This window comes from Tiliqua scincoides, chromosome 3, assembly GCF_035046505.1.
Source record: "Tiliqua scincoides isolate rTilSci1 chromosome 3, rTilSci1.hap2, whole genome shotgun sequence".
Taxonomy (NCBI): domain Eukaryota; kingdom Metazoa; phylum Chordata; class Lepidosauria; order Squamata; family Scincidae; genus Tiliqua; species Tiliqua scincoides.
In genome coordinates, this window is record NC_089823.1 from 22,129,299 (window position 1) to 22,267,727 (window position 138,429).

A 138,429-nucleotide genomic window follows, 5' to 3' on the forward strand; every position below is an offset into this window, starting at 1 on the left:
AAGCTTTCCTGAGATTGGCCATTCTAAAATATGTGTGCCTGTGGTTTATTTTGTCCAACACACTTATTGTGTATCCAAACATACTTATTGTGTCCAGGTGTGTGTCCAACACCCTGTGTGTCCAGGCGCACGGCCAAGCACTGCCGGTCGCACACGCGTTCTGACGGGCCGGCGTCTCCTCCGGGCGCCCCACCTCCGCTCCCCTCCCCCCGCCAGCATAGGCGGCAGTCCGGCCCTCAGAGGCTGAGCTGCTGCCGCTGGCTGCCGATTGGCCGCTCCTGGACCGCCGCTTGAGGAGAGGCTCCTCCCTGAGGCGATCCGACTGGCTGCCGGGGAAGGCGCGTCACGGCCCCGCGGGTGCCGATTGGCCGCTCCTGGACCGCCGCCTCCGATTGGCGGGCGGGGCGCGCGCCTGGAGCTGGCGAGGCGAGGCGAGGGAGCGTCGCGCGGTGCTCGGGCTGTTGTCGGAAGAGTCGCGGCCCAACATGGCGGCGGCCGCCAGCGGGACCGAGGGGGAGGCGCCGCGGGAGCCAGGCACAGCAGCGGCGGCGGTCCCGGCAGCGGCGGCAGCAGCAGCGGGCGGCGAGAGCGAGGAGGACGAGGACGACGTCTTCGAGGTGGAGAAGATCCTTGACTGGAAGATCGAAGCGGTGAGGCGCCGCGGAGCCCCTGCAGGAGGAGGCGAGGCTGCTGCGGGCAGGGCGCCCCTGGAGGGCTGCCTTCGCCCAGAGTGCAGCCGGGGAGCCTGAGGGCTGCGAGTAGTCCCTGGAACTCCCTGCCACGGGACGGGGTCTGAGGCTCTCAGGGCAGTGGGTGCGGTGCTCCTCTCTCTCTGCTCAGCACCAGAGGCAGGGCACAGCCATGACACTGAGTGTCTGTGGAACTCCTTGCCACAGGATGTGGTAATGGATGGGGGTGGTCTTTCCCTCTCACACAGACCAGAAGCAGGGGATAGCCACTAAAATTGAATGTCAGGAGAGTTAGGATAGACAAAAGGAAATAATTCTTTACTCCGCATGCCATTAGTCTGTGGAACTCCCTGCCACAGGACGTGGTGATGGTATTTGGACTTAGATGCTTTGGAATGGAGAGAGTGGCTAGAGGGAAGTTCTTTTCCCTCTCACCCAACATCAAAACATGGGGGCACCCACTAAAACAGAATGTCATGAGAGGTAAGACAGACAAAGGAAAACATTTATTTACCCATCGTGTGATTAGTCTGTGGAACTCCTTGCCACAGGATGTGGGGATGGCATCTGGCCCGGAAGCTTTTAAAAGAGCATTTATAAGCATGTCCCTCTCACTCAACATCAGAACCAGGGGACATCCACTAAAATTGAGTGTCAGGAGAGTTGGAAGTAAATCTTCCTTTACCCAGTGTGTAGGTAGTTTTTGGAACTCCTTGCCGTAGGATGTGGTCAGGGCATCTGGCCTAGATTACTTTAAAAGGGGATTGGACCAATTTCTGGAGGAAAAGTCCATTACAGGTTACAAGCCGTGATGGGGATGTGCAACCTCGTGGTTATAGAAATAGGCTAGCACAGAAAACCAGTAGAAGGGGAGGGCACTAGGATATAGGTATCATGTTGTCTTGTGTGCACCCTGAGGCACCTGGTATTTCACAGGGACCACTGTGAGATACAGGAGGCTGGACTAGATGGGCCTTTGGCTTGGTCCAGTGGGACACTTCTTTTGTTTTTATGTTAATAAGAACATAAGAACAGCCCCACTGGATCAGGCCATAGGCCCATCTAGTCCAGCTTCCTGTATCTCACAGCGGCCCACCAAATGCCCAGGGAGCACACCAGATAACAAGAGACCTCATCCTGGTGCCCTCCCCTACATCTGGCATTCTGACTTAACCCATTCCTAAAATCAGGAGGTTGCACATACTCATCATGGCTTGTACCCCATAATGGATTTTTCCTCCAGAAACTCGTCCAATCCCCTTTTAAAGGCGTCTAGGCTAGACGCCAGCACCACATCCTGTGGCAAGGAGTTCCACAGACCGACCACACGCTGAGTAAATAAATATTTTCTTTTGTCTGTCCTAACCCGCCCAAGACTCAATTTTAGTGGATGTCCCCTGGTTCTGGTATTATGTGATAGTGTAAAGAGCATCTCCCTATCCACTCTGTCCATCCCCTGCATAATTTTGTATGTCTCAATCATGTCCCCCCTCAAGCGTCTCTTTTCTAGGCTGAAGAGGCCCAAACGCCGTAGCCTTTCCTCATAAGGAAGGTGCCCCAGCCCCGTAATCATCTTAGTCGCTCTCTTTTGCACCTTTTCCATTTCCACTATGTCTTTTTTGAGATGCGGCGACCAGAACTGGACACAATACTCCAGGTGTGGCCTTACCATCGATTTGTACAACGGCATTATAATACTAGCCATTTTGTTCTCAATACCCTTCCTAATGATTCCAAGCATAGAATTGGCCTTCTTCACTGCCGCCGCACATTGGGTCGACACTTTCATCGACCTGTCCACCACCACCCCAAGATCTGATCTGTCACAGACAGCTCAGAACCCATCAGCCTATATCTAAAGTTTTGATTTTTTGCCCCAGTGTGCATGACTTTACACTTACTGACATTGAAGCGCATCTGCCATTTTGCTGCCCATTCTGCCAGTCTGGAGAGATCCTTCTGGAGCTCCTCACAATCACTTCTGGTCTTTACCACTCGGAAAAGTTTGGTGTCGTCTGCAAACTTAGCCACTTCACTGCTCAACCCTGTCTCCAGGTCATTTATGAAGAGGTTGAAAAGCACCGGTCCCAGGACAGATCCTTGGGGCACACCGCTTTTCACCTCTCTCCATTGTGAAAATTGCCCATTGACACCCACTCTCTGCTTCCTGGCCTCCAACCAGTTCTCAATCCACGAGAGGACCTGTCCTCTAATTCCCTGACTGTGGAGTTTTTTCAGTAGCCTTTGGTGAGGGACCGTGTCAAACGCCTTCTGAAAGTCCAGATATATAATGTCCACAGGTTCTCCTGCATCCACATGCCTGTTGACCTTTTCAAAGAATTCTATAAGGTTTGTGAGGCAAGACTTACCCTTACAGAAGCCATGCTGACTCTCCCTCAGCAAGGCCTGTTCGTCTATGTGTTTTGAGATCCTATCTTTGATGAGGCATTCCACCATCTTACCCGGTATGGATGTTAGGCTGACCGGCCTATAGTTTCCCGGGTCCCCCCTCTTTCCCTTTTTAAAAATAGGCGTGACATTTGCTATCCTCCAATCTTCTGGCACCATGGCCGTTTTGAGGGACAAGTTGCATACCTTAGTCAAGAGATCTGCAACTTCATTCTTCAATGAAGTTCCTCCAACATCAAGGAAGTTCCTTCCTTCATGTTCCTCCATCTGTGGAGCCTCTAAGCCTCTACATGAGAAGGAATGGATGGCATGAAGCCGCCAGCACCTCCTTCTGCAGAGAACCCAGAAGTGACATCTCAATTTGACATCATTGCTTCAGCCACAGGAGCCTCTAGTTATTCTTCTTTTGACCCATGTGCCTCTCTCTTGCCAGTGGAATGGAAAAAAGAGGGCGTATTTTCTGAAGGTGCTTCAGGCCTCTCATAAGCTTATTTAAGACAGGAAGATGCTTTTCAAGACCCATAAGACTATATGTGTGACTCTGCACGCTTAAGCTGATTTTTAATTTTTCTTTCTTAATCTGGTTAGTCCCACACTCTGTACAAGGAGTGGCCAAACTGGCTCAGAAACCATATGTGGCTCTTTAACATATGTGCAGCTCTCAGAAATATGTTGGCTGAGCTCCTTTTTGCATCATGATTAATGTAATAAAGTAAATAAAAATTTCTTAAGCTTTATAATTATTTGTCAGGTATAAACTGAGAATCCACTGGATTAAAACATAAGTTTAATGTTCATGGTGAGTATTTAAGCATATTTAAGAATGTAAAGGCTTCTTAAATATTGCAGCTCTTAGACATTCCTCTTGTGGCTCTCAAACATCTGAAGTTCATCATATGTGGCTCTTCTGTAAGCAAGCGCCTCCTCCTATAGGGAGAACCCAGAAGTAATTGCCTTACACATTGCACCCCTCTGGCATAGCACTGAGGCAGGTGCCCTCAGAGTCCACCCTAGTTGTACCTCTGGTTAAAAGGCAGCACTCACAGGGTTCTTATCCCTTCTTGCTCTTCTGTTTAGCAAGTTTGGCCACCCCTGCTCTGTACCATGATAAAACTATTAGTGTGCCAGAAGAAGTTAATGAATTAAATAGCAGTGCCAGGGAGTCCAGAATTACAGCTCTGCAGAAGAGGCTGACTAGCATACTTCTGTCCGATTTGTTGCCCTGCTTGACTTGAAGTTCCCTTCTGTTGGAAATCATTCCATCACTCTAGCAAGGGTTGGGTGAAGAAAAGAATGACCTGCTCTTGGAGGTGTCTGCCCCACTGTTGAAGTGACCTCTTAAATGTGCCTCTTTCTTGTCACTAGGCATACCCAGATCAGTAACTCTTAAACTTAGGACGTAGGCTGCTTCAAGTTCAGATATCCTTTCCCTTGCACATTCCAAAAGCACACCTTTTGAAGGGTGTGCCTCCTATTTTAATTTGAAAAGCAAATCATGCCTTGGTGATTAGAAATCTGAGCAGTGCTAAAGTAGACAGTTGCTTTCATGCCACATCTAGACCAGAGAGGCAAGCTGGTTTTATAGCCATTTCTCCTCCAGGAGAATAGCATCTGTACAATAGTTGTCTAGGAGCTTGCCAACTGTAGCTCTGCAGGCTAGTAAACAACGTTGCTGATTGCTCTTGTAAATATTGTAAACTGGTTTTTCTTTCCTCAGTTATAACCTTATTGTTCATCAAATAGTTTTTTATTACTTGTGTTGGGCTTGTTTTATGAGAGGGGAGGAATATAGAGGAAAGGTGGGGTATAAATCTTTTAAATAAACATAAAACTGGGAGCAATTTGTAGTGTAGGTATCCACTTTGTTTTCAAGAAACTTGATTTTTCCTTTTCATTCTTGGCATTCAAGTGTAAAAGTCAGTGGATGAATATGGTGTAATCTTATGCACACTCTCCTGGTCGTAAGCTCCATTGAACACAATGAGACTTACTTCTGAATAGACGTGCATAGGATTGTACTGTCACTCTCTTAATCCTGGTTGTCTGCATTCAGACCTTATGCCTTTTTGAGGCACCTTGTGCCTTGTTGAGGCTGCACAGGCTAGATAACAAAATGTTCTCCACTGCTCTGCTTACTGCATTATTACTCTCAACGTCCATCTCTTCCTGTTGCTAGAATTGGGAAACAGCTGTGGAGAAATGCGTATGTTAATCACTTATTTCCTACTAGTTTGTTTTATGTGTCATCCCATGAAAAATGATTTTGTTAAAATGAGAAACCCCTTTATTGTATGCTTACATAGCTGCATTTACTTTGTCAGGGTCAAACACTATACAAAGTACGATGGAAGGGATATTCGCCTGACGATGATACATGGGAACCTGAGGCTCATCTGGAAGATTGTAAAGAAGTGCTTCTTGAGTTCCGAAAGAAAATAGTGGATACTAAGCCTAAACCTGTTAAAAAAGAGATACAGGTATGTTTGATTCCTGTCCTTATATTCCAAAAGAACTTCTTGTAAGTTCTCTCATGACTTTTTTCTATAATCATGAAACTTTCAAATGAACTCGGATTTTTGTATGTGTTTTTATTTTGGCAGTTTTTTGCAGTTGGATAGAACACTGCATGGGAGGAAACTGAGGCATTTTTTGCTAGTTCATCTTAATCTTTCTTTTTTTTTGTTTTAGTGTGCAGATTTTCAGTTGTGCTTCTAAGCAATTTTCATTTGTTTTAATTAAGTTGGAGAGAAGTTCCTAGAGGTTGTATCCATAATCATCTGTTTAAGACTGCAATGCTAAACACACTTATTCGGGAGTAAATCAGCTGAAGTTACTAAGACTTTTGAGTAAACGTGCTTGGTGCTTGGTTTTTTTAAAATTCTGATCTTCAGGAATTTGGCCGTTTTAGAGCTTTGATTAGGAAGAAGAATTATGCATGGTTGGTGGTGGGACTTGGATTTTTTGTTTCTTGTTCAGTAACTGCCCCCCATCCTGCTGCTGTATGGCAATCACCTTTGAAACAGAGTGGACTTACAAAAGTAGTTTGTGGTATGGGGCGAGGAATGCACTTTCAGGTCAAGGGACAAAAACTAAAGCATTCTACTGTGCATAGTCAAGCCATGGGGTGTACCTAAAATCGCTCTTTAGAACCTGCTTTGTCTTTTCCTTTACTGTGCAAAATACAGTCATCATCATGTTGGCAACCTTCAGTCTCGAAAGGCTATGGTATCGCGCTCTGAAAGGTGGTTCTGGAACAGCATCTAGTGTGGCTGAAAAGGCCAATTTGGGAGTGACAATCCCTTCCACATTGGGAGCAAGTGCAGCCTATCCCTGGTCTGTCTCCCTGGCTATGGGCCTTCCTTCTTTGCCTCTTAGCCTCAGACTGTTTGCCAAGTGTCTCTTCAAACTGGGAAAGTCCATGCTGCACAGCCTGCCTCCAAGCGGGCCGCTCAGAGGCCAGGGTTTCCCACCTGTTGAGGTCCACTCCTAAGGCCTTCAGATCCCTCTTGCAGATGTCCTTGTATCGCAGCTGTGGTCTACCTGTAGGGCGCTTTCCTTGCACGAGTTCTCCATAGAGGAGATCCTTTGGGATCCGGCCATCATCCATTCTCACAACATGACCGAGCCAACACAGGCATCTCTGTTTCAGCAGTGCATACATGCTAGGGATTCCAGCACGTTCCAGGACTGTGTTGTTTGGAACTTTGTCCTGCCAGGTGATGCCGAGAATGCGTCGGACGCAGCGCATGTGGAAAGCGTTCAGTTTCCTCTCCTATTGTGAGCAAAGAGTCCATGACTCGCTGCAGTACAGAAGTGTACTCAGGACACAAGATCTGTAGACCTGGATCTTGGTATGTTCCGTCAGCTTCTTGTTGGACTAGATCTCTTTGTGAGTCTGGAAAACGTGGTAGCTGCTTTACCGATGTGTTTGTTTAGCTCGGTATCGAGAGAAAGAGTGTCGGAGATCGTTGAGCCAAGGTACACAAAGTCATGGACAACCTCCAGTTCGTGTGCAGAGATTGTAATGCAGGGAGGTGAGTCCACATCCTGAACCATGACCTGCGTTTTCTTCAGGCTGATTGTCAGTCCAGAACCAGTTCTTCAGACTGATTGTCAGTCCAAAACCATGAAATCCTCTGTCTCTGCTGGAGAGAAGGTGGAGTACCTCAAGACATGAGGGATGCAAACATCATCAAGCTGTACAAGAACAAAGGCGAAGGGGTGACTGCAACAACTACCGTGGCATCTCTCTCCTTAGCATTGTAGGAAAGTTGTTTGCCCGAGTTGCACTAAAGAGGCTCCAGGTACTTGCAGAGAGTGTTTATCCAGAATCACAGTGCAGATTCCGAGCCAACAGGTCCACCACTGATATGGTATTCTCCCTTAGACAACTGCAGGAGAAATGCAGGGAATAACGACAGCCACTCTTTATAGCCTTCATAGATCTCACGAAGGCCTTTGACCTGGTCAGCAGGGATGGCCTCTTCAAGATTCTCCCCAAGATTGGATGTCCACCCAGGCTCCTCAGCATCATCAGATCCTTTCACAAGGACATGAAGGGCACTGTTGTCTTTGATAGCTCCGCATCAGACCCCTTTGACATCCGAAGCGGCATGAAGCAGGGCTGTGTTCTTGCACCAACCTTGTTTGGGATTTTCTTCGCTGTTCTGCTGATGCATGCCTTTGGAACTGCAACAGAAGGCATCTATCTCCGGACCAGATCAGACAGAAAGCTCTTCAACCTCTCCAGACTGAGAGCAAAGTCCAAAGTCCAGCTGAAATGTCTGCGTGACTTCCTCTTTGCCGACGATGCAGCTATCACTACCCACTCTGCCAAAGATCTCCAGCAGCTCATGGATCGTTTTAGCAACGCCTGCCAAAATACAGTAAAGGTGTTATTATTTGGCATACATAGGGAATGGGAGTTACTGGTTACCAAAATATGCTGTATGCCATTTTTGCCCAATATTGCATATATGCAACAGGGATCAAATGTGTACATCCGTGGGCTGGTAGAAATGGGTTTTCACACAACTTTTGCAAGTCTTCTTGGGGAAGGAAATGGAATGTCTCCATTCCTAGAGGCCCTTTGTGAAAATCTAAGGATGATGGAGTGATACCACAGAAGGAGCTTGCAGGTAAGGATCAGGACTGGGGGACTTGCTTACCGAAGTATTGGTTAAACAACACATGTTTTAACTACATCTCTGTGTGTCTGAAGTGGCTTTTACTGTACATAGCACTGCAATTTTAGGGGCCATGCTTGGACAACAATTCTGTTGTACTGAAAATGCTGGAATATACGTTTCTGCTGTCTCTTATTGTTCAGTTTAAGCACTAGATTATTTAAGCAAACCTTTTTTTCTCTTCTGTAGAGACTGCCTTTAGATGATGATCTGTTTGAAGCGGATTCTGAAGCTGACAGTGACTTGCAAAGTGATACAAAAGAGGACTTCTTTCCAAATAAGAAAAAGAAAAAATCTAAGGAGAGGGAGGACAAAGGCCAAGATGAGATGAAGAAGAGAAAGTCTAAATTGGTTAAAGGGAAAGAGAGACCTGTCCTAGAAAGTGAAAATTCATCTGATAGTGTGGCTTCAGAGTCAAAAACAAAGAGAAGGATTTCGGAAACAAAGGAAGACACAAAAGATTCCAAAAAGCAGAGGAGGGAAGATATAAAAGATAGCAGTAGAAAGAAGGGAGACAAAGATGTGAAAAAAAAATTGAAAGAGGAGTGTAAACGCTTACACAACAAAAAATGCGATGCCCTTCATTTAAATGCTGAATCCAGAGTGCTGGATGATTCATTTTTTCAAGCTGCTGATAACGAAGATGTAGATTTGGACTCAGACAGCAGTGAGGAGCAGCATAGAATGTCTCCTGGGAAAGACCATGAGGAAGAGGAAAGTGTGTCCAGTGTTTCTGTTGCTGAAAAGCAACCAGAGAGTTCATCAAGCGATGATAGCGGTGAAGTGAAAGTTAAGAGAAAAAAGAAACACAAAAAGCCTGAAGAATTTGAGGAGAGTAGAAAAGTGGATGCTAGAGATAAGTATTTGGAGAAGAAAAACACACTCAAAAAGCAGAAGGTGGCAGAGAAAATAAAGGTTATTGCTGAGTTGGAGTGTAAAAAACCAGCTATGCTAACTCCAGTACAGAAAGGTTCAAAACTGTACACCGAGGACCATGGGCACAAATCTGCTGATTCATCAGCGGAAGTAGGCAACCATACCAAACTGAAAAGCAAAGATAAAGTGAGCCATGCTTCTGCTAGGGACGTACCACAAAAGTCCTCAGCTGCTGAGAGCAAAGAGAAAAACACCAACTGGAGAGCTGAAGAGGAGCAAATGAAAGAGAGGCCTTCTGTACATGCTGTGGGAGAGAGTTTGTTTGAAAAATTTAAGCTGGATACTGAATGCAGTAAAGGGGGGAACACAGTCAGCAATAAGAGTATTTGCAAGAGCGAACCAAATACAGAGGACACTCCAAAGGAAAGAAGCACATTATCCAAGGTAATCGGAGCTGTATGATGCAAACCGGAGGTTTGTGTACCTTGCTTTTGTGTTCTTTTCCTGAGACCTCTGATTTCTTTTGTTTAACTTTTTCTTGGCCTTTTGACTTGCTTTATTTATCAAACCACATATCTTTTCTCTGTGCTCCCAGTATGAATTGTGAGAGAAAGTTAAAAACTTTCCTCATGGTTCTTTTCCAGCTAAGTGAAGATTCATAAGGCTATGCTGCATTTGTTTAAGGAGTTTCCTATTTTGTTAAAACAGGTGTTTTGTTGCCTGTTACTCAGTATCTCTTACCCACCTACACAGGAGCAAGCCCTATTGACCATGAAATGACTTACCTCTGAATAGACATAGTCAGTACCATGCTTTGAGCCAGGGATGGAGAGAACAAGTGCGCAGAACAAAGAATTCAAACCTTTTGTACTTCATTCACACTTTATTTTTTCATATGCATTACTACAGAGAAAACTGGCTTCATTCCAAATAAGCTAAGGTTTTACACTTGGACCAGTCAGAACCCAAAACAATACACTTCTGCTATGAGTAGATATGCATATTCAACCAATAATCCATGCGTATTCAAGAAAATAGCATCCTCTTACAGATCATCGCATCTTCTTTCCTTGAGGTTTCACTGCTGCATTCCTAAGGTAGGGGCCCCTATTCTTGAGCCCACACAGGATTTCTTATCTCCTTTGCTCAGCATTTTCTTTGGATTGTGGGAAGACAAGGTTTTCAGTTTCCTAGGGGGATGCTTTTTTCTAGTGCCACCAAACTAAACCAATAGCGCATGAAAGTACAATTGATAATGCATAAAGTAACTCAATAGCTAACCAAATAAAATGATTAAAAATGAATATTTCAGGATCACATCAGAAATGGACCCTGCATTTCCTCAACATTATCGGCCTAAACCTTTAGGACACTTCAAAGGAACATGTTGTAAAACAGAGTAACTAGACTCTCCCTGCAAGATTTTGGCTGATCTAGCGCTAGTTTCTTTGAAAGATGTTGCTATAAAGTCCAAATCTATTTGATCCCCATCTTATAACTTTGTGCTGAATCTAAGAGTTAAGTTTATCTTTTATATGAATTACCTGGAAAGCAGATGCATTATTGATGGCCTCCCTTGATTATTCACTTTATGACTGAAAACCCAGGCAAGTTTTTTTTGGCCAAAGTCCAAAAACTGCACAATTATTTGTGTATCCAGTGGGGATTGGGTTTTCTTTTTCTCCAAATCGCAGTACATCACCCCAAAGCAAACCACTTGGGGAACTTTCAAAAGCAGATTGTGATATGCCATGTGGAGGACACATCTGAGTGAGAATGAAATCAGAAGTAGTTGAAATTCAGTATTTGTGGGGGATCAGTTCCTGGACCTCCTGCAGATACCAATACTGAGATCCACAAGTTGGGAGGGGGGCATAGAGAACCTCTGGAATTGAAGAGAAGGGAAATTGGAAGTGTCGCCCAGAGACCTTCCAAGTGTGACTGGAAGGCACTTCTGGTTGCATCCGGAGGTCCTCTGTGGGTCCTCCTGACATAAGTTCAGAACCCGTGTTGGGTCAAATCCGTGCATTCCAAACCCGCAGATGAGGAGAGCTCACTGTAGTCAGAAATCCACTGGAGATGCCCAAGTGCATCTCTCAAGTGCACTTATTGTAGCTTCTTGAATCCTGACTTTTGCACAAAACTTTGATCAGCTTAAGTGATACTTTTTCACTAACTATTTGCTTTGGGTTTGAAAAGGCTGGGCATTACCCAGCCTATGTGCTAGCTTTCAGACTGTCAGCTCGCATTCAAACCTTGCCAACTAGCATTTAAGCCTTGCCACTGACAGTGGCAGGCAAATGCTAGTCTTACTGACTGGGGCAAAGAGGTGCTTTTTCAAGTGGTGCTTGTGTAGCAGGAGAAGAGTAACCATCCCTTTTCATCCAAGTGCAGTGTCTTTGGCTATTGCCTGGTAGAGAAAAGGAGGAATTCCTTACAGAATGGGAATGCCCTTGCACCAGCACGAAGTAGGGTCAGCTGAGCAATGAAGTCTTCTTGTGCCAAGGATTGACTGTTAGCTCCAGTCTGGCTCTACCTTGCTAGAGGTAGGACATTGGCTGTTTGGCTTAGCACACAAGCACTTACTTCAGGCTCATTTTCTTCAAGTTTCTCTCAATCAAGTCTCTAAATTCTCCCTCCTCCTTGTTGTTTTTAGTCAGGGCACACGTCCTTTAACGGAGGGAGTGCTATTTTTTGATACTGGCTCCAAGGGCAGATTGCACTAGTGATTGGTGCTATGCCATGGAGTGCATAGTGCCCAAGTCTGTCTGACAGATAGCAGAATGATTTTAGCGATGCTCCACTGTTGTGTGTGTGATTTCCAGCTTCTTCATGCTGAACTCTAGAGGGCTGTGGTCTCATCCGTGCCCTTTCCACATTGGTGGCAGAGGAGTACTTTGGGAAAGACAGGCCCTTTGAGTGCCACGGAGGGTTGAGCAAAAGAACTGGCTGCAGCACAGTGGTCCTGGGCGTCAGTTGAACACAACATTCCTTTCAGCCCCAAAGGCCTGAGCTGGTTAGCTAGCTGGTGGTTGATCAATGAGCACAGGTTGATCGTTTGGCTAGCTGGTGGTTGATCAATGGGCACAGTGAGTGACTTCTCATTTTTACTTTTATTTCAGTCAGTTGCAATATTTACACTATGTCTCCGGTGGAGGAGAGGTACCATTCTGATATGACTGCAAGGAGAGGGTACCTCAATGGATTGTGAGCTTGACCTGGCATCTAAAAAGCAAATGATGTTGATTAGATCTGTAATAAAAGTGATGGTGTCATGAGGGTAGATTCAGGCTGATGCAGGTGTTCAGGTTAAAGAGACAGGGCAACTGCCAGTTTGTAAACATACAGCTAAGTGTTGCCACTCTGAGAGTCCCCTGTCCCCTATTCTTCTTCCAGTTCATCTTTCAGAAGTTTTTCAGCCTTCAGTGATGCGTTCCCCAGTTGGGGAAGAAGCAGAGGCAAGATGTAAAGCCAGGAAGCATGTAAAGCAGCATAAAACGTCTGCTGGGAAGCGCTTTGGGAATAAGAAACCTAGAAGGCAACCAGAAGAGAGGAAAAAAAGAACAACATGGCTGATTGCTCAGTTGGTGTCGGTTAAAAGAAGCAGATTGGCATCTAAATCCAGTGTTCTCAGAAGTAGTGGGAAGGTTTGGGATGCCAGTGATGGACCTGTTTGCAATGAAAAAAATGCACAGGTACCAGGATATCTGGCAAAAGAGCAGGGAGCGGAAGGCACAGGTGCATTCCAGGAGGAATGGCTTTGGGGTCTTCTGTATGCATTTCCACAATTTCAGTTGATTCCATTAGTGATATAGAGGATTCAAATACTGAAAGCAGAACTCATTCTCATAATGCTGGGTTGGCTGTGGTGGCCATGGTATTCCAAGTTGGTGAGATGTTGGTTCATGAACCATGGACAGTGCCAATCAGGACCTTCTGTCACAGGGCTCTCAGTCATCCCAATCCAGAGATTTACTGGGTAACAGCATGGAGTTTGAGAGGTTAAGGTTGAAAGGCCTTGGATATGTAAATAGTGTTATTATACGTTGCTAGCTTCATGTAGGCCTTCTACAAAGAGAATGTATGTGGCAGCATGGAGGACTTTTCATACCTGGTGTGAGAAGAGGGCTGTGCAGTCACAGAATTCAAGAGTAACAGATGTGTTACTGTTCTTGTAGGATGATCTGAATAAGGTTCTTAGTACTGCCCTACACAGACAGGTGGCTTCTTTGCAGGGAGTATTGGGTGTGACGGGATTTTCACTTGTTATCACACCCACGTATAAAGAGATTTCTTAGGACAGTAGCTCATTTAAGACCTCTGCGTATTCATAGCTTTCCAGTGTGGGACCTGAGTAAGATTAATGTGAACCCCATTTTAGTCCATGGCTACAGTATCCCTTAAAATGCTATCCGTTAAAGCCATTTTTCTAGTTATAATTACATCTGCAAGAAGAATGTCAGAGCTAGCAGCAGTCTCAGTGCACCCACGTTTATGCATGTTCAAAAACTGTATACTGTATAAATATTCTTAATAAGAAATATTCTTAATAAGAATGAATACAAAAGTTCCAAGGTGTCCAAGCTTCGGTTACGATAACTGGTTCAGAACATCGTTTTTATATTTAGCTTTCATTTCCAGGAGAAGGAAGTGAAAAAAAGTGAAACAAAAGATAAACCTCAAAAAAGGCATGACTCTGAAAAGGAAGAAAAGAGCCGAAAAGAACAGAAAGGATTCAAAGGTAAGCATGAAATTCTTCATATCTATGTAGGAATTGTAGCATCATTCTAATAATTTACCTGTCTTAGAGCCCAATCCGGAGCTCAGAACAGCGGCTTTGTGCCGCCACATATTGTCACAAACAGTAAGGCACATCTGCGACTCCTATTGCCAGGCTACCACCCATGCTAACCCAGTGCTGGCCAGCACTGGTATAGCACCGGGTGGGCGCCTGGCCTCCGCTGCTTAGTGGTCTCAAGACTGCTGAGCCATGGCATGGTAAGCGGGGGTGGGGAGGAGGCGTTCCAGGGAGGGGGAGGCGGGTGGAGAGAGGGCGGGGAGGAGGTGTGCCAGGGAGGCAGGGGGCAGAGAGAGGGTGGGTGGGAGGCGTGCTGGGGGAGGCAGAGAGGCGGGTTCAATGGAGCTCCACTCCACCAGATCCTGTCCATTCATGTAGGGCTTGGCGACCTACACGATCAGCTTTACGGTAAAGTGAGTAGCCCCATTGTGGGGCTACTTTCCTTACCTGGGAGAAGAGGACGAAAGTCCCCTTCTCCTGAGGCGCAGGCTGAGACGTGCAGGATGAGGCGGCAGCCATTCTCTGCGCTGCTGCTGCTGCTGTGCTCCCTGGGCAGCTCAGGATTGGGCTGTTACTTGTATTACAAGATGATGATGCATATGGCTTATATTGCATCCATGTTTAATCTTGGCTATACTTTATCTTAAATTATTTAGCGCTGCCTTTGCCATAGAGAATGAGAATAATTTCAGTATTCACCAATTGAACACATTCCTGTCTAAGATGTTACACTATTTTAACTTAGTTTTGTGTCTACAATGTTAGTTTACCATTTCTACAAGGTAATGTTTTGTTCCTTAGTTCACAGGGAATGTAGATCACGCGTTGTAGAAAAATGAATGAATGGAATCCCCTATGTTTTCAGACTGAGTGTTAAGGGACCTGTTGCACATGCCTTGAACTACTGACTAAACATTAGGAGTAGTCTCATATCATGTTTTTTCTCTGAAGATACCCAATGATTAAAAGTCAGATCAGGAGAGTGAATTTGATGTCTCTGGTACAGTTGTACTATTAAGCATAAATTGTTTGTCCATCTTGAACTTGAGTGGCTGTTGGATTGGAAGCAAAATGGGGCCACCCAGAAACAAAGTAGCAGGTTCTTAAGAATTGGGGCTCCCTAAATAAATGCTGCCCCCCAAACGGCCCATTAAGAGTGGAGTGTGCTCAGTGGCCCCCAAGAGCTACAGAATGTTGAAGATGTCATTGGCGGGAAGTAGCAGAATGCTGAGTGATAGATGATGACTTACAGTATCCTGGAGAGAGCTGGGATAGTAACAAAATAATGATTTTGTTATTGGTCTTGCTTGCTGTTCAGGCCTGCTTTGGCAATACTAGCATCAATACATGAGTGGTGAATATTTTGTTACCTTTGTGAGATTGCTAATGAGAAGTTCCTGAAGGTCAATCAAAACCTGAAAATGTAACTGTTTCTACTATACTTCAAATTTTAAAAGTGACAAAATAAATATGAATTATGAACAAAGCTTATAAACACGTTAACTGTCTGGACTGTAAACAGAAAGTGACTTGCGCCTTTGGGTGGGCTAGGTTCTGTTGTGGTTATTACAGATTTTTTGACGTAGTAAGTTGTTTGTGCAGTGATCTTATGCCAATTGGAGTCATCTTATTAACTCTGTTCTAGCTTTGAAGGAGATCAAAAGTGCATTTGATGTATTTAGCATGTCTTCTGAAGAAAAAAGTGAATACATGGACAGTCGAAAAAGAGAGGAATCTGTGCAGGACTTCAAGTCTACAGAAGAACTTAAATTAAAAGAAAGACCATTATATAAGGACAGCAGGAGCACAAGAGATGAAACGGATACCTGGGCTTACATTGCAGCTGAAGGCGAACATGAAATAACAGAGGACAGTTCTAGTATGTCAAAAAAGTGAAATGGGGAGGGGAGGGGACAAATAGCCATTTGAGTTTGGACTGGAAGCAGTGCTAGGTATGACCACAGACATGGGAGACGTGACGCTGGCAATTAAAGAATCTCCATATACTTAGGCCTCAAATGCCTAATATTACTAGTTTTTTAAATTACCCTATCATGCAACTTTCTGCCTTCTCTCCCTGCCCCCATCCCCCTGAGTCCGGAGGCTCATTCTTTTGAGGAAGCAGTCAAATGGTACTTCTGCATCCTGCTGGTGAACTCCTATTTGGATGCACCCATAAGCAGAAGGACAGAATCCTACCTTATAGTTTAAATCAGTGGTTCCCAGATTGATGAGTCGCAACCCACCAGGGAAACTGGAAGAAGACCATTCCTCCTTAAGGGGAGTGACTCAGAAATCAATGCCCCAGTGGTGCTGCAGTAATCGCATGCTGCCAGGAGCAAGGGGCTTTTAAACTTACTGGGCGGGGGGGGAGGATTGTGCTGGCCTCTGGCAGGGTGCAGGGGGCTCACAGCCCCCTCTGGGCCTCCCAGCTGCTGCAGATAGCTCCGATTAGCTATTGGAACTCACTTCTGGTTTTGGATCGAAAGAAGCCAGGAGGACCATAGAGGGGTCTGCAAGCCTCCCATACCCTACCAGAGACCTGCACAACCTCCCCAGGTAAATTTAAAAGCCTCTTGCTGTCAGTGGTGTGCAATCACTGTGGTGCCATTACTGCCCCCCCCCCCCCACAAGCACTTACTCAGGTTCCGAATTTCCCTGTAGGTGTTTGGGAACCCCACTGGTCTAAATATTTACTGGGGAGGAGAGGTCAGTGATAATAACTGGATAATTCTGCACAAATGGTTGGTTTGGCTTTTGTTTTAATTGGAGAACCAGCAGTTAAACCAAAGAATAGAGAATGTTTTATTTTTTAAAAAAAGAATTTACTATGGAATATGGAGAATAATTTTTCCATTTGATTGTATATCCCTCCCACTCCAAGATATACATTTTCCAAAGAAATGGTAAACTGACATGGTGGCGATGACCTGATCTTTTCTTTTCTCACATCCACCTTCTCTCCCTGCCTTCAAACTTGGTAGGTGCAAAACCACATACGGTGAGTTTGGGCATGGACATGCAATTGGAGTGGCTGACAGTGGAAGAATTCCAAAAGCATCTTGATGGAGGTGATGAGAATCACATGCCAGCTGAAGCAGTATCGGCTAGTGAGTAAAAGCTCTAGGCACAGCAGCATCATAACATCCAAACTCCATATTTTCACCTCACTTTGCATGTTATAATACGAGCCACCTTGAATCTTTTTAAGAAAGGCAGAGTCCATTACGGGTTACAAGTCACAGCAGGTATGTGCAGGCTCTTGGTTTTAGAGGCAGGCTGCCTCTGATTGCCAGATGCAGGGGAGGGCACGCCACAGGTTGTGTCTGTTGTCTTGTGTGCTCCCTGGGGCATCTGGTGGGCCACTGTGAGATGCAGGAAGCTGGACTAGATGGGACTTTGGCCTGATCCGTCAGGGCTCTTCTTATGTTCTTAACAACTACAAAAGAACTACTACTTATAAATATCTTTAATTTATTTCTATTGAACTTATTTTCCTTTAGCTCAGTTACGAGATGCTGTTAAAAATGGACAGTATGCTACAGTAAAGGCGGCACTTAATTCAAGTGAAGAATATAATCTTGATCAGGAGGTAATTCTTTTGTAAAATACACAGTTTAATATTTGAATAATTTGGCAAGCATTTGAATATTTTGGTAACCAATCAAACTGCTTACCCATTGTGCAGATTCTAGACCAACTAAAGGTGAGTTAAGACTGTCCTCAAATGTATCACAATTGCTGTGAGTTTGAATAGCAATTGTGATAAGTCTTACTTGACACTTTGTGGATGAATTCACTAGGTTACCTAAATTGAATTACTTGCTCCCTTAACATGTTTCAATTAAACTTCTGTTCTTCGGTGTAAAAAATGTCTATCAAACTACAGAAGCAAGAATTCAAATGTATTTCATTTGAAATACATTTCAATCTCCAGTCTTGGATAATCTCCAGTCTTGGAGAATGGGTATATAGTAGGTAAATTAGTCTAATGCAGTGGTTCTCAAACTTTTAACATTGGGACCCACCTAAAAAAAGTTTCACTTTATCAACTGCTCAAGCCTCTGTGGCTATAATGGTGATAGCCACAGTGTTCCCCCACCAGCAAGTAGCAAGTTGTTTACCCCTTGATGCACATAGCCTAATCTACCCTGTCATTTCCGTGAATCTCTGAAGATTAGGTTGTGAGTGACCTACTGATGGGTTATGAATCCTCAGCTTGAGAACCACTGGTCTAGTGGTTCTTTGTTAATATGTGTGATTGAAATGTAAAATTGAGGGTACCAACTACACTGTGGATATACCTGCCCAAAATGACTCGTGTTTCAAGAAAATTAACCAATGGGTCATTATTCAAAAATGGAATCCAAGAATTGCTAGCAGTGTGGAATCATCTAGGAAAAAGTAGTCATAAGCTTATAAAAACTACCACAAGCTAAGAATCCCACTCTCTTTGAATACACTCCTGAAAAACTACCCCTCTTATCGTTCTTTAACCACAGTGGCTGCCTGAGCGATTAGTTTAAGTATTTGGAGGGGGCTTGGGGATTGACATTTGGCAAAATGACATTTAACTGACTTTTTGGTAAGCTAATACATAATGTACATAGTCTTTTTCTCATTCTTCAGAATCGTAACTGAAGAATACTTTATCATTGAAAATGAAGCATTGATAAACTCTGTTGCAGGACTCTAGTGGAATGACTCTTGTGATGCTCGCTGCTGCAGGAGGTCATGACGACATCCTTAGACTTCTTATCCGGAAAGGAGCTAAAGTAAATTGCAGACAGAAAAATGGAACTACTGCATTAATTCATGCAGCTGAAAAGGTTTGTTACTATTCTGTCAGCCTGTGAGATTTTACCCCCAAATACTCAACTTGATTGTTACACCCAACTTTCTTGGGGCAAGAAGTTCAATTAAGGACAGCACCAATTGACCTTCTAGTTTTTTGTTGAGCACTTGAAGGATATGGAACATTAATGTTCTCTAAGCCTGTTGATTTGGCTTCTCTGGCCATTAGAAAAAAAATGGATGCTCTTGGTGACATACTTCAGTACTTCTAATGGCATCTTTGTGGTACTTCTGAGTGGTAAATGGGAGAAACAATCCGTTTGCTTTTCCACCTTGGAGTCCTTAGTGCTACTGGACTTCTGTCTCTGAAGCTGGAATTTGCTGTGTCCCATACTGTACCTGACTCAGTTCAGTGAAATCTCATTTCTGAAATGTTTCAGGGATATTGAAAGTAATATACAAGCATCTCCCCATATCTGTGACTAAGGTGTCCGCAGATTCAGTTCTCTGTGCCCTTTAACTTTGTTTATAAACTTTGTTTATACCAGTGATGCCAAGAGAACAAGCTTCTTTTTACTGAACACTATAAGCATGCGACCTTATAGCAGGATGTGCAGGCAGGCAACCTGAATGCTTGAAGTGACTAATAGAATGTTAACAGGAAGCTGGAGGTTAATTGTGTCCTGTTAATATTTGATTTGTCTCTTCAAGCTTTCAGACTGCCTGCCTGCACATCCTGCTAAGCTTACACACTTATAGCATTCAGTAAAAGGAAGAAACATTTTCTCTTGGCACCACTGGTAGGAACATAAACAAGGTTAATGGTGCCAGGGACGTGCAGAGATAGGGTTCCCCCATATTTGTGGTTTTAGTATTCATGGGGGGTGGGCACTAGAACAGATTTTCAGCAGATACGTGGGGATCACCTGTAGTATATTCTAAGTGTTTAGTTAGATTTTCACTTGTGATAATGTTTTAGATTTGCACAGCATTCTATATTCTGTTTAGGATCAGAATACTTATTTAGACTGTTCTGCTTCTTATAGAACAACCTAACTACTGTAGCCATTCTTCTGGAAGCTGGTGCTTGTGTGAATTTGCAGCAAAATAGCGGTGAAACAGCTTTGATGAAGGTATATGCTGTTAGTGTGAATAAGGTCTAATAAATTTGGGGGACTGTGGTAAATCTGCATGCATCTTGTCTGTGTCGAAAAATGTTCTTTCAGATAACTCATGCCTTCATAAATTAATGCGTAGTGTCAATAATCCTCATAAGTTCCTAGTCTTGCTCATTTCAGTTGGTCTTCCCTTGGACTGAAATTGGGGTTGAGCAGTTTTTCTCAGCAAGCATTGTTCTCCCTAATCTGCACGACTCAAAGCCAAGTTCTGTGCAACTCACAGCTTGGTTAAACAGGAAGTAAGCAAATGACATCGCCAAGAGATGACTGCCCTGTTCCCCTGCAAAGCAAGTAGCAGCTTGGACCCATTACAGGGAATGTTGCTTGCAAGGTGGCTTATAAACATTACAGTCTTGCTTTCCATGAGTTTCTACTCCATTATACGTACATTTATTCAGTTAAGTGTTTTTAAATATTTGTTGCTTTCTGACCTTCTGCATGCAGGCTTGTAAGAGAGGAAATTCTGATATTGTCCGTCTAATGATTGAGAGTGGAGCAGACTGCAACATTTCATCAAAGCATCAGAACAATGCCTTTCATTTTGCTAAACAGTGTAACAACTTGCTTGTGTATGAACTTCTCAAAAGTCACTTGGATACGTAAGTTTTCACTTGGGTGATGGCTCAGTTTGCCTAGTGAACTTAGAATGATAGTTAAGTCTTGGTTTCTAAGGAAGGAGGCAGGAGGGTTATTCTGACTTGAACTCCTTGAACACAGAAAATGCTTTATTTGCAAAGTCAGTATGTGCCACTAGAATTTGGTCAAAAATAATAATTATACTTTAGCTTAGGGAGGCTAAGGAGCACTTAGCCTTAGCACTTAGCACTTTATCAGGAGTACCAGCGCTTGGCTTGTATACCAAATATTCTTGGTTTAATATTTAGTTAAAAAGATCTAATTAGAAACTTTGAAGAACCACTGCCAATCAGAGCAGAGCTCTCTGGTGGGCTGACCTAACATAAAGCACCTTGCATATTCATAGGCCTTGCATATTCAAAATTGGGGAGAGTTTGATCCATCTTAACTAAAGTGTTTAAAGCTTTCAGGTAATGATCATCGGCATTATGGGGTAACATTAACTGTTAGTGGCTTGCAAAGTGTTTCATTTGCTAATAGATTTACAGGAACCATTGGCAGTCCCCATTAATCCCAAAAAAGAATCCTAACTTCTGTCAGCTCCAAGGGAGTGGTGAGTGAGAGGACCCTGAGAAAGCTGCTATCAATTTCTGAGAGCCCTTGGTGAGCAGGGATGTTCTCTTCAGAGTCATAGTCCTTCAGCCATTTGTCAGTCTCGCTCAAGCATACACACTGGTCCCAGGACTAGTACATGTACTCTGCAGGGGATGGTTCCTAATGCATTACAAGAGCAAGTCTATATAGTCCTTGATGCCTCCTCCACAGGGCAACACTTGTACTTTTCTCTCCACTTTTTTTGCATAGGTAGAAGGTATCTGTTGCATGTAGGCATCCATACCGATCTTGAAGTACCCTGTTATTTCTTTGTGAACATGTGGTTGCTAAAACTTACCAATTTACCTACAATGACTATTGTGCTATGTGTCATAAACAAACCTTGTTTTCATTTCTGCTAGTTTTGACAAGAAGTGAGGTTTTTAGTTTCTGCTTCATAAAATAGTTACGTAAGAATTAAACTGACCAAAATTAAAATTGGTAGTTCTGTTTTCTTTGTTTAGGCTCACACGAGTGGCAGAAAAGGCAATTGGGACGTATTTTGAATCCCGTCTTAGTTTGCTGGAACCTGTGTTTGATCTTGCATGTCATCGGCTTTGTGAAGGACCAGACTACTCTTTGGATTTCACTTACAAACCTCCACAGAATGTACCAGAAGGTTGTATGTGAACACATTGTTTCATCATACCTTTTATTGAAAATACTAGTCATTAACTTGCATACATATCACCAAGGCCCTATGCTTAATAGTGACACTTGTGCTTTAAACATCAGGGTGATTGGAGTGTAGAGGTTATTTGATTCTTGGGGCTGTAGAAGGATCAACTCAGGAAGCACATCAAAACATTTATGGTAAAACTTTGGAATCAAAATTTAGGAAAATGAGAATTGGCACAGATTGCAGGAAACTTAGGTTTGGAGGAGTCCCAAAATCCATTTAGGAAACTTTCAGTGCTTGCTTTCTAGAGTATTCCTTTCCTCAGTCTAACAGGAGTAACTTAAGTCCGTCTAAAACATTATGACTTACACAGCTATACTGTGTATGAGCAGTGAAATGCAAGCTGTAGTTAGTCCTTTTCTTTTTGTTGCATTATCATTACTTTGAATTAACAGGTCAGTTCTGTTCACCGGGCGCTATTTTTTAAAGATGGTTGCATGCAGTTGTTAAAATGTTCAGACTGTTGAAACATTAAAGTTAAAGCAGATTTTCACTGGTTTCCTTCGGGGGGGGGGGGAGAGGATAGATATTCATGATCCTTTGTGTGTGTTTCATTGTCTAAAGCAGTTTCCCAAACTGTGGGTCCTGACCTGATGATTGGTGGGTCATGAAACTGACAAGCTGAAGGCTCACAAGGAAAATGTATTGAGCCCTATGGAAAGTGAAAGTGAGCTGCATGTGTGCATTTACTCATGAGTAGGAGATTGTGCTTCCGTCTACTTCGAAGGGCAGATGAAGCAGAAAGCAGTGCCACCAGAATGGTCCCAATCTAATGAACGCAGGCTCCAAAAGCACTTGAGAGGGAGTTACCCACCCCCTCCAAACTGACAAGGAAAATGTATTGAGCCCTGTGGAAAGCAAACTGAGCCATACATGTGGGTTTACTTGCGAATAGGCATATGGGCCTGGCTCCTATCAAAGACCAGGCAAAGGAGAAAATAAGGCCACCAGCATGGTCCCAGTTTGATGAAAACGGAACTCAACAAATGCTCCAGAAGGCGCCCTCCCACCATAGTGAAAAGGATAAAAAGAAAGACTTAAGCAGCTGGTAAACTGAAACGTTTTAAATCTCATTAAGCTAGGAGGGTCCTGACAGAGTGTTTTGAAAGTGAATCCCAATTAGGGAACCAGTGATCTAAATGCATGCTCTTCCTTTTCTTAGGATCTGGAATTCTTTTATTTATTTTCCATGCAAACTTCTTTGGGAAAGAAGTCATTGTCCGGCTCTGTGGACCATGCGCTGTGCAAGCTGTGGTTTTGAATGACAAATTCCAGCTGCCTATATTCTTGGTAAATTCTTCATGTTTATTGACTGTATAATAATTGATTTTAGTTTGTTTATATTTTTAACAATTTAGTTTTAAACTGAAGCTTGTTTGCTGTATCATGGCTGTCCAGAATATCTGAGAGGCCTGAAAGCTCAGCTGATCATGTTCCTTGAGTAGTTAGTGGAAATGGAATAACAATTTTATAATGGGTCTGTGAGTCATTTAAAATATATGAATATCTGTATTGCACATCTTCATGGGTATCCGAATGGTTTCCCATACAAGTTTCTGATCAGCTCCACACCATCTGTTCCCAGACCATTCACTGGGCCCAATCTGTGAGATATCTCAACTATCTGCTTACTAGTTCCTAGTTAAATTATCATAAGATAAAACATTTCCTTGTAAGCAAGAGGTCAGTGTGTGTGTAGGAGAATATTGACAAGATGTGAAGGATGTATACGAAGGCCACTTCATGTGTTGAAATTCTTACATGGTTGTAACTTCCAGGAAGGAAACTGTATCTATATACCATTGAATGGAGACTGAATCAAGCCAAAGTGGAAGTGATGTTTGCTACCAAGGGTGACCCCCCCCCCACGGATTTTGTGGCACAAACCCACCTTTGCTAAAGTAAGGACCCAATCCTATCCAAATTTCCAGTGCCGATGCAGCTATGCCTGATGGGTGTGTGCTGCATCCTGTGATGGGGAGACAGTCATGGAGGTCTCCTCAAGGTAAGGGAATGTTTGTTCCCTTACTTATTATTATTAACAGTATTTATATACCACTTTTCAACTAAAAGTTCACAAAGCAGTTTACAGAGAAAAATCAAATAACTAAATGGTTCACTGTCCCAAGCTTGCTTGTTTACTTCAGGGCTCCATTGCAGCTGCATCAGCCCTGGAAAGTTGGATAGGATTGGGCTGTAAGTCTCCTGCCTCGGCCTGCTTTTGTATCCTGTTTGTCAGCTGTAACTTTATCTGGAGGGGCACAAACCATGACAGCTGTCTTTTAATGCGGTTGTCTTCAACCTTTTTCATGCCATTACCCCAATAAAGTATGAGCTAGGAACTCAACTGCCAATCCTGTCCCTTTCCCAGGACCCAGTCTGCCCACTCTCACCCTGTTTGCTGTCCACCCCATGCCCCATTTCCCTCTACATCTGTGTCTTAACAACCCTGTGAGATAGCAGCCTGAGCAGGGCCAGCCTTAGGAGCTATGGGGCAAGACAGCAAGAAGAGGCTGTATGTGACTAGATCAATAACTTAGTTTTAATAAGGCAGTACCATTATTTGAATTGGATCCAAACCCTCTTGGATTGTCCACAGACTTTTAAAGTTTGCCACGAGCCGTTCAAAGCATTTTTTTAATTCAATGGGAGCCTGAAGATTGGAAGTGTCATCTAGGGCAATATGCCTTGTACTGCCTTGTACTGGAGTGGTTCACTAGGATTGTAACTCCCATCATATGGAAGTGTGCTAACTTCTAGGCCTCATTCCAGATAGTGAACTAATGTAGCCCTAATGCATCTCCTGCGTTATAATTGTGTGTTTTAAATTAAGACTTGTAATCTTAGTCATGGTGAAATTATATAATTTGCTGGTATTTGATCTTTTTACCACCTGCCTTCTCTCTGGATTAAAGTGAAATGGTATGAAAGCATTAATGTGATGAGTACACAACCCTCCCACTATCAGTATGCTGTGAGAAGCCTCTGCCCCTTGAGACTTCTCCCATGGCTTCACACTGTGGGGAAAGTACATGTGTGCATTCATTGCACACGCAGGTGTGAGTTATTTGCAGCTTTCTGTCTGGAATGGACATCCATATCAGAAGTTCATCATATCTGAAGTGGCTTAGGATTTTGAAAGTGTGGGTTGCAACCACACTGGGATCACAGTAAAATGGTATACAGTATAAAATGTTTTCTTTCTTATCAATGCCAGAAAATATTAGGTAGTATTTATTTAAAGGTTTTTTAAACTGCCTTTCTAAACACCCAAAGCGGCATACAACAACAAAAAAACCCATCAAGATAAAGGCATCAATATATTAATGACAGTTCTAGGCACTTTATTAACTAAACTTAGTTTTGGATGTGAGGTCCTGTGTGTTGAAGGCATGAGTAAATGCAATAAATTCAAATAAGTCCTTATATGTCCTGTTGCATACACTTTCAGTCTAGAGTTTAGCTGACTGCATTCTATGGCATTCTGCAAAAGTATACAGTAGTTCCAATTTTCAAGTAAAAAAGTTCTTGGTTCTACATGTAACTTGAGTGTCCATCAAACAACATGGATATGTTGGATTGTGTAGAGTGTAGGATCTTGAACTGTGGAGTGAGCAGTAGACATTATCTAGGGATCTGTAAGTGCTCTGCTACTGAAAGATAAGGAGTATGTTATTTGACTGGAATATGCTCTTTGTCTCTCAATATGTTGCACCAGACCTGCAAGCAATAGTTATTGCTCACTTCCTGTCCTTTAGGTCAATACCTAAAGTAGTCAGGAACCCTATACCTCCTTCTCATCCTCTCCCCTCCCTCCCAGCCTCACAGAGTCTGGCATCCTACCTGGACAGAGAGCCACACCCAGCGGATCGTCAAGGTGAGTGGGCAGGCCAATACCTTCTCTGGTTACAATGCCAATCTTTTCCAGCCTCATGCCCATCTTGCTCCCAGCACATTTTGTGTGGGTAGCTACAGAGACATCTCTTTTCTGGGAGTTTCCCTCTGCCCTCACCAGTTTCTATCCACTAAAAAACCACAGGGTACCTGAGCTTCTCCTCCCTTCAGAAGGACATAGAAGTGGTAATTTTTGTTGTTTTATCTCCACCCACTTTAAGGTGATTTCAGTGGTCAGAACCAGTAAGAACATAAGTGCCCGCTGGATCAGACTGAACAGTCATTTGGTCCAGCATCCTGCTTCACACAGTGGCCAACTTGATGCCACCAGGCTGGCTATAAGCAAGACTTGAAGACCAGAGTGCTTCCTACTCCCTGATATCATTTATATCATTGCCTGTAGTGGTGGAGGTCCCCTATAGCTGTCATGGTTAGTAGCTATTGGTAAACAAATTCATAGTGGTGTCATTCCCCTTTTTTAAGAATATAACAAGAGCTCTGATGGGATTTGAACCTGCAACCTTCGTATTCCTCAGAGGGGCTGACAGCCTTGCCATCTGCATCAAGTGTTCACTAGGAAATTGGGATTTCAATGTGCAATTCAGTGGTAGGCTCAGTACATGAACAAGTGGGGTTGGAGCTGTGCATAAGGGTGATGGTCAGAGAAAAGGAAGGAGCTCTCCTGCTATAATATTATTTCACCCTAACATTTTCTTATGGGAAAATTGAGAGGGATTTTCCTGGGCTTGATCTACTCCCATTTGGGATGCCAGAAGGACCCTGGTCTCTTCTGCCTGGAGCATTACAGTGACTGGTGAGTGGGGATGGTTGTCAGTGTTCACTGTAAGGGATCTGCGCTGCTGTGCAAACCCCTTTCTTGGCAGTGTGGTGGCACCTCCAGATGTCACTGCAGGACTTCCAGAAACCCCAGACTGTGCAGAACTCTGAATTGAGCTGTGCAGCCATGCAGCTTAGAGAGAACACTGGTGGTTTCTAAGCAGGTGCTGGAATTTGGGGTGTATGGATTTTGGGGACACAAGTCCTCTACAGTTTTAGAGGGATTTCTATGTGCGATTCTCCTCTCATTTTCCCACTGTAGCCTCTCATTAGATTGGGTGCAGGTGTTAAGTCCTGTGGCAAGCCTCAGGAGATGTCTGGAAGCAACAGGCTCAGGCACCAGTCTTCAGACCACAGTTTGAGTAGCACTGCTCTAGACCATTATAGGGTGCAATTCTCTGTTTAGCTTCTCCCTTCTGGTGTTCCTTCTCTTTTGCATAGTGGTCTGGGGTTGGGTTTGTATTCTGGGTTTGCTTTTTTGAGCTAGTGCTGCTTCATCTGTTGGGGCGCTGATTGGATTGGGAGGTTGAAGTATATCTCTCTATATGCTGAGGTGTGAACAGAGCATGAGGGCTCCACAATGGAAGTAATGATATGTCTAGAGTAAGATGTTGGAAGAAAAGGTACAAGCCATTAGAAGGAAGGGAGGGTTCACCCATTAGTTGCTATCCCTTCTACCAGGTCTGCACCTTGGCAGTTGTGTGTTAGTCCTGTTGACTGAAGGGTCTGCTGCTTAATACCAGATTAGTCAGTGTTAAAAATCTCATCACCTGGAATTTGATCCAGGATAAGCAGTCCAGTTTGGCTTGTAGTACCTAAAGTCGATTGGATGAGAGTTGCTCACTGTTTCTGCTCTGCATTGCAGCAGCAGCTACAGGGGGATGGAGGTGGAGTAACAACAGTTGATTGTGGATCTGCCTTGCCCTCTCTGTGTGCCCTCTTCAGCAATTTTGTACTTTTTGCTCCTGAAACTGTGTGCTCAATTCAACCGTTAACCTCACGGGGTTCGTGGGGTTTAGGGTGAAAACCGACAAGCAGATCGACAACTCTGCACCAGGCAACATAAAACTCCTGCCCTAAAGCTGGGCACCTGGAATGTTAGGACAATGACACCTGGCTTTTCTGACAACCTGCAAGAAATAGACGATGCACACAAAACAGCTGTTATCTACATGGAGCTGAGCAGACTGCTGATGGACAGATTATACTGTGATATATACTATACTCTCTCAAGGAGAAAAATTTCTCATTTTTCTGGCAGGGAAAACCACCAAACGAGACCAGGGAACATGGTGTTGGCTTTGCGGTTAGAAATACCCTGCAGGACTCTGTTAAATGCTAAGATTCTTCAGGGTGGCACTATAAGGGGTTTATGCTGCTGCATGGGTCCTTTCTGTTGCTGCATGGTGTTGCAACTGCACCTACAGTGCTTTCTATGGACACTCAATGATGTCATGTGTTGTCATCCATCTTCAGGGTTGCCAACCTCCAAGCTGCATGTAGCTAGATTTTGAGCTGCATACTAAGCAGCTTAGCAAGAACCCTGCTTAGCAATGGAACAAAGGTTCCATTGCCTTTAGGGGCTTGAGAGGACTGTTTTAGTGGTGGCGCTCTCCATGTAGAAGCCCCTCTCTCTTGAAATGCAGCTGGCATCATTTTAGTGCCAAACTAATTCAACAAGCTTTGTGCTACTTTGCTATGACTTGCTCCTCCAGTCACTCTATGTAGTGCTCTTTTCTGTTTTTGTTGTTTGCCTTAGTTCAGTGATTTTTCAACCTTTTTCATCTCACAAGAACATTGACAAGGTGCTAAGATTGTCAAGGCACACCATCAGATTGACAAGGTACACTGCTCTGCTGGTGGGGGGGCTCGTATCCCCCAACAGACCTATTAACAAATGGCCCACCCCTAACCTCCCATGGCACACCTGTGGACCACTCACGGTGCACCAATGTGCCACAGCACACTGGTTGAAAATAGCTGCCGGGCAGCCCAATCCTGAGCTGCCCGGCACATGGAGCTGCAGCGGTGCCAAAAATGGCTGCTGCTGCATCCTGCACTCACTAGGCAGCTGCTGCCACCTCCTTAGGAGAAGCTGACTATGTCCCTTTCCCCTGGGTAAACTGAGTAGCCCCAAAATGGGGCTACTCAATTCTACGGTGACCTGAAGGTCAGCATAGAATCAGGAGCCTATGTCAGCATAGAACGTTGATTCTAGTTCTTTTTAACACCTGGTTACTTTTTAACAGCTAGTTACAGGCCTGATCCTCTTATAATTAGCTGCTCTATGCTCTTTTACCTGACTACTTTTTTATCTGACTACTGTTTTTAATGATGTGTTGTTAATATGCTTTTATCTGTTTTTAAATTGTTTTTAATTTGTTTTAACCTTTGTTGTAAGCTGCCTTGAGTACCTCTCGGGAGAAAGGCGGGATTAAAATAAAGTTAATAATAATAATAAAATAAGAGCCTCTGTGAGGGTGGCCTCCCTCAGACCCTGCTCCCTCCGCCCGCCCCCTTGGTACACCTCTTCCATGCCTCCCCCCATGTCCCTACCTACCTCTCAGCTGCTCAGAGGTGCACACAACAGCGGAGCAGTGGAGCTCTGGTGCTTCACCAGTGGTGGGCTAGCCTTATGGCACGTTTTGCCAGTGTATGCTGGCGTTGAGCTGGCACACAAAGCTTAGGATTGGGCCCTCAGTTGGTGGGGTTTTTTTGACTGTTGGTAAATTTTTTTACATATTTTGAGTATGTAAGTGGTCTTGGATCAATTTAGAAGTGGGGGGGATAGCTTTTTAAAAATGTGTAGCAGCTGGATAATAGAGGCAGTACATGGGTATCTTTTTCATCAGTTGAACAGGTGACTGGCACATGGTTAGCAGGGGGCCATATCCTGGCAAGTAGAGTTACAGCACAATCCTGTGCATTTCTACTCTGATGTAAATCTCACTGTGCTCTATAGGACTTGCTCCCAAGAAAGTGCATAGGATTGCAGCCTTAGTAATTCCCCCCCCCCCTTGAAAAGTCTGAAGAAATGTAGCCACAGGTAGTTTGAGAGGGTAGATAAGAAGTTAACTTGAGTTCTCTTGGGTCTTACCTGCCTGGCCAGGAACATGATGTGTTTTTTTTAATGTGAGACACAAAACCGTTAGTTTTTTCTCTTTATTTCAGGATAGTCACTTTATTTACTCCTTCAGTCCTATTCCGGGCCTTAACAAACTCTTCATACGGTTGGCCGAAGCTCCTACAGCCAAGGTGAGAAATGCAGGTACAGGTGTACAGACAGATGCTTCAAAAGGACTTCCTCTTCCAATAGCCTTGTTAAATGCTGTGGCTGAACTGACTTTGTAGCTACACCTAATTGATCTGTACTTTTCAGCCTGCATTGTGGTAACACAGTACAAGCAATACCCAGGTGTTTGGTGCTATGTGATGAAGAATTTCTCTTCAAAGACCAGTGATTTTCACTTTTTTTTCCATCCCACAGCAAACAGACAAAATGCTAAAATTATCAAGGCACACTGCACTGCTGCCGGGGGGGGGGGGGGGCTCATTCCCAATGGCCCTACTAATAAATGAAACCCCAAAACTCCTGTAGCACACCTACAGAGCATTTGTGGCACACTGGTTGAAAATTGCTGCCTTAGACCAAGTATTTAAATTTTAAATGTAAAATGTGATGGACGTGTCTGTCATGTACATACACCTGAATGGTTTGAGCCTACGTTTTTGCAAGCTTGCAGAGCCATAGTTAAAAGGAGTTGCTGGACTGATGGCTCTTGGCAGTCTCCATATCCACACTTGGGGGTAGGGGTAGGTTTAATGCATTTTCTGTTTCTATGCCCGTCTTGCTATACAGTGGTGGTGATACAGCTGTGGGGGTATGGAAGAGACAATTCACCTGGGCATAGCACTTTTAAGTGCTGTTTTTTTGTATAACAAAAAAAGCCCACTAGTACAAAAGTACAAGTGCTAATGAGAAATCAGTGGTGCCAACCAGAAAGGGAGTGTTGTATTTTAAAATTTGCACTAAACATGTTTGCATTTAATATTACTGCACAGCTACCTCTTAATTAGTGGATTTCAAAAATTAAGTGCAAATTAAGATTTTTTAAAAATGTACTGCTATAATGGGGCAATGTAAAAGGTGTGCTGCAATGTCTACATTAGTAATTCTCAAACTGTGGGTTGAGACCACCAGTGGGACATAACCCAATTTTTGATGGATTGTGAAATTGAAAAGGTGATAACCGACAAGGAAAAATATATTGAGGCCTATGGAAACTGAAACTAAGCCATATGTCCATGTTTACTTGCGAGTAGATGAGTTCTTCATCTCTTATCAAAGGCCAGAAAAGGGGGAATACAAAGCCTGATCAGAGTGGTCCCAATGGAGCTCAAATGCTCCAAAAGGCTATAAAACTGATAAAAATAGAGGCTTGGGTGGCTGGTCAAGTGAAACTTATTTTAAAGTCTCATAAAACTAGGCTGGTCCCAATAGAAAGTCATTTTGAAAAGTGGGACCTGGTGCTAAAGTTTGGGAAACCACCGGTCAGTATGGATGGAAACAGACCTCCCTGAAGCACCACTTCGTACACCAACTCACTCTCAATAAAATAAATGGAAAATAGAACTGAAGCAATTATACCTCGTAAGATACTGGTGGTCCTTCAAAAAAAAAGTTTTGATTTTCTGCAGCTTGAAGAGACAAAGCAAGAATGCGTGGGAGAACAGTTAGATTTCCACTGTGTGGACAAGTGCAATTCAGAAGAAACATCTTGCGCAGACCTAACCTTTATCACTGCTGAAGCTTGTAATGCAGGGATTTTGTTGAGCACCCCCCCCCATGCACTTACTTAGGAGCTTAGTATGACATTTTTTCTGCATCTTGTTCAAATACCAAGTGCAATTTTCTGTCTTGCAGGTAAAGCTGCTGATAGGTGCATATAGAGTGCAGTTGAAGTGACTTCATGAAGCCACCATTGACACAGTTAATGTACTGGAATACTTTTTTCTTCCAATTCTTGATTTTGTTTTTAGTCTGACAAAGCAGTTTGGAACTCTGCATTCAGTCCTCTGACAATGCTTCAACCGGTTTCTTTTTCTTGGATTCTGACATGTGAACCTACGTGTTAGCTAGCAATTTGCTGCTTACAATGCTGGAACGGGGTCATCTTTATTTTGTATAAATATAGCTGTATTTGTGCCAATGATTGTAATGCCATTTTAAAAGTTGTACAGTCTAGACTGTGTATCTCAGCATTTCCACAACGTGGAACAGTTGCAAACACCTTAAAGTTGAACTAAAACTTTTTAAAAGCCAAGATTCTTGTTTGTAAAAACTTTTTCTTAATGGCAATGTTTATATTTAACCTCTTTTTTCCAAATGGAGTGGCTTGTCACTACTGTTTGATACAGGATAGGAAGTATGCCTGCTTAACAAAGGACTTATGTTACTATGATAGTTGGGCATAATTGTGTGTGAGGGGGATCCTTGCAAATGATTAGGAAAGCATGAACAAAATATTGGTTGGATACAACTGTAAAACAATTTATATAGTGTTTATTTCTAAAGTTTGAACCATCCTAGCGAAAACAGTTCTTCAGATAGTTGCAGGTTATTTTTGTAAAGCAGACCATATTTATAGATGTTTTAATCTCCTGCATCCATGCAATGGCCCCCGAGGGTTCTTTTCTTGACCACTAAGTGACTCGTTTTATTGGCTGATGTCAGTTCTATAGTGGATCTGTGCTAATAAAAATGTAAAACATCTGCATGAGGACTCCATAGAAAAATTACTTGTTAAGTTAAAAGTTATGAAGGAAATACTGCCAATTATGGCACTAGAACATAAGAACAGCCCCACTGGATCAGGCCATAGGCCCATCTAGTCCAGCTTCCTGTATCTAACAGCGGCCCTCCCTTGCATCTGGCATTCTGACATAGCCCATTTCTAAAATCAGGAGGTTGCACATACATATCATGGCTTGTAAACCATAATGGATTTTTCCTCCAGAAACTTGTCCAATCCCCTTTTAAAGGAGTCCAGGCCAGACCCCATCACCACATGCTGTGGCAAGGAGTTTCACAGACCAACCACACGCTGAGTAAAGAAATATTTTCTTTTGTCTGTTTTAACTCTCCCAACACTCAATTTTAGTGGATGGCCCCTGGTGCTGGTGTTATGTGAGAATGTAAAGAGCATCTCTCTATCCACCCTTCCCGTGCATAATTTTGTATGTCTCAATCATGTCCCCCCTCAGGCGTCTCTTTTCTAGGCTGAAGAGACCCAAACGCCATAGCCTTTCCTCATAAGGACGGTGCCCCAGCCCCGTAATCATCTTAGTCGCTCTCTTTTGCATCTTTTCCATTTCCACTATGTCTTTTTTGAGATGCGGCAACCAGAACGGGACACAATATTCCAGGTGTGGCCTTACCATTGATTTTTTACAACAGCATTATAATATTAGCCATTTTGTTCTCAATACCTTTTCTAATGATTCCAAGCATAGAATTGGCCTTCTTTACTGCCGCTGCACATTGACTTGACACTTTCATCAACCTGTCCATGACCACCCCAAGATCTCTCTCCTGATCCATCAGACAGCTCAGAACCCATCCGTCCATATGTGAAGTTTTGATTTTTTTTTGCCCCAATGTGCATGACCTTACACTAGCTCTTTTAGTATGTTAATCAGTTACATATAGAAAGCTTAATTGTATTTTTAATGGTTGCCTTTACTTGGTCTTTGCAAACTGATTTTATAGACTAGGGGTGACAAACTAATTTCATACCAAGGGCCAAATAGCATTCATTATGCCTGCTGAGGGCCAGAGGTGATGTCACTAGGCAGCAAGTGATGTCATAAAACAGGGCATAACTAAAAATAAGCACTTTTTCTCACTTAGGCACTCATTAGCTACAAAGACAGAAGAGAAAATATGCAAATCTTGATCATATTCCAAGATATGGGACAGCACAATTTTCATGTGGGCTGCCTTTTCAGCAGTAACATCTCAGCACTGCTTAGAAGCTGAAAGCCTAAGAACCAGACAAAGAGCTTCCATGGGCAGTATCTGGCCCCCCGGCCCTTATGTTTGACACCCCTGTTATAGACAGTAACGCAGTTATTCTTTACAATGAGGGTAGTTATTTCAAATTGCAAAAGGCAGCCTTGGGGTATGGTCTCCAGTAGCAGGGAAGGTTTCTTCTGTTCAGGCAGCTGCTGCCATATTACTGTCATTCATTTGTTTGGGGCATGCAGGGTGATCTCTTCAAGCGTAAAACTACTGCATTAACTCTTCAAAACATAAGAGGAGACATCTTATCCACAGATGATGGGCTCCACCCCCTCATGCATCTAGGGAAAACAGATATGTACTTTTAGTAAGTTACCATGTATATTCTTGTAACAATGATAGTAAATGGAACTTACTCCTGGTAAGCGTGGGTAGGATTGCAGCCTAGGATTGTTAAAAATGTTCTGGCTTGATGATGTCACTTCCAGTCATGACATCACTTCCAGTGGGTCCCCACAGATTCTCATTCTAAAAAGTGGGCCCCGGTACTAAATGTGTGAGAACCACTGCTGTAAGCAATTAAACTTACAGTATGATGTAATCGAGAAGAGCTGTGTGAATCCCTTGATTAACCTAGCTTTTATGTTCATATCACAAATCAAGGAAATTTGGTGCTGGGAGGGGAGTATTTTGTGGGTCTTGGTCTTAAACCCCAAGAATGCCTTATCACCCCTCCCAAGTTCCTACCTGAATCCTGGAGGGAACACCACTCTGCTCTTGGGACTTTGGACAGAGCATCACATCTTTTCCTTGCTGCCTTTTGTGAGGTTCCCCCCCCCCCCCAAGTCTCAGCCGGCAGGCAGACTGGAATGGCTTTGGCTGCCTGGGATGAATGCAGGCAGGCAAAATCCATTTCGGACAGGTTCTAAAGAGAGCTTTGACTCAGCTCTTGAATCTGAAAGCACTGGGACTGTGTTTTGTCACCCCCACCAACATTCTGCTCATGTGTTCCCCCCCCCCCAGTCTCTCTGGCTGCCAGGCAGGTTGGTTGGAATGGATTCTGCCTGCCTCTATTCAAGGCAGAGGCCATTCCAGCCAGGCATGATCCATTCCAGCTTACTGTCTGCCAAACAAACAGACTGGGATAAAAAAACAAGAAGCAGAAAGACATCACATTGAAAGAAGTTCCCTACATGCCACCAAATTTTTTTCATTTGCCACTGTGGGCAGGCATGCCACAGGTTTGCAACTTTTGCACTAGGCCATTAGCATTAAGCTTTGTTCAGATACAGACCCACTACAGCAAAACCTGGTGTTAGCTTAAGACAAGCTACCTCACCCCATTTGTTAGGGCTCTGAACTGCTTTTCACATTACACAGGCAAAATCAGACACTCCCATCCCCAAGGAGCTGGCAATCTAAAGGTGACAATAGGAAAAACAAGAGAGGAGTAAGGGAACTTTGTTACACCTGTTTAAAAGTTGCTGCAGCTGAAAATGAGGATTAGGTAATATAGCAGGGAGAGTAAGAACAAACAAGTGCATCGGTTTATAATTTGGACAAGCATGTAATGTAAGTGTCTAGGGTACAAACACTGAGCATACTGCACTTCTCAGTTTCACAGAAGCAACACAGTGTTGTTAAGTCAATCAAGCAATTGAATGGCAAGGAATTCCAAGAGGCAAAGGTGAGTTCTTCGGGGCAAAAGGTGAATGAGTTACAGGTCTCTTCCAATTTCTACCAAATGGAGTATGTAAAGCTTCAGCAAGGGCATCCATAAATTTTGCCATATCCAGCTTTAGTAAGAGTTACACTGAGGACAGGTAACTGTTTGGTTTTGTTTCCCCTGGAATGCACACAGTTCTTTTGTCATATGACTGATCAATCGGGTATTCTGGGTTTTTGAAATAAGAAAAACCTGTTTAAACAAAAATGGAAGCAAATTATTTATAAAATGCCATCTTAATGCTTGATACTTAGATCACAAGTATCTGTTTAGGAAAAAAAAAACCAACCTATGTCCACCCTGTACATATCTCTTGCTTTGTTCTCACGTCTGCCCATTCTGAACTAGACTGGAAACATTCAAAATCTCCTAATGTTGCAGCCAGTCTTCAAAAGTCCTTCCACAGCCTACTGTCAGCAAAAACTGTCTATCAATCCCAATACATGAATTGGGAATTCAGTCTAAGTGACCTTTACATGAAGGCCAAAATGCTAACTCCAGAATGAAACAAATTGTTGTTTTGCACCCTAAGTTGCGGAAACTTTTCCAAGCACTGTATGAAGATCAAAACAATCATGTGACAAGGCATTGTTCAAGGCATTTGAGCTCCACCCACATGTAAGCCTTGCCGGTTCTCCCTTAGCGTTGGAAATTTCACTGGATGCCACACATACCTTGAACTTAACATCCTTTATAGATACATATAAGCTATGAACTTAGTAATCACAATTCTTAAAATTGTGAATAATCACAGAACTTAAAATTCACAATTTTGAATTTTGGGACTGAGTGTGCTTACAATAGTAAAGCACAGATGTGTGGAGCACACACTGCCTTGGCTATCTCCTTTGCCTATGTAGAGAGAACAATGGTTGGTATTTCTATCTCATAAGAATTCATCTGCCTTCCAAAACTCATTAGAAATGTCTTCCATGCTGGGCATTTAATTTTATTTCTGTTTCATATCTGACAGTTCTAAATTACTTACTCTTCACAGAAGATTCTCATGCTACAGAGAACCACTGTAGTGGGTTCCATATAACTCCACATGTTGCATCTTGACATGCAATCAGCATCGATTCACTATATCATATGAAGAAACAAGAAGCAATAACTGTGTTACACAGAAACTGGCTACAACAGAAGTTGGAAAATAAGTTTACATTTCATATTTATATCAAAGTAAGAAGGCCAGGCAATGCTATCAAGTATATTCAAGTGTCCTAAGTCGAAGGAGTTTCTTTCACAAGATCCCCAAGAGAATAGCTGGGTCCTAGAAAAGTCAGTAGTTATGGGTTACAGTGCCACCTTGCAGATCAGTGATTCCCAACTTTCAGGAGACTGCAGACCACTGAGGCAAAAAACTGGCATCGTTGTGGATAGTGGGCAGCCCCAGAAGTGATCTGCATATAGATGTAACCCAGAGGGGGCAGGGCTGGCCCATGGGGTGATACCACACCATGGAGATGATGGCCGCACCAGGTGCAGATCCTACTAGGATGCAACTCCACACAGTACAATGCTAAGTGAGATCAAATGTTACTTATATAGTATGTTGTCATGGGATTTTTAGTTGCCTAACTGAAATTTCACATGAATAATCTATAGATGGTTTTAATTACCCATGTGATGGGATTACTCAAATCCATGTCTACAGTCTCTTCCACATAGTTCAAATAACATGATAGGGAATTCAGGTCTACCTATGAACATCCAACACATTAGCATCTGAACACAACCATAAAATGATTGACAGAGACAGGGAAGCAGACTGTCAGATTCCCCACAGAGGAACTCTATTCTCTTAATATATGATATTAAGTGGAAATAAGTGGCACTTTTAAGTGGAAAATAACCACAGAACAAAACCAAGCATGTAAATTTCCACAGGCTTAGTCAAAGCAGAGAAGTGATTCCCCCCCCAGCCTCTAGAAACGCTATAATCAAATTAACTATAATAAAAAACAAGTCAATTCATTTCCTCAATCAAGAATGCTAGAAGGACACTGAGAGGCAGGAGCAAAGATACCTGAAACTGAAGTACGGATTCAGCATCCTTCCCTGCTATCTTCCTGGGATAAGGATTATGTCTCTTCAATGGCACTTGAGCATCTTAGTTTCCTACAAACAAAAATTAAATTGTTTATTATATTAAGGAATATAAACATAAGGTCATTTAATCATTCAATCTTCTCGTATTTCAGAAAATTACTGGACACATTTCCTTGCTCCAAGAGTCACTTATACCTTTCCAAGTCAAAAGGGCCAGCTAACTCTATATTCCATGGTTCCCTTTCCATGGTTTCCCTTTCACTGAAGTAATGAAAATGACCCCCTCCTCACACTTGCCTAGTGGGATGACATAGTACAACAGAAAGATGGTCCTTATCCTGAACAAAGATGCAATTTTCGTTCTACCTTCTTCCTACCAAATGCTTTGGACATCAGCAAGTACAAGCACACCTGCCCTGCAAATCATAGTCGGGGCAATTCTTACACACTTCCTCCCTCAAGACGACAGTGAAACCATGCTTCTCTGCTCTTCAGGGCATGCTTCTTTACAAGGCTTTTCATGATCACTACCTGCCTATTTCTTCCCTGTGCATCTGAGACACTGACATGCTCTTGTATTTCACCCAGATGCCATTGTGATGAGAATGGGGGATTCACATTTCTCACTGGCCAGCAAGAAATAGAAGGGCGATCGTACAAAAACTAACAAAAGCGAGACACAAAGCCACAATTGCAACTTTACTCCTAAAATAGGACTTTTGGGGAATTGGCAGTCCAGGCATATAAGATAGCCCTGCAGAATTCTTTGCCCGTGCCCAATACCAGCAGCAGGAGGATAAGACAAAATAAGCATACAAATTAATGCACTTAAAATTGCATAAGTTTATGGCAAGATTTCAGCTTTAATAAATAAGTAAGCACAGACTCAGATTACAAGGGTGAATTTTTTTTAAGCAGTACAGAGTGCACACAGCCCTGATTAAGTGTGTAGTTGCCTATTTTGAATTTTGAGTAGCACTGAGTTTAACAAGACTTACTCTCAGGGAAATGCATTCTAGGCACAAGTCCCACTGAATACAATGCCACTTAGTTCAGAGTGGACATGGATTGAACTGCACTGTCAGTCACCTACATGGTCAAACTGTGGTGTTCTCAGAGTTCACATCCAGAACAGGAACCTGCAAAACCTAAGTAGTTCTTAGGGAAGTCCTATAAAATCATGTCTAGGACACCTGAGTGCTTATTTCAAATCCTAAAAATTCAGTTTTCCAGTAACAGTCTAGAACAGGGATCTCCAAACTTTTAGGCCAGAGGGCCATATCAAAAATCTGATACCGTGTTGAGGGCCAGAAAAAAAATTTAAATATAAAATTTAAATAAATTAGAGATGGAACTTGGATAAGTGAATGAATGGGATCATTTATTCAGCTTCTCCAGCCCTCAGAACACCTTCAGACACAACCAGAGCACAGCTCCAGTAGTTTTCGGTCAAGTGGTCCAGAGGCTTTCAGGGGATAAGAGGCTGGCTGTGGTCCAGATAGAGGCTCGCCACAGGTCGCATCTCATCCCGACGCCGGGATTTGGAGACCCCTGATCTAGACCATACAGCCTACAGACTATGTTACAGTCTGATCTAGTTCTCCCAAACATGAAAGCAGTGCCACATAGGTCCAAGCACCACAACAAAAGGACAAATTATCACCCTCACCCTGCAGCTGGGACCAGACCAGCATTGCACAGTCCATTTTCCAATGTGGAGTAGGATACGGAATCACCAACAGTGCAATGTGCAAAATCCACTCTGCCTTTGGAGTGATCCTGTCTCTCCAGCAACATTGTAATGGTATACTAGTGATTCACACAAACAAGGGGGCTTACAGACATGAAATTGGAAAGTAAGAAGTCTAGGCTTGCAATGGATGCTAATTCAACCAACATGGCACTTAAGATCACAACCCGTCTTTTCACTCAACAACCTCTCAAAGCAAGACACATTGTTTCAGGTTGTTATCAATACATATCTATGTAGCCTTCCCTTGAAAATCTAGAAAATGGGATTTAACAAGTAGTTTTTTTATTCCATCACTGAACTGCACTCATGGTAAGAACATTTTCTATATCAAATATTTGCATGTCTATATGACCTACTTTTCTTTCACTAAGGTGAATCACAGCCATGTCCTCCTCTAAGATTTTTAGACTCTTTACTTGAAGTGCAGGCATGTTCCAAATCAGGGTTGTCAAACTTGTTTCATACTGCTGCCTGAACAGCATTCATGATGACTGCTGTCGATCAGAAGTGATGTCAAAGCAGGAAATAATGTCATTAAGCACCTCATGACCATAAATAAGCTTCTTTCTCTCACTTATAAACTCATTAGCTGCAAATGATAGAAGAGAAAATACGCTAAACTTGATCATATTTTCAAGATATGGGAGAACCCAATTATCATGAAGGCAACCATTTCAGCAGTGGCACCCCAGTACAGCTCAGCAGCTGAAAGTAGCTCCTGGTGGTGCTGGGAGAGCCCATGGGCTGGACAGTTTCTAAGGGCTGCATCTGGCCCACAGGCCTTACGTTTGACACCCCAATCTAAATCTTTCTGTGGTTTCTCAATTGCGGGAAGACTTCAAGCTCTTAGCTCCCAACTCTTGGACAATGCAAGAGTTGCATTGTTGCATCATACTCTTCTAATGCAATCCATGTGGAGCTTCCTGATCCATAGTATGTGTGCCATGATGTGCTTAAGTTATGTCTGTAATTTCCCACAACCACCTGAAACCTTTCTGACAGTTACAAGCCTTGCATCTTTTGACAGTTTCTTAGCACATCTGGAACTTGACATTTTTTCTCATTAAATCTGATCACCACCACCAGGGCCAGCCCATCCATAAAAACAACTGCAGTGGTTGTCTTAAGAAGCAGATTTTTGGGGCAGCACCCATCCCTCTGCACCTACTTATCTCCAATGCTCCTCCTTTTCCTTCCACTCCCTGGATTGGAAGACAAACTATAGCAGACAGGCGAGCTGTTAGAATATTGGAGAGTAGGAAGAGACTGGCAAAGGACTGAGTAGGGGGGGACAACATTTGGCAAGCTGCCTCAGGAAGTCTTGTACCAGACCTGATTACCATCCATTATCCTCACTACAGAGCAGCTAGAGTGAAAACTAAGTCCAGAGCGTAAACCTTACCTCAGCAATCTACTCACTGGACTGAGTACCAGTATTCTTTAACAACAAGACAAGGTATTCTTTAACATCCAACTGCCATCAGCCATATGGTGATAATGGCCCTACAAGCTTTTTGAATCAGATGCAATATAACTGCTACTTTTATAATATCTCCAAACTGAACCTAAAAACGATTGTGCTGTTTTTTTACTATGTGTGCAACATTTCCTCATTCAACATCATATCCAAAATCCAAATCTGGATTCCCTTCTCAAATACACCACAGGAAGATACTTAAATTAATGGTCTCAGAATTGACTCCTTGAGAATTGCTTGCTACCCACTTAAGAGTCTGGTATGAATCTATTAAAATTATTACCTTTATATTCAATACTTCAAGAAACTCTGTAGCCCCATTATGTCCTTTCCAGTCTATGTTTCTCAAATTTATTTAGGAGGAGGTCGTGTATGACTAAATCAAAAGACTTGCTGAAAAAGAGATATAGCCTGTTGACTGTATTCCCTTCTCATGTAAACTAGTTATTTCATGAAGAAAACTAGGTTTTTACCACATTGTCATGACTATCAGCTTCCTCCAAATCCTAAGCGCTACTTCAGCTTGAAGACTTGTCACTGTAAATATAAACTCATTTCATGAACCATCTACAATCAGGTTGCAAATTATTGGTGGATCCCAACCCACAATTTGGGAAACACTGGTATACAGCAATACAGGACATAAAAAATGTACACACATTTTAAGGAGCTTTTATTCATACATATTTCATAGTAGAAAAACGGAAATAGTCAAATATCTGAGAGAAGCAATTGGAACCACTTCAGCCTACACATTGGTGGACACCCTCAGGTCCCGTAGTCCAGCAGTTTCCAAACTCAGGACTGTTGTGCACCACAAAAGCACTTCCCATTCTGACTAGTGCTTACTTTCCCACCGTGCTGCCACTTATCTTTCTACCCAATCTGTACAGAGAAATGCTCTCGGCAGTTGCATCTATTGCCCATCGCCCAGCAGGCATTGCACTGGGATTTCCAGGCAGATGCGAGCGCCCAGAGTGTCTTTGTATAGATCAGGTGCAACGAGCAGGAGCAGCACAGTAGAACGGTAAGCGCTGCACACAGCAGGGATGGCTTTCTCCAAACATCAGATCCGGTCCATGGACCACAGTTTGGAGAGCCCAGCCTTAGTCAATTAAGTATAAAATCCAATGGGGTATATTTTCAGAACTTGGCCTAATTAATTAAATAACTGAGTTAAGCAACTCAGAGAGAGGGCAGAGAGAGGGCAGACAGGAGATGTACTGGGGGGGAGTGGAGGAAGCAGGAGACAGATCCGGTGGAGCAAAGCTTCACCGGATCCTGTCTGTTCGTGCAGGGCTTGGCGCCATACACAAACGACTTTACCGCCAACCTTTTGGAAGGTGGCAAAGTGAGTAGTCCCATTGTGGGGCTGCTTCCCTTACCCAGAAGGGGACCAAAGTCCCCTTCTCTAGAGGTGCTGCCTGCGGTAGCCCGAGGTATGCAGGATCCGGCGGGAGCCATTTTCGGTGCCACCGAGGCTGGGCACCCCAGGCAGCTCAGGACTGGGCTGTTAAGCATCTTACTAGACATTTTTCCTAGATGTTCACCTTAAATTTTCACTACCTAGAAATATGTGTTATATATTTAACAGACCGGTTTTCAGTAATCTTGAGAGGAAACTTCTAAAATGCATTAGGTTATTGTGGGTGCCAACTTTTTTAAAGCTTGCATATTTAGTATTGTGTCCTTTCCTGCAATCTTCCAATACAAGCAAAGCAATTTAGGACTACAATTCAGACTATAACCACCTTTAACCTTATTAATGATATGCTGAGATAGCACCAAAAAAATGGCAGGACACTGAAATCATAATTCAACTGATCCATGCATGCCATTTTCACTCACTATTTTCCATTCAAAAAAATTACAGTGAACATTAAATCACTACATTCTCCATACTATAAGAGCAAGCTCCCCTCAACTTTTCTATTTATCTCATCTTGTCTTAAAGCATCAAAACAAGTTAGAAAAGGGTAGTAACAACACATTCAATGAAATTTCATTTCCCACCCACCTCATTAACTTAAGTTTGCATAAAAAAGTTACCTAACACCACAGCTGAGCAGCAAAGGATGCTCCACTGAAGTGGACTGTGTGCCACTATGACCAGGAGTAGGAATCGCTTTATAGTCAGAATATGTCCACAGAGAAAGGAAAAATTCCATGTCTGAGTTGCATATGTACTTCTCCTGCCTTAATTATTTGGGAAAAAAGACATTATAAAGTGAAACCCCCAAGAGAGAAGATCCTCAGAGCTCCATTTCCCGATTGTATACTGGTCAGATGTTTCCTAACAAAAGGTAATAAACAATATTGATGGCAGATGTAAAAGGAACAAACTTTACTACATATACATACACACAAAAATATATTTTTTAACAGTTCATATTACTGCATGAGTGCCACAAGTGGCACAGACACCACAGCTTAGTAGCATGTAAGGCCATAGAAGCAGAAAAGCCCACGGGGCTGACTAGAGCATATCAGGCCTTCATTCCTGTGTGCATCTCTAGTGTAGTGCTGCAGCCCGTTTCCTGACTGTGGTAAACTTAGGGGAGTTTGGGGTGCTCAGAGTTCTTGGTTCTCGAACCCTAAAGCCCTCAAGGTCCCCCTGTCCAGTAGTACTGCCACCACCCTGCATGTGCCAGTGCCTCAGTCCAGGGGCACTGAGACCCTCTAGGCTTAACTCTATCCCTTGCAGGCACTGAGCTCTTTCTCCAATTAAAGCTTCAGTCCTCAAGTTACTAGACCTCAATGAGCACTTGGTAGCTTGCTGAACGGCCAGGCAGGATTCTGAACCTTTGTCCCCAACAGACAATGAAACAACTTGGTAAAAGAGATTTTAGTTTATTAAGTACATAAGGCAGCAAATACTAGAGGCATAAACATCTAGGAAACATATCAGCAATAAAATAATAAAGCTAGCTGGCTATCTCTCACCTGGGTTAGTTACTCTTGTAGATCTCTTAGCTCCAGGCTACCTGTGAGGCCAGATGCCCATGGTGGACAATGGAGGATGTTACACCCAAAAACTCTGCCCAAGAAGAACCGGGCACACCCCTTGGGGCACTCATTATTATACTTCTTATGCTAATAGTACTGAGGTGACTTCATACTTAGACTGTCCAATCAGAAACTTTTGAGGACAGAACCTTCTTGGAGTGGGTCTGATTGCTAGTTCTTACCCCTCCCAACTGGAGATCCATAGCTGCATTCCATTCCGCTTGATCTGGCGCCCCTCAGTCTAAAAGTGAACATCTTCAGGGAGTTGAAGAATGGAATACAACTATTTTATTCAACGTGTCAAAAACTCTATATTGGGAACATTTGTTGCTGCATTTTTAATATATTTTTTTTAAACTAGCTAGGACAGCAACCTACAGACATTGGGCCTCAAATCACAAAATTACAGGGAATTCCAATCACACAGAACCTTGGAAAAAGTCACAAGACATCACTCTGCCTTCCTGGATCAACCCATGAAGCACATGGTTGTTAATGTCACAGCCCATGAAGCACATGGTCGTTAATGTGACATCAATATGTCACAGCCAACTACACATTACCTGGCAGACATGAACAGACAGCACCTACATGACTCCCTATAGTATGCAGTTTCAGCCTGAGCAATGCTGTGTTTGCAAACAAAAAAAATTCTGATAGCAACAATGACTAAAATTAAGCGAGACAATGTGAATGGAATGTCAATTGTCATTCTACATACTTTTTTCTAGAATGTTTCAATTTGTTTCCTGAGATCTTGTTTGAGACAGTATTCTACTCCATGTGTGAAAAGCGGTTCAACTGTACAATCCTATGCATGCTTCTCAGAAGTAAGCCCCACCGAGATAAATCAGACTTACTCTCAAGTAAGCATGTATAAGATTGCAGCCTAAAAGTATTTTGAATTTGGGGGGGCTCTCATAAAGTCAAAAGGCTGGCTTTCCATCTTCTCTGTGCTCAAATGCAATGTTTCACAATTTGATAAAGCTATATTTATATATATATTCAAATATACAGATACAAAAAAATTTCCCTGAAAGCTGGAAAGTGTACAAACTACATTCCAACTGCCTACTCAGTATAACTTCTTCAAATGAAATAGAGGCAATTCCCTTATAAAGTGGGATTAGCTGCCTTGAGTGCTCTTTTCTGGAGCGGAAAAGCAGGGAAAATTCTGCAAATAAATAAATAAAGCTTAGGTTTATAGACAATGTGTTTCCCGTAAAATAGGATTACAGTTTAAGGGCACAGTCCTAACCAGGTTTACTCAGAATTAAGTTCTATTTTATTCAATGGGGCTTACTCTCAGGAAAGGGTGGTTAGGACTGCAGCCTAAGTCTTACTGACCCCAATGGGCTTACTTTCAAGTAAAATAAATATCCTTTTCAAACTCCTCTATTTATAGCAAAAATGATGAAGGGGACTTTTCTTCCATAAGAAATAATGTAAACAGTAGTTAATGTGGACGCCATCTAAGATGAATCATCTGTACCTATGATGGTACAAACATCCACGCTCTTTCATTTTATAAGAAACTATGGAATGAAATATACAGTGCCTGCAGTGAGCACTATGCAATTCTGAACTCATAGAAATTATACCCCTTGGTGGAACAGCTTGTCCATGATGCAAGTTGAGAACTATTTAGATTATAGGAGGTGACAAGCTAGCAGGGGTAACTCTGTCCCTCAGTGTCCTGCACCACCACTACTTCCTCAGATGGCTGATCATCAGAGAAGGCAGTGGCAACGGTGCTGAGAGAAGGATGAGAGCTTATCTCTCTCCCTCGGCATCCAACACCATCCTCTCCTCCTCTAGCAGAGAGAATGCTGAGAGCCCAGCATTCCCTCGGGGGTCATTATGGGAAGTGGTGGTAGCAACAGTTTAGGATGCTGAGGAAAAAGAACAAGTGAAGTGAGCAGAAGTCAGGAGTTACTCTTGCCATTATCCCAATTAACAGCAACCAATAATACCACAACTGACAATATTGTAATAATGTTCCTTTAAGATCTTGGACGATGTGGAAAGGAGAAAGAAAGGCATGCAGGCCCAGCAATAACGAAATCTAAAAACCATGGATACACCTTTAAGAGCTTGAAGGAGTAAGAAGATATGTAGGTAGGGTTACAGTAGTGGGAAAGTTTTAGGTCTATTCCTCCAAAAGTTGAGGCCATGTGGGGAAATGTATAATGGGGAGATTTATAATGAGAACAACCTATATTGAAAAGTTATATACAATTGACATAATTTAATAAACCTATTTTAAGAAATATTTGCCAAACTTTGGAATTTGGAAGTAGGTGATCCCTTTTTGCACAAGAATATACATTCATAATAAAATTACATTTACCAACCAAGAGATGGATTTATTGCATTTTATTCATGCTTTAATGGTAATAAAATACAGAATTAAGAAGTTAGAAGACACAATGAGGGTGAATGAACCCCCACACCAATCCAGTAATACCATATCACCTCAATTACTAGCATATGATATTAGTTGCATGAAGGGGTGAAAAACTATGGTTTAAAAATCACACATTATGCAGTCTCCTGTCTACTAAAACAATGTTTTACGGGTCCGACTCCACCGTAGAATCTCTGTGGGTTAAATTACCAGGCTTGTGCAGCGATGTAATACTGGGGGCGTGCTATCGTCCTCCAGACCAGAAATCGGACGGGGACCTTGTAATGAGGAAACAGATCAGGGAGGTGACAAGGAGGGACAGGGTTGTAATCATGGGGGACTTCAATTATCCTCATATTGACTGGGTCAATTTGTGTTCTGGTCACGATAAGGAAACCGGATTTCTTGACGTGCTAAATGACTGTGGCTTAGATCAGCTAGTCACGGAGCCCACCAGAGGACAGGTGACTCTGGATTTAATATTGTGCAGTACGCAGGACCTGGTTAGAGATGTAAACGTTACTGAGCCATTGGGGAACAGTGATCATGCTGCGATCCGTTTTGACGTGCACGTTGGGGGAAGAATACCAGGCAAATCTCTAACAAAAACCCTTGACTTCCGACGGGTGGACTTCCCTCAAATGAGGAGGCTGGTTAGAAGGAGGCTGAAAGGGAGGGTAAAAAGAGTCCAATCTCTCCAGAGTGCATGGAGGCTGCTTAAAACAACAGTAATAGAGGCCCAGCAGAGGTGTATACCGCAAAGAAAGAAGGGTTCCACTAAATCAGGAGGGTGCCCGCATGCCTAACCAGCCAAGTTAGAGAGGCTGTGAAGGGCAAGGAAGCTTCCTTCCGTAAATGGAAGTCTTGCCCTAATGAGGAGAATAAAAAAGAACATAAACTGTGGCAAAAGAAATGTAAGAAGGTGATACTGGAGGCCAAGCGAGACTATGAGGAACGCATGGCCAGCAACATTAAGGGGAATAATAAAAGCTTCTTCAAATATGTTAGAAGCAGGAAACCCGCCAGAGAAGCGGTTGGCCCTCTGGATGGTGAGGGAGGGAAAGGGGAGATAAAAGGAGACTTAGAGATGGCAGAGAAATTAAATGAGTTCTTTGCATCTGTCTTCAAGGCAGAAGACCTCGGGCAGATACCGCTGCCCGAACGGCCCCACCTGACCGAGGAGTTAAGTCAGATAGAGGTTAAAAGAGAAGATGTTTCAGACCTTATTGATAAATTAAAGATCAATAAGTCACCGGGCCCTGATGGCATCCACCCAAGAGTTATTAAGGAATTGAAGAATGAAGTTGCAGACCTCTTGACTAAGGCATGCAACTTGTCCCTCAAAACGGCCATGGTGCCAGAAGATTGGAGGATAGCAAATGTCACGCCTATTTTTAAAAAGGGAAAGAGGGGGGACCCGGGAAACTATAGGCCGGTCAGCCTAACATCCATACCGGATAAGATGGTGGAATGCCTCATCAAAGATAGGATCTCAAAACACATAGACGAACAGGCCTTGCTGAGGGAGAGTCAGCATGGCTTCTGTAAGGGTAAGTCTTGCCTCACAAACCTTATAGAATTCTTTGAAAAGGTCAACAGGCATGTGGATGCGGGAGAACCCGTGGACATTATATATCTGGACTTTCAGAAGGCATTTGACACGGTCCCTCACTAAAGGCTACTGAAAAAACTCCACAGTCAGGGAATTAGAGGACAGGTCCTCTCATGGATTGAGAACTGGTTGGAGGCCAGGAAGCAGAGAGTGGGTGTCAATGGGCAATTTTCACAATGGAGAGAGGTGAAAAGCGGTGTGCCCCAAGGATCTGTCCTGGGACCGGTGCTTTTCAACCTCTTCATAAATGACCTGGAGACAGGGTTGAGCAGTGAAGTGGCTAAGTTTGCAGACGACACCAAACTTTTCCGAGTGGTGAAGACCAGAAGTGATTGTGAGCAGCTCCAGAAGGATCTCTCCAGACTGGCAGAATGGGCAGCAAAATGGCAGATGCGCTTCAATGTCAGTAAGTGTAAAGTCATGCACATTGGGGCAAAAAATCAAAACTTTAGATATAGGCTGATGGGTTCTGAGCTGTCTGTGACAGATCAGGAGAGAGATCTTGGGGTGGTGGTGGACAGGTCGATGAAAGTGTCGACCCAATGTGCGGCGGCAGTGAAGAAGGTCAATTCTATGATTGGGATCATTAGGAAGGGTATTGAGAACAAAACGACTAGTATTATAATGCCGTTGTACAAATCTATGGTAAGGCCACACCTGGAGTATTGTGTCCAGTTCTGGTCGCCGCATCTCAAAAAAGACATAGTGGAAATGGAAAAGGTGCAAAAGAGAGCGACTAAGATGATTACGGGGCTGGGGCACCTTCCTTATGAGGAAAGGCTACGGCGTTTGGGTCTCTTCAGCCTAGAAAAGAGACGCCTGAGGGGGGACATGATTGAGACATACAAAATTATGCAGGGGATGGACAGAGTGGATAGGGAGATGCTCTTTACACTCTCACATAACACCAGAACCAGGGGACATCCACTAAAATTGAGTGTTGGGCGGGTTAGGACAGACAAAAGAAAATATTTCTTTACTCAGCGTGTGGTCAGTCTGTGGAACTCCTTGCCACAGGATGTGGTGCTGGCATCTAGCCTAGACGCCTTTAAATGGGGATTGGACAAGTTTCTGGAGGAAAAATCCATTATGAGGTACAAGCCATGATGTGTATGCGCAACCTCCTGATTTTAGAAATGGGTTATGTCAGAATGCCAGATGCAAGGGATGCCAGGATGAGGTCTCTTGTTATCTGGTGTGCTCCCTGGGGCATTTGGTGGGCCGCTGTGTGATACAGGAAGCTGGACTAGATGGGCCTATGGCCTGATCCAGTGGGGCTGTTCTTATGTTCTTAATGTTCACAAGGGTAAGGTGGCAGAGGATGCCAAAATTCCAATGCAATGGAAGAGGCAAAACTCACTGAAAACATTTTCAGCATCACAATTCGCATTCTCAAACAGTGTTTCAGTCAAAACGTGAACGATCTATAAGAATTCATTAATTTTTCCAGATCCTAAAGTGATACTCAGGTTTCTTTAAATCACCCTGTGTCTATGCAAGCTTACCTTTGATTGCAGCAGGCACCCGGAAAAGGCCAGTGTCCTATTTCCACTTCCAAAAACAGACACAGCAGGTTTGGAAAGTCATTCTGGAGCTATAACTTCTTAAGCTTTGCCATGAATGCCCAAAAATGGCAAGAAAATGAGAGACTATGAGAAGCCACTGGAGATATCTATGGTTCCATTTCAGTCATATCCATTTCCATTTCAGTCATATCCTCCTACACTTTTATATTCTTCTGTTCAAAAATATCTAGTAAGGATAAATATGCAATATTACAACATGCATATGCTCTGTACTATGAGAGTATCACTGACTTCATATGCACTATGGAAGTTAAACCAAGTGTTCTGTTTTTGATCTGAAGTTTGGTAGAGGGGCTTGCTATTCAGTTAAGGAAAAAATACTGTAGTAGTGCAATATTTCACAATTACTGGTGGAATGCACTGCTTGCTTTTGAAGTAAACAGACCTCTTCCTCAGGCAAAACAAAAAAGGCATCTCTTTCCTCAGTTAATTTCCCATGATTTTTACCAGTTTAAGCTGACAGTGGTCTCACACTCACACCTCCAAAAAGTCAATTAGCATTTCAATTAAAATACATGATGCAAAAGGTTATTAAGCATCATAATGTATTTGACCAGGATTGTATGTGGTTAATTTGTAACAAGGCAAAATTGCTCAATGACTACACATATTTAAGTTTTAGCCTAGCAAATGTTTCTTCAAATCAGCAAAATTAACCCATGTCACAGCATATGCAAAGATGTTTAAATTGGTTTTGGGGGGAAAAAACAGATTTTTAAAAACATAAAAGCTATTCTTCTGGATCAGATTAACTGTCAATCCAATGCAACACCTTGTCATCATTGGTCAGCAGCAGATGCCTTAGAGGGGAGGGGAAGAGGACAGAGCAACAACATACTTTCATCTTTATTATTATAATGGATAATTTGTATTTTAAAATTCTGGTGTTCCATCCAGACTTCTAGAAGTATGTTCTTGTAACATTCCTACTTCACGTAATATGCAATTTGGAAGATTCACTTTTTATTCTATGGCTGTTGTATTTTTTTAGCCTGCTCTAATGAAAACAAGAACCAATTTATGGTGGATTCCTATAGGCTATTACCGTACAACATTTTAAATTTATATTGTCCATTATGTATTCAGCATTTCATTTACATCATTGCATTCAAAATGTTTGCAAGTCTTGAGACTGCCTGAGCAGGAAGAGGTTCTTCTCTGTTTTCTCCTTTAACGAAGAATGTGTATATCAATTACTTTATGTTCCTTTTCTCAAGGTACTCCGTACCTGTAAGCTTCAGAAAATTAAGCTGATATTTCTAGGCAACAGTGATGTCAAGAGCTCAGCCTCAAACTGTAACGATTTTTTTTGTCAAAACTATATAAACGTGGAGGGCATTTTACTTATTTATATTCCGTAATTATATCATACTGATGTGCCTAAACAGCTTTGCCATAACAGAATCGCATCAATTGGTTTAGTTTTTTGAAAAATTCCAATCTGCACCCTCCCACACAAACATTTGACCGTAATGCGGGGAATTAAGAACATATAAGCAACATACGTATTCACAGATATGGTTTAGAAACATATTTATTCCATTACCCAGAGGGGAGCAAATAAGTTTTATCAAGCTAGAAAATACTCTGCTTAGACAATTTGAGACATGTTTATCATTTGTGACAAAGACAGTTTGAAAACTAATGCAAGAATAAATTGTTACAAAAATCAGACAATTCATATGGGATGGTGCACTGAATCACTACCTTAAAATGGTACTTGTTTAAGTTATGAATGTTTCACTTTACATTATTTCGATTTTGTGTAAGAAATATACAAGGGTGGCTGTAACTGCTTTTTCCCTCTTTACTGTGAGTAAAGACTTGCTGTAATTTACTAGTTAAGCTTATTGTCAACATAATCAATACTTTGAAAGACTCTCTTTTAATGGAATAGCGCCAGCAAAAATTGGTAAATTACTTTAAAAATCCAGTTGAAATAATGTGTATATGTGACTCATAACAAATGCTGATGCCAGCATAAACAGAATGATTCTTTTTTTCACAAATCCAAATATGTTGCATCAGTCTTAAAAATATGAATTCTACTTGTAAAGATAACCATTGCAAGCAGTAACGCTGATTGGTTTAATATTATGGGACAGTAACTGACGGAAATAGAAAAAGAGTCATATCACAGGAAGACTGATCTACATCAAAGAATTATCAGTAACTTAAAAACTAATACTGTATCTACTCCACAGAGGTCAGAGCAGGTAGTTTAGGCATAAATCCAGTAACCCTATTGAGAAGTCTCATTTCAAGACAACTCTACAAATTTCAAAATACCTACTGCTGGTTCCAATGCAACTCTGCAGTTATGCAGATAATTTTCTAAATAGCAAGATAGTCACCTGTCTCTATTTACATTCTTGAAAATTTTAGGGTTTGGTCAAAACCTTAACAGAAAGTTTGTTATATCCAATGTTCCCAGGACATCCAACACACTTTACAAGTTTACTACAGATAAGGTAGAAGTTCTGGAAAGAACATTTATAGGTAGAACGTTTATTTCATATTTATGCCCCACTTCTAAAATAAAGTGTCAAAATGGATTACAAACCAACATTAATGCACACATACATATAATAAAAGTGAACAGTGGCAATTTAAAATAGTATCCTTCTCCAAGAGTCACAAGATAAAGCAAAAAAATCCCAAGTGGCTTCTGCCCTCCCCTGGACTTTTTCATCAAATAAAACTGTTGTGGATGACAGCAGACTAACAAGTTGTGATGACCCTTTCCTTCGCCCTACCCCATGCTAAATAAAGGATAAAGGAGACTATAAGATAAATACCAGAAAATTTAAGTGGATTCAAAAGTTTAAACAAGAGCCAACATTTATTTTAAAAAATTTCTATTCTGACTTTGCAACATTATGGGAGCTCATGATGATGCACCAAACAATATAATAAAACAGATCAATAAATAACTAAAGCAAAAACAAACACATCAGCGATATAAAAAATAAAAAGCCTGGTGCAACAATCAACACATGCCAACACAGATTTTGCTGCCTTAGACCTATTCCTGAATACATTTAGAGCGCTTACTCCCAAAATGGCATCCATTTTGCTCTATCACATCTAGTTTTGGAGATACGACTTAACCTCATTAGTGAATTGTTCAAGCAGCTTCCTCATGAGGAAGCCTATGCCATGGCTTCCTCATGAGGAAGCTACCCAAGCCATTCACTAATGAGACTATGCCGTATCTTCAAAACTAGACTAGATAATCGTCATTATGATAATGATGGCATAATGATGGTTTATTGGCATAATATACAACAAACATATAAAAAACCACGAACAGTTTTTTAAAAGCCACCCTTCCTTTACAATTTTGTTTGTCCGTGTCCTCTTAATAATTAAATTCAATAAAAATGCCACTTTTACAGAAAGATCTTCATTATACCTTGAAAGGATTAAACCAAAATTTTTTCTGAATCAGCCCAACACAGCCTGCCATTGAGAAGACCCAACCACACCTATGGGGCAAGCACATATTTTACCTCCAGAGGAATTTCTCTGAATCTACCATATAGCACCTCAGAGGGCATAGTGTTACTTCTTGCAAGGGCAAAAGCTCTACACTCTTTAGAGCATTTTAAAAAGTATTTAGCTATATGCCCACAACTAACTGGGAGATAAAAGTGTAAGGGTGAGCAAATCTTATTGGCAGCACTCAGCAAATCTTGTTGTTCAATATCTAATAACCTACGTTTAATCACATGGTAAGCTTTCTCCAAACTGAGTAAGCCAATAAAATCCAAATCAAGGCCCATAGTTTTAATTTTCTGTTTCAAAAAGGAGCATCTCCCTAGAAGGCTCCAGTGTTTGTAAGAGACAGAAAAGCAGGCTCTTCAGACCATGAATTTTAAGACAATATTTAAGGAATCTTAACCAGGTCACTGACTCCAGCCGAAACAGCCAGGCTTCTAGGCAGAGCACCGCGTAAGGTGCACAATTCGGCATACAAAGGATTTTACGTAGACACATGCTCTGGATCTACTCCATAGAGTGATCCCAAGCACTCATCCAAATTGGAACTCTGTATAAAATTTGTGGAATAATTTTCGTCTAAGTATCTCAAGGGCTGCTGGAACGCAAGAATTACTTCTATAACAGAAAAAATGAATAGTTGCTTCGGCTGTGTTTTTGGCATTGTCACTAACAGCTATGCACTGGGGAATCCAAGAAAGTTTATAATGAAAAAACTCCTAGTTACTTAAATTGGTTCACTTGTTCTATTTTATTACCTCCAATATTCCAATTTAAATAGTTTCCTAGATTTACCAAACACCAGCATTTTTGACATTATAATTGAGTTGGAAGTTATTCCTTTTTTAAATATAACACCCAGTTTGACAGAAGCTGTTACAACCCAATACATGTCCTGGAAAGAACAGGTGCGTTGTCAACATAGAGCAAAAGGAGAACAAAGAGATCCCAATCTGGGGCCACGGCTGTCAACCTCTGCCAGATTGGGGGGGGGGGGCGCTAAATCATTTAAAAATAGGTTAAAAAGAAGGCGAAAGAATGCAGCCCTGTTTAACCCCAGAATTTGTTGGAAATTATTCTGACAGTTCCCCTCTCAGATACCGTGACCTGACAGGTAGTATTCTCATACAAATTTCTGATTAAGAAAACAAGTTTTCTTTCAATAAATGGATGTAAGAGTTTATTCCAGAAAATGGACCTGCCCACCAAATCTAAGGCAGCCTTGATGCAGATTTTAGAGGCTTAAAATTCTCTTCTCTAGTTTGAGAAAAATAACTGAAATTCGAGCCAAGAGAATGACTGTTGTTCCCCTCAAAAACAGGGCAGGAGGGTCAATATGTCAAAGTGACCTAAAGAAATAATGATTGGCAGAACATGTAGGTCATAACTTTCCCAAAGGGAAAATTCCAGGATCTTGTATAACCAAAGGTGTGGGCCAGGAACATTTTGAGATGCAGAGCAGAATGACCTCCTAATTAGAGCTGGGACCATGCACCAAACCTGTCATAATAGGCCCAGTAAGGAGGTGCAAGTGACATATAGTGTCACATGGGTAGCTTGTTTATTCCACCTTATTTAATGTGATTTTCTGGGTGCGGTTCTTTAAGAAACAGGATGGGAAACTAGAGTGAATATTTGTATCCAAACAGAATCAACTAGCTTATGTAATTCACTTATTATTGTAGAAATAAAGCCTTCAACCCCTTTCAAAAGGTCTGTGACTGTTTGGCATTGCATCAGTAAAAATAATCTGAAAATCTTTCCACCAGCCTTCAGATCTTGCATAAGAACATAAGAACAGCCCCACTGGATCAGGCCATAGGCCCATCTAGTCCAGCTTCCTGTATCTCACAGCGGCCCACCAAATGCCCCAGGGAGCACAGCAGATAACAAGAGACCTCATTCTGGTGCTCTCCCTTGCATCTGCATAACTAAAATTTTTAAAAAGTCACCTATTTTTGAGAGCTATTCTATTATCTTAGCAGTCAAGTGCTTTGATTCATGAACACTAGGTACTAAGAGTTTTCACATCCTGATTGAACAGAAAAACGAGACATTTTAAACTTGACCATTTTTACAGTTACAGAGAAACAGAAACAATTTGTATTTCAGTTAATAATGCTTAGCAAGTAGAATGGTGGCTATATTTGGTAAAGTCTCTTATAACGTGGAAAAGTAATTTTTTTCTGAAGTCAGAGAGAAAGTAAGGATAATTGTAGCAAGGGGGAATGTAAAAGATTACAATCCTGAAGCATAATTTAATCCTTCCTAGGACATCAATTTAAGCAGTAGACCAAAAACCCAATCTAAAATGACTGTCAGAAAAATTACACAGGGGGCAAGAATGAACTGGATCCATGAAGAAGCTAATGCTCTTAATTTCCGTCCTACTATTAAAAAAAAATCTTGACCTCTAAGTCTCAATTCTTGTTGTGAACTAGTAATATATTCTAACAAAAAGACTTGGTTATTTCGAAGTTTCAACTCTCAACTTGATTGTAGAGACCTCCATGCACTATTCTGTTCTGTACAGTACACATTCAGAAAGGGTTAGTTTAATATTTTGCATTGCTAAATCCAACAATATTCAGATTTAAACAGTCACAGTTCATTGATTTCAAGTTCACTTTTAGCAATCATAAGTGAACTTTAAGTGACATTTCCTAGATTAAAAAAAAAGTCACAGAAAGCACACGACCTGTTTTGCAAAAAGACATAACAGCTTATGCAATATGACTTACCTCTTTACACCTCTTTTAGAAGTTACACAAAGTTTTGGAAGCTGAAACACTATTATTTATATTTTAAACTTATACATTAACTGTATTACACACATGGCAACATTAAAATAATGGAGTAGAAAATAAGGTAGTAATCTAGACAGAAAATTAAGAATATTTATATATCTGTTTCAACAAAAAGTTCAAAGCAGATTACAGAGAAAACCAAATAACTGCCCTCATCATTTCATTTTACTTCTGCATTTGATCCTATTTTTCATTAGTTTAATTTTTGTTCTAAACCTTAGAACTTTATGCTTTCAAAACATTATACTCCCTCACCAGATGGGAAAAGGGAAACTACCTGTCTAATTAAAATCTCATACGAACCAACAATATCTAATATCACTTCATCTCACTAAAATCCAGGGGTTTAAAAAATATATAGCAAATACTAAAACATTCAAAGGATTAAAATATTAAATATACTGTATTAAATTTGTGTATAAAACTTCAATAACTATTATGGTTTTCAGTTTTTGTTTTTATTTGGTTTCTGCTCTTTTTTTATTGTGATGTAGACTGCTCTAAACCCTTGGGAAAAGCAGTATAGAAACATTTCAATAAATAAAAAAAATACCACTCCACAACAAAATTAACAATTCATAGCAAGACAATAAAATTGAATAAAATCATACATACTCTATAAACACAAATAGACAGAAGCGAGGATTAAAGCTTCTTCAAAAATTTAGCTCAAGGTGTAAAAGCTAGCACAGAGGATGCCAGGCAGATTCCGCTCAGAAGGCAGTTCTACAAGTGTGGTGCTCTTGTGAGAAGACTCTAGATCAGGGGTGTCAAGATGCGACCCGTGGGCCAGATGTGGCCCCTGGAAGCAATTTCGCTAGTCCCTGTTATAATTGGGCTCTCCCAGCATAGTAATTGGACTCATATCTTGAAGACTGCAATTCCTCATATCAAGATTTGCACATTTTCTCTTCTCTCATTTGCAGCTAATGAGTTTCTATGTGAGAACGAAGTGCTTATTTCTGGCCATCACCTGCTTAATGATGTTACTTACTGCCTAACAATGTCACTTCCAGTCCTCAGCAGGCACTATGAATGCTATTCGGCTTCCTGTATGAAACATTTTGACATCCCTGCTCCAAATCTTATGCAATGCTTAGATGGGATGGGCCCTCTAAAGAAAACCTGGCAATATCAGTGCACAAAGGGAAATACATGAGAAGCAGTACTCCTTCAGATAGGCAAGTGGTAGGCTTTGCAGGGCTTAAAAGGTCTGACTGCACTTTGAACTGATAGAAACAAAGAGACAGTCAATACGAGGCCTATGCCCTGCTAAAATTCCAAGTTGCATTTTGCCACTTCAAAACATGACCTTCAATAGTTAACTCATGCAGAGCCGATTGCATTAATGCAATCTGCAGGCCATTAAAGCATCAATTACAGCACAGGATGAGCAGGACCTGGTCATCCGTGAGAGTGGAGATGAAAAAGGAGTAGTGGCCACAACAGCCAATTATGACTTCAGGAGAACTCCCAAGTTTTAGAGCTGCTTCTTCAAGGGGAATGTAAGCCATCTATAGTGTGCCTTCTCCAATTCCTCAATTTAAAGTCCCATCTACGGCCACTATCCCTGTACTGACAAACTGAGCTTCAAGTTTATCGATTCCCATTTACCCTACTTCAGATTCTAGACAACGATCCAAGGATTTCCCTGCCTCACAAAGATTTAAGGAAAAGGGCATGTAACTGGAGCATGATTAGTATACCAATGACATTGTACTCCGTTCCCCGTTGACTGAGCAGCTTTGTGTAGATGTTTCAAACATATGAGACAGAACAGAACTTTGCACCATCCAACAGAGCATAACATGAGTCCCCAGCATCACCTTTTAAGTCTGATCCAACACAGGAGCAGAAACACTGCAAAGTAGTGCCACATCCTCCTAGAATGCTGAAAAGTCTAGAAGGTGAGTTGCGGAGAGATTCAGGGACAACCAATAGGTCATACTATCATTGTATATCCTTCACCAATGCAGCTAAGGGTATCAGTCCTAAAACCAGGCTTGAAAACAGATTGATATTCTGGACCACTTCAGTCTCATCCAAGAGAATTTGGAGCTCATCTGCTATCATTCGCTCTATCACTTTGCCCCAAAAAGGTATATTCAAGATTGATTAGTAAATTCCTGAATCTGAAAGATCCAAACAGGGTTGCTGTGGGGTTTTTTTTAAAGGAATGGACATATTACACTTCCTTAAGAGAGTTAGTGGCCTCCTCTTTCCTCAAAGGGGAATTAACTACTGTCTGATGTTTCAGCCAGTCTCTCTCGGTTACCTAGAATCAGCCAGAAAGAGAATTAAAGCATGGATGGTTGGCTAGGCTAAGTTAAGAAACTTGTCTAAACATCAGGCTGCAACAACTGAAATTCATTCAAACTGAAGTAATAAAATGGGGCCAACAGTTTCAGATACTGTCAAATGGAAGGGAACGAGATGAGTAAAATAGTAGATATAGGTTTAAACTTGACAGATAACAGTAGATAATAAAGCAGTTGGTATGACCACAACAGACCATGAACACATCACATGGACAAATTCTACCATGTGGCTTCACCATCCTCATTGCCACAGAGTGACATGTGTTTTGTTGTGTTTGGCCTGTTTGAGCCTGTCAAATATTCACTGCAACCACTTTATTGCTGGAAATTTGCCATCATACAAAAAAGCAGTGCACAGCAGTAGGAAATATCATGAGAAGAACTGCAGCAAACACTTTCCAGATTTTGCTGCTTGTCTATTTCTTTAGTATTAAAGTATGTGCATTTTCAATACTTTCCAAAATCAGAAGCCCAAATACAGTGTTCACACATCATAAAACTCTAGTACAGTGTTTCTTGATACTTGATATGGTGTCTGGTGGAACTCACAGGACACCCAGACCCCCACCACCTGGCAAAGAGACCAGCAATGCAACAAACAGCAGTAGGAGACTCAGACTGGCAGGCAGAGCTCTAGCATGTGCTTTCTATCCCCATCTACCCCAAGTCTCTTACTGGTATGTGTTGTGTTGTTTCTGGTTTCCCAATCCGCATGTAACTGGGGATGACAGTGTCACCAGTTACTTCCAGTGGTACTTCCAATAGGTGGACCAAGCAAAGCGATATAGCAGGGGACAAACACTGCTGTTTGAGAAACACTGCTGTGGTAGGAAAACATCCTTACAATGGAAAAGTAATTACCCCAGAACAATGGTTCTCACACATATAGCACTGGGACCCACTTTTTAGAATGAGAATCCATCAGGACCCAATGGAAGTGATGTCATGACCGGAAGTGACATAATCAAGCAGGAAAATTTTTGACAATCCTAGACTGCACTCCTAGCCACACTTACCCAGGAGTAAGTCCCATTGACTATCTGTTAAAAACATATACATAGTAGCCTGTTAAAGTACAGGTCTGTAACATTTCCTCAAATGCAGACACAATACCAGGGCAGCAGCAAGTCTAATATATTAAAAATAAAATATTGAAACAAATGAGGACCCACCTGAAATTGGCTCGCGACCCACCTAGTGGGTTCTGACCCACGGTTTGAGAAACACAGTCCTAGAAAATTCCTCTGCATCTCATTTGATCCAATCAATAAAATCATGCTAGAGAATAATGCACTTGCAGAATAACTTCCAACCTGTACCAACTTCAAAGTACACCAAATGTATATTTAATTAAATCAACGCAATGGTGCTTCTGTTTTAACTTGGATACCAATTTCCTTAAAACAGTGTATTTTAACAATTTGTGCATCTGAAAAAATCATAGAAGTTCACAGGACACATTCTTTTAGTTTTCTCTTACAACAAATTTTAGACGTTCAAAAAACTGAAAAATAGTTCCAAGCCACATTCAAAGGTCATGTTGTACCTAGTATTTTAATATGCTTTACACATCTAATGCATTATAAGTACCTGATTAACGACTTGCATACCTGTGTGCTGTTGAGCAGAATTTTTAAATCGAAATGGTAGTAAGGCTGCAAATTGTACATGAAATGTCACCGAGTCAGAATGCTATCCCAAACTGATTAAACTATGTTTAATCAGCCAGCAAACTAGAAACTGATACTGCAGTTTGAACTGGGTTTGCAAAGACTGTGGTCTGGTAAAATCTGTTGCACACATCATCATTATGGCTGTTGTTGCAGCTATGCAGGATGGTATAACATAGAAATAGTAGTGTAAGACAGATGGATAAGCAAATAAACTTTAAACTAGGGCTTGCCTGTACGCTTTGAAGTTTAGATCATAGTTTCAATTTTGAACAATAGTTACCTGTGATACCTGACTTGCACCAAGACATGTCCAACTTACAACACTGAAGAAAATGTTATCACCCTCACCTCAGAATATAATATTTTTCCAATAGTAGATAAGCAATTCTGATGAAAAGGTGAAACTGAGCGCATACATCAATCAATTAAAACAGAGTATGTGCTCCTACATGTATGCTTCCCATGGCAATTAGTCAATACTGTTTCAGAATGTATCATGTAACCAAAAGAATATTCTAGTCAAAAATCCAGTTTTATTCCAAGAATTTCATTTATGCAGTATGTTGTAATATAGAAACAGTAGTGCAAAAAGGCAAAAAAAGGAATTTTAAGCCAATTGTAAGCTTTCCTATATGTTTTGAAGCTCTGATCATGGGTCTGTTTTTTAAAAAGAAAATTTGATGGCGGTATAATAATCTCTTCACCATGATTAGATTCTTTTAATGTCTAATAGTTCAACAAGATTGAATACATAACACAAGAAACACAGTGATTTGTTTCACACCGTATGTCCCAACTATCCCCAAGATGCATTCATTTGAATGTGAATTGTGACAAGGTATCTAGGTAGGATTCTTGAGATTGTGGCATGCTGAAGAACAGGGTGTAGCAATCATGGAAGTCACCACCAAGAAAATTAAGATGCATCTTAGAAGGCTTGGCTCACATGTTATGTTTTTCATTCAAATGTTTCCAGAGATACTGTATGGACCATCATAAAACTGTAAATTTTAAAGCTTTGTGACTGGCTTCTGTACCTAACAGATCAAACTCACAGCAGCAAGCCAGGAGCAACTACTAATACTGTAACTCCAAAATGCTTGTAGTCCTCCACACAGTTCAGTGTTCTTCAACCTTGGGGTTGGGACCCCAATGGGGGTTCAAAACCTCATTTGTAGGGTTGTGTTCTGGGGAGGAATACTCTGGGAGTCAGAAGTACAGTTACTACACGTCCCCCCAGTCTGATGGGCTTATGGAATAAGTGTGCACAGGACTAGCCTGCTGGTGCTACCACCAGCTCTCGTGCTCCTTCATCTCTGCTTTGGGTTTGCCTGGCCTTGCATGCCGCCTGGCTTAGTATTCCAGCAGCAGAAGGCTCCTAGCCCCTGGGGAAGCAGAGTCAGCAGGCCTGGCTGTACCACAGACTCAACACAGCAAGTGGGGATAGCTATCAGCTCAAGCAGTGTGAGAATGGAGAATGACAGGGGCAGGCTTGGGCAGGTTGAGCCCCAGGAAGGAAGCAGGATGAACGGTGGGTCCCCAGCCTCATTATTTATTTGGGTCATGGCATGAAAAAGGTTGAAGAGCACTGACATAGATCATACAGGAGTACCTGCACCAAACTGGCAGATGCCAGAACAATGCTTGCTGTAACATATGGTTTTGTAATGGCTGTTTGGTCAGCTTTGAAAGAATGGGAAACTGCATTTTTCAAAAATGTTAACTTTACCAAAGATTTTCATCTGGTTGCAATCAGACCAAATGCTTAGGTGCCCAGGCAGAGGAAACTTTCGTTTCAGAGTACAAACCAGCATGTATGTCATATTAGCTGAAACAGATTCTTAAGAGACTAGTTCAGATGAAATCATCCAACCTGCCACCTGCTCACATGAGCAGTGACCGTATGATTAGGACAAGTTCAGATGGTCATGCTGCCAACCGTGCGCTGAATATTTGATGGAGATATTTACATGTACACGCGGCTTTCCTGCAACTCAAAAGAACTCTCAGGCGCGATCTCTGGTCGTGTCCATGAGGTCCTCTGTGGGTTGGAATGCGGATTTGATTATCCACACTTTTTGGCATACACAGGGGTTCCAGGAACAGAATCCCTGCAGATGCTGAGGCATGACCTGTATGATGAAGAACAAAAAGTACTTCCTGAATTATTTCTGGAAGAGACATTGAGTACAGGGGACCCCCATATCTGCGGATCCCATATTCACAGGATCAAGTTCGCAACCCCACTCCCCTCATCTCCGGAGGGTCCTCTAAGCTCAGTAGAGGCTGCAAATGTCCATCCACTGCCTCTGCCAGACTGAGCTCTGCAGCTCAAAACACATTACTTTTGTGTGAAACCAGAAGTGATGTTTTAAATGCCTTATAAGGCATTTAAAACATCACTTCCTATTTTCTCAGTGAAACTAGAAGTTACGTGTTTTGAGCTGCCAAGCTCAGTCTGAGCCCGGCAGAGGCTGTGGATGGATGTCCATGGTCTCTGTTGAGCTCAAAGTTCCTCCAGAGGTGAGGAGAGCCCAGCTCCCAGCTTGGGAGTGGACCATCCAGAGGGTCCAGACCGTGGGGAATGCCTGTATCCAGTTTCAGCTACCTGCAGAGTTCCAGAACGGAACCTCAGCAGATAAGGGGACACATCTGTAGTTCTTTGTCTTTCCTAAATGCTCATGCAACAGCAATATAGCAAAATTAATATGTAATCATCACTTCTTTTTCTTGAAAGAAATATATTAACAGCACTTGAATTCCACTTTGGTAGATTTAGGGAGGTGGGGATGGTAGAGGAAAAGTTTGCAGACAAAATTGCTGGCTTCACTGAGGGGCAATCAGTAGAAAAGCCTGCTAGAGACCCAAACAGAAAAATATTTGTAAACCTTTGTCCAAAAAGCTAAGTAAATAGTACCATCACAATATTGTTCTACATCAGTATAATAGGCATTTTATAAAATTTAAAAATTAACAATTTAAACACTAAGTAGTGCAAACACAAAGACATACACCTCAACTTCTGCAAATCAGTATCACTAAACATACAGAAGTTGTAACTACACTCATGAGTCAAATCTTTTTGCTGATATTGTATACACAGTTCTGTAAACTAGCCTATGGAGTTTCAGGCTAACACCACATCAGTTTCTAATGAAAATGTCTTCTAAAATAGATGACTGCATTTAAATTTAGTCTCTAGTGATGTTTAATTTTTTTTATGTGATCAGTTATTTATGCTTACAAAGCACAATCCTAGGTGTAGTCTGATCAAAGAAGGAAGTATACATTTTAACTTTGTTGACAGGTGATACGAGTTTCTTTGGGGGGGGGCATCAGGAAAAATTATTTTAATCAGGAACAAAAATTACATATTAGTTCTCAAAATAGAAGAATGCTGGAAGTAAGCATAATACAGGATTTCATGCTGTCAATGCTCAAAACTATTCCATTTGAAGGAAGAAAAGGGTTCAATATGTCTCAAAAAAGAAATGCATAAAATGCAATTTACTTTTAAGACTTCACAAGCATTTGTACAACATTATACATCTGGAGTTCACCTACATTATGTTCCTGTTTGTATACTCCAATATAGAAAAAGGAAAATTTGAACTTACCATAAATTTCCTTCTCAGAGGTTCCAGGGTGGGACAGTCTTTACTTCTGGGAAGTACCTCCTCTTGGTTGATATGCAGGGTCCATCAGCAAGAATGACACCAAGGGGAGGGGCTTCCTTATAGTTCCCAGACTGAGCCTGAGACCTGGAAGAAAATCCCTAACCTTCACAAGGATTATAAATAAAAACACAAAAGAAAAAGTATCCAGCACTGCAAGCACACTGAGAGGTGCAGAACTATAGAACACTGAACAGAGCAAACAGAAGAAAATCTCACTGAATTTAATTAAGTGCGGCTGAAAAGTTCAGGCCTTCAAAAAAGGAGAGGCGGTTCCATTGGCTCATCCTTTTGCTTGGCATGTTCTTCAAGGAATTCATACCAGAACACAGGGTTCCTTAGTTTAACATGTTGATACCAAGCACAAAGCAGACCCTCTATGGCTTCCCTGAAAGTATCCCTATGCTGTGCTTGGTTGGAAACAGACACCAAAGTAGTGATACCCAGTCATCTGCCACAACTCACTCTTCATGCATATTTGCCCCACAGTTTCAAGCTATGAGGCTGACAAAACCCCTGAAACAACTATTAGAATGTCCGGCAAGTATTCCTTGTCAGGAGACAACATACCCAGGTAGTTGACCTGGTACCAAAAGCTCCACTTAAGTCTGGATCAGTGTCCAAGTCTAGAATATTCCCATTAGCAACAAAATTTTGTTACAAATGCCACATCTGTTCTCCCTGATGGGAGGATGACAGCACTTTAAAAATGGACTAGTAGAGGCAGGCTTAAATCTCTTTCTCTCCTTCCCTAAATAAGGCCCTAAGAAGGATATTGACTGCGTAGAAAAAACACTAATTTCTCAAAGGCCAAGGTGTTCCATAAAGTGTATAAGAACCTTCATAAATACCCTCAGGGCTGAAGCGAGACTAACTGAAAACTTTCTGCAAAGAAATTATCTGTTCCTGGAGATACATTCCTGAAAGGTCTATAGATGCAACCAACACCTAAATGCTGTTGCTGCTACTGTCACTTCAGGACAGAAAAATGCAGAAATGAATTTCTCATGCAAAGGAATTCTAAAGCCACAAAAGCAATGGTCCCCAAACTTTTTAGCACTGGGACCCACTTTTTAAAATGAAACACTGTTGGGACCCACTTAGCTTTATGAGACTAAAAGAAAATTTCAGTTTTCCCGCTCAAGCCTGTTTTTATCCTTTACTACAGGGGGAGCACCTTCTGGAGTGTCAAGCTGCACGTTCTTCAAATCTGGACTATTCTGGTGGCACCATGCTCCTCTTGGCCTGCGAAATAAACTGAGGCACGTTCACCTACTCATGAGTATATGTGCAGTGCGCCTCAGTTTCACTTTCAATAAGGCAATACATTTTCCTTGTTATCTATCAGCTTGTCAGTTTCACAACCCACCAATAAACAGGCTGTGACCCACTCGTAGGTCCTGTTCCAGTTTGGGAAACACTGCTCATTCTTCAGAGCTCCAGCATTTGCTGGGGCACCCAACCTTGGAATTCAGTAAATGAACTGCTCATTCACTCAACTGCTTTAAAATTCAAACCTCATGTTTGCAACTTCAGAAATATCGTACAGTAATTTGGGTAATACAGAAATAGCAAGGCATATACCTGAGAAGCGGTTTCCTGTACCCTGATCCAAAATTGTCTTGAGGTTACTTTGGTGCAAGGTTTGAAGGCAGTCTCATTTTGAAGTCAGAGACTGAATATTTAAGCATTGTTTCTTTTCTACATAATGGATGAGAAATTTGCTGATGTAGTTATGCTAATAATATAAACGTATTCAGTTTTTTGCAATGAAAAAACATCTTCCTAATTTCCATAAAAACTTCATCTGTGTACAGCCCTGGCAACATATTAAAAAGATGAGACATTCAAGTAAACTACAGCAATACAGCCAAAATCTCTAACAGCCTTTAAAATACTACATCTTCCAGTAACACTGGGAGCCTCTCCTCTATAGGGCTAACCATAGCAAGCACAGCCTTGGCAATACTTTCTGAAGGCCAGAAAGTACTACTACAGCGGAATCTATAATGCGTTCAACTTTATGATAAAATCACTTTTCAAGCGACACTCCAAAGTTAAACAAATACTCACTAGACAAAAAAATTATTCACTTTACAATGACAGTCATCAATAGGATCTTACGGGCAATAGGTAAGTCAAACAATGATGCAAATGCAAGCATTTAGTAGAGTCTGAGCCAATGTAGCACCATTTTTAACATCATGACTATGGGTATAGCAGGAAGGATATGGACTTGAGTTTGAGTTTTATAATTACAACACTGTATAAAGTGATTACCATGGCACCTAAAGAGGGTTACAGGCACCTTTTAGAACACCTGGTAAAAGGAAGTAGCTTAGTTCTGTGGCAGAAACTTCCATTTCTGAGGAACAAATTATCAAAAATTATTGGGTTCATATTACAATATTTTCACAATACAATGTTGTCCCGGGATTACCATGGTAAAGTGACGATCCACTGTAAATTATTTAATATATCTGTATCCCTGAAACTCAAAAGATTAGTTAAGCTTGAATTTTCTTAGGATTCTTAGTGATTTTCTTAGGATAATTCAGATAACCCCCATGGCAGAGATTATGTATACACTCAGTTTCTCTTGGTAAAAATGAAACACACTATCCACCAAATCACAATGACTTTCTTTGGTTTCTGGGATGAACTGTCAGGTTGGACTTTGTCAGTTCCACAGATTTTATCTGTATCCCACTTAAACATACCCCGCCTTTCAGTGGGAAAGAATAAAGATGAGAATTGCTAAAAAGTTGGAAATATTGACTAGTCCTGATAATCTGGTTCAAAGATTTTGTTTTACCCAGAATCCTATCAGAGTTTCCTCCTCAGAAACTTCTTCAGAAACTTCAGAGACTTTAAGGGCAATCCTGTGCATGCCTATTCAGAAATAGTTTTCACGGAGTCCAAGAGGGCTAACTTCCAGGTAAAGGTGTATAGGATTCCAGACTGGAGCATGACATTCTCCCATACATGACTGTGAATTAGGCATAAAAGGTTCACTGAACTGCCTTGCTCTGGAAATTCAACCAATAAACCTTCTTTTATCACGACACTATTTAGTTTAAAGGTCAGCAGTTCCCAGTGTTCCTGATTTAATGCTCAAAAGTTTAATGAACAGAATGGTAAATCTTAAGGAAAAGTGAGAAACCATGTATTCTTTATTATACCATGATCCTGAAGCTGTTGGGTCTGTCTCCAACATGAAACCAGCACCTTGGAAGCAATGCTACTGCTTGTCTCTCAGGAGGGAGGCCAGTTTGATCAGACTGGGATTGCTGTGCCTTGGTACTGTCATTGGGCTTTTGCTGCAATTTAACCTCTGGGCCTCAGAAAGGGAGTTTTTCTGCTTAGCAGAGGAGGGACATAAAGAACTGCTATCTTCCTTTGATTTTATATCTCAAAGCAATTTTCAATCATTGTGGCATGGCACATTAGTGTGCTATAAGAGGTCTACAGGTGTGCCACAGAAATTTGGGGGTCATCACTTATCAGTAAGGCCACTGGGGATATAAGCACCCCACCGGTAGTGCAGTGTGCCTTAACAATTGTTAAAAAAACTGATGGTGTGCCTGGACAACTTTAGTACCTTGTCAGTGTGCCATGAGATGAAAGGTTGAAAACTGCTGCCTCAGAGGCTAGGCCTCATTAATGCTTCGCTCTTACCACATTCCAGCCTTGTGCCTCTTTGGAGAAGTGAAGGAGCTGCTCACTTGGAGAGAAGGGTGAAGCTGGAGTTACCATTTCTCTCCATTTTGTCGGTGCCTCAGAACTATGCCACAGTAGTTACATAACTGAACTTGCTTAACCTCAGTACTGCTGTTTTAGCACTTGCCATATTCCAGCCCCACATCTCATGGCAAGGAGAGCTGCTTGGTCAGGAAAGAGATGAAAAATTGCAATCTTCTCCATTTTGGTCACATATTAGGCTACACAACTACTCTTTGGCATGTTAGTAGTTGCAAAGCTTCACATGTTAGGCTTTATAACTACTCTATGACATTTAATAATCCTTTGCCTCATAAAGGGATAGCTGCTTGTTCACAGAAGGGAGGGGAACAAGAAGCCACCATCTCCTGTTTCATAATATTCATACCTCAGAAACTAAATTTCCATAACGCTGTTTGGCACTTACCACACCCCAACCCTGCATTTCATGAACAGAAGAGGGGGTATGCACAGGAGAAGAGGGAGACAGAGCCGGCATTCTTCTCCAGTGTGCCTGCTCCACTTCTGATGCATCTATGAAAAAAGGCGCCACCACACTGCTAGTAACAGTGGTGAAGTAAAAAGGTGGGAAAGAAAACATCTCATGAAAACCCTTTTAGAGTATGTTGAGAGAAAACGAGTTATAGAAAGTTAGAGCAATATCTTAAGAGTGGTTGGAATCAACCTCTTGAATAATGTTTATGTTATGTCAGCAGTACTTAAACTGTGGGTCATGACCCAGTATTTGGTAGGTCACAAAAACCCAATGCCTAAGCAGGAAATAGAACAGAGCTTTTTCCCCTATTCTCAGGCAGGACGCAAATTGAGCTATTCTTCAAACAGAAAGATAGATGAAGCAGCTATGGAAATTGTAACCTTTGTGAGGGCTGCTGCTATAGATGTACTGTACTCCTCACAAAGCCTGTAACTCCAATTAAGTTCCTTCACCTTTCTTCCTATTTGTAGAACAGCTCTGTTTCCGTGCCATCTCAGAATAGGGAAAACCAGCTCCTTTTTTCCTGTTAAGTTGGCAGGTTTTTTGCGACCCACTGTTTTTCCTCTGTTTGGAAAGGGGGGAAAATAGCTCTGTTTCTGTGCAGCCTCTGCCAATATTTCAGAGGGGAGCTCTTTCTGGCAGCTGCCTCCTGCTGCACAGAATTTTTTTTCTGCAATGCACCAAAAGTTTCTTTAATCTATATATTTGAGGGGGAAAACAGTAGCCCCCACAAAAACATGAGGGTCCCAGTTGGGATATGCCATCCCTTCCTCCCAACAAAAAGCCCTGTATCAATGAAACATGCATAGTATTGTGGGGGGGGGGGAATTATTTGTACCCAAAATGCATACCTGAATGAGAACCGAGTGCTTATTTTTGGTCATTATCAGCTTAATGTTGTTAATGTTTATTGACATCACTTTAGACCAGGGGTGTCCAAAGTTTTGGGCAGGAAGACACTGTGTCGGGGGCCGGGGGGGAACTAATTTACATTTAAAATTTGAATAAATTTACATAAGTTTACATAAATGATTAAAGATGAAACTTATATGAATGAATGAAGGTCTTGCAGTAGCTCAAGCCCTATAAAAGGCCTTGCATAAAGCAAGGCTGGCCTTTCCTTTGCTGCTGCATCACAGATGTTAAACAATAAGCAGTGGAGAGAACCCTCATCCTCAGCTCATGTGAGACGTCAAACAGTTACCCTCACACTGAGAGCAGTTGTGTCGGCCCAGTGTGGGCTCCAACAAATCTCCAGAGGCTCATTGGAGACTGGGGGCTCCCTGGGGGCCGCACTGAGAGGCCTTGAGGGCCGCAAGTGGCCCCAGGGCCGGGGTTTGGGCATCCCTGCTTTAGACCCTAGGTGTTAGATGGGTCCCAGAGACTGTTTTAAAAAGTTGGTTGAAGTGCTAAAAACCTTGGGAACTACTAGGTTATATAGATTTGGCTTGATAATTCCCCTGGGAAGTGCTTCAGAAGGAATTCCAAGGCTTACTGGGGGAAGGGAATTTAGAGCAAGTTTTCCCAAACTTTGCAGCACTGTGATCCACTTCGTCCTCTGTGGTGGGCTGCAACGCTGCTGGTGGTGCTGAAGACCTCTCCTGGTGTAACAACCTACTCTACAGACCTCAGAAGACTCTGTAAGCCACTTCCAGTTTTTGGAGGCAAACAGGGCTTCAGAACCAATCAGGAAATGTTATACCACTACCCTGCCGCTCAGGCAGAGCAAGTGTGGGAGCTGAGGAACCCGATGGACTCTGCTTGACAACCAAGATGAGGAACTTTCTAGAAGGAAAAAGACTGATCCACCCAAGAACCACCAGAAAATAAGACTAGAACTTAAACATTGTTGAGCATCTTTAGAAGCAGGTAATACGTATGTTCAATAATCGCAATGAATAATTTTATCAAAACCAATGCTGTCAAAACCAATATTGCAAGTTACTGTGAATCATTTGATCACAAGTTTATCTACAGCGTTTGCACATCATTGTGTGAATTTATCTCCTATAGTTAGTCAAGATATTACGTAAACCAATAATTCAGCTTTCCCCAAGGTAGCCCATTCTCTCAAGTATTTTGCTGTTTGAGTTTAAACATAACCTCTGAAATGCCACATTGTTCTCAACTAGAATTTAAAGAATTTTTAAAATGAGTAAGGCAGCAATGTAAAAGAGCAAAGAAAAAAATTATATAATACATTCTATACTTAAAGGGGATTTAAAAATCCATTATTCACTCTTTATTCCAAAGTCTATGAATTTTCTTGTTTATAATTCTACATTTTTCATAACTTTCCTGTTTGAAAAGTGTAGTAATGAATAAGGACAGAAAGTAGTAAATTGGTTAAATAACTAGAATATTTCTGGATTAAATTACATCTAGCTTCTATCACACAATGTAGAAGGATGCTTCCGGAAACAAACCAGTTGTGCTGAACATGTGGAGCTACTTGCAGGCATTATGAATTTAGGTTGTAGAACAGTTCTTGTGTTATCTAACTGATCACTTGGCTTTGACTCAAATTACAGCTTTCCCCATGCTATTTTAAAGTGAAAAATGACACTGGAAGTTCATTCCTGAGTGAGTCAGGTGTAAATATTTCAAAAAACTGCAGACAAGCTGGAAAAGAGTTATTGACAATACATTTTTTGCAAACAGTACAGAGATGAGAATTCCCTGAACTAAGCATGTTTTGTATTTTGTCCCATTTTAATCGTTCACAGCATTAATCAAGAGTAAAAATAGCAACCCCCGAACCAATACAGAGGCATTACATCAATTTTAAGTTACTTTATCAATATATCAGACCACTGTCTTACCTTGATAAGTATATGGTCTATAGATAGGATTCTCACCTCCAGATGGTTAAGGTGAGCAATGCCAATTCAGCTCAACTGTTGAATATTTTACTAGATACTGCAAAACCTTATTCCATTCTCAGTATGCCATTACTCAGTAGCTGCTGTTTTCCCCCCATACTGCCAATATGCTTAGAATCATTTGCTTTATATTCCACTCTCCCAGAGGCTCAGAGAATCTTACATCACTTTTTTCTACATGTTAATATCCATTTCCTCAGATTCCCCTTATAAGATGAACACCATTCAGCACTGAAATAATATTATGTAGATGCTCACTAATATTATAAGAAATCTTGCAAGTTGAATATGGAGAGATGAAAAGCTACTAGTATATCAATACTGCAATCATAATGTAGATTTTAAACTCAAGTTCACATTTCATGTTTTAGGTTTTTATACATGGTGTCTGCTTTACTCCATAAAGTTAGGGAACATCTGTACCAAAAGTCAAATTTTCCAACTAAAAATACCAAAACATACTACAGAGAAAACCTTTTGCATATAAAAATATAGTACAAATCACAGCTGTTTCTAAGGTTTATTTGTATCTAATAGCGAACCAGTTTCCTATATACATTTTCTCCCCACACTTGACATTTTGTGGGACGGAAATATCGACACTAGTAATAGCATTCAGTAACTACTTAGGGAAGGAAGTGTCTTGGGAAATACAACTATACTTTAAGAATTTGCTAGAAAGGTCGTTCCAGCCCTATATTGTCAATTAAAAAGACAAATTAAAATATTCTGGTAGAATATTTTAAAAGGGCAAAAACCAGTTAGGTTTTAGAGGAAAGATTTTTTTTCCTTGTATGAAATGAAAGTGATTCATAATCTAGGATTAGAAAACCATAGATTAATATTTACTACTTGAATAGATTTACTACTTGAACAGATTTTTCAAGACTCAAAACGTTTATTTGAAAGTTGAACACTGGATACATTCCGATGACAATCCCACTGCAACTAAGTTTGTACACATTAGTGAGAAGTAACAGATTTCTTAGAGAACTAAAATGGCTTATTTAATGATCTAAAGTTGCACCAATCTCAACATTTTTTCTAGTGTACTTCGAGCTGCATTTTATCTGCATACAATTACAATGGATAAAGCTGTTTTCCACAAAGTAGGCATTATAAAGAAAAAAATAAAATGAATGCTTACAATTAAAATTAAGGACAGTATTCATAACAATGTTTCAAAACCATTTAAATCGATTTGTTTTATGCTTTATTGTAAGCATGTAACTCACAAGTTTCACAGCATGGTCACATTATATTTTGCTGAAGTCACAAACATCTGACGTACAAAACAAAGCGCATTTTTCTGTTCTACACTGACGCTTATAAGTGATTACAAAAAGGTCTACGTTTTACAAAAAAATTCTTTAATGACTACATTAACAATAAAACCGTTTCCAAGGTAATAGTTAAAATTATAAAGGCATAACACCAGATAGTTATTGAATTCTCTCAACAGTATGGAATGAAAATTTCAGTATCTGCGACGCTTGTTAGGTCCTTCAAAGCTGCCCCCTGGGTTTCCTCTACCAAAGCCACCAGGTCCGCTACTGACAGCGCCTACACCACCCATAGATGGTTGAGGAGTTTCAGTGCCTGCCCTACTAACCATAGGTGAACCCATTTGTGGTGGGCCTCCTTGAGGGAATCTCTCCGTATGCTAACACAGAAAATATTAAGTCCATTTTGAATGAGATAGTGTGCGAATTACAATAGGAACAGAAAAAAACCCAAGTGGTGTTTTCATGAAGTTCAGCAGAAAGTCCAGCAGAGTCAGGATGACACATAGAAGGAAGAAAGGAGCAATTAAGTTAGTTATTTAAAAACAAGCTGAAATGTTACCTCACTAATATTGTACCCACAAGTTCATTAAAAGGGCATTCAAAAAGATTCCAAGGTTCAACTAAAACAATTGTGAGTAATACAGTAGGCCCTCCTTATTCATGGGTTCAGCGCTGGCAGATTTGACTCAACATGGGTACCAACCCATGCTGGAGGGCCTCACACAATCTCCCTAATGTGACTGGAAGAATATCTTCCAGTTGCACCCAGGAGGTCCCTCAAGGGCTTTCAGCTGATTTAATTACCCATGGAAATCAGTATCCTCAGGGGCTCCTAGATTCCTGCAGATACTGAGGGCCGACTGTAGTTTCTAAGCTGATCTGAGCTTTCTAAAAAAAGAGTGGGACAGAAGTATAACACATTTTGCAATAAGATTATCTTGTACCAGGCCAGACATATGCCAAAAAATTATGTTGTTTCTTAATGATAAATTACATTTCACTGTGATTTTGGAAACCTATTAGTTCAGTATGTCAGATTGCTAAATAAAAAGCAGAAGTGGCACATTTCAAATTGAAGGATAGAATAAAATCATATAGATACAATATGAACCTAGATTTCTCAAAATAAACAGTCAAAAGTTATTCTCTACCTACACATTCAGCCTCCAGATTTTGCATCCAGGCTGCAATCCTATAGATGTACTTTGGAATAAATCCCATCAAATTCAACACAATTTACTTCTGAGAGCAGATGTGCACATGACTGCACTGTTATACACCTTTTCTTTAAGCATGTTAACTGCTAGTCAAGAGAGAATAAGTACTTTCCAAAATAATGTCCACTAATAGGTAACCATGTACAGGTGGGCCCCATATCTGTGGATCTGGTATCTGTGAATTCAGTTATTCATGGATCCAAAAGCCCCCACATCTATTATATTACTTTATTTTTTCTGTAGTGACTCTGGATGCGCAGGTGTTTCTTGTTTAAACTTGCTTAAACAAAGCAACGTGACATGCCAGCAGCTAACCTGCATGCTACAGAGAGGTTATGGGGAAGCAGGAACTGTCTTGCGTCCTGTTCGTTGCCCGCTAGTGCGCAGGCTGCTTGCCTGCAATCGCACTGCTTCATTTAAGCGAGTCTAGAGCAAGAAACACCTGCGCTTCCAGAGTGACTACAGAAAAATTAAGTTAATATAATGGGCATGTGGGGGGGCACTATTTATATAGTGTGTCCCCATATCCCCTTAACAGCTGCAATAAAATTTCTAATTTCAAGAATTAAGGAAACCAAGTGAGCACATCTGGAAACTTGCATCATCTGGTAGTTATTTAAGCAGACCTTTAATACTTCATATTGAATATTTTTCAAATATGCTCATAACTTACAACTTTGTATTTTGAAACTAACCAGCTATAGAAAAGTATCCCATTTTCAAACATACAATGACAGTTCACTTCTGGAACAGTCTTCAGTTCCTTTCCATAAACAATTCTGAGGACTAGTCTAGAAGAATTAGGAGCAATGCAGATTAAACTAATTCAAATTTGCAGCTAGACCTCAGTTTTCCTTCTTAGAAAACCTCCCATTTCAATGAAATAGATGAAAAACTGACAGTGTTTTTAGGAAGAGGCCACTTTCATTACAGTGGGACCAGCAACAGTCCATGTTCCTAGACTGGTCCTAAAAACTAAAATGGAGCCATAATGTACACACCACTATTTGAGAAATAAAACTTGAACTCTGTATAGGCATCTGCTCTATCATGGACAGCAAAACATGCAAGTGGCTTAAAAAGAGGAGGAGTGCAGAATTGACAGTGCCGAGAAGGGCTTAAGTGCTTCTCTTACATATTACAGGTTACATTTGAGAAAAATAACTGTTTATTCCTTAAGTATCTGAATTGTGTAATTAGATCTAACGTGAACAGGTGCACCAAGTATCCAGTCAGAAAGGAAATTTATGCTCTTGCCCTCTTTTGTATATATTTAGCATGTTATGAGCTAAATATGTTAAAATAATGCAGTCTATCCAAAGATATCTTCACACTATATACAGTTATATCACACAATCATAAATACAAGTTATGTATGTTCATCTGCCCCAATACAAATAAATCTATGAGGTATTCTTTGCCTACAAACATATTCTATCATATTGTTTTTGAAATAACTTTTGATGCATAAGAAAATAGTGAACTAATTGTGCACTCATGGTTATTTTGAACACAAAGCTCACTTGCAATGGTCCAAAGTGTTAAAGTCGACTTAAAATAATTGAATATGTTTTTTTACAATTAATTGGTGTATATAATCCCCAAGTATAACTACACAATTTTTAATATAACTTCAATAGCGATAACAAAACTTTACTGCACAGCGTGCTATAGTCCATCTCAAAGTTATTTTCCAAAAAAACAGAAAAAAGGTTTTTTAAAGATCCTATTTATTGCTGGAATCACTTTTAGTGTGAAGTTATCCTTGCAGCACAAGATGTGCCATGATGAACTAGAGACAAAATTAAATTTATAATACATTACCACAGCTCCATTATCTGGCATCATTGGTGTTCCAATGTTTGCAGCTCCTTCTGGTCCCAAGGAAGGACCAGGACCCATTGCAGGGCCAGGCATTGTTCCTCTGTTGTTCATATTCATACCCATCATTGGAGGAGGAGGAGGAGGACCTTGGTTTCCAGCAGGTGCTGGGCTAAAGGCATCTATGCAAAACAGTCTACACTTAGAGTAGTCCTAACTGAATTTTGAAGAATTAAAAAAATCACAACAATTAAAAACTATACAAAACAGCCATTATTTGAAACAAATTGCTTGTATTCTTTGAGACTGTACATTTACCTCTATTCACTGCATTTAAATAGATGGAAATTCCTTAAAGTCACTGGTCAAATGCAGAGTTTGCCATTTGTCATTCTGTTAGTTTTCCATAAACGCAAACCAACTTATATAGGTAAATTCAGCTACTTACAAGTAGGCACCTTTTCAAAGAGCCTTTGTGCTATTATGCTCTGTGTGAGTGTGAGTGTGAGTGTGAGTGTGAGAGTGAGAGTGAGAGTGAGAGTGAGAGAGAGAGAGAGAGAGAGAGGCACTGTTTGCATTACTTCTACCACCACACTGCAAGAAGTGTTAAAAGCCTCTTGCAGTGAACCATGCCTTACGTCAACGAAGAATCAAAACTGGTGGAGCAGAACAATTTTACACTGTTCTAACACTATTTATGTTTGAAATTAAATTTCTTGCTGTTAGGGTCAGGCAATGTAAATGTGAATTGTTCAAGCGTCTGCCCCATTCTAGTACAGGTCGGCCCTTGGTATCTGCAGGGGATCTGTTCTAAAATCCAGATAACTGAATCCTTCCCGGTCCTCAGATTGCCTCTTAAAGGCATACATACACCACTTTCCATAAGAAATCAAAAGTCACTTTCTTCTCTAAACAAGCATTCTGAGGCCCACAGAGGCCACAGGTGGATGCATGTGGCCTCTGTAGGCTTCAAAACACCCTCTGGAGGCAACCCATTCCAGTCGCCTTTGGAGAGTTCAAGTGGGCCCTCCCCTGCGGTCCGGAACTGTGGATAACAAGGGTTGACCTGTATAAATCAAGACAGTTGGGTGAGCTAGTTTTTAGCTCAAAAGGAATATGAGGGTGACAGGAGCTGAACTTCTCCCCTTCCCATCTTTTACTGCCTTATATAATTCTCCCCCAACTTGGCTCCAATAACAGAAGTGAGATTAGGCAAAGAGTGCTTGAAGAGACAGTGTAGGGGTAAGACATGGAGAGAGTTCCATGAACCATATACTCCTTTAGACCCACTTGCCAGCTTTATACACGAACAGGGCAGATATCTGAATTAACGTGGCTGCTACCTCCATGTATAGCTTGGTGCTAAAATATAGAACTAAGGATTCTAATTATAGTAACACCAAGAAAAATACAAGAGCTATAGCAGTGGTTCCCAAACAGGTAGTTCACAACATACCAGGGAAACCAGAAATGGGCCATTTCCCCTTAAGGTGAGTGGCCAGGGAATGGGTGCCCATAACAGTGCCACAGTGATTGTAGAGCTATGGGAACCCAGGGGCTTACAGGGAGAACCCAGTAACCTTACAGGGAGGAAGGTTGCACTGCACTGCACTCTAGCAGCGTCCAGAAGGCTCACAGTCCCCTCTGCTGCAGTTGTACAGAGCTCCAATTGCAATCGGAGCCACTTCCGGTTTCTGATCGGAGTTCCTTCCCCACACCCGCAAACACTTACAACCACTGAGGTACAGGAATACTACTTTTTAAAGAATGTTTGTTTGCCAATAAAATGAACTATATTACATGAAACACTGAACTATTGTTAGTACAACATTTTTCCATAAAAGCACTTTCTACCAGGTTTTTTTAGTGACAAGCTATAAAATTCCAAACTATCACCTATTCCTATAATGTGGAACTTAGATTTGGTGCCATAGGTCTTCTGTTGTGAAAACAGGACCACCCAAAGCTAACAGGGAGATATCTGAATATAGATTACTTCTTACTCTATTCCTTAGTTTCAAACCATTATTTTAAAAAACCATACCAACATTCCTAAGGGGCTAAATGCCCACACCTAATTTATTCTACATGGAAAACATAGGGATAACAAGATAGAGGATATTTCCAGAATCCCCCCAAGAGGTGGGCAAGCCAAGAAGGAAGGCCCATGCATGATCACAATGGATAGCACAATCTATCTGAAGCCCAAGGAGGGAAAGGAAAGACCAGAGAGAATGTACACATGTATGCAGAGCCAAGCCAAGAAGACTGGAAACACAGTGAGTGAATAGCCTTACAGTGCAAGCAGTGCATGAGTACTCTAAAAAAAGCTCCACAGAGTCCAGTGGAACAAACTTCTAGAAAGACAGAAACATTGGGGGGGGGGGGGCGAGAGGAGAGTCACACAAAAAAGGCTGAAACCCAGCTTTGCCATACAAGTTCAAATACATGGAAACAAAGTACTCATTTTAAGGGCTGGTTAGATGCTGCAATGTGTTGTTGCATACCCCTTATCAAGGTTATCATAGGGAAGTCATTCAAGCACAGCTTGGAAAAAACTATACTTAAAAACGGCTCACTGTATGAGCTAACTAACGCTGCATTTTATACAAATTTAGGAATAAGCCCTAATGAACACAATGGAACTTACTTCTAAGTAAGGAAAGGCTTGCACTGTAAGTGAAGTAAAACAAATGATTTTTTATTCAATTACAGCTCGGCATTACGAAGTGATCCTGCTGCAGTTGAAAAAGCCAGTCTTTACAAGATAGAGAAGAAAGCAAGATGCACTAATAAAGGGTGGAAAGCTTGAATGGCTTTCAAACGGCTTTACAGTACAGAATTTGGGGTTCAATAAAGTAATGGGGACTAACTGCTTAAGGTTAGTGGAAATTCTGTCCTCACGTTTCATAATTGTGGTAGTGAGCCTGAGGACATAACAGTCCACTCTGCCTCTTTAAACTCTGATCAATCGGCCAGCACACCCCAACTAGGCATAATACTAAATTCTTCCACCAGCAGCTAGAGCCGGGGAAACTATACAGTTCCAAAGAGGTTACACATGGGGCTGTTTAACAGTTTTTGTTAAAACTGTTGTATTTACTGGTATACCTCACCTTCTCGCCCATACAACATACCAAAGTTAAAATTCATAAAACAGAGCACAATATAAAAACAGCAGAAGAATAAATTAATGGTCAAAAGTCATCTGAAAATCTCCTGCCTGCAGGCTGACAAGAGCGGGCAATGCACAATTCTCACATGAGGGCATTCCACAATGTCAGAGCTGCAACAGAAGCAAACTTGGTTCTTGGAAAAGTTCTTGGTTCTTTAGGCAAGATGGAATTGAAGCAGAGCCAAATACAGGGGTCCCTAATCTCCAGTGGCAGACAGATACCAAGGATATGACCTAGAAGATTTAGCTCAGTTACACGCCCTCTTTCCTTTTCCTGACCACTCATTAGGATCACCAAGGGAGTTTCAATGCCAAACTCAGGTCTAAAACAGACCTATATAATGTTACACCAAGGAGTACCTGAAGCTGACCAGCCACTAGCCTCCTGAAAACTTTGCTAAAAGGAAAGAAAAAAAGTAGAGACTGGCTTAAAGACAGCAGAGACTAAACCAATTTTTACAGAGGGGAAGAGGTTGCATAACCACCTCCTCCTCTCTGGGTGGCCAGAAAATGCCCCTAATATTTTCATTAACCAATAAGATGCGCTAATGAGTAGGCAGCAATAGTTAGACAAACTTAACCGTGGTTAAGGAAGCTGGGGAAATTCAAGTCAAGAGAGAAAAGAATATAGCCATTTGGATTGATGAAGCATGAATTGGAAGGAATATATCTACGTACGGTAAAATTTCACTGTGGACTACTGCCTGGCTCTAAGCACAAAAACTGTACACTAATTGTAAGATCAAATAATTTCAAAAATATAAACTTTAAGGAGCTTAAGTACCAAAATACACTTTGCTTACAATCATTTTTCTGAATTGGTATTCATTCTAGTGAATAGCAACATATATTTAAACTTAAGTCAATGAATAACTCAAAATTCAGTTATCTGAATTTTTTTTTTATTCTTCCTGTACTAGATACAGACTAATTTTGCTTTTCTTCAGAAAACTATTAGGAGCTCATGCTTTTCCATATAAACAGCCCAATTTCATTCAGGTTTTCTAAATTGCAAGTCAAAGATAAAATATAAGTAAAGTTTACTGAATTCAATTTACTTGCAAAACGTCTTGTAAAAATAAATATATAATATTCATAAGTAACATGTACAGTCTCAAAGAAGTTTTCAACAACAAGAGCCTTTTGCTTCAGATCCCTACCTCCCATGTTTAATGTTCCACGAGGACCCATATCACCCATTCTCATTTCCTGTTCTCTCTGAAAGTAAACATAGTTTTCATCGTCAACCTATCACTTATTTTAATACACCAACTTTTCAAGTATTTGCAAAGCTTAGTTTGTCCAGTCATTTTAAGAAATAAAGTGCATTTTCTGGCTTGTATGCATCAGAACATATCAAATCCCGCAATAAAACAGAAATCTCAAATTCCTTAAATTCTAATACTGATGATAGGGGCTAGTCACAAATTGGTCAACCTACAGGATTCCACCAAGCAAGAAGATAGGAGAGTATTTCATGTGCATATGCTTCTTTTGTTTTCTTAGACAAGAGGACCACGCACTAAAGTCTGAGGTTCTCTCCAATTTAATGTATGACAGAATCTAAAGGGGGACAAAGTAACGTCTGAACGTGCACGTAAAACTAGTTTACACACATGACTACTGCCTCCATGTAATCACCTCTGATTCAGGTATGCCTGCCTTCTGGTATTCATATACCCTGGGCCACACAGAGGACAATCTGGGTCCAGAATAAACATAGTTAAGAGAATGGGAAAGATTATTTTTCCACTGAGCCATTATGTAAGGAAAAACCTTCACAGACACTAGTCTACACAATGCCATTATTGAGAGTGCATCAATTACTGTGTGCGTATATACAATCTGTTTTCCACATGATTTGGGGCATTCACAAACACAGGCACAAATAATCTCAAGGTAATCACATGGAAACTGCTGACAAATGTATAAACTGGACTCAAGAGATCTGCCTCTTGTTTAGCACATAGGTATTTCTGATTATACTGCTGTGTACCTTTGAATATAACACTGCTTCTTGCATTAAGAACAGACTAAAGCAGTGTGTTTTATCCAAAACATGCATGAGAGTAAGCACCATCATGCAAGGAATGTGTTCATCCCCAATTCCCCACTACAACACTAAGTCTCCAAAATGGAGGAGAGGGTGGTATGCACTGTGGCTTTAAAATCCCCAATTCAAAACCACAGAAAGAATAATAAATAATTGCCTTACAAATATACACAAGTTGATCTTCAAAAGTACTGGGCATCACGTATGCTTGTTAATATGTGTTCATCTCACAGCCTGTGATGAGTAAGAATGGTCTCTGGGGGAGGCAACCTCTTCAAATAGTAATACAGATACATGAATTATAGGCACATAACTTTTGTGGACTTGTTCACAAGTTGCCATATGGGCATGTAATCATAACACTTGGAATTATTCAATGTGCAGTGCATTAATTGTGCAAATACAACACAGTTCTTAAAACAGCATCCTTTAGAATCCAATCATCATAACATGTGTTGAATTCACTGTTAAAAGTTAGGTTCATTAGAAAGTCTGGAAGAGATACCAATATTTATCGAACTTCAGGACCACCAAAAGGATTCATAAACTTTGCGGAGGGGGAGAGAAGAGAAAAATCACAGAAGTATCAAACATACATGTTAAGTCAAGAAACTACAAGGACAAGAGGAACCTATGGAATCACAATTCCAATGATAGTTAACTTGAAGACATTTAGGAGCAGACTACTCAAAAACTGAAGTACTAAGTGAGAAAACTCTGGCATTGGGCTTAATTAGTAGGTAACATATACAGCATTTCCTTAACACACTTACAAAAACATTACAGTTTTTAATGAACTAGCAACAACAGTTGTGACTTCACACTTACTGCATAGATCCCACACTGAAGCCATCAATGGGATTACATAAAATCTCAAACATAAAACAAGTCATCGTAACCTCCTGATCCACAAATGACAGATTTATTATGAAAACACAGCAAGAGAATATTGCAGGAATAAGATGTTTAACTCTGTTGCTGCAAACTAAATAATTTATCAGAAGATAAACTCATATGATCAAGAGTGCAATGTGCTTCTTCTGAGCAGTATTTCCAAAAAGCAACAGCATGTATTTGCAAGAGTATTCACAAACTAAAACTAGTTGGTTATGCTGCCAAATAATCTTACTGACCCATAATTCTGCTATCAGTTTTCACATTTATTAGCAGAACATGAATATTTGTAATACCAAAATGAACTGGAGGCAATTGGATAGGTTACACATGCAAGAGAATTTACAGTTTTCCAAACTAGGGAGGATTTTTCTACCCTCAAAAATCTCAAAAGTGTGTGTGTATTGGTGGGGAGGGGCAGCAGCAAGTGATTAGCTACACTCTCAGAATTACTATACAAGTTTTCCTAAGGTCAAATTTAAACTACATGTCCTATTCTCAGCCATCAACGGAAGCAATTTCATACACTGTCTTGCACAGGAATGTATTTCAGATTCACAGACCACAATGTTTCAACTCTACTGGGAAACTCTTTGAATCAATGTGTTCTTCCAGCCTCTCTAGGCTTTTCTGAAGCAGGACATTCCCACCATCAGTTTTCATGGAGAAACCATTTACCTTCCACTGACCACAGGCCTACAAAATTGAGGGTCAGAAAAGTTTTTCCCAAACTTTATGGTGGTTTGATATGAATTTGGGGTGCCGATTCCAAAAATGGCATCCTTTTTGCCCTATCACGTCTAGTTTTGGAGATATAGTATAGCCTCATTAGTGAATGGTTCAAGCAGCTTCCTCATGAGGAAGCCATGGTGTAGGCTTCCTCATGAGGAAGCTGCTCGAACCATTCACTAACGAGGCTATGCCGTGTCTCCAAAACTAGACGTGATAGGGCAAAACAGATGCCAGTTTTGGAATCGGCACCCCAAAAATACCCAGGAATTGGTGTAATGTTTAAGGAAGCAAAATGTGTGTTGGCTTGTGTTATCTTTACAACAAATAGTTTGTCTCTGTACAGAAGAAGTACCTGTCATCTCTCAGCATTGTTATGCTGCATCACAAAGGCAGCGGAATCTAATATGTATATCAGATTAATACAGTGAAGGGTTGTGACTAAGACAAATTAGCTATGAGGAGCTGGCCCCAAAAATTCTAGCAGCTAAAAGACAGGGACACTTTTAAAATAGTTTTTACACAACCACCATGAAAATGTATTTTATGTCCTTAAGGCGCAAGGGCAATTCTGGATTACTCAAATTTTAACAGTTGTATTTTATGGTTTTAAATAAGATTTGCTTTTTAAATGTATGTACTTTAGTGATTTAATTGTAAATGGTTTTGAGAGCTTATCTGGGTCAGAATAAACAGCATATAAATAAAAATAAAACAAACTTGAGAGCTTATCTGGGTCAGAATAAACAGCATATAAATAAAAATAAAACAAACTGTATATCGCATCCAGAAAACTGGCAAAAACAAGCTTCATGGTAAGCTGTATATTTGTCTCCTGAACGTGTGAAGGGGCAAGTCAACTACAGTTCAGTTTTCCACTCTAAACTCTCTAGGGTAGCATTTCTCAGAGTGCTACTAGGAGCACTGGAACTATCCAAGACAGCCATAAGTAGCCACCATCTGCTTAGCGCTGTGTCATTGCACATATGCACCAGCACACTGGGGCTCCCCAAGCTGAGTATGTACTGGTGGGGCTTGCCAAAACTCTGTTCAGGAGCATAAAGGACTCTGAAAAGTTTGAGAATTGCGGCTCTAGACATTAGTGTAAAGAGTCACATGATACTGGTTTATTGAAAAGTCCTGAAACTAATACTGCTGCAATACAGCCCAATTCTTCTCCCAAATGAAAGCAGCACAAGAAAAACCACACCTGCACAGAACCATCTTTGGGTTCTCCTCTGGTTGGACTATTTTCAGCATTTGTGGCACTGTTAATGCTACTACCTGTAAGCCAATAGCCCTGTTATCCCAGATATGGGCCCCCTGGAGCATACATAATACAGTGGCCTGGACCACTACATGAAAAGAAACATATTACCTGTTGGTAGGACTAAGAAAGCTCTCTGCGCTGGTGAGGAAAGGGAACTGTAATTCTGTGGGAGGTTCCACATTTTCTTTGCTACTAAAATACGATACCTTTGTCATATTTGAAAATGTGTCACCACTCAAAAGTCTGTTTCTCTTAACTAAGACCCAGGATTTTTCAAATTAAGACAGAGATGTCACATTTTAGATTCCGTCTTACTTAACATACTTTCCTCATGGGTAGGCAATTATTAGTATAATACTTTAAATAGTTTAATTGTGTCATCACATGCTACTTCCTTCCCTTTCTACCACAGAAATCCACCTCAAATATTCATGACTAGAACTGTATCTTCTTTCAAAACGGAGGGGCATATTTGTGGCTCCAGTATGCACAGTTTCACTTATCCACATTTCCGTGGATGTGGGGTTCCCTGCACCCCTGGACTCTCTAAGCTCCACAACGGCCAAGCACACCCACAGCCTCTGTGCAGCTCAGAATGATGTGTGCTCCCCTTGCCACTTGAGGGTTCAGAATGGCCGGCTCCACAGGTTTGGGGACCCCACACCTCCTCAAACTGTGCCCCGTGATGTCCAAAGGCATTTGCGAACCTCTGAACTAATGGGTGCACAGGGGAGCACCCCGTGTATCCATGGTTACTGGTATCTGTGGGGGTTCCAAAATGGAACAGAACCCCCCATTGATACCAGGGCACCACTGTAGTGTAGCAATAAAATCACTTAGACCAGATCTATAATTGAAACACAATCTAAGGAGCACATGCTCTCCCTCAGAATTCAAAGAAATCTGGATACAGCATTCAGACTGCTTGTAACAGGAACTTATAATTATGGGGTATGAGACTCACAAGAATTTCTTTGTTTTACTATCCTATTCCTCTTTTCTATGACCCACGTTGTGCTGGCAAACATATGCATCTTTACACAGACACAAATGCATGTTTACACAAACAAATAATTGCACTTTGCAAGATAAAATTGTTTCAACCAACTATTGCCTGTATAGTACATACAGCCTGTGCTATACTTAGAGAAAATACAGTCTTTCACACACACAGGCAACAGCAAACAGAGAGCCAGTACTAGGCAAATAAAAATCCCTCTTAACAGAATTTATATATTCCTTTTTTACTGAACTGATCTTTCCACCAATAAGCCAAATCCTACATTATCTTCTGCATTCAATCTTTATTTTTTTATTAAAAAGTTGCATTACCTTTTCAGATCTTTGGAGCCAAGACTCCAAAATGGTCACTCTTAATTCAGAAAGAATTCTTCCTATAATACAGGAGGAAAGAATCTCCCAAGCAAGGGCCTGCACAGCTAAAGGAAAAGTGATTAATGCACTAAAGGCGGTAAACACAGAAAAGATACTATAATGGAAGAGGACTATAACATGGAACAGCATGGTAGGAGTTTCATGAATGATCAAATGATGAAAATGAACATTGTCCAAGAGTCATTTTTCAACTGTACTGAACCCTTTAAAATACAACTTTTTCACCACTTGCTTTTCAAGTGAAAAGAGATAAATTGGACACAAACAAAAAAATGTACTTTCCCCCATTTGCTCTTCCAAGTAAGATTATGTAGGAACACCTATTTTGGTGTTAGCTCTTCAAAATTTCCTTCACTCGTATTAGAAAATCAGAACAGCAAAAAATGAAACTTAGGCAGATCTTCCAAACCTTATTTCTGAATTACATTCAACAGATTATAAATTACAGACTCGGTACAGACCTGAGACCTTTGATCATCCCAGTCACTGGAACTAAACATTTGTCTTAGTTTATAACAAATGAAGCAATCCTTTTCTTGAAAGGACTGAATGTATTGTATACAGTTCGCAGAAGAGTTTCTTTAAAAAGTGACTATGCCAGATACTAGCTGCTAAACTAGTAAACATTTTAAACCATACACTGCAAAGTATGCACATCACAATTAACCTCAGACTGTGCATGGATTTCATGAGCAATGGATCTTAGCCCAGTGAGCCTTCTTCAGTGAGTAATACAATCAGCTGCTTGTAACCTACAAAGCTACTAGGTTTCTGTGATGTCAGGAAATACTCAAATATGACTGAGGGGATAAGCCAATCATGGAGTGCAAAAAATTTAGTGCAATTAGTGTGAAGCAGAGGACAGTCACTTTGGCTTTCCAGTACCTCTACATGGGGCAAGTGTGTAATACACAGAGGCTATGGAATTAGGCAGAGGAAAAAAACATACCCAAAAAACTCACATGGTTTTGTGACAAGAAGGGCTACATCACTTGATAGGAAGGAATAGAAAAAGGCAGAGGAGCTGAACATATCTATATCGTTTTAAGTAGCCAGCCATATCTCTACTTGAAAGACTTCAATTACATCAATACTGCACACTGATGCATCTTCAACAAATATCTCCATGATACGTGGCAAGCATGTTTTTAGTAAATGGTTAACACTCACACTCCCTTTTACAATGTTGACAACCCAAAATTCTGAGCATTTAATACAAAAGCAAAAATGCAGCATATATTTGATCTCAGTTAGCATACAAAGGATGCATAGGTGATTTAATTAATGACAACCAAAAGAATGACTTCCTTGACCAATGGTTTCAGGAATAATAGTGAACTATTTTTCCCCACTTACCTGGGAAAAAGAGAATTCTTCAGGAAGCAGAGGCCACTGCACATTTTAAGAGGGAAAATTATGTCCCAGTCATTTTCTTATATTTTTGCAAATGCTTAAAACAATCATATGCAACAAAAGGCATGTTATATCAAAGGTGGTGCATACGTGTCCTCAGTACTTTATTTTAATACAGTTTTGCACAGTTCCCCATTTTTCAAGACTATAAAGCTAAAGAAGCAGCATACCTTGAAGGAAAAGTAGTTGGAGGCTGCTTCACATATGCTGAGTTTCCTACATGGATCCCACATTTGTGCGAGAAGTTGTGTTGACCACTACATGCAATACATGTGTATCTATGTTGCTGATTGCACAATGCTAAACCCAGGATCAGGGGTTGTTTGGTCAACCCAGGAACATGAGATACTCCCCTTGGGGGCGGGTTGGCAGCAATTTGGAAAGGGGGTGGGGCTTTGGAGCATTTAAGTGGCTCCTCCTGGCTCCCTTCCTCTCTGCATGCTTTTTCCCCCGCATGCAAATCTACACACAGCAGGAAGACACCCTGGGTTAGGAAGACTACCTAACCATGTGAATGAAGGGAACCCAAGGGCTTGTGAGAACTTGATGCTGCAGTGTCACTAAAGTAAAAGTAGACATTATCTGATTAAAAGTTGTATGAAAGACCACAAGGAAGCCCCAAGGAAGCCCCAAGGAAGAATACTAATAAAGACCTTTTCAGTCTGTGAGCCAAGAAGCAGATTTTAGCTTATTAGCACCAGAGCTACCCAATGAAACATTTTCTACAGTAATGATCTACAGTAGTGTTTCTCAAATGGTGGGTTGTGACCCACTTAGGTGGGTCATGAACCCATTTCAGGTGGATCGTGGTTGCTGTTGCTAACACCGCACCAGCAGAGTCCACCAGGACTAACAGCAGGCAACCTGGAAAGGTTCAGAGCCTGGATACATTTTATAGGTAGAAGATTGCCACTGACTTTAATGCAACAACCAAACAACTTCCATTTTCCCCAACCTACTGGCATGAAACTTTAGATTGCCACACTTGCAAGGCATATCATCTGAAATTTTTCAGATCCAGGGCAAAAGTTAATAATTTGATAAGCAAACAAAACCACACAACTAAGACAGTCTTTATATTTATTTTAACAGAAAAGAACCAGCAAGTTATTCTGCTGTTTCTAACAACTGTGTTCCCCATGAAAGTGACATAACATTCCGAAGTATCTGAAAAACCTTCTAGGATCAGATGCTCCAAATGCTAAATACAAATACATTTTAAACTTGCCAAATACTGATGAAATGTTATTTAGGCTAGTAAAGAAGCAGCAGGCAATACATATCAGTGCCACCTGCTTCAACAGTTTAGGAGAATGCTCCTGCTATTTTAGAGGTGACTGAAGTGGGTGCACACACAAAGCCTATTCTATCCCACTGCCACTGCTATGGTCAGATCCATAATTGCTATCTTCTGTTCCTGCCCAGTGCTCAATTTCCTTACCTGGGAATTCCTGCACCTGGTAGAGGAAGGGGCATTCCTTACTGTACGAGAACCCCTACTCACACCAACTGGAGTTAAGGTCAGTTAAAACCACTGGTGTCCTCCTTTGCGCAAAGGCAAACCATTTCAGTCCCTACCTCATAACGAAGTGGTCATCAGTTGCTGGGCTCTTCACTCACAACTGCTGTGATTTTTTCTTTGTCTCCTCCAACCTCCCTCTCTGTGCTGTAGCTCAGGATTTGACCCTTCCTTTTTCAAGCTTAAGGAACAAAAACTAATACTTGTACTTACCAAAAACATTTCTTCTTGCTGGTGGTTAGAGGATATCCAGTGTGGGTTCTCTTCCCACTCACTTTGAAAGACAGCACTTATGCTAATTAGGTAAGATTTTAAAAGCTGGTGGAGGAGATCCTGCTCCAGTTTCCAGGATGTACTAAGCTCAAGACCTTAACAAAACCAACAAGTGTAAGCTGAAATAGAACACAGACAGAATATAGGAACAACAATTGTAGCTAGAATTGTTAGTCAAGTTGTTATCTTTTGGAGGATAGCAGTGACAGCTGCTCAGTTGAAATGGGCCATAAAGCTTGGCAGACTTTGTATCTTGTAAGCCAAAGCAATATAGGCTTTGATTTATCTTGGTAGTGTAGTATTCAGAACTTTTTTTCCCTCATAGCAGTGGGATGAAAGGAGACTCATTTTCTAAAGCCTGCAGTGCACCTGATGTCAACATCTAGTTATGTGATTTTTGTTGTCTCAACTGGGAAAGATTAGAGCAGAATAACAAAAAGGTGATGTCATGTAAATTATGGAAGTGCGTATTAACCTTGAACAAAGGGACACTGCTCAAGGAATCCTTGTGGAAGGTGTGGAGATCATCTTTAACTGACAGAGCACACTGCTTGGAGATGTGGAGCTGGCAAGTTACAAGAAAGGATGGTAGACTTGAGATGGATCCCAATAGTTCAAAGGTTGTTAGTATAAAGAGCTATAAAGACCTTGTGGAGTCTGTGCAACGGAATCTGTGGTAAATGGGTGGTTTTAACAGAGGGAATCTATGGAGAAATCATCCCCAACCTCTGAACAAATCCTACTCAAGTATGTCCTTTAAAGAGGAAGGCTAAAGGACAAGCATGTCATTCATGTATGTTAGACTGTAACCCTTATCTAGAACAGCTTCTAGAAGGCAAGATACAAATGCCTACTCTGGAATCGCTCATGTTATCTTGCCAGAGGAAGGCTTTCCAGGTGGCTTTGTAAGCGCAATAAGTGAAATGCCTATTAGAGGTCAACTAAGCATCCAGGACAGCAGTGAAGTGGTTGCATGCAGGTTGCAAAGTAGAGCCAGGTTGGGTCCGATGGATAAAGGATGTTTGGCTCAGATGGTCAGGAAGCTGCAGAGAATCCATGGTGGTTGCAAGGCCATATGAACTAAATCTGAGATCCATGGGCAGTGAGGCCAATGTGGAGCTTGTAAGATCAGTCTGCTTGCTTCTGGCACATCTTCCCAAGTACTCTGGAAAAGAGTGAGTTAAGCAGGAACACAGAGAAGACCTAGAAGCCAATGGAAGTTCAGAGCATCTGTGTCTTCTGCTAAGAATCTTGTGAAGAAACAGAATGATTTGTGGTTCAAGGGAGAGGCAAAGAGGTCTATCACCAGTATGGTAAAAAGATTCTGGGTTTATGAGAACACTAAGAAGATGAGACTTCACTTTGAGAAGAACTGCAGAATCAAATGAAGAATAGAGATTTGTTTTGTCTGCACAACTCTGGAAAGAGATAGGAGCCTCTGGTCAAGGTCTCAGGTTTTCCTAGGTATATGAGCTATTAGGACAGTTGCAAATAACTTTGCTGGACATTGACAAGAAATTCACGGTTTGAGAAGCACTTCAGGATTTTTTAAACATGTAGAAGCTTTTATGTCTGGAACAGGGTACACAGACAACAATCATTTCATTAATTTGTTTAGCCAGAATTACACAAAAATTCCTGTCTTCTTTGGGCACAACAAAGAACAACGAGTACCTGTCTAAGACATGCGGAAGAAGGGAACTGGCCTATGATGTGGCTCTCCAATAGATATTGTATTGTTCAAAAAACATTCTGCATCTTTGTGAGCATGTGGTCTATGGGAAAAGAATAAAACTTCCTTTTATGAAGAATTTCCGTGTTGGGGAAGGTATGCATGGTAGCTTGCCTGATGTCTTCCCCAACTGCTTAAAGAGAAGGAGGGGGAAGTTCAGGAGACATGAACACCCCTCCTCATCTAAGACTTATTAAATTGAACATGTTGCAAAACCTGGGGCTGGAAATTTCAGGCATTTCAAGTCAAAAACAGAGGGACAAGGGCAAGATTCCTGACTGCAGGAAGTTCTGGGCTGCTCTGGTAGAGCCAATTCCCTTGCAAACAAAGCTTCTCTTTTTTAAAAATTCTTGGAAATGAAGCTAGGAACTGAGATATCAAGGGTTTGGGGCTCTTACTTTTTCATCCCTGAGCTTAGAGGGTCACACTCCCGGCAAGAACAGTGAAGGAGATTTCAGAGTGGGAGGATCCAGCATTCCTTCCTCTGAGCAGAGAATTAGCCAAGAGAAAGGGCTTGTTTAGAACATTTTTAGGGGGAAGAGAGAGTCTTCGATCTTTTCCTCTTGGAGATTCAGGCCATGTTGTTCTAAACTTTGCCTCCTAAATTTAACAGTCAAATGAACAACAATATGTAATTCAAAAAACAGTATAAGAAAGAAATTGGCTCCGTCCGTGTTCAACCAAAATGAGCAGGAACAGAAACTCAGAGGAACGCCCTTTATCGGGCTCTTAAAGCTTACCAAATTAACTTAATTCTGATTGAAGAGAACATAGGCACAGATAACCCACAGACTGGATAAAGGTAACCCCCACCAGAACAAGTATTAATTTTGCAAGTAAACACAACATTTAAGAATGTACTACAAGCAGAGTAAGTCTACATCATAGGCTAGCCCAGGGGTGTCAAACTTGTTTCATGTAGACGGCCAAAGTTAGCATTCATGGTGCCTGCTAAGGGTTGGAAGTGACATCATTTAAGCAGATGATGGTCAGAAATAAGAGCTTTGGTCTCACACAGAAACGCATTATCTGCAAACAAAGAGAAGACAAAATATGCAAATTTTTGTTCATATTTTCAAGATGAGAGCCCAGTTATCATGCTGAGAGAACCCAATTATAATGGAGGCTGGATAAATTGCTTCCAGAGGCTGCATTCAACTTGCAGGCCTTATGTTTGACACTCCTGGGTTAGCCGCTAGTATATCAAAAGCATCAAGAAATGAAACAATCAAGCACCAAATATATGAATGTCAAGCTAGATTTAAACTGTGTTTCAAACAACATACTAGTTTCCAATGTTTATAGTTCAGCACTATCAAAACAAGCTGACAGATAAACACTCTTACAATAAGTCAAGCCCAAAATTACATAGATGCCAAAAACTGAAGGATGGCCAGCACTGAAAGTAATTCTAGGGTGCAGTTTTCCTCCCCCATCCCATATTGCCAACCACCTTTCTCTACTAGTTAGGCTCTGTCCGCCCTTTCACCTTCACAACCCTGGAGCTTAACAGCTGCAGAGAGGCTACACTGAGAAAAAGGCTCTCTACTAGATTCACAACAGGGTCTGAAGTTGGAATAAAGCAAGTTCTAAGTACTAACTAGAAATACTGTTAAGTGAGGCTACTACCTGGGCTAGCTGAACATGCACCTCTTTAAGGTTAAAAAGGAGTGAGAAAGTGATGTAACTTCATCCTTGAACCAGGAGCGCAAGGAGCCATATTTGCTGAAAAGCAATTTTACCTTGCATGAGTATCTAGGAAAGTGACTAATTGCTTTATCGGAGATATCAAGGCCTGGAATAAAAGAATATGAGAATTGGGGGGAAGCACAATTTTTTTAACTTTTTTCCCTTAACCCCATAATTTTTTCCTTGTAGAAAAGCAGGTATATATTGAGGGGGGATCAAAACTATCATGAACTATTCATTCTGTTAAAAATGAAATGCTTTTAATGAAAAATTAAAAAAATATGTTTTAGCTACTATTACTTACTATTTTAGCTACTTACATTCTAGTTAGTAGCAAGTATTTTATAATAGTAACACTCTACAACAGAGGTGGAGAACCTTTATATATCAGAAGGCTACAGTTTATTTGTTAAGTTTTATATATACTTGGCCTCCCGCATTATCCACGGGGGTTCCATTCCAGGAACCACTGTGGATAAGGAAACCTGCAGATAATGAAATCCATGAGTTTCAGGGGCCCTATAACCCTCTGGAGGCAATGGAAGCTGAACCTTCTGAGGCAGGGATGTCAAATATAAGGTCCGGGGACTGGATGCAGCCCGCAGAAGCTTTTTATTTGGCCCTCGGGCTCTCAGCTGCTGAGCAGTGTTGAGGTGTCACTGGTAAAAGGGTAGCCCGCATGATAAACATGGCTGACCCTGACCCATGAAATATGATCAAAATTTATGTATTTTCTCTTCTGTCATTTGCAGCAAATGAGTTCCTAAGTGAGGAAAGGAAGTGCTTATTTCTGGTTATCACCTGTTTAATGACATCACTTCCTGCCTAATGACATCACTTCCGGCCCTCAGCAGGCATCATGAATACTATTTGGTCCGCTGTAAGAAACTAGTTTGTCACACCTATTCTAAGGTGTCTGGGAGACCTCAGAAGGTCACTTCCAGCTTTACAGGAAACCTGGAAGTTAAGGCCTTGAGGTCTTCGGAGGGTTGGGAGGGCTGCGCATAGCCTCCCTGACCCTCAGAACACTCTCCAGCACAGCTCCAGTCACCTCTGGATGGTCCATATGGTTCCATGTGGGTACTTTCCTTAACTAGAAAAGCCATTGATTTTTTATATAACATAATTCCCTCCCTAAGAAGCTCTCAAGGCTATAACACGAGTTCACTGGGTGGTTGGCAGTTCACCAATTACCAACTTGCCACTGACAGAAAAGAAAAATTCAAAGTAACCAAAAGAATACTTGGAATTTGGCATTATCTCATAAAATAAAAAGCAGTTTAAGTATTTGTTCACAAATACACAAAAGTCCATAATTGGTACCCTAAAAGGCAGCAAGCTGCCTTAAGACTACAGGATCTCTATCCCTGCTCTACAGTATTAAGCAGTTACAGTTCCTACAGACACACATTTCCATAATTACAGATATGGCAAAAGTTCTGGTGGTCTCTGGAAAGTGAAATCAGGTCTATGCTACTTCCCAAACCTTGAAGACAGTGAGGAGGAGGATTAGGCCCCTTCAGAAGCATCTAAATATGGGTGATAGGACATTTGTTTTGGTGCTGCAATTCCAGAGTGCTCTCAGGAATGTAGTGTCTAAAGAAACCTACAGTGTTCTTCTCTCCAAGCTAAAAAGGGAGAGTAGCAGCTTCTCCACTTGGCTCCAAGGACAAACCCTCTTTCCAGCTTGGACTTCAGCTCTAAACCAGGAGCTACGGAAGAAGAGCAGCACAATCTTGGGCATATCTACCAAGAGAAAGCCCACTGAGTCCAATGGCCCTTACTCCCAGAGAGTAAAAACAATCATATATACTTACTTGAGCAAAGTAAGCCTCACTGAAAACAGTTGGAAAACCAGGGTGTTTCTTGCATTTCAACATAATGCTGACAATAATGACAGAAGACTGTTTCGAAGTCCAACTAATTTAAAATAATCCTTCCAATTATTACAATACTGATGGGTTTCTATTTTCAACATTCATTCTATTTTTTATCCATTATCCCAACTGGTAAAAACTAAGATACGTATCAGTACATTTGGGTGCAGGAGATTGCTGCTCCAACTCTATACTGTATCCTTCTCCCTCACTCCCATGGCTACAAACATTTCCTTTTATAATATATCTCTAATTTCAAGCAAGAACTAAAGCATTGCAACGTGGTACAATGTCTTAAAAAAGGCAAAGCCTTTCCTTTACAAATGAAAAAGACCCCTGCATATGCAGAACTTACCCATATTCACAGAACAAGATTAGAGTGTGCACTGTTCTAGATAAAGTAAGGCAAATCATGAATGAAAATCTGATCCCAGTAAGTGAAGTTTCAAAATATACTGATCCAGAATCTCCTTTTCATCGACAAGGAAACATTCATGCATTAATACTTTTCACTGTATACACCACAAAATTCTCTTTGGAAAGAGAAGAGCAAATCGCTGAGAGAAAAGTTTTCTGTAAACAGTGGAGTTGGTTGACTGGAACCTACAACTACACAAAAAATTAGGTAATTTTTCCAGGTTTTACGCTGTTTTAAAAAGATCATTAGACTGCAGTCTGACACTGTTGAACAGAAAACCATGGCAGCAATTTAAAAAAAATTACGATTTGGAACTCAGCAGTACCACATTCCCACATGAAATTATATAGCATTAGTTTCATTTCACCCCAGTCTTGCAAAAAAATCTCATAAAACATTGTAGCAGCACATTAGCACCATATAACTACAGCTACTGCTACAAGTTCTGCACAGTTATATATATATCTGTGATTCAAATGATTTATTTTGTAAAATATTTAAACTGCCACCTTCAAGTTGTTATGACTTTGAACTCATAGTTGTAGGATAAGATTCTAAGGATCAGGAATTCAGACTACAAGGTAAACTGCACATGCACATTTTACAAAGCCAAGTACAGCATCAAAAATTAGGAAATTATCATTCTTTGTCGCATGTTAAGATTCATATGTATGAAAGATTATCCCATACACTTTCAGATTATAAATTACCATTATGTACATAGCACTGTATCTGTAAATCAATCCACTTAAATTCTGAGAGGATTATAAAAAGTACAGTATGCTTTACCTTTTTTTACAATCTAGTTCCCAGACTAAATTTAATACAACGATAATATGTACTTTCAAGCCTCATCTCATTGTCATCTCTTAAGGAGTTCACATATACAGGTTATCATTCAATTACTATAGCATGTGTGACAGACAACAGTGACTACTGTTTTCCTATTACCTCACATCACCTTAAACACATGATTTTTGGTGAAAGTAGTCAACATATTCCACAGCACATCACTGAGTGGTGCACGAATCAGTTCTAAGTTACATTAACAAGCTTTTCAAAACCCTTAATGCATGAAAACAAAGACATGAAATAATAATTCCATTAAAATTTTTGCAAAAGAGGTGTAAAAAATTCTCAAACAGTACTTAGAAGCACCTGTGTGAGCAGACTGAATGAGTATCTACTTCTTACAAATAATTCTAAGGGGCAACTGGCATCAACCACCATGGATAAAGGTGACAAGCCAAAAGACTGAATTACCCCGCCAAAAGCAGGCAATACAACACAGAGATGGACAGGAACACACTAGAAATGATGCAGGTTCAGTGAGAAGCAAAGTAGGTGAGAAAGCTTTGGTGGGGAACTCAAGGCAGAAAAGACCCATGAGAATGAACAGTTGCGAACACAGCAAGCTCTGGCTTTCAGCAGACCTTCCAGGAGAAAGAATGAGTTCTTTATAAGTTTAAAGCAAAGAGTTGTTAGCTATGAAATACATAGTACCCTCCTATCTCATCAATATAGCTAGGACTCCAATATAAATCAGTCCAGACATCAGACCCATCTCTTATCTGGAATGGCAGGACAGAGAGGTGGCTACTTAATCCAGCACTCTGTTTCCATCCTGCAATAAGATACAGATCCATCTAACATTGAACCTGAAGAATAAATTCAACAAAACAAGGTCCAGATGACCATTTTACCTTCTTTGCTATAGAAAGTGCAATGTTTTCCTTTCTGAACTATTTGTACTCTCTTCTGGTATTTATTATTCTCTGCAGTGACATCTTTAAGGTAGCTCATTTCAAAAACAATGTGTTCTCATAATTGCATGCAGAACACAAATATACAAGGAAAAACTTATTTGCAGGTACACATTTTGATTACATTAGTTATTATCATAGCTGATCCCACTCGGAACTGCTCGATGGTAAAAACTGCCTCAAGTTATTTACAATTTTTCCACTTATACTATACCCAAGAGGAAAGCAAGAAAGGTATAAACATTTATTCCCCTCTGCTCCATGGGTTGTTCCATGAGTACTACAAAGTCTTCTAAAGCAGGCAAAAATCAATGTTTACATATAATGGAACTCTGGTCTTTGCAACTGATACAAAGAAATTTACAGATTGTCTTTTTTCCTAATCAAAAGGAGACCACACAAGTCATCCCCCCACTTCATTTGAAGTTGTTAAAGTTCCCAGGAGATTTGGCACACATGCTTTTTCTGACCTTCCAGATTCGAGTACTATAGACACACTATTAGTGATAATTCTTAGAAGTCTTAGACTAATTCTGACATGAAGAGTGAAAAACTGAAAAAGTTAAATTTAGTTTCTTGTTATCATTACTTTGAAAAATGACCGCTATTTCTACAACAGAAAAAGAAAACAACATTCTACTGATTCCAGGAGTTACTTCTAAAGAAATTAAATTATGACCAGAGAAAGTGTATGTAGTCAGGAAGAAGATGCTTCAGGGTTGTTAGAAGCTTGCAAATTCAAGGAAAATGGCTTTAAACTAAAGGTTTTACTTACATTTTCCATGAAGTTTGGCTTAAATCCCCCTTCCTGCTGTCTCCTCAGTTCCTCCTGTTCTCTCTGGCGCAGCATCTCTTCCTCACGTCGTCTATGTTCTTCTTCGTGTCTAGAAGTTAAGCACAGAACACAGCTTGTTGAGATACTTATCGAATTTTCAATTCTTCACATTCAAGAACACACAACTTTCAGCCTTAGAAGAGCTTACTGAATGCCTCTACTGTTTCATTTATTGTATTTTGACTCTTTTTTAAAATCAATAGTACTTTAATCAATTCAAAGAGCTAGAATAAAACATCAGTTTCAACAGTAAGCATCATTCGACATAGTGAAATATAATGGTTTTCTATGTGTAATGTTAAGAATATTTATATAAAGATTTTATAGCTCCTGAAACACTCAGCTGTACTGAAGCAATGCTTCTTTAAAAATGCAATCTAAGGAGTTGCAAATCTCCTATTTTGTATATGAATCACATATGATATTCATATAAGAATCACTACTATCCAGCATTGCCCATGACAATATACCTCAATTGTATTTGCTTTCGTTTTTGTAGCTCCTGATTTCTAAGCTCTTCCAAACGTCTCAATTCTTCCTGACGCCTCATAAGATCTGTGAAATAAAGCAGCAACTAAAATTTTTGCAGCATAATAGCATCACATGTAGTGGTTGATACTGGCACATAAACAAAGGTATCATTCACTATTTAAGGAATACAGTTTTTAAGTCTCACCTCCCCCCCTTTAGCTTGTTTTCCTTTTGAAGATAAGGAGGTTGTGCAGGAGCACAACCGAGATCCATCCTATCTCCTGGAAGGCAGAACCGAAAGGACACCCCCCCCAATGTGGAAGGAGTATCCATTCATTGAGGTTCCGATCCTGCCTCCCAGGAGGAGGGGCATCCCAGCAGTAGGAATGCCAGCCCTTCCTTCCCAGAGAAGGTATCATCCACTATTTAAGAAATACACTTTTTATCTATAAGTACGACTTAGCAGATTACTAGTGAACTTCATTCCATGAAAATGTTCACTGTCCAAAGTTCTTAGAACACAATATATATATGAATAATACTATTAAGGACAGTCTCATCTTTAACCACTCACTCAGTCTCCATTGGCAATCCAAGTGAGGCTAAAACTGCCACAGGCCACAGGGAGACAACAAAAAAAGTTTCAAAAGACAAAAATGTCTTGCCAGAAAGATAACAAGTGCTTGAAACGCTGCTGAAGCTGCCACTGGTGTAAAAAACGGAGGGGAAAAAGAGAATGAAAAGTCCTGCGGACTCCAGAAACAAAACTGAAAACGTGCACTTTTCAGTTTTCAGCATATATATATGCTGGAGGCAGGCAATCACATATACAGGGTAAGGTCACACCTGGAGTATTGTGTCCAGTTCTGGTCGTCACATCTCAAAAAAGACATAGTGGAAATGGAAAAGGTGCAAAAGAGAGCGACTAAGATGATTATGGGGCTGGGACACCTTCCTTATGAGGAAAGGCTACGGCGTTTGGGCCTCTTCAGTCTAGAAAAGAGACACCTGAGGGGGGACATGATTGAGACATACAAAATTATGCAGGGGATGGACAGAGTGGATAGGGAGATGCTCTTTACACTCTCGCATAACACCAGAACCAGGGGACATCCACTAAAATTGAGTGTTGGGAGAGTTAGAAAAGACGAAAGAAAATATTTCTTTACTCAGCGTGTGGTTGGTCTGTGGAACTCTTTGCCACAGGATGTGGTGATGGCAACTGGCCTGGACACCTTTAAAAGGGGATTGGACAAATTTCTGGAGGAAAAATCCATTATGGGGTACAAGCCATGATGTGTATGCGCAACCTCCTGATTTTAGAAATGGGTTATGTCAGAATGCCAGATGCAAGGTAGGGCACCAGGATGAGGTCTCTTGTTATCTGGTGTGCTCCCTGGGGCATTTGGTGGGCCGCTGTGAGATACAGGAAGCTGGACTAGATGGGCCTATGGCCTGATCCAGTGGGGCTGTTCTTATGTTCTTATAGGTGGACAGTAGATGGAATAGGGTTTGTGTTAGGGTTATACTACAATGATGGTGTTCATTATAACAATGGCGTTTGTGTTATATTATATTAAATTATATTTAATTGTATTAGTAAATATAACTGCATATGTAATTTCAAAATAAATGTTATCATTTACTGTCCACGTACTTTTGGTTCACCCTGTATATTTGGGAAGTAGGCAATCAAGAATCTGAGAGCTGATAGGTTTCAGGGGCTTAACTACAAGATTGAATAAGAACTAGAAATAATCTAGATTTCTAACCTGACCTGGAACATTTATAAATACCAATCAAAAAACCTATAAATGAGAGGTAGCTCTCACTGTGGGTCATCAACAGAACTAGCCACTTTGTTAAAAATTACACATAGCTTCAGGATATATAACTTAGGCTACCACACACTGATGCATTTCACAAGTTTGACTAACCATAAGATGTTCTAATAATGAGCACAACTTGTTTTTCATAAGGTCCCCTATAGGTATACTCTGGCATTATCCAACTTAATAAAGCTTTCTACTTATGATATAAATATCTGGATCATGTTGCAGTATTATTTTTGTTGGCCTTAGAAATAGATATCCTGATATAATGTAGGCTTTTCACTAGACTTCCAGGATTTCTCCAGTTTATAAGACAAAAATTATTCAATGAACTAGGCAAAAATACCTTGTCTCATCAGCATTAGCTGATGCTCATGTCGAGCTGCTTCCATCTCTGCTTCAAGTTTTTCTTTAGCTTCTCTAATATTTCTATCAACTTGTTCCCGCTGTTGCTTCTCCATTTCATCAAGAGCTTTCCATCGTGAAGCATACTCAAATTCAAATGTTCCAGGCTGGGCAAAACGTGGTGGCTGTTCTCGCTCCCTAAGAGAACAGGGCATTTCACGTATTTAAAATGCTTTCCTTGTAGAGATGTAAAAGCAAAATTGATATGGTTTAGGAATTTCGATACAACTATAGAATAAACCAGGATAATTTTAATTGGACTATGGAACAATTTCCTTGAGTATATCTTTATTTAAAACAATTACTTATTATTTATTGGGTGGCAATGCGATTGGCACTTCTGCCACTGGGTGCTACCTTGAAAACCAAAGCTTCCTTTGTGAAAGGAAGGTGTATTCTGAATGTGAAAGGAGCCCTTCCACAAACACAATTCTTCTTCTGTCCTCAGAGGAAGCTTCCATTTGAGGAGAGAGAGCCTGACGGCTGAAGTGCTAGTTGGAATGCTACCAATTATCTCAGGGCTAAAATAAAAAATGAAGAGAACAACGGTGTGTTATGAAGTACAGTTTTAAAATACAAAGGTACATGGATGAGGCACACTGAATTCCGTGCTAGTTGCTTACCGCTCTGCAGGTCCTCTCTCCAAAAGATTCTCCAACAACCAGTCAACCCTAACACGTGATTCACCAGTGCTCCGCATTATGTTCACCAACTCACTCACTTGGATCAGTGAGCAGGAAAAGCAACAGTGATCACTACTGGCTCATCTGCTGCACTTCTCTAAGCGCCAATGAGTATTAATTGCCTCCTGGTACCAATTTCTACCATTACCCAGAGTGTAGGTAGGCAGTGGTAGTCCTTACTTGTCACTGCTGACCACTGTGGGGGATAGGGGGTATCAGATTCCACCATCTTGCCAAGAAAATATTAAACTAGAACCAGCTCTCTCTTACATGGCTTGTAAATTGGGCATCTGCCACTCCCTGTAAAAGGAGATGATGCCTCAGAACCTTTAGTGATGGTACAGAGACTGAGGGGCATACTCTCAGTTCTCTAGTAGCTCTCACTTTATAGCACTAACATAGCTCTTCCCTACTTTGAAATAAAACATACCACTTTAAAGAAAAACGTTTACAATATTTACACTCAAACTAGCCTTACTAACACCAAGTTTTTAATATAACCTGAACTTTTTATCAGTAAAGATTTAATTCATGATTACTTCATTACTTTAGCATGCATATGATTACTTCTGTTTCTAAAATTTCTATAACTTAACATGAAGGTACTAACTTACTTATGATACTGCTGTGTTTTTTGCATTAACTTCTCAGGCAACCCATCTTCATCATCAAATTGTTCCATAGGTTCAACAATAACAGGTCGAGGAGTTCTTTTAAAAAAACCGACAGCGATTTTTAGCCAGAATCTCATAAAATAAAGCTGTAACAATACTGGATTCTAATACTAGCACATTTAACAAGAGCCACCACAATTAGTACAAATGATTAAGAATCTGCATTAAGAGAATAAAATCGACTCACAACATAAACTAGAGAAAGACTACTGACTGCCCACTGCATAAACTTAACACAAAGTATCAGAGCCAGAACTGATCTAACTTATTAATGCAAGTTAACCAAATTCTATTCTTAAATTATTTAGAGGAAGATGAAAGTTTACTAGCACAGTAGCAGATAGACAGAATTGTGCCAAAGATGTTACCATATGTGTTCCAGCAATTGTCTCTTAAGCTTTTATTTGGTTCATACATACATGTTTTTCCATCAGCAACCAGTACCATTTAAATACACAGCAACATATGTGTAAAGATTGATGCTGAAATTTAACCACTGACTGAAACACTGTCATTTAAATGGCAAACTTCTTTCAGAAGTCCTTGGGGATTTTGAAAAATAGCAATTTTCATCTTGTTTTTAGGTGGAGTTTTTCAGGAATACAGCAATATCTTGACTTTCATTACTTTGCTCTTTTAGCCACTTTCAATTATAACCACATTTCAAATTTTGTTCACACGCTTTCCTCTTTCATCCAATTGCATCCAACCTTCCATTACGTTTATTGATCTTCTTTACTGAACCTACTGACCGTTTTCTGAAGAAAAATATTTTTCTTTTATTTCTTTTTATTTTAGTTTTGCATGTATTCGCATGTGTTTTATAGTTATTTATGCTTTTCATCAGCCAAAATAAGTTTGCAGACTAAATAAGGTAATGCTTTCACGTTCATCCATTTTTTTACTTTCATCCATGCTATAGTCCTAACCAGAAAGAAGTGCAAGGTATTGCTGTAATAATTTTAACTAACCTACTAAGTACACTTAAAGCAACAGTTTTATCTCCAAATGCGATAACATGACATTGAGGATACTCACAACACAGTGCTCACCTAAACATCTCATTACATTTTATTTTCAAAGTAAAATGAAGCCTATATGAATGCGTACAAGCAAACTACTGAATATCCTTTGCTTTACCATTAGGTGATGCTTCAGATTTGCAACAGTGCCAACAAATTCCTGAATAAACCCCTACTATAAAGGTGTTTTGGCATCCAATAAACTCCAAAAAATTTTTTGCCAAATTAGTTGCAATTTTAAATCCATAGATATTATAGTGATAGTAGCTAAAGCTGTTTTCCATTGATTGCATAAGATCAGAATTTCCAGCTCTTTGTTCCATGCTACTCTAAGAGTACAAATGTCTTTTATTAAGCAATATTAGCTTCCTATATACCAATACTGTTGGTTCCTTTTGTATAAAAGATTCAATTTACTGAATCTACTATTAGCATATACTTAAGAGCTCACTGTGTCTTAGTCATGATACAGTGGAACTGAACTGTCAATCTTCTTCATGACAAAAAAAGAGCAATGGGCCTGAAATGTCCAACTGGAAAGGCTGCTACCCACATCTCAGAAAGACAGCAATAGCTAAAATGTCATACACCAAGATAGCAAGATAGGAAGGGCTCTACCACATCTGCCTGCATTTCATCCATGGTTCCTGCCACCTTGCAGACAGCAAGGCCAGGAATGGGAAAAACAGAGCAAATGAATGGACTTTCATTCAAGGGAAGAGATCCATTCTGTCATGAAGGCCAGGACAACTAGTGGCCCAATCACCATCTTTCAGCCTAAAGCTGCTTCCGCAGACGTGGTCTTGAACTTCTGGGAATAATCACAAGTGTGATTTTAAAAAATAAAAAAGCCTGACTCTGCATCTTGCCACCTGTATCTTAGCAATACTGTAAAGGTGGCAATCCCTTCAATGAACTATCAAGCAGTGGAGGGGATATGTCTTCCCCTAAACTCCCGTGCCCTGGACCCCTTTCACTGAACACCTTGTAAAATACAGATACCAAATCATTCAGTAGTGAGTTCCTCTTTTACCAATGTCACTGCCATTAAACACTTATACAAGAAGAAATTTGGACAATGTACTGAGACCAATTCAGATTTCAAAGAGTTAAAAACACATTACTACTTAATTAGTCAAGCCAAATGAAAGTGTGAAATTTAAATAATTGTGGTTTTTTTTTCAAAAATTTAAACACACTATACTTGAAGCAATTCAAACTCAACAGTGTTCAACAGCAGATCTTGCATCAAGGATCTGAAGACACACTATAGCTTTGTATATATGCAAACCACCATAAATTAAGAAAACTGGCAACTTACGTTGTCAGCAAAAATGCTCCATCACTGCATCTTTCTAGAGCTTTACGTGCTGGAGGTTTTGCTGAAAACTCCACAAAACCTTTTCCAGTTGCTCTGCCACGATCATCAACCACAACAACAGCTCTTTCCACAGGACCAAACTGAGAGAATGCTTGTTCCAGAAGCTCATTGGAAACAACAGGTGAAAGATTCTTTACTGTTAAAGCTGCTCCATGGGTAGCAAATCGAATTCGAAGTGGTCGACTCTTCAAAATAGTTCCATCAAGTTCTGCCTTTGCAATTTCAGCCAGAGTCCTAGATTCCTTTTCAGGAGAGATACATACATTTATATTATATACATTATACAAAAACCACACACTTGAAACATGAACATTATCCATATTAGGCAAATTTGAAGAACTAATCAACTTGTGATTTTCCAGTATATTATTATGAATAACATGAGAGGTACAATTTATGAAAATGGGCTGCCAATGGGCTATGCAAGTAAAAAAAGTTGGGAACCACTGAGCCAGTGGTATTCAAACTGGGGCGTCACGATGCCCCAGCCTGTGGGTCCTGGCCTCTGCCCCCTTAAGGGGTGGGGCAGCCAGGAGACAGGGGGGCTGCAGTGGCGCGAGCCATAGGTTCACGCTGCTCAGGGGGGCTGCAGCGGCTTGGGTGCACTTGCCCAAACCTCCTGCAGCCTCCCGGGGGTGTGGGGAGCCCTGCGCAACCTTCTGCAGGGCTCCCCAGGTCAGGAAAAATGAAAGTGGAGCGATCATGCCCTGCTCCGCAAAACCGGAAGCGGAGCACGATTGCTCGCTTTCCCTTCTGACGGGGCTGCAGGGACTGGGGTGCACTCAACAGTCCCTGCAGCAGCTGTCCCTGTGGGCAGGGAGCCCTGCACTAGCGCCTGCAGGGCTCCCCAGGTCAGGGAAAGGGAGAGTGGGGTGATCGTGCTCCGCTTCCCCTTTTGCGGAGGCAGAGCAGATCACTCCACTCTCCCTTTCCCTGACCTGGGGTGCCCTGCAGGCACTCACGCAGGGCTTCCTGCACACAGGGATGGCTGCTGCAGGGACTGGTGAGTGCATCCCAGTCCCTGCAGCCCCTAAGCAACGCAATCCTGGGGATCGCGTCACTGCCTTCCCCCTGCCGCCGCCTCCCCCACGCCGCCGCCTCCCCCACGCCGCCACAAAGACTTACTGTGGGTTTCAAACTCCCAGAGAGTTTGAAAATCGCAGCACTGAGCTAATCCATAAATGTTAGACCCAGATTCAGTTTTGTTATCAACTCTACAAACAGTAATCTCAGATGCACCAATAAGTCTATGATAACATCTAAAGACGAAGCATCAATTATATCACCAAGAGCATAAGCAACAAAAGACCCCGAGGAACTAAGATGAGCAAAAACAGTAGCAGCATCTCCAATACTTCCTCAAAGCATAAGAACAAGCAACTCCATGATGTGTGCATCAAAATACTCAGTTATATCCATTCAGATTTTGTTGCTGCAGGAGAAAGCGGGGGGGGGCTGTGCAATATAGCCTTCTGCCATGAGGGGCAAGTCTGCTTCCCAATCTAAGTGTCCCTAAAGCACTGGTTCCCAAACTGTGATTCATGACTCCCTGTGAGCCAAGGAAATCAGCTAGGAAAGCTATGGAAGCCTCACAAAAAACCCACAACCCAACACTAGTGATTCCCAAACTTTTTAGTAGAGCAACCAGAGAAATTCCCCCCACCTAAGTGTCAACCAAGCAACACTCTTAAAGTCAGCACCATGTGAAACAGGTATTATCTCTGTGTTAGAGACAATGCACTAGATGTTGAACTAATACAAATGGCTACAAACAGAACAAAAATATCACAAAATAATGAACCAATCTTATTGGAGCACCATATATGTATGCGCTGCCATTAAGGCACCCAATGCTGTGTTTAAAAGGAGAATGCAGAACAGGTTACTGAGAACCTTGTTACACAAACAAAATATGACAGCTTCACCTCAATAACCAACAAGCAATTCTTACTACCTTTTCTAACAGCCAGTACTCATAGGGCTCAAGCCTTGATTCAACCACTATTACAAGCTGAGTAGCCCCCAGAACCAGCTCCCATCACCCACTGGCTTCATCCCGCTTCCCCCCACACACACACACACACAGCACTCCTTGCCCTGTGTTTACTGGAGGCATATCCCTCATCCGTCCTTGCTGTTGTAATGCCAAACTCACTCAGATACACCTCAAATCAAGCAGACAGCAAACTGGACACAAAGGCTAATGAATCACATTCTAAGCCCATTGTGATCCTACCTGCTGAAGGAATGTGCCTTAGAAGGGAAAAGCCTCAGTGGTATGCTGTGCAGAGTTACACTGGTTTAAACATTTGTTATTGTTTTAATTACTGTATATCTCATTTTTTACCAATAATAAAATACAAGCATACCAGTAATAATGATTTACAATAAAAGCAATTGACAAAAAACAAAAACAGGGAGGAAACACGCCCAAATAATCTGCAAAATATAATCCAAGGAACCAGAGAGGCAAACAAACAACATGTAGTTAATAACGTCTTCATTTCCATGGTGATAATTACAAGGGCATTTTTTTTTTAAGGCAACCACTGTGTTTGCTTGAAAGGAGAAAGCAAGCAAGCTGAAATCATCTGTGTGCACTGTTGATTTGGTCCACCTAGAATACATGGTCAGCATGCACAAACTTAATTCTTCATGGGCCTGGACTAGAGACAACAGAAGGTAATAAGACCTAAGAGAGGTTGTCTGTAGGTGACCCCATTTTGGTTATTTACCTATGTATCACTACCAAATTTAAAATTCTGCATTATATGAACAACAGAGTAATCAAAAAGAGCCAATAAACTGATAACTGGGGCTGAAGAGCCAATATATAGTACATGGTATCAGTCAAATTAACAAAGGCACCTGTATGAATAAAAATGTCTTAAACAATGAAAAAGCACCCATGAAAGGGTCAATGAAGAATCAAGGGGGGGGGAGGACATTCTACAATCTGGAGGCCTTAGCTTGAAAAGACAATGTCACATGCTATCTTCCACCCCACCCGCATGAATGTTAGGGAGAGAACACAGAACAGGATCTCATATTTTAATGAAGGAGACAGGCAGGTGAACAAGACAGTTCTTTAAATTACCTAGGTCCATGTCGCTTAAGACTTAAACCAATACCTTTAATTGAACCCCAAGCATATTAGTAACTAATGGAATGATACAAAATGAAAGTCACATGTTTCCAAATAAGATGCATCACTTTGTAATAATCAAATCTAGATGGGCACAAGTAGCGCTAGCTGGATATGCCTTATCCTGGATAATTTATCCATCAAGAGGCACAGCTGGCATACAAAGCAAAGGCACCTGCCACAGCCACTAACTGGTAATCTTTTTAGAATGCTAACTGCTTTGGGAAAGAGAATCACCTTGTTTTTTTGTTATGTAAACCAGTGAGGTATTTAAAAAACCTAAAAGTGGGATATATACAGCCCCACTTTATTCCCACAGCTTTGCTTATCTGCAGAGAACAAGAATGGGATTCACCTCTTGGCTATCTGCAGCAATTCCTGTTGTTGTGGCTGTGTTCTTTTTTAGCTTCCAGCGCTACTGAGAGATTTTCTTTAAGGTTCCAGCACACTCAGGTCACTTTTTTTAGGTTCCAGTGTGCTAGCCATTCTAGAATTTCTCCAAATGAGTTTGGAGCTAGACAAGATGGCTGTCATCATGCTCCCATCACTGCCTCCTATTTTCCTATCTAAAGAATGGAGGAACCTGTCAAAAACATGGCAACCCCAATAGAGTGCCAAGTGTATGGAAACAACATGGTGACTTACATACAATTTATTTCACTGAGGGGATGCCATTTTGTCATTTTTAACTTAACCATGCTGGAAGCATGCTGGAAACATCACTTCCCCCAATTCTCCTACCTAAAAAAAGAATGCAGCCTGTATCTCAATTTCTGCCACTACCCCATTTCCCCTAGTGCTACCACTAGGGAAGAAACTGGCAACATTCCCAGGGTGTGCCAGATGGGATCTTTCCGATTCCTACCTGGAGATACCAGTTACAGAACTTAGGACCCTCCGCAGCACATGAAATTTTAAGTAAGGCAAAGGGCCTGGATGTTGTGTTTTGACCCAGAAGGCTGCAGCTTAGAACAATCTTAACTGCTAACTGAACTGTTCTCGCAGCTTATTAACAAGAGGTTCACTCTGTTTCAACACACTGTACTCTGATTTACAATTACAACAAAGGCAGTGAAACACAGGGCTAATGAAAATTTTTCACCAAGATGTAGAGTTCAAGGTAAGATTCAGGTTCATAAAGTTCATACAGTATAGTGAAAAGGGTCCACAGAAACCTAACCCCATTTTCCTCACAGATCAATGACTCAGTATCTGCTAATTTAGTATCCACTGGATTTTCCAGGAACCTTACCCCAGCAGATAATGGAATTGACTATAAATATTCTAAATAAAGTGCTCTGGAAACGAAAATCCGAAAAGGGAGGAATGTACAACACAATCTGAAGTTCTTGACTAGCCTACCGCAGTGATAATATTGAGGCACACACTGCTAGCAAAGTTGGTGAGTGAGCTGAACTCAAGAGATAAACACAGCACTTGGAAGCATTGTTTCGAGTAACTCCTTAATAATGAGATTACAATAATGAATAATAAAACTGCAATAATGAGATTGCATCTAAGGAAGATAGCACATGTGGCCCAAATACAAAACTGCTGACTGCCTACATTTGTCTCTCTCTCAGGTAGGGGTCTCCAAACTTTTTGGTCAGAGGGCCGCATCATATATCTAGCACGGTGTTGAGGGCGGAAAGAAAATTTAAATATAAAATTTATTTAAATAAATATAGAGATGGAACTTAGATGAGTGAAAAAATGAATGAATGGGATCATTCATTCAACCTCTCTGGCCCTTGAACACCCTCCAGACGCAACCAGAGCATAGTTACAGTCATGTTTGGCCAAGTGGGCCAGAGGTCTTCATGGGACAAGAGGCTGGCTGCGGGCCAGATAGAGGCTCGTTGCGGGCCACATCTGGCCCCCGGGCTGGGGTTTGGAGACCGCTGCTCTAGGGCTAGGCAGTAAATGGACTAAAATATCCTCACAGGTTGAAGCACTGTACTGTTCTTTGTGGAGAAACAACAAAAAGTATTAATGCTCATCCATGCATGTGACCAATAAAAGAGTAAAGCATGTACTTCTGAATGCCCCCGAGAGTTTACTCACAGGATAGCAAAGTTCAGTATCAAAGTTGAAGTTAATCAAAGTTATCTTCTCTCCCCCTCCCCAAGTTTCCCAACAATGTGCAGCTCTCATGAGAAAAAAGTTACATCAGAGCAACAAGGAAGTGATGCCCTACTGATGGGAATATTGCTAGGATAGATGGCAATGACAAAAATCAGAGCCAGCCACACTGTCCATTTAACATCCCCAAAGTCTTGAAATTAGTCTTCTACAGTATGTAAGCTAGGCCACCAACAGTATGAGCAAGCATTAATAATGCAGCAGCAACACCTCCCACTGGAATTCTAGTGGTAACTGGCAATATTAACGGTACTGAGTATAAACTATGTGGCCAGAGGAAGTCAGAAAGGAAGAGGTCTCAGTTTACACAGAATGTTGAATATATTACATGTTCAAGCAACTGACTATTTGAGGGTGTTTTATATATATACATATATATGTGATGGAATATACGCATCTAATCATTTTTGTTAAAATAATGTGTTTGATACTAACTGCAGAGATATTTTTGTTGCATTTATTACACAGATATAACCAGATTTATACAAAATCCCACTCTTCACTCTTCAACATTCCATTACTCCCAAGTAATCTTGAGCCTAAGGTCAGAGAAAAAGCAAAATATCAAGTTTCTCAATTTAAAGAGTCTGTAAATAGAAACAGGCACTCACAAAATACCCTGTATGCATATGTTTACTAGTACCAAGATTAACACTTAATCATAAAAGATGGAAACTCCAATCTTTACTAAGCCTTCACGTTCCTACTGCTCTGTGTAATCTCCACAAAGATAAGAAAAATAATACAAAGTATTTCAGATGTAGGCAGCGAACAGTACAAATAGTACTGTTTTCCAGTACAAAACACTGAAAACATATACAGGCATGTGCCACTTAACAACTGTTTGCTTAAGGAGGGACTAAGTATAGGATGGTGTTCAAAGCACAAAAAAGATGCTGTTAATGAGGCAATCATGTCTCCCATAGCCTGCAGCAGTGTCTGTTTACACAACAGAGAGGTTCTTAATGCAAAGAAAAGGCAGTCTATCTCCAGTAGCCTGTGCAGTCAGCTAGGATCTGGCAGGGAGTGTCTGTTGACACAATAAAAGCAATAGGAATGAATGTTCACTTAATGACCTAATCACATAACAAGGATAAGAGAATGTATTCCCGCCATTAAGTGGCGCACACCTGTATACTGTACTTGTCAATTGGTTCAGACTGGAAAATAATTATATGCTACTATTTTTTAGCCGCATTAATATACCACACAATATTGACCTATTCAACAAAACAGCAGTGGAAAACGTATTATTAAGTTGTACAGTATCGATTTGGCAAAAAGGGAATATTAATGAGGCGAAAAATCTACCCACCCTAAGAAGCTTCTAGAACAGTAGTATCATCCAGCAAACACAGAACAAGCACTTTAATTTTTAATTTAAAAAAGAAAAAGATGCATTCTCCCAAATCCTATTGCTGCATGTAATATACAACGAAACAATGGAGCCAGCTTGCCAGGAAAACTGAGAGAAGTGGGCCAGAAATGTGTCTAGAAGTGCCTACTAAACTGTTGAACTAAGGGGGAAAAACACCCTTCCTAGGAGGGGTTCTCAGACACTGACTTTACCTAAAGCAACTGCCTGTGTACATCTAGCAAGGCCACTCCCCCTTCTGTGAATACTAAAGGTTTAAACTGTGTTTTTGTGGATTCGCACGTTTCTTGGTGGCTTATATTTTTCCGCCGCTTTTGAGCCTGAACAAAAAAGTGCCACAAATCTTATAAATATGTTCATATATAACTGCATGCATATATTTGTACATATGCAAATGTGCACATACATTTATATGAATACATTCATATAAAATAACTATACATTTAATGTACATATACATTTATATGCATATGAATTTATATGTACTGTATATGAATAAGATATAACCTTGATATATACACCCATGCTAACTGAATAAGAGGCACTTTTTAAAGTAGGTGTTCCTCTTTTATTTAGCAGGGGGAGAATAACTGGCCCTCCTCACCCCAGCTGTGTCTTTTCTAGAGACTGCTCATGTTCTTTTGCATCTTTTTAGATTGTGAGCCCTTGTGTGACAGGGAGGGAGCCATTAGTTATCTGATTTTCTTTGCAAACCTCTGTGAACTTTTTTTGAAAAGTGGTATACAAATACTGTTAATAATATATAGCATCATTAATAAATTACCATTAATACATTTAAACATTTATATAATACATTAAATTTATAACGTCTATTAAATATTTACATATTATGTATTATAATATAATACATAACATACACACACCATTACAAATAAAATAAATAAAGGCCTATAAAGTGTTATTACTTATAACAATATTTTTCCACCTCTCTCAAGCATTAACAGAAAAGCACCACAAATCTTGCAGTGCTTGAATATGTTAGTAACATATATGTATGTTTATAATGTTAATAATGTTTACGTAATGCATTTATAATATATATAAGTGTATACGCTCATTTGTATACATTTATACATACATATAATGTATACATATAAATGTATACATTTATAGATTTGTATAAATATGTTTGTGTAGATATGCACATATGTATACATGTATAGCTTTGTACACATGTATTTATATATATGTATAAATTTACACTCATATGTACACATTTACATATACGTATACATCATTTATATATATGTATACATTCAGATGTATGTATACGTTTATACATAAATGCATTTATCATTTGTATATGAATGTATACATGTTTGTATACATAAATGTATACAAATGAGTACATACATTTATATATGCACAATAGAAGTACACTATATATATAAATGATGGCTTTTAAAGGGGGGTGGAGAAATGGCTGTGAAAAATGGAAGCGGTGGGGAGGTAAATGTTCACAGGAGGTCAGAGCAGTGGCTGAAAAGAAAAGGGTCCTGCTGTGTCTCTCTCTGGCGGGGAAGGCGCTGAGCGTGGGGGAGGGGGTCTCTCCCTGTGCCTGCTGCAGAATCACTGAGGGGGGGGCGAGGAGGAGTCTCGTGCATGGGGAAGAAGCGGGCAGGCGAAGCGTTCATGGGTTGCAAGGGACGATGCTGGGGGGCAGTGGCGTAGCTAGAGAGGGGGGCGGGACAGGAGGTGGTGCAGGGAGCGTCCCCGCCGCGTGCGAGGGGCCCCTCCCCTTCGGATCCATTCCAGGCGGGGGGAGCAAAACGGAGGCCTGCGTTTTCCTCCCCCTGCCTAGAATTGCTCCGAAGGGGAGGGGCCCCTCGCACGCGGCGGGGACGCTCCCTGCACCACCTCCTGTCCCGCCCCCCTCTCTAGCTACGCCACCGGCGGGGGGGTCGCTCCCTCCCCCCTCAGCAGAGCGCGCGCGCCTCGAGGAGCGCCCCGCGGGGGGAGGGGGCCGGGCCGGTTCCTCACCAGGCGGATGAAACCGAAGCCGCGGTCGCGGTTGATGAAGACCTCGCTGGGCTCCCCGTAGCGCTCGAAGAGGCGCTTGAAGTCCTCCTCGGTGATGTCGGTGGGCAAGTTGCCCACGAAGAGGCGGCAGCGCTGCGTGTAGCTCTTCTCGCCGGGCTTGAGGAAGCTCTTGATGTCCACCGTGAAGCCGCCGCCGGCGCCCGCCTCCTCGTCCTCCTTGGCCAGCGCCATGGCCGCCGCCTCGTTCTCAGGCGGCAGCGGCGGCTCTAGACCCCGCAGCGCCTTCATGCTGCCGCCGCCCACCATGCTCATCGGGGGAGCGGCCGCCGGCGAGCTGTTCTCGATCCGCACTTGCTTCAGGTTCCTGCTGGCCGACATGGTCCGCGGCGGTTATTTCGGTTAAACGGTCACCGGGGTGGACCCACCGCGCGCACCAACCGTCGCCTTCCTTAGCCACCAGCTGGCGCACTCGCGACAAAATGGCGAGCGGCGCAGAACGCTCTCTGAGCTAAGCCTCGGCGCTTTGTAACTACGCATGCGCGGCGTGAACTCTGAGAAAAGCCTCGGCGCTTTCGTTACTGCGCATGCGCGGCATGGACTGAGGGGGTCTCTGCGCTTTCGCCACTGCGCATGCGTTTCGTGAACTCGCGGTCAGGGAAACCTTGGCGCTCTCACCGCTGCGCATGCGCGGCGTTCCCGGGTGGTGCTTTTTTGTGCTGCGACCAAGTGCGCCTGCGCACTAATCTCCCGCCTGCACAATAAGACTGGACAGAAAGCACCACCTAGGGATCTGCCTCCTATGATGCTGGGCTTGAAGTCTCTTGGAATGGAGTGCAGCAGTCAGACAGCCCAAGCCTTTCCACTGTTTCATGGGAGTAGGTGCCATTGACTCCTATGGGACTTACTTCTGAGTAGACCTGCATAGGTTTGGGCTGTGAGTCACCATGCATCAACCTAGAATAAATGAGTTGACATTTACAAAGCAAACACAAAGCGATATAGCTTTAAGTAATGTTAGTGCCTTACAATGATGACCAGATTTCAGGGATGTGTGGTGGGTGGGGAGGCCCCATCAGAGTCCTTCCGAAAGCGCTGCCTCAGTGAGGTGTGCAAGCACTCACAGCTACACACTGGGGAGGCGGGGGAGGCAGAGCCTCCCCATTGGAATCCTTCAAAATGCGCCACTTCAGTGTGAGGTGTGCAAGCACTCATAGCCAAGCACTGGGGAGGCAAGTGAGGCAGAGCCTCCCCATTGGAGTCATTTGAAAACCACAGCCTCAGTGTGAGGTGTGCAAGCACTCACAGCCAAGTGCTGGGGGGGGCAGGTGAGGCTGAGCCTCCGCACCCGAGTCCTTCAGAAAAAGCTGCCTTAATGTGGTGTCCAAACACACATAACTCACGCACATAGCTTTTTGAAGCAGTCCGGTGGGGAGGCTATGCCTCACCTGCCTCCCCACCCACCAGTACATTCCTGTTAGATTCAATATGTGTTTCAATTGTTTTTTTTAACATACCATTTTATTGTATGTAAAGTGATTCTAAGAAACGAGAGAGATTCTAGATTTAAGGGCCCAATCCTATACAATTTTCCAGTGCCTGTGCAGCTGTACCAATGGAACATGCACTGCATCTTATGGTGGAGAGGCAGTCACAGACGCTGTGAAAACATTAGTTTCCTTACCTTGGGGCTGCACTGGTGCTGGAAAATTGGATAGGATTGGGCCCTATGGTGGCAAAGTTCCTCTATTTCAGCTTCATGGACTTGGCTAGGCAATGAAAGCTGAACCACAGAGAAAGCCTACGCAGCACATGCCTACTCAGATATAAGTTCCATAGAGTTCAGTGGCACTTACTCCCACATATGTTTATATAGCAGTAGTTCTCAAACATTTTAGCATCAGGACCCACTTTTTAGAATGACAATCTGTTAGGATCCACCAGAAGTGATTTCATTAACCTGGAAGGGGTGTAATGGCCGGAAGTGACATCATCAATTTAGGTTTCAAAGATCAGCCTAAGGTCCCATTACACAGCATACTCATGCTATTATTTTGCATAGCTCTGAATTCAAACATTCCAGCTCAGAAGTCAAAGCAGAATGCACACTTGGATCCTTCTCCAACCACGCAGCCCTCCCCCCTTTCCAGTGTCCCATATTCCCATCTATTCAGGCCAAACCACCATGCCTCTCTCCCACTGGGAGCAGGCATCCACAAGAGGACAACAGCAGGCATGGTGGGAAGAGGGTAGATTCTAGAAGTCTGGGGTAGCACAATGAGGGAAGGAGGAAGGCTCAAGGCAGGGGTGTCAAACTCATTTCATACAGAGGGCCGAATAGCATTCATGATGCCTGCTGAGGGCCGAAAGTGATGTCATTAGGCAGGAAGTGATGTCATTAAACAGTTCATGACCAAAAATAAGCACTTTCTCCTCACTTGGGAACTCATTAGCTACAAATGACAGAAGAAAAATATACATATCTTGATCATATTCAAGATATGGGAGAGCTCAATTTTCAAGTGGGCTGCCCTTTCAGCAGTAACATGTCAGCATGGCTCAGCAGCTGAGAGCCTGAGGGCCAGATAAAAAGCTTCAGCGGGCCTCATCCGGCCCCCGGGGCCTTATGTTTGACACCCCTGGCTTAAGGGTTTATCTGCCTGCATGAGGCTTGCACATGCCCAATCTCGTCTGATCTTGGAAGCTAAGCAGGGTCAGGCCTGGTTAGTACTTGGGTGGGAGACCACCTGGGAATACTGCGTGCTGTAGGCTTATACCATAGTCTTTCGAGACTGAAGGTTGCCAACCATGAGGCTGTGAGACGGACAAGAAGGCGGGGCACCCAGGACACAGGATAGGGGGCTCTTTGTGGTATAGGAAGGTAGCTTAATTTTTTTTCTGAATGGGGGAGGGGGGTGAAGGTGATGGCCAAAGTGTGGTGTGGTTCTTTGCAATAGGAAGGAACAGCTTCTGTTTTTTGTGTTTTTTGCATAAGCCAGGGAAGGACAAAAGGAGGTGGGTAAACCAGGGGCAGGTGTTTCTTTGCAAAATAGAAGGAATGGCTTTAGCTCTTCTGGCTCACTTTGCATTTGCTGACTGGAGTGCAGATGGGATGGGAACATCAATGGAATTTTGCTCAAGTCAAGCTGCAATGGCCACACACTACAACTCACGAATCAGGTTGTGGGTTCAGTGACTTGTGACTCAAACTTAGTTACTTGAGCACATCCTTGCAAGATACCTGTATCCTGTTGCCACTCCTTTGCACCTGGCATTCAGAGATAGCATATTCTTCCCCAGTCTTTCCAACCTCTTCTTCTGTTGTCTCCCTAGTATTTCTTTTTGATTACAAACCTATGGAACACACACCTGTCTTTTCACTTTATTATTGAAAGCCCAGTATATATGAATGGTGACTAATCATTCATTTAATCATGAATTAAATAGTCATTTGTCACCTTACAGAGGTTCTAGAAGGCCTGTAAGACCCACTAGATTGACAGCCCAATCCTGAGCTCATGTGGTGCATGGCTGTAGCAGCACTAAAAACGGCTATTGCCGCATCCTACGCACCTCAGGAAGCTGTGGGCGGCACCTCAGGAGGAGACTTTCGTTCCCTTCCCCCCAGGTAAGGGAAGTAGTCCTGCAATGGGGCTACTTGATTCACCACCGACTAAAAGGTCAGTAGTGAGGGAAGAGTGTTCGTGTCGGGCGGCAAGCCCCACACGAACGCTCAGGATCTGGTGGAGCAGAGGTCCACTAGTCCCACCTCCCTCCCTCCCCACTCCCTCACCCTGGCACACCTCCTCCCACCCTCTCCCTGCCCTCTGCCTGCCTCCTCCCTGCCTCCCCCCTCCCGCTCCTGCTTTCCTCTCCACGGCTCAGCAATCCACGTGACCGCCAAGTGGCGGAGGCCGGTTGCTCGCCCAGTAACTGCCCAGCGCCGGCTAGCAACAGCACTGGCCCAGCGTTAGGCCTCACAAAAGTGCCTTACAGCACATTTGCGACATTGCACACTGGCAGTAAGCCAGGGCATCACACCCAGGATTGGGCTCTGAGTCTTAATACTACACCACTCATTTATTTTTGTTTGCGTCATTTTTAACTCACACTTCCTCCACAGCATTCATGTTGTTACATAACTCCCTCTTCCTTCCATTTTTCCCTCTCAACAAGTGTCTTAGATAGGTTGGCCTGGGAGATAATCATTCCAAGGCCACCTTTGTTAACCTTATGGCTGTGAAGGAATCTGAACTAAGGCTTTCACAGTCAAGTCCATCATTCTGTCCACGGCAGCAGGGCCTAGGAAAGGAATTTTCTCAGGGGTAAAAGGTTTCTTCTGGGCCCCTTCCCAAAAGGGGAGGGGCAATGAGAGCAGGCAGACCAGGGAGGCAAAATAGGGCAGGGGGAGGGTGCTGACCACCAGTCTTTGGAGCCCAGGTCTACTAGGCTTCTTGATGCAGAGCCCAGGTCTACCAGACCATGCAGCAATGGCAGCTAGATAAAGTAATATGGAAAACCAAACACACTCCTAAGTCTCTCTAAAATCTTTGAAATATAGAAAATCAACTGCAGAGAATTAGCATCATTATATTTAGGCTCACACTAGAAGGAACCAAAATGAACTTCTGCAGCAGCTGTAGCCCCACAGCTGGGTCCCGGAGCTCTTGTACACACCTTCATGGATGGAAAGCTCTGGGTCCCGGAGCTCCTGTACACACTGTTTTGCCAAATCCCAATCCACTGGGCCTTGTAAACCAGTCCAATCAATCAGAGTTGCCAATAAGCCAAGTCACTGTCCAAAGTCAGGTTCCAGGTAGGTCAGTCCAATCTGTCAGGTTATCCAAATCAAAGTCCAAAGCCAAAATCCAGTCACAATCCAGTCTGATTCCCAATTCCATAAACCAAGTCAGTCAGCCAGTCTCCTCTCCTACCTCCAACCTGCACTCCTTCAAAACCCACCAACCTTTCTGCCTCAGGTGCTCCCTATACACCTGAGGGATCTCCTTATGCTCTAGTGGCTGCAGCTGTGCAGCACACCTCCAGCTACCACCTTGATCCTGCATTTACTCAGAGCAAGGGGCACTGTGGACACCACACCCTATCTCCTCGGTAATATCTTCCGCAATTCCAATACACACACCTTCATCCACCAGCCAGAGGGCTACTTTAGCAGGCCAGTTTCCTCCCAGAACTGATACTGTGTGAAGGAGGGTCATGGATACAATCCTGGGCTGGTCTGCATGGCTTGCAACAGCAGTTAACACTGCATGCTGGTTGTGCACAAACATCATGCGCAGGCAGTGAGTTCAGGTAAGATCGGAAAATGTCAGATCCCAGAAAATTCTGGGCCCCTCCTTTGGCTCCTGGGCCCCCTTTCTGACTCTGGGCCTGGGTGCAAATTACCCCCTTTACCTCCCTCTCCTAGGCCCTGCACGGCAGTACACTGGCACTCTTATATGATAGGCCAGTGGTACTCAAACTTTTCCGGCCAGTGGCTCCCTTGACTCCCATGGCTGTTGGCCATGACTCCCCATCATGTTCCTGAGGGCTGGAAGTGAACAGGAATCATTAAACAGGAAGTGGCCAGAAATATTATCTACTGTATATTAAATATATTAAATATAATATATTTATTATAATATAATATTAAATATATATTAACAATATTAATATTAATTATATTAATTCTATCATTAATTAAATGCAGATCTTAAAAATATATTAATACACAGCAATTTATTATGCTTTATAAATGATCAGGTGCTGATCACAGTTGGAGACAGGATGCTGGAGCAGGTAGATTTTGTCTGGTCCAGGAGGACTCATTTTTTTAAACTTTGTAAGCATACCGATAGAATTGTTTTATTAAATGAACTTTGTGAACAACCAGTCTGACCAACATTACACACACACACCCCTGTGGACCCCAATCCAACTAGTCATTTCTCCCATTCTCCTTGGATAGGATTGAACCCTTTATTAATTTAATTTAATTTTTCCAGCAGCTGGTGGGGAAAACAAAAATAGACCATGAAAATATATCAGATCTGATAAGGGTTTGGTTAGGAAGCTGATTTGTCTCCTATACTAGGAGATGCACAGCTCAAGCCTATGCATGTCTACTCAGAAGTAAGTCCCATTAGAGTCAATGGGGCTTACTCCCAGGAAAGTGTGGACAGGATTGGGCTGGCAATCACTTCATTAATGGCTGATTATTCCCTTCAAATAGCAAAATTCATCACTATAAAAATACAGCCTTTCCTCTTCAGTCAAACAACGAGTTTAATAAATCACTTTAAAAACAGTACAAGGTTTGGAAATCAAAAGGGGGAAGTGGAAGAGGGAGGGGGTTGAAAAGAGAGATTTCACTTTGATGAGAAGAGATCCCTGGCTGGGAACTAGGAACCAACCAGACAAGGATCAGCGAGGGTTAAGGACTGCAAGCTGAGCATGCTTGGTACTTGCCAGATGGGGGTTGGAGTTGAAGATGGAACACAGAAGGCAGCAGACTCAGAGTGGAGAGAGAAGAGGGCAGGGCAGCAGCAGCCACTCTCCCAGCTGAGCAACTCCCATTTCTTCTGCTTTAAAAAAAAGCGCAGACGACGGGCAGAAGATGGGCTCATATTCTCCCCAGGGGTGTGACTGTATCACTGCGAGAGGCCATCCTGGCGCCTCCCTAAAGAACTGCGCCACACAGTTTGAATAACACTGAGATAGGCTAAAAAATTGACCATCACATGTCTATTAGCCATTGACTAATGTGGTGATTATGATTCTAGATAATCATAAAGCAAAATACTAACTGCAGCCTGTGTGAAATAAGATACCATCAAAATCTCCAAAACTGGATTCTATACTCTAAGTGCCAAGCATACATGAGGTTGTAAAGGGAAGTGGCACTTGTATCTCCTGAATAAATATTACATTTCCTCCCAAGAAATATTTGCTTAGGTGCAAGGAAAATGAACTTCTGGAAGTGCTTTATGTTCTTCATGTTTCTATGCACTTTCTGTAGCTATGACAAAATGTGTGTGGTAAAATGGTATGGTATGATAGCCATTTAATATTTTATGGCATATGACCATGATCCAGCACAGTTAGTTTAGATGTATAATTCACTTTTAATTTTGTTTACTATGAAACATGAAAAAGTCCTGTGTGCTTGTCAGTGGCGTTCCTGGGGGTCCAGGGGCAACCCCCAGTTTTCCGCCCCCCACACCCCTTTTCCGCCCCCCCCACCTGTGACCCGTGCGGCCACCTCCTCTGTTCCTACTTTGGAAAAACAGGGGAATGAAGGAGGCAGCCGAGGCCCCAACAGAGCCTTCTGCAGCGCTTGTAAGCAGCGCAGAGGTCTCCTTTGGAGCGGTTTGGGGCTGCTGGAAGCCCGTCTGTCTGGGGCACTGCTTCCAGCAGCCCCAGACTGCTCCAAAAGAGACCTCCGCACTGCTTACAAGTGACGCAGAAGGCTCCGTCGGGGCCCAGGAAGACAGGAGTCGCACTGAGGCTCTAGGGCACCCTCTCATCTCTGGAGGAGACGATAGGGCAGGTGTGCCCAGCCTAGAGCGTCAGCATGACTCATCGCGCTAACGTTCTAGGGCGCCCTCTCACCTCCGAAGGAGAAGATAGGGCAGGGGCGCCCAGTCTAGAGCATCAGCGCGCCGGGAGTCACAACTCCCATTGCACTGCCTTTCTAGGGTGCCCATTTCCTCTCCTCCTAAAGGAGGGGGGCAGGGGGGGCCAGTCCGGCACTGAGTTGCTGGTGGAGAGGCAAATTCTTGCTGCCTCTCCACAGCTGGGCACCAAGGTTTTTGGTTTTTTTTTTTTTTGTAAGGGAAAGAAGCCAGTGGAGTTGCCGGCTTCTCGCTCTTTAAAGAAAAGGGTAGGCGGGCGGGCAGGCAGCGGGGGGGGGGGGGTGAGGCTTGAGGAGGCCTTTGATGGAAAAGTTAACATTGGGTTGACCAGGTAAAATCAGAGCAAGGAAAGCCTTTGCTTGTGGCCATCTTGCTAGGTCCAAACTACAAGGCCCAGCTGCAACCAGGAGTGCTCATTAGCACATACCAGGTCTGGGAGAACTGTGGAGGCAGCTGCTTCACAGGACCCTCAGATAAGCTACCAAGCTGCTAAATTGGCCCCAAGGCCGCTTGATTAACAACAAGGTGCAGCTGTGAACTTTTCAGGTTTGGGGGGTCCACCATGAGAGGGCAGGCTTGTGGCACCTCCACACCTAGAATGTTCGGCTGGATCCAAGTTCTAATTGGTGGATGGGTCAGGAGACCTATAAAGGTGGAAGGAAATAGCTTTGTTCTTACTTTGTCTTAGTTCTTCTCTGGCCAAGGGGGGGGGGGGCTGAGCTTTTGACCATTCTGCCAAGATGGACCCGCCTTGACTGCAGCAAGGATGGGTTGGATTGGAACTCTGAAAGTGTAGAACTTTGGTGAGTGATAGAGTTAGGAGTTAGCTCTTTATTGTTTTATTATTACTGAGTGTTGTATTGTACTGAAATGCTCTAATCTAAATTCTGAAATCTATGACTGATGCAGTGCCTGTCTGTATAACTATTTCTTTAACTTTCTATTCAATAAATCCTCTCTATTACTGCTGATTGGATAATTGGACTGATGGACCACAGGGACTTAGTTGTGGGAGCTAATGCAGAGGTGATTGGTATGTGAACTGGAAACCCCAGTAACGGAGACCTGCTCCTGTGTTCAAGCCGAGTCAGGGAGGCTCAAAGGGGTTTGCTAAACTGACCTGACTATCAGGTTTGAAAGGTTTTGTGGTTAAAGAGAAATTGGTTACTGAAAAAGGAGAAGCCTGAGAGGTGTTAAGTGGCTGGATGGGTTTGTGGCCAGTTAATTACCTCTAGGGGCAATAAGTGCATGACATTGCATGGGGAGGGTCATGGAAGACATCACATGGTGGCTGACAATGGGATTCGGTATACACAACCAGTACCCTGACTAATTGGGTCAATGAGTTAATGATGGCACTTGAGCATTGTACTGCAAAACTCAGCAAGTGTTTATTATTTTGGTGAACTAGGCTGCCAAGCATGAGCTAGGCTAGCAGAGGAGTCATGGCAACTCCCTTTGATTTATTGGATACTCCGACTGGGCTCTTGGTTACCATGGAAGGTGCGGAGGCCGAGAGTTGCCAGAGTCTGACTTCTCGGGGTCCAAGCCCAGAGGCTCTTCTCCCACCGTCGAGAAGAGCATCAGTGACTTCAGCGGAGCTTGGAAGAGCAACTCCGTCTCGGGGCTTGTTTTCCACCAGCACTGACCAGACCTATGTCACCTTGGATGATTTGCATCATGGGCGGACTTCCTTAGGATACCAGCTGCTTGATTGTCCGCTGTCAGCTCTGGAGCCTGAAGGGCAGAGAGTGTGTGAGGCCGAGATTGCTGCACTTCAACAGAGACGCAGGGAGGTTTTGGACTTCTATCAGGAGGTCGAGGTACCTGCCAGGGAAGTGGAGACTAGCAGACTCAGACAGGCTCAGCTGTTGGAAGTGGGAGAGACTGAGGCTATGTATCCGTTGGGGCCTAGAAGCGGCTTGGGAGGTGCAGCAGACCTCAGAGTGGAAAGACTGCCACCTCCAGTATCTACTACTCTGTTGGCTTGGAGTACCGTGACCCAAGGGATGCAGAGGGTGAGTACAGAGACCAGCTTGCCAGAATTTGCTCCTTTGCCTGCTCTCAGAGTTGTGACTACCCGGATAGAGACTGTGTGTCTGCAATGTCTGTCCCAGTACCTGGTCAGAGGGGACTGGCTAATGCTATGACTGTTGAAAGAGCAGGACCGCTGTCTGCGCCCCAGGGACCTGGGGGAGCTGGGACTGTGCCAGCGGCTGTGGTTGCTCCAGCTACACCTTCACTCGATGAACTTTTCCGGGTGATTTATGCCCAGCAGCAGACTGTGCAGCTGCTGCTCCAGAGAGACCAAGCTCGGGAGGCACAGAGGCCTGGATGGTGGTATGATAAGAACTTGTTTCCCGAGTGCACAAAAGACACAGATCCTCTCATCTTTCTGCAGTTTTTTGAAAAGGCTTGTTGGGATCAGAGAGTGCCTCAAACAGCCTACTGCAGTATCTTACGTACCATTGCTGTGGACACTGTGCTAGCCCCAATCTTGGCGGATATGCCAGATGCCTCTGCTGATTCATATGAATAGTTAGTAGTTGGCAACCTTCAGTCTCGAAAGACTATGGTATCGCGCTCTGAAAGGTGGTTCTGGAACAGCGTCTAGTGTGGCTGAAAAGGCCGATTCGGGAGTGACAATCCCTTCCACACTGGGAGCAAGTGCAGTCTGTCCCTGGCCTGTCTCCCTGGCTATGGGCCTTCCTTCTTTGCCTCTTAGCCTCAGACTGTTGGCCAAGTGTCTCTTCAAACTGGGAAAGGCCATGTTGCACAGCCTGCCTCCAAGCAGACCGCTCAGAAGCCAGGGTTTCCCACTTGTTGAGGTCCACTCAACAAGATTCATATGAACTGTTTAAGCAAATGACTAGGGAAAGGCTGGCTATGACCCAGGAAGTGACCAGGCAAAGATATTGTGGAGCCAAACGCCGTGCCAATGAGTCCTAAGTCCAGTTCCAGGCTAGAGCTGAAAGACTTTTGCCATCTGGATGGAGACAGTGGAAGCCAAGAATCTAGTCAATGACCTCCTAAGACCCCACTCAAGGTATGCTGGTGCGTACTGGACAGCATGGCTATCTACTCTGACTTAGGAAGAACATCTGCAACTCCTGAGAGCTGTGTTCCAGACCCGGAAAGAAGCAGGCTTGACTCTACGTCCAACTAAGTGTCAGTTTGCTAAAGGAACTGTGGAATATTTGGGAAATTCCATAGGGAGTGGGCTGATCCAGCCTCAGCAGGCCAAAGTTGACTGTGTGTTAGCTTGGCCTACTCCTGTCACTAAGAAAGATGTGTAGAGTTTTTTGGGTTTGGTGAATTGGTATAGAAAGCTGATTCCCCATTGTCAACTCTTGCTGTGCCTTTAACTAATCTGTGTCGTAAGAATCTTCCTTCACAGGTCAAGTGGACTGAGAAATGTCTACAGTCCTTTGATGTGCTGAAGAAAAGTTTGGCTGAAGCACCTGTGCTATGTGCACCTGGTTTTCCTAAGCACTTTATTGTGCTTAGCACCACTGACTGGGACTGGGACTGAGATGCTAGCACCACTGGACTGGGAGTAGCATTGTTACCACAAACCGAGGATGGGGAATTGCACCCTGTGGTGGTGTGCTTAAGTTGTAAATTGTTGGAGAGGGAGAAACATTATGCAATCTCTGAGTTAGAATGTCTTACCTTGGTTTGGGGACTTGCAAAGCTCCACCCATATCTGCTAGGAGCTAAGTTCCTAGTCCAGACAAATCATTTTCCTCTTGCTTTCTTCTCTAAGGCTAAGTACAACCAAAGAATAGTCCACTGGCTTTTGAGTCTCCAGGATTACCAGTTTGATGTTTCCTATCTGAAGGGGGCACAAAATTTTCTCGCAGATGTGCTTTCCTGCCTGTGGAGCACTGAGGCAAGGAGTTCCCCTGGTGCTTAAATAAGAAAATGTAACTGCCTTTACAAGAAGTGATTCTGATTATTCTGTTTCATGCTTATGCTTGTTTGATATATATTGTTTGTATCCTCACTAATGCTGCTAGATACACTCTACCTCTTTATACACTTACCTCACAGGTTGTAAATAGTGTAACGTAGAGTAAGTTGTTTTTTTTTAAAGTGTGCCCTCAATCAAAAGTCAATGTATTGTGTTGTGAGAGTGGTTGAAGGTATATGACCATAAAAACCCCTCTTCCAGAGGGAGGCATGTGACGGAAAAGTTAACATTGGGTTGACCAGGTAAAATCAGAACAAGGAAAGCCTTTGCTTGTGGCCATCTTGCTAGGTCCAAACTACAAGGCCCAGCTGCAACCAGGAGTGCTCTTTAGCACAGCTTTGAGCACGGTGTCATGAATATGTACAGTTTAGGCCTAGTAACATTGCAAGGCCTGAACCACAGTAACCCAGTAACCCAGAAGGGGCTTGCAAGGGGCTTGCAGTCCTAGCTGCCAGGATTTACAATTCAATGGAAGGTGATTATGTAGCACCTAGGAGCCAGAAAGACGCCCATCAAGGATGGAATGCAGCTGGAAATCTCCAAGGGGGAGGGAAGAGCTGAGAGGGTGAGCTTCCAGCCCCACTTCCAGAGGACAGGGTCTTTGTTCCTGGTCTCTGGGTGAGAGAGGTGGTGGGTGCACATCCTGCCCCGCCAGGACCATGTGGCCATAGGTAACTGGCCTGAGGATCTACAAAAGAGCTGACCCAGGTGAGGGTTAGAGAATAATAGAGTTAGCAAGTTAGCTTTGTTGTTTTATGCTGATATTTCCTAGAAGTTTTTATGCCTCTAGCATTTGCTGCCTTTTGTAACCTTTTTGTAACCTTATGTATTTAATAAAGTAGAAAATCTTTTTACCATGTTGGTTCATTGTCTGTTGGGGACAAAGGTTCAGAATCCTGCCTAGCCGTTCAGCAAGCTACCAAAAATCCTCATTGTGGACTAGAAACTTGAGGACTGAGACTTTAAGTAAAGAAAGTGCTCAGTGCCTACAAGGGATATAGTTAAGCCTACAGGGTCTTGGTTTCCCTGGACTGAGGCACTGGCTATCACAGGGTGGTGGCAGTACTACCGACCAGGGATCTTTGAGGGCTCTAGGGTTCAGAACCAACAACTCTGAGCACCCAAAACCCTGGGAGTGAGACCCAAGTTTACAACACACGGCTCAAAGGGGTTTGCTAAACTGACCTATGAGGTTTGGAAGCTCTTGTGGTTAAAGAGAAATTGGCTACTGAAACAGGAGCAGCCTGGGAGGTGTTAAGTGGCTGGATGGGTTTATGGCCAGTTAATTACCTCTAGGGGCAATAAGTGGACTGCATGACACTCGTGGAGGTTTGTAGAGGATGTCACAAGGCGCCCCCGGAGGGTCGGCACCCAGGGCATTTGTCCCATTTGTCCCCCTCCAGGTATGCCAGTGGTGCTTGTGGGAGCTCTTCCACATAACTTTTTCCCTCCATCCAATCCTGCATTTCCAATTATCTGACATTTCAACATAGATGCTTTATCATTTTCTCAAGCCCAATATGTTCAGGACCAAACTGCTCATATTTCTCCCCCCAGCTCTCCTCCCTTTATATCCATTTCCATTGACAGTGTCACTGCCACCCCATTCATCAGGTGCAAGGTGCAATTTTTCCAAGGCAAAAATTCTAGTTCATACCATGGTCATGTACTTGAGGACTGGAATCATCTCCTTGCCTCCTTACTAGTATTGGCTAATTTTAGTCTTGTTGCATGACACATTTGTTTTCACCTGTACCTGGTACTGTCCAGGTGAGCATGATCTAGGCCAGAGTGGGCAAACCCTAGCCTGCAGGCCATTTGTGGCCTTCAGGGACCCCCAATCTGGCCTACAGGGAGCCCCCAGTCTCCAGTGAGCCTCTGGCCCGTTGGAGACTGTTGGAGTCCACACTGGCCCGCCACACTTGAGCTGCGGGCTGAGTTAGAGCATGGCCTTTTATAGTCTCCATGTGTTTTCTGCTTTTCCCTGGGCATTATTTTAACCCCCTTCCCATTGCTTCTGAACAACATATGTCTCCTTGTATTTCTGGCTTGGTCTGTATGTTTTCACTGTGCAAGAGGTGCATGTGACAAACAGTTCATAGTTCTCATGTGATTCTATATGCCTATATTATACTGTAGTTCTCATGTATATTATAAATAAGCTCAGTAAAATTCATTCATTCATATAAGTTGAATCTCTAATGTATTTATTATGTAAATTTATGTAAACTTATACAAGTCTTTTAGAAGCCCTCAGCACAATGTCAGAAAGATTATGTGGCCCTCCTGCCAAAATGTTTGCACACCCCTCATCTAGACTATGATCTCAGCCAGTCTCATGCCATTTTGCCTGGGCTGATAACAAGAAAGCATCAGTTCCCACAGGCCTCAAGGAAAACACCAAACTTTTTTCAGAGCAACCCCCCCCCCCTCCAAGTCATTGGCTGGTTTAGGAGAAACCTTGTATTTTTCAGTAAATTCCATGACCAGCTGCACCCTGCTGTGTCAGCAGGTGTAAACAACCAGTGCAAACAAAACCACATGCTTTGAGCCTCCTGAACAAAGTCATTAGTGAATAGAAAAGAAGCTGTTTCAACTTTAATTCCCTAGTGTTCATTGTAAATTTCACTGTAAATTACAACTTCATTGTAAATTTAATCAAGAGTTGTATAGTAATTGAGGCATAGGCCTCCTAAACAATCAATAAGTCCTTTACTGCACCCTTTGCAAGATGCAAAGCAATAGAAAGTACCCATCTTCAACAGAGATGGGCCATCAAAGCACAAAAGATGATGTTTAATGAGCTCACTCTACAAGAACCTTAAAGAAAGCTGGGTTAGTCACAGACCCTTTGTGCCAGCCATCTGCCTTTTCCCCATTCTTTTGCTGTTGCTTTCCTGCACAGATTGTTGACCTATTTGCCAGGGCTGTATTAAGCACCCCCATTTCCTATACTTCCCAAGAACTGTTGCACCAGTTGGCATTCCAGGATAGACTGCTCTATTCTTTTTTCCAGACTTTTTTCCTTGTTCCTACACCCTTCCTCCAAATACTATCACAAAAAACTACTCAAGTGCATGCTAAAATGCCCATCAAATAACCTTTTCCTCAGGAAGCCAATCTCTGCTGCCTTGACTTGCTCCATCTTCCCTGGAACCTAGTCCCACCTTTTCTGCTTTTTCCCCACCTTTCAGCTAGGAGATTCAGCTAGGGCAGGGGTCGGCAACCTGTGGCTCTAGAGCCGCATGCGGCTCTTTCAGCTGTCTGCTGCGGCTCCTCCCGGTGAAAGTGGCAAAGGGGGTAACAGGAGGCACCTGTGTTGGGAGGGCAGGCTGCTTTCCTCCGCCCAGAGCTCACTGCCCTCCTTTCCCTTCACCCCCACCTGCCCCACATTGGTTTTCCTTTTCAATTTTGTCCGCTCTGCAGGCTTAAGCTCCCTGTTTTTCCCTTCCCCAACTCTCCAGCAGGCTCAGCCAATCAGCATCTAGCAGGCTCCTGGCTTTTTCTGTTGGAATGGCTCAGGGCCCTTCACTGGCTGACCACCAGCCAATCCTGAACCTCCCTCCTCCTCAGCCATTGCCAGCCCTTGCAGCCCACCTTTCCTTGAGCAGGTCCCCACTCAGTGCAAGGAGAGGCTTTTTCTCCACAGCTGAGGAGACATCTTGTGTGTCTACTCAGTTGTAAGCCCCATTACAGCAGAGAAGGCTTACTCCCAGGAAAGGGTGCCTGGGATGGCAGCCTTGGAGCCAGTGGGAGCCCCGTGCAGGTCTGTTCGAGAGTAAGCCCCGATGTAGTCCCTGGGCTACACCCAGGAAGGTGTGGAGGGCTGTAGCCTCAGCCTCCTCCTGTGCAGGTCTACTCACACATAAGCTGTAGTCCCTGGGCTACTCCCAGGAAGGTGTGGAGGGCTGTAGCCTCAGTCCACTCCTGTGCAGGTCTACTCACAAATAAGCTGTAGTCAGTGGTGCTTCCTCCCAGGAAGGTGTGGAGGGCTGCAGCCTCAGCCCCCTCCTGTGCAGGTCTACTCACAAGTAGTCAGTGAGGCTTCCTCCCAGGAAAGTGTGGAGAGAACTGCAACCTGAGAGCTCCAACCAACTTGTCTGCTCAGAGGTCCCATTGTAGTCAATGGGGCTTACTCCCAGGATAGTGTGGAGAGGGTTGCAGCCTGAGTGAGGGAGGACAGGCAGGCAGGGCAGAAGTTGGCCTGTGGCTGCTCCCCCTTCTTCTCTTCCCCACCTCTGGAGTCTGTGTCCTTTCTTCCTTCCAGCAGGGTGCCTCTGGAAGGTGGGGGGAGTTCTTTAGTATCCATGTAAGATAAGCAGATGTCATAACCACCATATGTATTGGAATCCTGGAAGATCTGGTGAGGAGGTAGCATGTGGTGTCAGCAGTGGCCCCTTTTAAGGGTAAGGCCTGGGCATCCAGCAGAATGTGCTGCACAGCTGCAGCCACTTGAAGGCAATAGGGCCCTCAGGGATATAAGGAGCCCCTGAGGCAGGAAGAGGGGTGTGGGTTGGAGAAGGAGTGTAGGCTGACTGGGCTTAGTGACTTTGATACTCTGACTGATTTGACTGACTTACTTTGGAATCTGACCTTGAACTGTGACTTGGCTTATTGACTTTAGACTCTGCCCTGGATACTCTGACTGACTTTGTGACTAATGGACTGCTGGAGACACTGGAGTTTGGTGTGTGGCTGCTGTGCCCAAGACCTGCTGATGACCCATGGTCTGCTGTAGTGGTGGGAGGCTGCTGGCAGGAGAGGACCTCTGCAGGTTGAACAGGTGAGCTACCCTGGAGGTGGGGTCCAGCAGGAGTGCAGGGCAGAACCAGGGTCATTTGTTGGGGGAAAGAAGGGGAGCTAACTTGCTTAAAGTGGGAATAATTCTCCAGGCAGGTAATGGCCTTGGAATCAGGCAAAACACCATAGAGGACCAGGTGTCTGAAAACACAGGACAAGAATGTATGACAAAACTAACTAAAAGCTACAAGAGGGGGCTACATTATAAAAATGGGACCTATAAGAGCATAAAGGTAAAAAAACACTATATATGCAGTATTATCTTCATTTTAGATGTCAAAAGGGTTTTGTGGCTCCTGAGGTTTTGTTTTCCTCCAGAAAATGGGTCCAAATGGCTCTTTGAGTGTTTAAGGTTGCCGACTCCTGAGCTAGGGTCTTGGCAACCTAATCTTGCAGACCCTCTAACACTGTGAGCTTTATACCAACAGGTAAAGATAGGTAACCTTTGCATTTAGCACCCCTGACTGTTTATTTCTTTACTTCTTTAAAGAATTTATATGCCACCTTGTCCATGCTAAAGCAAATGCCCAAGGCAGCTTAAGTTCCATAATAACAGTACACAAATAGTGAATAAAATAACTAATTTAAAAAAAATCAATGAAACCATAGAGAGGGTACTAGTTGTCAAGAGAGAGGCAGCGGAACCAAAACATGGCATCTATTACTGAGGCACAGAAGGCAAATATCAATCCATCACCCAAACACAAGATGAAACGGATATGTTTTGAGCCCTTGTTGAAAAGCCATTGGGGATGGGAGTAGTTCTTAATTACCCCAGTGTTCATGAGATAGAATCCATCTTGACCCCTAGACAAATTCGGTATGGCAACATTCTCAATTCTGCCTGGAACAAGCTCTGTTTGTGTGTTTGTGTGAAATATGCAAGCTAGTTAAAATCAAGGACTGCAGAAAGCAGTCAGAACTGGCTAAGATGAGACAAGTGCCAGTTAGAGGGTACTCGCTGAAATTATGTTGCAAATAAGGTACAATGCTAACTGAATTATATAATGGAACTGCTTATGCTCTCTTATGAGTTCCTCACCCTGTGGGGAGGGGGGACTACCTTTAATCAAAGAATACAACTTTCCTTGCCAAATTCACCTTTCGACTCAGCCTTCTTTGTTTCCGCGCATCACTCGTGAATATAAAGGAGGGGGGTTTCCCTCTTTCTGCTACACCAGAAGGGAGCCCCATCATTGTGGTGCCCACCTTTGTGCCACCATCTCTCTGACTTGGGACAAAGGCAGCACTAGTAGGAGAGTGCTGATGACCTAAGAGGTTGGGCCAGAATGTAGGGGAGAAGATGGTTCCTCAGATGACCTGGACCCAAACTGTGAAGGGCTGAAGCCAGATTTAAAGTGGTACAGATAATCCATCTCATCTAGGATCTCCTGGAGCTGAAACACCACTATAAGGATTTCCCAAAAATTGTATGGCTTTATTACAATCAGATATCACTTGATAATGGTAGTAATGCTGAATTCACTCTTCAATGAATTTCCCCTGGGGGCTGGGGATAAGATTAGGCCCTTAGTTTGGCTCTACTTGTCGTAAGAAGATGGGACTTATTAGCTTGGGAAGGCAGCTCATCTGAGAGAAGGAAAACTCTGATCCCAAACCTCCACTGCCTTGTGGCTACATCCAGTAACGGAAAAGGCTTCAGGAGTCAACCTCGAGGCAAAATCCAGAGCCAGAGACCCTGAGGCAGTTCATGGTTGAACACAGTCACGTTCTGGCAACTCCTGCAATGCCGCTAGAACCAACCATATTGGCTTCTGCCTTTCCATTGGACCATTTCAGCGATGTGGAGAGGGGGGATTTGCTGCATGGGTAATTATCCTCCATATCTACTTTACCCAGGCTTTGTGCACTGGAGAGGACACTCTGTTCCAGAACCACTATTCAGAGCACGATACCATAGTCTTCTGAGACTGAAGGATGCCAACACTCTTCAAAGGCAGAGAAAATTTGTTTGATTAGAAGTTTAAAATAGGTTGGCCAAAAATCACTGAACTTTTTTGAATTTTGGTTCTGTTCTGAAAGTGTTGATGAAAACCTTGTGGGAAGCCTTGTGCATGTGCTTTGGCATGGGACAGGCAGAATATAGATTATTTAAATAAATTAAACTTTCCTTTAATGTAGCAAAATCCCAAAAAGTTGCTCTCTGGCATTTTATTCTCTTCCCATGCTGTATTTGAATGTGTGGTTACTCATAAAAACATTATTCTGCTTTTGTGCATCAGATAATTGCCTTTTTGTTTGTTCAATAAATTTGTTTAATTTCTACTCCACCTTTCTTCCACTTAGGTGGATGCTCAAGGCTCTGTTTGTTCTGTTCAGTTTGTTATGGAACACAACTAACCTACGTTTTCTTGCATTACTGATGTTTTTATTCCGCATACAGCATTTTCCAGCAAAAAAGAACAAGAGCATTTCATTGAGGGATTAATTTATACTGACCTCAGAGGAGGATTTCTGGAGGTCTATCAGACCATTTGATAAGATCTGAAACCCATTATTGCCCCCTAGTGGATTTGCATTGTAGAAAACGGAGCATATTTCTCTCCCCTTCTTCAAGCTGAGGTATGATGATAATTCAATACAGGTTGAGTGTCCCTTATCCAGGCTGCTTGGGACGAGAATTTAAGATTTCTGGATTTCAGATTTGTCTGGATTTCAGAATAATTGCCTAAATATAATTAGAAACGTTCCCTCTTGCTCTTTTCACCATTACCCATACGGGTGTTTGCTGGCCCCTTTGACATTTTTCAACCATGTCTGAACAGGTTCATATCAGAGAGAAGAGAAGAGAACTTACCGCCTGTACCTGCACTGTATGTGGGAATGAGCACAAGACCTTCTAGTGTTCCCACTACGGAAAGTTTGAAAAAACTTGGACAAAAATATCTGGATTTTGGAACAGTCTGGATTTCAGATGTTCAGATAAGGTGTAATCCACTTGTACTGTGGTGGGGCCATTATATTTGTTTATTTTGACATTTGGGAAGTAAAGACTTTGAGTTTCTTAAACAATTGTATTCCAGCTGCTGTTCCTTGTGAAATCAACAACAAAATTCCCATTACTGTAGACAAATAACTTATTTTAGTCTCAAAAGGGTGTAGCAATATCAGGGGGGAAAAACAGAAGAAAATGCACTAATTAGAAACCTTTCAGATTATAAAAGGGCTAATTCATTCCTTTTGCTATGTAAACCACTCTGATAACTTTTTGGTTGGAAACTAATATACTGTATAACAAATGTGTTCTATATGATAATGATACACCTTGTTCTAATAAAAACAAAATGTAGCATGCCAAATATACATGATATTTTTCCATGTATCAGCTTGCCTGCTGAAGTCTTAGATTTGTTAGAGTAAAAGGAAAAGACAAGGAGACCCCTTCAACTTGTCCTACTTCAGAGAAAAAAAATCAGACCCTCACTTGCAAGCAAAAATGTTCTTAAATATGGTGTTAATACTAAAACATATTAATATATATCTGGTAGACTGTTCAATATACTATATGGCTGTTGCTGCAGAACTTAATAAAAGCCTCTGATGATCAGGCAGGCAACTCAATCCTGTATTTTGGAAATATCATTATGAGAAACATAATGAGAAACAACATGGCTGCCTTTGGGTAACATGCAACTACAGCCACACCAAAGTCACTTCAGTGTGCCCTGGTGGCTGACACGCTGGACACTGGCACAGTCATCAAACCAGGCACCCAACACCTATGGTGGTGGAATGGCCTTAGTTGTGTGTCTTAAACTTTGGCCAACACCAGGTGAATCTGGAGTCTGTGAGCCAGTTAAAGTGGGATTCCCCCCCCCCCCCCGTTGCCTTCAATATTTGTTCCCCCTTGTTATTATAAGGAGCCAGCATGCTAGTTTCCCCAAAGTGGTTGTAACATTCAGATCACACCCGGAGTGCCTGATCAATTATTAAGATATTGGGAAACTTACACGAGTCAAAAACACTGCTATTTGGTGCCATGATAGAACAATGGGCTCAAACAAAAAATATCTTCTACCAAACTCCTTGACTGAATTTGCCCTCCCTTTGCCTTGGCTAATGACAGTGCCCAAACCCTTTCATTAGGTGAGGAAAACAGGCTTACAGCACAATCCTAACGTATCCAGCACATGTTTTGGGCTGACTGAGGCTTGGCCCAAGGCAAGGGGAAACTTTTCCCCTTACACCGGGGAGAGCCACAGCAGCCCCAATGGGTCTACTCAGATCTGCGGCACCAAAATTGGTGTCTGCCCCAGGCCACCAGGGAACAAGACTAGGATCTGGCATAAGTGCCAGATCTTGGCCCCACCTTCCACTCCCCACCTCCCTGCCTCCCACCAACCTTGGAGTAAGAGTGTGTGTGTGTGTGTGTGTGTGTGTGTGTGTGTGTGTGTGAGAGAGAGAGAGAGAGAGAGATATCTTTGTCCCAAGCCACTTCAGACTGTGGAAAGAAGGACAATGGACAGGAGTTTGCTACAGACCTGCAGTGTAAAGATTAGATCTAGTGAGGGAAAGAGCCCTGTGACTGGAAACTTCAGGAGTGCCTGGGCAGGACTCTGATGAATTTTTCTTTAGAATTTATAAATAAGAAACTGCCCACGTAATGGTAGTAAAATGTGAGGAAACATAGTCGGAAAGATGGGTTTTCACTGAGCTGGCAAATGAATACTAGACTGAGGTTTCCTTCTACGCTTCTTATTTTTGCTTTCTCCTTCTGTTCTTTTTCCTTAGGCCCCAACCAAATGTGCAGAAACTCATGTGGAAATTAGCATTTCCCACAGAATAACTGTACATTTGAATGCAAACGTGGGTTTCCTGATCCATGAATGTTTTCCTGTGGAACTAGCCAACTGCCTTTTCACTGTTTATTCCACAAGCTGTGAATCTTCCAAGTGGATTTTTGAATGCTTGCGAAACTCAGAGAGCAGTCCTAATTTGGAGATCCAGTGGCTCAGTGGTCTCTGCACTGGTGGAAGGTGTTGCAAATGTGCTACAAGACACATTGTGATACCCGATGAGTAAGCAACACTGGCAGAGCAGCCTGTGCCACCCCACTGATGCTGATTCACAGGCCCAGTTACCTGCAACGGTAAGGTTTGCATCAGGTGGCAAAGGAAGGTTACTAGCAAATGCCGATTTTCTCTTGGAATTGAATGCTTGTCTGCCAGGGGCCTAAGGGCCCAATCCTATCCAACTTTCCAGCACTGGTGCAGGCACAATGCAGTCCTAAGGTAAGGGAGCAAATGTTCCCTTAACTTGAGGAGGCCTCCATGATTGCCTCCCCACCAAAGGATGCAGTGCACACCCCATTGGCATGGCTGCACTGGCATTGTAAAATTGGATGGGATTGGGACAACACAACTTCATCCATCTCTCTTTTCCGTGACTTTGTTCACTGCTATTTCATCTGCCCTTGTCACTTTCTTCCCTAACCTTTGTCCATACTCTCCTTCCTTCAGCCACCTGCTTTACCTAATATCTGAATGACTTTAGGCTAGGCCAGTCCCTCAATCTAGCCATCTTTAATGGGTTGTGGTAAATTATAATAACTCAACATATGCTCCCCTGAGCTCCTTGAGCAATGCTTCAAGCACAACAGCATTCCTGGCAGCTATTTGTTTCTCTAGAACTTGCCAGGAAATGACTCTATATCATGCATCCTATGGAAACAAAATGACCACTTATGGGAGCCAGCTGCCAGGCCCAGGAAAACTGTCAACTCTTTAAGCCAGCCATTTTCAACCACTATGCCATGGCACATTGGTGTGCCACAGATGGTCCGCAGGTATGCCACAGGAGTTTGGGGAGGGTCATTTATTAGTAGGGCCATTGGGAGATTTCAGCCCCCAACAGTAGCATGGTGTGACTTGTCAATGGTCAAAATATTGATGGTGTGCCCTGGCAATTTTAGCACCTTGTCAGTGCACCATGAGATGAAAAAGGTTAAAAATCACTGCTGACGGGAAAAAAAAAGGTTCAAAGGGAAAAAAAGCTTGTTACCGCCACTCACCAAAAAAGTTATGCTAATGCTAGAACTCTTATTGCTACCATAACTTGTGAGCCAAACCCAGTCTTTCTAGTTTAATTGTTCTCTTACTGCTCCAGAACCGGCTTTAGAACCATATGTATTTTAGTAAATCAAACTCAGCCTTTTCCTCCTTTTGAGCTTTCCAGACTTCCCCCTCCTTCCTGAGACAGCAGAGCATTTCAGAAGCCAAAAAAAGCGCTGACAGATTAATGAATTTAGATCATTCTATAGATAGACTCATGTGTGCCTTTGGGGTAGAATATATATAATACAGACACGATCTATATTGGTATGTATGCATTTGAAATATTTATAAGCTGCCCTTCAGGAAGCTTACTGCAGCATCATTCAACAGTAAAAACAAGAAGTGTAGAACAACACAATAAATGGAAAATGGAATAAAACAGCAGTGGTAACCTGTATCAAGCCATGATATGGCAAGAGTTCAGCAGAGCAAGAATAAACGGAAGCTGAACTCACACAATGGAACATCTGGGCAAGTTCACAGATGTTCCCTTCCTGGGCAGCACACCTTTTATATGTGTGCTATGCAGAAGGCCAATGAGAGGTGCAGACAGATTCCTAATTTGGGTGCCCTGCTTTGTTGAATACATTTGGGAATATCTTTGATCAAAGGCAGAGATTAAACAAACAGAGTGCTCAAGGACCTAACCATGTTCTGGCTGCATTTTCTATTCAGATATCTGGAGTGATGTTCCCTATAATCCTTTACCTACTCTATGGTGTAGCTAAGGCATTTAGCTCTGGGGGGTTACAATAATTTTTAACACATCCATGCTCCCATAACAAACCCCCAAAACATTTTTAACACCCCCTGGGATTCCGAAGGCCTCTTAGTGAGGCCTGGGGAGGCTCCTATTTCTATACCTAATCCCCCCCCCCCCATTTTTAACACATACCCCACCTCAGAAGACAAAGAAGTACTTATACTCTGGTGTGCTCTGACAGGCTGCGTGGATATCCAGGAGAGACTCTGGAGCAGCTGCTAAATGCAGGAGGGAAGGGGGGGAGCAGTAGAGCCAGAGGCAGCAGCAAGAGAAGGCCTCAGAAGAACTCTTAGAGTTCTCCAAAAGGCACTTACAGTTTTTGCTTAAATCAAAAATGCATTTTGGAGGCCTCTAAGACAACCCCTCCAGGTATGGTACCCAGGGCAATGTACCCCCTGCTCGCCTTATCTATGCCACTAGCACAGCTGGGCAGCATGAAGCTCAGCAAACCAGAAGTTTGCCAAGCATCTTGACACAGTTGTGATGCTGCACAGGCAAAGAAGAGGTGCTCACACCATATATAGGCATGGGTTGCTTATCAATGGACCGCTTAATGATGAACTGCCTATATGATGGTAGTCAAAGCACAACAAAGAGGCTCTTAATGAGGCAATCAGGTCTCCCATAGCCTGCAGCACAGTGTCTGTTTACTATACACAACAAAGAGGTTCTTAATGCAAAGAAGAGGCAATCGGTCTTCAATAGCCTGTTCATCAGAACATCTGGCAGGAGTGTCTGTTTTCACCACAAAGGCACTAGATTGGGCTGAATGTCCACTTAATGACCTAATCGCATAACAATGGAGATTGGGGAACATATTCCTGTTAAGTGACACACACCTGTATTCCTTCTGAGGGAATATAAATCCGGAATAGTCACCTCTGCCTTTTCTCTTCCCTTATACTACAGATTTTCTTACAGTCTTACTTGTGTAGTTGAACATACAGATGAGGACCAGCTTCTGCATATGAGGTCCAGGTCATACTACTACTACTTATTTACTGCAGTTAATAATTATTATTCTGCACCCCTTGGTCACTCCTGGGAGTGTTGCTCCTCCTGCTCCTCAAAGGGTGGGTCGCACTCTCTCTCCTGTGATGCAACAGAGGAACTCCTTCCTCCCCCTGAAAACCAAACAACACCTGCACCAGGTTGTACATCCTGCCTGTGCTGTCCTGCAAACCTGCGAGGGGTGAGGCCAGATTCAAACTGAGTACTCTGCCACAGTAATCTCTCACAAGAGCTTGGAGGAGGCTTTTTCTCAGTGATGACTGTAGTGGTGAGAGCCCGTAGCACAGCAGCATCTTTTTTTCACCAGTCCTGAATGGTCCTGGGTCATGTGCACATGGGGAAAGTCTTGTGAATGTGCAGGGACCAACTGTAATGATCCATGGCACAAATCAGTGAGTGGCACGAAAAGGAGAGAGGGGCAAGATTAAAGCTACAGCAACCGGTTGCTTATATTGGAAGAATGATACAGCACCTGGGAAAAGTAATCAAAAAGAAAATGCAGTGCTTGAGCCTAAGAAATCAGTGCTTTCTAGGTAGGAAAAGAGAAAGGAAATCTCTACAAAGAAAGGGGGGGGTGCAATGTCACTAACACAGGAGGAGAGAAAGGAGGGGGAGCAGAACATAGGAAAATCAGAAGAACTTCCCAGGGAACAGGATCCGAAGAGCTAGGTTTCATGGTAGCAGTAAGAGAATGGAAGAGGAGAAAGAATGGAGGAAAAAAAGAAAAGAAGTGGAGAGGAACTTCCAGCTTTGGCATGAGACCATGCTTGAATCTGTTTTCTGTAGCCTTCGCCAGGGCTACAGAACAGGCAAGGAGTGAACCCCTCAGCAGCAATGTTCCCTTCTGCTGCTGCACAACACCGTCTCCGGAGGCTTGGCGATGATATCACACATCCTTGTCGAAATTCTGGGTTGCTGCGCAGCCACTCAGCTAAGCAGGAACAGCGCTCAGCAGGCTATGAAAGTATTTTACTTACTTGCAGTGAGGGGAGGAGGAGGGGAGGAGGCATTTGGGGGCAGTTGGAGGACGGGCAGCAGGCAGGCCCATGGGTGGGCGGCCAGGGAGCATTTATGCCAGATCCTAGCCCTGTTCCTGGGCAGCAAAGGGCAACTCTGGACTGCTTGAATTTGTGCCACTGATTTAGGTGACCCAGATCTGAGTAGACCCATTGGGGCTTCTGTGGTTCTACTGGGTTAATGGGAATTATTTCCCCTCGCCTCAGGCTGAGCCTTAGAGAGCTCCATACTTGCTCTGGACACAGCCCAGGCCCACCGGCCTTCCTGTTCCAGCTCAAGTTAGGATTGCACTGTAAGGCGTTCTAGACTTACTCTCACACAATACACTACTGATGACAAAGAGGGTAAAAATAGAACACTAAGCATGCCACTGATTTGACTGTCCATGAGAGGCCGAAGATGGGGGAGGGAGTTGTGGGCCAATGGTCACAGCTGCCAAAGGTCAAGTTTACCTATTCGTGTCTGCTGAGGCAATTTGGTAGTGCTGCAAAGATTGTAGAGCTAAGGTGCAGCTGCGAAGGCACAGCAATCTCCTAGTTCCAAGGTGGGGAGAAGGCAGGAAAAGGCTTGAAAGTAAACTCAGGAGGGTCAGGCAGTAGCCTGAGCTGGATCCAGAGAGTGAAGCACAACAGGAGAGCTGCAACTGCTTTCCTGGGGGAAGGGTTTGTTATGAGGTGGCTCAGTACGTAGCTGGAGTGGCAGTTTGCAGTTGCATTTGGAATGAAGCATGCAGAGAAGGAGAAAAGGTTTGGAAAGGAAGAAAGCGGTCTGATTCTGGGTGCTGGCTGGCACAGAGGAGGGAACAGGAGTGTGTGATGCAGCAGCAGTGGATCAGCTAGCAATTCATGACAGCAACAACAGCAGCAAGACTGGAGCAGGAGGAGGGGTCAATGACCCAGCTTTTAATAACCAAAATTCCCACAGGGAAGCATGGAGACAAGATGAGTTCACCAGGGACTTTTCTTTTGTTTCTTCATGGCTGTTAGTTGGTTCCTCTCCAGCTCAAGAAAGGTGCCTCTACTGCTCTTGCATCCTGCTGAAGGTGTGACAACAGACGTCTTGAATGCTCTGGAGGCCCATGTCTCAATTAGCATGCAAGTCCTGATTTAATTTTGCCACGAGGGAAGCTAAGGTTCAAGGCACTTCTTTTGTGTCTGTAACAACTATGTTTACTCCAAAGTCAAGAAGTCTCAGGGTGCAGCTTTGCTTTCAGGCTGGGAAGCAGACCAAGCAAGGTTTGACTGGTCATGGAATTCCTCCCAAAGCAAAGAAGGCATCTTCTAAATCAGCTAGCTGGAGGGATAGTTGTTCCTCAGAACCAAAGTTTGACCTTTTCCCTAAGGCCTGTGGAGCCTGATAGTTCCTTAGCCATTGCTCAAGCAAACGCTATAGGACTGGCCTGAGTCACAGGCTTGTGGTATGCGCTCCACGCCACATTGACATGCAAACAAACATCTCCAAAAGTGTATCAGGCAACAAACATCTGACAATGTGTCTCTCTGGGGTGCTGGTATCCACCACAGGCTACAGGTACCAACAAAGGATAACTTGAATGGAGGAATATTTGTGGCATTAAACCATAAATTGTTTAAGATATCATGACATACATTAGGATGAACATTCTGCTACTAAACAGGTGCTTCCTGAACTTATGGTGAACATTATATCCTTTCTCTCATCATAATCTTTCTAGGTGATGTTCATGTGGGTTCATGAGGGTATGTTTCATATATACTCTTGTTCTGACATTTTGTTGAATGTGCGAATCATTTGAAAGAAGCTTACCTCTGCTAATTGCGCAAAGAGGCACCTTCTAAAGTGATGTCCTATTTAGCAGAATATCTTTTTTCTAGTTGTTGTTGCTGGTGTCTCTTTTGTGTCTTTTTAGATTGTGAGCCCTTTTGGCATAGGGAAATTTAGGTCCCAATCCTATCCAACTTTCCAGCGCTAATGCAACCATGCCAACTGGGTGTGTACACCATCTTGAGGTGATGGGGGCAGTCACAGAGGCCTCCTCAAGATAAGTGAACATTCATTCCTTTATCTCAGGGGTGGCTTCCAGTTGCATTGGCACTGGAAAGTTTGATCGGATTGGATTCTTAATAAAAATATTTATTTATTTAGCTATGTAAACTGCTTTGTGAACTACTTTTTGCTGAAAAGCAGCATGTAAATATTGTTAGTAATAGTATTAATAGTTACAATAACATTTTGTTGCATGTAGCCTGTGGGCCAGGAAGAATAGGGCAAAGTTCAACTAACAATAAACAGCTGATGAGTTAAAACATAATTAATTTATTGGGGTAAAATAATACAATGTAAATGTTATGCAGGCTTACAAAAATGGCTTGGGCAACAGAGGAACCAAGAAGCAGAACTTGACAAAGTA

General features: G+C 42.2%; 2 protein-coding genes across 6 annotated transcripts; one reads left to right on the plus strand and one right to left on the minus strand.

Annotated features, from left to right (window-relative positions):
* The first annotated feature begins 422 nt into the window (after positions 1-422).
* On the plus strand, positions 423-32,347 carry MPHOSPH8 (M-phase phosphoprotein 8). 2 transcript variants are annotated; one of them, XM_066618724.1, is made up of 15 exons: positions 423-650; positions 5,420-5,575; positions 8,474-9,604; positions 13,802-13,901; positions 15,604-15,837; positions 16,943-17,068; positions 17,462-17,550; positions 18,647-18,787; positions 19,799-19,885; positions 20,375-20,529; positions 21,625-21,779; positions 23,002-23,129; positions 25,660-25,716; positions 29,742-29,825; positions 31,495-32,347. In XM_066618724.1, exons 1-15 carry the CDS (start codon positions 486-488, stop codon positions 31,534-31,536), a joined length of 2,850 nt encoding a protein of 949 aa, XP_066474821.1. In that variant the 5' UTR covers positions 423-485; the 3' UTR covers positions 31,537-32,347. The 2 variants fall into 2 exon arrangements, with proteins under 2 accessions (XP_066474821.1, XP_066474822.1); XM_066618725.1 differs by lacking the exon at positions 25,660-25,716.
* Positions 32,137-111,269, minus strand: PSPC1 (paraspeckle component 1). 4 transcript variants are annotated; one of them, XM_066618728.1, is made up of 11 exons: positions 110,772-111,269; positions 102,049-102,350; positions 99,646-99,741; positions 98,290-98,486; positions 96,111-96,195; positions 95,581-95,689; positions 78,941-78,998; positions 74,609-74,787; positions 37,347-37,438; positions 36,306-36,400; positions 32,137-33,932 (listed from the first exon to the last, which is right to left on the minus strand). In XM_066618728.1, exons 1-9 carry the CDS (start codon positions 111,147-111,149, stop codon positions 37,412-37,414), a joined length of 1,431 nt encoding a protein of 476 aa, XP_066474825.1. In that variant the 5' UTR covers positions 111,150-111,269; the 3' UTR covers positions 32,137-33,932; positions 36,306-36,400; positions 37,347-37,411. The 4 variants fall into 4 exon arrangements, with proteins under 4 accessions (XP_066474825.1, XP_066474826.1, XP_066474824.1 ...); XM_066618727.1 differs by lacking the exon at positions 32,137-33,932 and adding an exon at positions 34,676-35,509; XM_066618729.1 differs by lacking the exons at positions 32,137-33,932; positions 74,609-74,787; positions 78,941-78,998 and adding an exon at positions 34,674-35,509.
* Positions 111,270-138,429: the final 27,160 nt, after the last annotated feature.

Bases quoted from the DNA above. Each gene is read 5' to 3' on its own strand.
- PSPC1 (XM_066618726.1), bottom strand. From the start codon at position 111,149: ATGTCGGCCAGCAGGAACCTGAAGCAAGTGCGGATCGAGAACAGCTCG. The intron at 102,351-110,771 runs GTGAGGAACCGG...TCTCCTGAAAAG, and splicing joins GCTTCGGTTTCATCCGCCTG to GAATCTAGGACTCTGGCTGA. The intron at 78,999-95,580 runs GTAAGTAAAACC...GTTTACTTTCAG, and splicing joins AGCCAAACTTCATGGAAAAT to AGAGAACAGGAAATGAGAAT.
- MPHOSPH8 (XM_066618724.1), top strand. From the start codon at position 486: ATGGCGGCGGCCGCCAGCGGGACCGAGGGGGAGGCGCCGCGGGAGCCA. The intron at 20,530-21,624 runs GTAAGTTTTCAC...TTCTTTGTTTAG, and splicing joins CTCAAAAGTCACTTGGATAC to GCTCACACGAGTGGCAGAAA. The intron at 23,130-25,659 runs GTAAATTCTTCA...CCTCCCTCCCAG, and splicing joins TCCAGCTGCCTATATTCTTG to CCTCACAGAGTCTGGCATCC.